The 144,179-nt window shown below is 37.9% G+C and overlaps 1 protein-coding gene and 1 pseudogene across 2 annotated transcripts; one reads left to right on the forward strand and one right to left on the reverse strand.

Moving 5' to 3' along the window:
- The first annotated feature begins 4,510 nt into the window (after nucleotides 1–4,510).
- On the forward strand, nucleotides 4,511–6,601 carry LOC125164139 (heat shock cognate 71 kDa protein-like; annotated as a pseudogene).
- A 19,783-nt stretch (nucleotides 6,602–26,384) lies between these two features.
- FAM241A (family with sequence similarity 241 member A) lies at nucleotides 26,385–73,741 on the reverse strand. 2 transcript variants are annotated; one of them, XM_047856656.1, is made up of 3 exons: nucleotides 73,453–73,741; nucleotides 71,876–71,935; nucleotides 26,385–28,646 (listed from the first exon to the last, which is right to left on the reverse strand). In XM_047856656.1, the coding sequence occupies exons 1-3, from the start codon at nucleotides 73,606–73,608 to the stop codon at nucleotides 28,401–28,403; spliced, it is 462 nt and encodes a 153-aa protein (XP_047712612.1). In that variant the 5' UTR covers nucleotides 73,609–73,741; the 3' UTR covers nucleotides 26,385–28,400. The 2 variants fall into 2 exon arrangements, with proteins under 2 accessions (XP_047712612.1, XP_047712613.1); XM_047856657.1 differs by lacking the exon at nucleotides 71,876–71,935.
- Between the last annotated feature and the right edge of the window lie 70,438 nt (nucleotides 73,742–144,179).

Raw genomic sequence — 144,179 nt, forward strand, 5'->3', positions numbered from 1 at the left:
GCAGCCATCGTGGAAAATAGTATGGAAGTTTCTCAACAAGTTAAAAATAGGACTACCTTACCATCCAGGAATTGTACTACTGGTATTTACCACCCCCCCCCCCCCCACCAAAGTACAAAAATACTAATTGAAAGGGATACGTGCACCCTTATGTTTACAGCAGCATTATTTACTACTATTATTTAATAGCCAAGATACAGAAGCAGCCTAAGTGTCCATCAATAGGTTAATGGATAAATAAGATGTGATGTTTATATACAATAGAATATTATTCATCCATAAAAAAGAAAGAAATCTTGCCATTTGCAACAACATGAATGAAGCTAGAAAGTATAATGCTAAGTGAAATAAGTCAGTCAGTAAAAGACAACACCATATGCTTTCACTTATATGTGGAATTTAAGAAACAAAACAAACAAGCAAGGGGGAAAATGAGGGGGAGAGAGGCAAAGCAAGAAACAGGCTCTTAATTATAGAGAACAATCTGATCGTTACCAGAGGGGAGGTGGGTAGAGGGATAGGTTAAATAGGTGATGAGGATTAAGGAGTGCACTTGTTATGATGAGCACAGGGTGATGTATGAAACTGTGGAGTTATATTGTACACCTGAAATTAATATAACACTGAACTAACTGGAATTAAGATGAAAACTTAAAAATAAAATAAAAACTTAAAAAGCCAAAAAAAATTAGAGGTCATGTGATAGAAATACAATAATCACAGCTTAGGAGTTAATTGTTGGGGCAAATTTCTCACCCTGTTTCTAAGCTTCTACTCTCGGAGGTGAAATCCTTTAGTTTATAAATACAGGTTATCAAAGACTATTCTGTTTTAGAATAAATATTAATTATAAAGCAATTTATAGAATATGAAACCTAATCTCTAAAATGTTTCAAGGGGTGCCTGGGTGGCTCAGTTGGTTAAGCAACTGACTTTTGATTTCGGCTCAGGTCATGATCTCACAGTTCCTGAGATAGAACCATGCATAGTGTTCTGCACTGATGCCATAGAGCCTCCTTGGGATTCTCTGTCTCCCTCTTTCTGTCCCTCCCACACACACTCTCTTCCTCTCTCTTTCAAAATAAATTTTAAAAAATGTTTCAATATTCAGTCAATTGTTGCAAAACTTATTATGGACAACTTCAAACATATACAAGAGTAGAAACAAAAAAGAATATTAATCTCCATTTGCCATCACTCAGATTTAACAATTATCAACATTATGCCAGTCTCATTCATCTATCTCCCTGCATATTGCCCACCACAAAAACAATGTTGCTCCCACCCTAACAATGAGAAAAAGCCAGGTAATCTATGGAATCATAAATCTTATTGAGTCCATCAGAGAGTTGAGGTTGCAAAGCAAGCAGAGACAATCTACAGGGTGACAAGTCCCTCCAAGGATAAATGAGACATATAATTGTTTCACCTTTGGCAGAGCACAAAAGGAAGAGGTTGCTGCTATTAATCAAGAAAAGAAAAAAAAAACTAGGTTTTAACAAATCTTAAAGGCTGGGCTAGTATGACAAGTTAGGATCTTTGGGAGTGCTAGAGTCCTCATTCATTCGTCAGTGTTTTCCATTGCCTCTTCATCATGTTTACAAGAAAGGTTGAGTGTGTGCTTGCTTCGGCAGCACATATACTAAAGAAAGATTGAGTGCAAGTAGGGAGATCTGAGAGCATGTCCTTTGGTGGCACACAGACACGAAAATCTGTCTACTTTCCAGACTTTTCTCATATGCAAAACAGAAGCTGTAAACCTCTGGGGGAGGGCCAGGAAACCATTCTACTCCTAGGACCCAGTGTGTGTATGTGTGTGTGTGTGTGGGGGGGGGGGGGGGTGGTGGTGTTAGATGCAAAAACCATCTGCTGTTCTAAGAGAAGAGGAAACTCCTTACCCTAGACCTGGGCAAAGCTATGGTTCTACTGAGGGAGGGGTAGAAGCAAAAGCCATTTGCCACAGAGATAAGGACAGGAAATCCATTTGCCCCTACCATGAGCCTCACATTGAGTAAATAGGAAAAGGGGGCTAGAGGAGGGGCAGAAAACTCTCCCCAGCCCAAGACTACCTAGAGTTTGATTCCTGGGCCAGGGAAGACCAGGAATAAAAAGCCCACACCCAAGATCCTGGGCACTCACAGCCTGCATTGGGCTGAAAATGGACAAGGAGAAATGACAACCCTCTCCATTGCACTTTGAGCTGCCCATCAAGTAATAAGCAATGAAGCCTAGTGCTGGGAAAAAGGGAAACAAAGGGCAAGGTGATAGATGTAAATTCAATTATATAAATAATTACATTAAAAATAAATGTTTCCACCACCCCAGTCAGATGGCAGACTTTGCTAGACTGAATATAAAAACAAGGCCCAACTATATTTTGCCTAAAATAAGGGTACTTTAAATTTGAAGACATAGACTAGATAAAAGAAAGAGGGTTGCACAAAAATAAACCATGTATTAGCTAATTAAAGGTAAACTTGAGTGTCTATATTCCTATCAGAGAAAGTAGACTTTAGAGGAAGAAATTTTACCAGGGATAAAGAGATCAATGTATCAAAAAGGTATGACAATCATAAATATCTATATACCTAATAACACAATTTGAGAAAACTGAAACAAACTGATAGAACTGAAAGAAGTAGGCAAATTCACAATATTATTGGCATTTCAATATTTCTACCTCAGTAATTGATAGAAAAAGTAGATCAAAAAATCACCAAGGATCTACAAAACCTAAATAATCAATTTGATCTAATTGATATTTATAGAGTGTTCCATTCAATAACAGCAAGATATGCATTCTTTTTTTCTTTTTTTTAAAGGTTTATTTATTTTTGAGACAGAAAGCATGCAAGCAGAGGAGGGACAGATGGAGGGGGAGGGACAGAGAGAGAAGGGGACAGAGAATCCTAAGTGAGCTCTGCACTGACAGCATCGAGCCTGATGTGGGGCTCGAACTTACCAACTGTGAGTCATGATGTAAGCCGAAGTCGCAGGCTCAACTGACTGAGCCACCCAGGTGTCCCTTAAGTACTGATAGAATATTCATCGTAGACTGTATATAGAAATCTCTACAAATTTAAAATGATTGCAGTCATAAAAAGTATACGTTCTTTGATCACAAAAGAATTAGACTAGAAACTACATATTGCCTGTGTGTGTGCTTTAGGCCTTACTGGAGGAGAAAAGTGTCCCAGATCTTTCAGGACTCTTGGTATTTTAGGCATGACACAAATTGAGTATGGGAAGAGGTAGGAAAATCCCCTGGATCCCTGCAGGATTAATTTATTCAAAAGAAATAACAGAAAAATATTTAACATGTAAAAGTCATGAAGATAATGAAGGAAAACCACAGAACATGCCAAAGGCCAAGGCAGACCGCCCTTTGGAAAATGTACCATAGAAGGCAGAAGGAAATCCTCAACCTTCCAAAGAAGGTGTAAGCCGGGAAGCAGACGGAAATCTTAGAGGAGGGCTGCTGACCCAGCCTGGCCAGGGGTTTAAGGAAGAAATTCCTGTGAGGCATTAGGTCCTTGAAGAAATAAGAAGAGTAGACGAATTGGAAAGGCTTAGGGAAGAGATAAGAAGAGTAAGAAACAAGTTCGTGATGATGCATTGGAAGCAAACATTCATGCAGGCATCCTTACCTTGTGTGTGTGCTTTAGGCCTTGAATTCCTTTTTTTGTCTGATATTAAAATCTGTCCCCTGTTTTCTTTCTGTTAGTGTTTTCTGATGTATCTTTGACCTTCGTTTTACCTTTAATCATCTGGTGGAATTTTGTTTTAGGTAGTTTCCTTGTTACCAGCATCTCACCGTATTTTGTATTTTCGACTCATTCTCCAGGTCTGTTTTCCAATTGGAAAGTTTGACACATCTGCATGAAAATATATTCATTCTATATTGTAAAGTAAAACATAAGTGATTACAAAGCAGTATATTTAGTATCAGGTCACATATGTAGGATTAAATATGTGTGTGTGCGTATACATACATACATACATATATCAAAAAGTTAACTGCTTATTTCTCTGTGGCATGAGCTTTTTTCTGTTTGCTTGTACATATTTTTTCATGAACACATGTCATGCACACAAAAAGAGTGAATGTTTTATTTAAAAAAAAGAAACTGGAAATCAGTAACAGAAAAGTGTCTAGAAAGATCCCGCAATATTGGGAAATGAAACAACCCAATTCTAAATTTCTAAAGGAAATTATAAAGGAAATTGTGGAGTATTTTGAATTGAATAAAGGTAAAAGCACAACATATAAAATTTGGGACATCTAAAGCAGTTGTTAAGAGAAAAATGTATAGCATTAAATGTCTGTATCAAAAAAGAAGAAAATTCACAAATAACGACCTCAGTTTTTACTGTAAGAAACTAGAAAATAAGAGCAAAGTAAGCTTAAGGAAGGAAATAATGAAAAGAACAGAAATTGGTGAAATAGGAAACAGAGAGATATAAAGAAAGTCAATAAAATTAAAAGCTGTTGCTCATTCAACGCGGCGTTAGCTCTCCAGGTAGCTGTTTCTTTAGCAAGTGGGGCCGGGCCCATACTGAAGCAACTATGTCTAAGAGACCTGCAGTTGGCATTGATCTTGGCACCACCTACTCCTGTGTGGGTGTTTTCTAGCACAGGAAAGTGGAAATAATTGCCAACGATCAGGGAAACCAAAACACCCCAAGTTATGTCGCCTTTACTGACACCGAACAATTGATCGGTGATGCTGCAAAGAATCAAGTTGCAATGAACCCCACCAACACAGTTTTTGATGCCAAACACCTGATTGGACGTAGATTCAACGATGCTGTTGTCCAATCTGATATGAAGCATTGGCCCTTCATGGTGGTGAATGATGCTGGCAGGCCCAAGATCCAAGTAGAATACAAGGGAGAGACCAAAAGTTTCTATCCAGAGGAGGTATCTTCTATGGTTTTGACAAAGATGAAGGAAATTGCAGAGGCTTACCTTGGGAAGCCTGTTACCAATGCTGTAGTCACAGTACCTGCCTATTTTAATGATTCTCAGCATCAGGCTACCAAAGATGATGGAACTATTGCTGGTCTTAATGTACTTCGAATGAATCATCAATGAGCCAACTGCTGCTGCTATCGCTTAGGGCTTAGACAAAAAGGTTGGAGCCAAAAGGAATGTGCTGATCTTTGACTTGGGAGGTGGCACTTCTGATGTGTCAATCCTCACTATTGAAGACGGTATCTTGGAGGTCAAATCTGCTGGAGACACCCACTTAGGTGGAGAAGACTTTGACAACCGAATGGTAAACCATTTTATTGCGGAGTTCAAGCGCAAACACAAGAAGGACATCAGCGAGAATAAGAGGGCGGTCCATCGCCTCCGTACCGCTTACGAGTGCGCCAAGCGTACATTTTCTTCCAGCACCCAGGCCAGTATTGAGATTGATTCTCTATACGAAGGAATCGACTTCTATACCTCTATTACTCATGCCTGGTTTGAAGAATTAAACGCTGACCTGTTCTGTGGCACCCTGGACCCTGTAGAGAAAGCCAAGCTAGACAAGTCTCAGATCCACGATATTGTCTTGGTGGGTGGCTCTACATGTATCCCCAAGATTCAGACACTTCTACAAGACTTTTTCAATGGGAACTAACTGAATAAGAGCATCAACCCTGCTGAGGCTGTCGCTTATGGTGCAGCTGTGCAGGCAGCCATCCTTTCTGGAGACAAATCTGAAAATGTTCAAGATTTGCTGCTGTTGGATGTCACTCCCCTTTCTCTTGGCATTGAAACTGCTGGTGGAGTCATGACTGTTCTCATCAAGCTCAATACTACCATTCCTACCAAACAGACCCAAACCTTCACTACCTACTCTGACAACCAGCCTGGTGTGCTCATTCAGGTTCATGAAGGTGAGCGTGCCATGACCAAGGATAACAACCTACTGGGGAAGTTTGAACTCACAGGCATACCTCCTGCCCCCCATGGTGTTCCTCAGATAGAGGTCACCTTTGATATTGATGCTAATGGCATTCTCAATGTCTCTGCTGTGGATAAGAGCACAGGAAAAGAGAAAAAGATCACCATCACAAACGACAAATGTCACTTGAGCGAGGAAGACATTGAGCGCATGGTCCAGGAAGCTGAGAAGTACAAAGCTGAAGATGAGAAGCAGCGAGACGAGGTGTCCTCCAAGAATTCCCCTGAATCTTATGCATTCAACATGAAAGCAACTGTCGAAGATGAAAAGCTTCAGGGTAAAATCAACGATGAGGACAAACAGAAGATTCTGGACAAGTGTAATGAGATCATCAACTGACTGGATAAGAACCAGACTGTAGAAAAAGAAGAATTTGAACATCAGCAGAAAGAGCTGGAGAAGGTCTGCAATTCCATCATCACGAAGCTGTACCAGAGTGCAGAAGGCATGCCTGGAGGAATGCCTGGAGGCTTCCCTGGTGGTGGAGCTCCCCACTCTGGTGGTGTCTCCTCTGGGCCCACCATTGAAGAGGTTGATTAAGCCAACCTGAGAACAGGTCTAGCATTGTTCCACACAAAACATTTGAAGGACCCAAATTTGTAGCAAATTCCATGGCAGTGAAGTTGAGCTGCTATAGTTAATATACTTGATACTTGATAATAATATACTTGATACTTGAATATGGAATATGTGCACAAGGAAAGGAAATACAACATTGCACTTTATAAGCACTGTATTGTTAAGTGGAAAATGCAATGTCTTAAATAAAACTGTATTTAAAATTGGCACCATAAAAAAAAATTAAAAGCTGTTTCCTTGAAAAGATAAATAAAATTGTTAAGCTACTAGCTAGCATGATAAAAAAAAAATAGAGAACACAAATTACAAACATTTTAAGTGAAATAAACACTATCACTACAGACCTCACAAACCTTAAAAGGAAAACAAGCTAATGTGTGAACAACTTTATGCCAATTTGATAATTTGAGTGAATGGAAATATTCCTTGAAATACCCAAACTACCAAAGTTCACTCCAGGAGAGATAGATCAAGTAATCCTGCATCTATTAAAGAAACTGAATTAGTAGCTAAAAACTTTCTTCCCACAAGGAAAACTCCAGGCTTAGATGGCTTCACTTGTGAATTCAACCAAACATTTCAGGAAGATATATACCAATTCTATTTGAATGCTTATGAAAAATAGAAAACAACACTTCCCAACTCATTTTATGAGACCAGCATTATTGTGATTCCAATACTAGACAAAGCATTTCAAGAAAAGACAAGACCAAAATATCATGTAAACATAGATGTAAATATCTTCAGCAAAATATTAGGCAATCAAATTTAGTAATATAAACAAAGGATAATACATTATAACCTAGTTGGATTATCCCAGGAATGTAGGCTTGGTTCAGGCTCAATAATTAATCAGTGTAACTCACCATATCAATAGACTAAAAAGGAAAATACATATGATCTTTTCACCAGATGCAGAAAAAATGACATTTAAACATCCATAAATGATAAAAATTTCCAGCAAACTAGGAATGCAAGGGAACTTTAACCTGAAAAGTAGAGTCTATTAAATACCTAAAGCTATTATCATATCTAATGATGAAAGAGTAAGTAGTTTCTTGCTAAGATCAAGAACCAGGCAAGGATATCCGCTCTAATCCATTTCTATTAACTAGCAAGTTCTAGACAGTGAAATAAGTCAAGAAAAAGAAATAATAGTAATGCAGACTGTCAACAGACATTCTTTGTCTTTACTCATAAATGACACGATCACTTAACCTAGAAAATCCCAATGAATTTACACACAAAACACAAAAACAAAAACAAAAACCAAAAAAACGTAGTAACGCCAATAAGCGAATTTAGCAAAATTGCAGGATATAAGATCAATATATAAAAATAAACTACATTTCTTATATATTAAAAGCAAACAATTGGAAATTGAAATAAAAAACATGCCATTTATCAAAGCAACAAAACCATGAAATACTTAGGGATAAATCTGAATGTATTTAATTTTCCCCTTTCATTTTCTAGCCTCAGTCCTATTCCCTCTCCTCCAAAGACACAAGTATTAGCGTGTACAATATATGCCCTTCCAATACAGTCTCCTGATATTTATTTAGAAATGTGTGTATCCTTGACAAAATAAACAGTGATCTTTGTGTATATATACCATTTTTTATTGTAATTAGTATACTGTTATGTCCTAACCACCCAATCCTGGCATTTCATGATCTGAGCTAGAATAAAACAGTGAGCTCTGACAATTCAAAATTTACAAAAACAACAAAAGAGGACATAATCCCAGAAGGTTTAAGAAATAACTGAGAATTGTTACATTAGAAGAAATGTACATATGTTATTTTGTTTCTAATATACCCTGGAAGGTATTTGTTTTATATTGAGCTATTTTGAAAAATTATTACTTTTAGTATTATATGAGAAGTGACTGACATACAATTTTGGCAACCCCCCCACCCCCTTTTAAAGTGAGAGCCTAACTTGGAGACAGTATAGAAATAATTCAGAAACATTCCCATTATATATTTAGCAGGAGCTGCCACCTGCTGGCAAAAAATAAAATAACAAATCATCTGTCCTTTTTTTCTTTTAAAATGAAGAATTCATTATCAGTACTGGCTCCCTCTTTCTTCCTCTGATTTACTGGTCTTTCCTGCTTTTCCTTTGTTGCTGGTTTTCTTAATTCCCAATTCTTTCACTTGTGCTTTTGAACATCATCCTCTTCACCTCCCTTAATCTATCTTCTAGTACTCCAATTTAAGATTTAAGAATTTTATTTTATATTATTTAGAATGTAAATAGCCCTAAGTTTTGTGACATGTAAAACATTATTTATCTTAGATTTTAGTCTCTAAAGATTAGGAATATGCTTATTTAGCTTGTTTTTTCTTTCATCTGTTAATTATTTTTTAAGTCTTAGTTTTAGCTTTATAAGTATTTGAGTGAATTGAACATAAAATCATGAACTTTTATCATTTCTCTTAATGGCTATGTTTTGCTGAGATTGAATTGCCATCATTAATTCTTCCTCAAAGTTTCTTTGTACTTGAGGCTTTTTTTTTTAATGTCTATAATTGGATCATAGTTAACTGGGAATCAGTGTGAGGCTCCCTTGACTGGATTTAAATTCTAGTTTCAGTTGCTTTTATTTATTCTTGAAAGGGAATATCTTAATTTTCAAAAAGGATAAACACATTTGTTTAGGACATAAGAGAATTGTATTTTTAAATATTTAAAGTGTTGGCAGTATGAATTAGTCACTTTATGCTACGCTGGATAAAAAATTAAACCCCACATTTTAGTGGCTTAACACAATAAATGATTACTTTTCACTTACAACACGGTCCAATAGCAATTGAGACATCTTCCTTCTGGTAGATCTACCACCTGGAACCTCTACTATTCAAGGGTGTCACAGGAGGGAAAAAGAGGGCTAGAAAAAGGTAACTCAGCCTTATCTGTCTTAACATGGATGTGACATTCATCAGTTCTACTTACATTTTATTGTTGAGAATTTGTTATATGATGCCACCCAAACTCTAAGCAAGGCTCTGAAATATGCAGAAGCATAGGCATAATTTGATGAGAATTAATAGTCTCTGTCTCATTGTTTTTATTGTTAATCTTTGATTTTTTCTTTCAGAAAATCGTGATATATGAAATAGAGGAAAAAATGTCCAAACAAAAGAACTAGAGTCCTATCATAGAACTTCCAAAATTAGTCAAGTGAAGTTTGGGACCAAATTAATGTATACATGAGGTTTATTTTTAATGCGTTAACTATACTCATGCTGATCAATTGATTTTAAAGGCCTTATGGAAATTTAAAATTATGTCCACAAATTCTCTGCCATTCCTCTTTTCTAAAGGTGAAGACTAATTCGTCTCTCTGAGTGTGGGCTGGACTCACTTCTTATTAACAAAATATGGTGGAAATGATGATATGTGACTTTCAAGACTAGATCATAAAAAGCATCATGGCTTCTTCCTTGCTCTCTCTCTTGGGTCACTGGCTCTGGGGGAAGCCAGTTGACAGCTTTTGAGGATGCATTAAACAGCTCTATGTGCAGTGAGGAATTGAGGATTCCTGCCAATAGCCATATAGGTGAGCTATTGTGGAAGCGGATCTTCTAGTCTCAGTTAAGCCTTTGGATGACTGTAGCTCCAACAATTTATGGGAGTTTCTGAACCAAAATCACCCAGGTAAGCTGCCCTGAAATTCCAAACCCACAAAACCTGTGAGATAATAGGTGTTTTTGTTTTAAGTCACTATGATTTGGGGTAATTTGTTAGGCAGCAGTAAATAGCTAATTCAGCACGATGAGATAAAGTCTACTTTATTGGCTTATTAAAAATTTCCTAATGGAATGCTAAGTAAGAATGTTTTAATTAACACTTTAACACTTTTAGGTAAAACTTTGAGTACTCCATATGTATAGGTGAGGAAGAGGGAAATGGGAGTTGAGAACTGTTATTCAGCAATTTTATTGTTCTCTTACAATGTTATATTAACAAATGACCACATAACTCAGGAGAAAAACCAAGAGAATTTACATGTTTTCATTGAAATATGTCAATAATACATAGAAATTGAATAACTACAGTATATTCTCAACATTAGAAAAGGATTCTAATTTTAAAACCAATCATAATAATGTTTAGTTTATGTTAATGAAAACACAGACTGCATAATCTTTCTGTATAATATAGAAGGAAATGTTTCGATAGATATTAAAAGTCAGACTTTGGTCATATTCCTATATACTGTCAAACACTTGCTGTAATAAGTCCAGTCTGATATTTGAGACCATATTGTCAGTTTTCTCTGTGTGGTAGTTCAACCTTGGTGATAAGAATTGTAAAAATAACCAAAACCACTATGCTGTTACAGTGAAAGTTTGTGGGAAAAAAAACAAATTTGCTTTTATTTTTTGTCATATTACCTTTCTTTTAGTGGTAAGTTCCAAGGCAAACTTTTAGAATTAGCATATCCCTGAAGAGACTGTAAATATGGTCTGCACTGCATTAGTTTAAATATACTATTTATTGATTGATTGATTCATTCATTCATTCGTTCATTTATTTACTTATTTTTATAATGTTTATTTATTTTTGAGACAGAGAGAGACAGAGCATGAGTGGGGGAGGGGTAGTGAGAGAGAGGGAGACACAGAATCCGAAGCAGGCTCCAGGTTCTGAGCTGTCAGCACAGAGCCCGATGCGGGACTCGAACCCACGAACCGTGAGATCATGACCTATGCCCAAGTCAGATGCTTAACCAAGTAAGCCACCCAGGTGCCCCATAAATATGCGATTTATTCAGTAATAATATCATCATGGTCTCCCAAAGAATTAACTCTCTTGGTTCTTCTGCCATTGGGTCAATAAACTTAGGTTGATAACCAGGTTGATACCCTGACCTTCGGCATGCAGCTTTTAATCAAATTTTATAAAATCATTGAGATATAATTCACATACCATAAAACTCACTCCTTAAAATGTACAATTCAGTAGTTAGCATATTCATAAGATTGTGTAACCATTACTGTCAGTTGTTTTAATTCTAGAACATTTTCATCACCTCTAAAAGAAACTCAGTATTCATTAGTGGTTACTCCCAATTCTCTCCTCCTCTCAGCCCCTGGCAAACACTAATCCGCTTTCTATCGCTGGACATTTCATATAAATGTTATTATACAGTAATATGTGGTCCTCTGTGTTTGGCTTATTTTACTTAAAGCATAATGTTTTCAAGGTTCATTCATGTTGTAGCATTTATTAGTACTTCATTCCTTTTTTTGGCTAAATAATATTCCATTGTATGGATATATATTTTGTTAAGTGATTCATCACCTGATGGATATTTGGGTTGTTTCCAGTTTTTGATTGTTATAATACTGCTGTGAACATTCATGTACAAGATTTTTGTGAATATATTTTCATTTCTCTTGGGTATATATGTGGGTCATATGGAAATTCTACGTTTAACTTTTTGAGAAACTACTAAACTGTTTTCCAAAGCAGCTACACAATTTTACATTCCCATCAACAATGTATGAGCGTTCCAATTTCTCTGCATCCTTGCCAAAATGTGTTATTGTCTATTACTGATTATAGTCATCCTTGTGAGTGTGAACTAGTATCTTGTGGGTTTTCATTTTTATTTTCTAACAACTAATGGTGTTGAGTATCATTTCAGATACTTATTGTCCATTTGTATATTTTCTTTGGAAAAATGTCATAATAAAATTTTTTTAGAACTTTCTCATGCCACCTATTAATCCAAGGCATTACTAGGTATAGGTATAAAAGTTTTACATATATTTTATGTATGAAATTGTAATTTGTAAATTACTCTATGTTAGCTGCATCTGCTTCTTTAGGACGAGTCTTGAGTAGGTGACATATAAAAATTAGCCATGTTAAAGTGTGTTTGGAGTGCTGTTTATCCAAATTTGTACTTCCCAGACTCCTAAATATGGAGGGTCAGGGACCACTTAATTCAAGAATCTGTAACAGTACCTGATAGGGTCCTTAAGGTGTGGAATTAATGGTGAAAACAAAAGAGGTTAGTTGAAAATGAATACTGTTTAATGAGAACTATATTTAGTTTTCTATATTGTTGACTTAAGTGAGGTTATGTGCAACAACTGGTAACACCATACAGTGTGAATATTGATATAACTATTTAATTATATTGATTCATTGGTTATTCACCATGCTTTTAGAAAAAATTAAAAATAGATATTTTTTCAATTATAAATTAAATAGACATTTACTGTAGAAAAATTTAAAACTATAAAATACAAAAGAGAAAAGAAAAACAACCAGTATTAACATATTGGTATGAATCCTTTTAGATGTGATATGCATGCATTTAAAAATTGTTTGCTTTGTTTTTTTAAACTAGTTAATGCATATGCATAGAACAAAATAAAAAGCTTCAAAATGGTACACAGTGAAATGTTAAGACTCTTTTCTCTTGTCCCAGTTTTTCTACCCAGAAGAAACTTCTATTATCAGTGTTTGGTATAATCTTCCAGAGATATTACGCAAACGTCCAAAACACACACACACACACACACACACACACACACACACACAAGTGTGTTCCTTTTCTGGTCCAATAAAGTTTCTTTTTCATTTTCCTTGTTCCACTTTTATCAACCTTATTCTTTGCTCATTGTTTTGCAGAGTTATCACTTTTTGTATTTTCCAAACTCACTTTAAGTATTGAATTTTTATAAATGGTGTTTCTAAGAAAGTTTACTTCTACAATATGCTCTGTAAAAGTACTAGAAATTCCTATGCCACAATTTTGCTGATGTCATTGTCTCATCTAATAGTATTCTAACTTTATCATATTCAACCACAGAATTAGATCTACAACCTATTTTTATCTGTTTGCTGTTATTAAAAATTTCATATTTATTTCTGATTTCTTCAGCTAGATTATAAACTTTGTAAGAGTAAATACTAGGCCTTATAATTTGTATTTCTTATAGCATGCAATGTCTGTATTGATTTGCAGATTGTAGATGTTTAGTAAGTGTTTATGGGTTGAGTGATTCAACAGAAAAAGCACACGTCCAAAATCTTGGTGAAAAAACAAAACAAAACAAAACAAAGCAAAACAAAAATCTCAGTGCAGAAAGCAAATGCCAAGTAAAGTCACAGAATGCTTCCAAAGAATTCCCTTCTCTATGCAAATGTCTGGATAACATACAGGTAAGAACCATTGACTGTTGTTTTGAGAAAATGCTGAAAGAAGTAATAAAAACTTAAAAAAAAACCTGTATTTAAACTTGATCTTTCCTTTGCAGTGTTTAAATAAGTTCTATACAAGTTTGCATGAAAGGAAATGAGGAAAGCAGTGGTAGGGCTTGGTGGATAGACAATTGTCCATAGATGAGCAAGTCATTAGTTAACTGAGCTAAATTATTTGGTGTCAGCAGCTATACCTAATTCCCAGGCTATTCAGAGAGTGGGAAAGCCTGGTTGAGCAGGTCTGTAAGGTGCTTTGAGTATCACAGAGGAAGGAAATAAGATTTAAGAAATAAGAATTTTGGGCCTGCTATTTATCTGATCAGTTATATTAAAATAGGCATGATTGCTGACTTGAGGGTAAAAACAGGACAGCTCCAGCAGATGCCCCAAGAGGGCTCCAGAAGGAACTTCTCTTGGCCTTGCTTTGGAATTATTCCCTTCTTTCCTGGAATTCTGTTATGGCAGGAGTGAGCAAGCAGCAGAAGTAGGGAACTTCATGAAACATATTTTTAGGGGTTCCAGAATTTAACCCGATCCCAGGGTTAAATTTCATTTACCGATCCCTTTCATTACCTATCCCAGGCATGCAAACAGTTGAAGAAAGAACTGTATAAAAATTAGGTTCAAAGTAAGTGGCAGTAGTAAGTTCTCAGCTCAAATAGTTTTCAATGTTACAACTGACCTTTCCATGACATTAAGCTCATTTTCTCAACAACCAATTATGCCATCACCTTTGGGGCACTTTGGGCCCCCATAGACCAGGTGCAGTGTAAAGAAAACAGCTCAGCATCTGGCCCTTATTATCCTTTTTGTCATCCAGGCATCACCAAGTTTCCCATCTGTGTTTAGGCCTGACCACTCATGCAATTTTTATAGTAGCAAGTGAAAATAGTTTGGAAATTTCCATCTTGAAGGCCAACACCTCATGGAAAACTTTGAGAAGCATTTATTTATTAATAGAAACTCAGTTTATTAACATTCTTAGTTAATTTTTGCAGCTTTTCTATTTCATTAAATAGATTATCCTTTTAAAAACCACTTTTCTGCCAGGCAGGGAACAGGTAGAAGGTAGAGAAATTTAATGCACTGAATACATAATTTAACATATATTAAACACAATAACCTTTTATTATTAGTGTACATGTAGTGTAGAAAAGAAATTAAACAAAAATTATTAAATAAAAACATACCCACCATTCAGAGGTCACCACTATTAGCACCTTACTATATTCCTGGAAAATGTTTATAAAAAATAAAGTAAATATAATAAACATTCATAGTAAATACATATATAAATTTAACATATAAATATAACCAAGTTCATTTAAATTCAATATTTAACTGAACTCAATATTTTTTTAAACCTTATCTGATAATGTTTTGGCTCTTTGAGAGTTACATCAAATTGGCATTTACAAATAGGAAAGCTAAGACACAGCCTAATTCCTAGAAGGCAGGAGTCAAGAATACCAAGTAAGGGCAATTTTTTTCCTCTGTTATGTCACCTGTTCAATGCATAGATAGTCCTCATAATCACCATTGGATATTTAGAGTAGCTGACCTTCAAAATAGAACAGAGAGTATACTGCATATATTTAGGCAGAAATGTTTTTAAATTCTCATAAGCCAGAGGTCTCTTAATGAGAGGAAAACAGGTGTTGCTGTCAGAAGCCGTTATCAAATCTTGTAAAGCCTTGCACTCCAGAGAGTACCCAGTACCTGGCTATTTCTTCCTGAGAGGGCCTCTTAGTGATATGCAGATATATTGAGGATGCCCCATGGCTAAGCGTGAGTGCAGATGGGATTGTGAGGTCGCAGGACCTCTCCCTACATGATTCCTCTTCAGGGTCCTCTAAGGCCAGAGGGCCACATTGATATCAATGCTGGGAAGCTGACCTAAAAGACCTTTTAAGATATTTTGGGGTCTGTGAGCTCTCTTATGGGTAGACTGCCTCTGGGACTAAGGCTGTTCTTTGAATGTTGGTGGGGGAAGGAGATGGTGTTCCAGCACAGTGTGGTCTTGAGCAGATAAGAATACTCAACAGTGGTGAGGCTCTTCAGGTCCTCTGAGCCAACAGACTCTGTCACCGTCACAGCCTGCCCACTTCCAGGGTGTTTTGGAGGTATGCCCCATACCTAGTAGGAACGCTTTAGGAGTATGGGAGTATATGTTATGCCCAAACACTCTCGTGGGTGTGAGCTATTGCTTGTGTATTACAACAGTTAGATTCTTATTATTTCTCACCCACCCGCAGGAAATGATTAAACATTGATCAAATGCTCACAAGGAAAGTTACAGATCAATGATTTTACAAAGGAGAGTGAATTAATGTGAATTTTATATTGCTACTATAAAATAGTGTATAAAAAGAAGAGTGTGAAAAAGCAGAAGTCATTAGAAACTCATGTCTGATAACACAAATTATATTTATTGTAAAGGTGACAATATGTAATTACTGACATGATTAAGAGTTCAGGCAGAATTTGTTAAATTACTTATTTAAAAAAAAACTTAAAAAAATTTCTAATGTTCATTTATTTTTGAAAGAGAGAGACAGAGCATGAGCAGGGGAGGGGCAGAGAGAGGGAGACACAGAATCTGAAGCAGGATCCAGGCTCTGAGCTGTCAGCCCAGAGACCGATGTGGGGCTAGGACTCACGAATCATGAGATCGTGACCTGAGCCAAAGTCGGACGCTCAACTGACTCAACCACCCAGGTGTCCCCCCAAAATAAACTTTAATTTCAGAATAGTTTTAGATTTATAGAAACATTGCAAAGATTATACACAGGGATCTTGTATATCCATCATCCAGTTTCTCCTATGATTAACATCCTACATTAATATTTATACTTAGTGTTTATTACGTTTGGCACAAATTACAAGCCAATATTGACATACTATTATTAATTAAAGTCTATATTTTATTCAGAATTCCTTAGTCCTAATGTCTTTTTTTCTGTTCCAGAATCCTTTCCAGGATACCACATTACATTTAATCATCACGCATCCTTAGCCTCCACTTGTCTAGGACAGTGTTTCAGACTTTCCTTGTTTTTGATGACCTTGACAGTTTTGAGGAATACCAGTGAGACACTTTGTAGGATGATCCTCAATTTAGGTTTGTCATATGTTTTTCTCAGAATCAGCCTGGAGTTATGGTTTCTTGAGAGGAAGACTACACATGTACAATAACATTCTCATCAAATCCTACCAAGGTCATATGCTGTCAGCATGACTTATCACTGGTGATATTAAGCTTGATGACCTGGCTGAGGTAGTGTTTGTCAGGCTTCTTCTACATAAAGTTACTTCCCCTACTCCCTTCCATACTGTGCTCTTTGGGAAGTAAAAGCTTGCATTTGCGGGGTGGGGAATGATGCTCCATGTTCTTGAAGGAGCAGTGTCTACATAAATTATTTGGAATTTTTCCTGTACAGGAAATTTGTCTACTTTTCCCCATTAATTTACTTCTGTAATCATTTATTTATATCAGGATGAACTCATGGATATTTATTTTATACTTTGGGTTGTAATCCAATACTTTATGTATTTTCTTGGTCAAATTGTTCTAGCTTCGGTCATTGGGAATTCTTTCAATTGGTTCTTATACCGTGTGTGTGTGTGTGTGTGTGTGTGTGTGTGTGTGTGATTTTAGCACTTCCTTACTTCCTGGCACTAACTCAGGCTCATCTTGTATATATCCTGCCCAGTCCTAGAATTGGCCATTTCTCGGGGCGCCTGGGTGGCGCAGTCGGTTAAGCGTCCGACTTCAGCCAGGTCACGATCTCGCGGTCCGTGAGTTCGAGCCCCGCGTCAGGCTCTGGGCTGATGGCTCAGAGCCTGGAGCCTGCTTCCGATTCTGTGTCTCCCTCTCTCTCTGCCCCTCCCCGGTTCATGCTGTCTCTGTCCCAAAAATAAATAAACGTTGAAAAAAAAAAAAAAAAAAAAAAAAAAGAATTGGCCATTTCTCCAGGAACCCTGGGTTCCATTTATTAGAGAATAGTATTAGACACAAAGGCCTTGTGTGCCGGTTACTACTGGGGTGTTGTTATTTCTAAGTTCTCTCAACTTAGAAATACGAGTCAATATTATAAGGAGAAAGACTACCCTCCTAGGTTTGATTAGCTGGGTCTATGAAATAAACTGACAACAGGCAGACCAACAGGAGAAAAGGTGTACAAATTTATTAATTGTTACTACCTGCATGGAAGTATCACAGGGGGAAAAATGTGAATACCCCTCAAAATCAATGAGATTTGAGAACTTATGTATTATCTTTATTTTTAAATTTTTAAAAAATGTTTATTTATTTTTGAGACAGTGCGAGAGACAGAGTGCAAGCAGAGGAGGGGCAGACAGAGGGAGACAAAGAACCTGAAGCGGGCTCCAGGCTCTGAGCTGTTAGCACAGAGCCTGACACAGGGTTCAAACTCAGAACCCTGATACCATGACCTGAGCCGAAGTCAGACGCCTAACCGATTGAGGGACTCAGGCGCCCCTAGAATTTACGTATTATCTTAATAGAGGAAGGGGAGTGGGGATGTAGGCAATTTAGGGGACAGTTCATGATCTTTAGGGGAGATGAATGGGCTCTTAGAAGAATAGATTGGAGGTATGATGGTTTGTGACAAAGTTTGGGTGTGGTGTTGACTTCTAGTCTCCTGTTTTGTGATGAGTCAATGGTCCCTGGTTGGTGAAACTCCCAGGCAGGTTTTGACAATTGAGTTTCTTTTGGAGGATCTGTCTTTAGGCAGATAAGGGAAGCACAGAAAAAGCCCCTCCCTGCATTTGCTGATTTTCAAGTGCCTTCAGTTCAAAGTAATCAATGTACCAAAGCAGCATATTTTGGGGTGGCATGTCATGAACTCCTTCAATACAGATGCCATACACACATATCTCTACTTATTTCCATATTGTTTATCTGCATCTATATTAAACTGAGCATGAGTTCATACCGATATCCCTTGTTCTGTATTTAAAGAAAAAAGTTGGCAACAGATGGTGTCTCACAGCAAGTTTTATTTCAGTCTTGCTATGATTATATGTGCCAAATCTACTCAAAAAATAATTGTTCATTCTCTAGGCCTCCTCTGAAGATTAGATTTACTGCATTGAACAACATGGCTCGTCTAGGAAGAAAGTGCTACATAGGCCTGGAAGTGCAGTAAATTAGGAAAAATAGAAGAGGGAGGCAGTTGGGGTACCATTCTTGCTCTTTAATTAGATGTCAATGGAGACACAAAACATCAAATATGGATATACTTTCAGGATTCAGCATTACTATTTTTCCCGGTATGAACATTTCTGGCAGTCATCGATGAAGGGGAGGGACTCACCTGGCAGAGGTAGTTTTAGTAGCAGTTTGTCTTCTTTGATGTGGCAGAGATGAAACAGTAACACCTAGTGCTAGTAAATGGTACCATTGACGTGCTTGTCATTTAAAACGAGTATTAAAGTTCAGGGCTTTTTGTCTCTAAATCTTTCTGCATTGCAAAAATAATGTCTTCTTTGTCAGTCTAGGGCCTTTGCAAACCAAGTTAGCAGAAAAAAGCCTATGCCATCCACTTGGGTGTCAGTGATATGGTAAAGCACAGATTTCCATCACAGAGGGAGGCAATTGTGACCATCAGGTAGCCAGGCCTGGAGCTCCCAAGAAATGTTTCTTATAACTTGAAAAAGGGAGAAACGCCTGAGAAGAACTGTATTTGGCCAACATCAGCTCTATCTAAGCATCTTATAAAAATATCTGAAAGCATAAATTGACAGTTAAGGAAAATGTGGGAGAACCAGTTTTGAAATGCATTAGGAGATGGCACTAAAGATATGCCATAGCTTATTATAAAACATTCATATTTGTAAACATTTGATTGGAAGAACTTCCACTTTTCAGGTAGGGAGAATTACTTGAAAGAAAAGGATATGAAAGAGGAACCCAGGATGGAACAATGTAATCGAAGATTTGCTAAAATAAAGAGTAACTAAGATTATGATATGCTGTTAGCATATTTTCACAGACTAAAAGGCAGGACTTTACGAACATATTAACACTCTTGTAAACACAACATATTAATAGTCTTTATTGGCTTGTACTATCTAGCTGTGCACAATGTATCCATATTGCTAGGTACAGGATTTTGTATGTGAAAGTACTAATATACAATTATATTTACCTTGATGAAACGTTTTTAGTGCATACTAAAAACGTGACATACAGACCATAGATTAGTTTGAAATTTCACTTTGAAAGCAAAGGAAGATAATGTTTGTGATACTATAAACACAGCATAATACTCTTGGCCTATGTAATGGAGTAAAACAGAAAAGTATTTTTGGAATTGTTTTCATTTTGTGAATTGTTCAAATCTATGGCAGAATTGTATATTCATTGGTGAGTGTAATTCTACACCTAATTTTACTAAGGCAAAGGAGCAACAGAAAATGCATGGTATTGGGGCGCCTGGGTGGCTCAGTCGGTTGAGCGTCCGACTTCAGCTCAGGTCACGATCTCGCGGTCCGCGAGTTCGAGCCCCGCATCAGGCTCTGGGCTGATGGCTCGGAGCCTGGAGCTTGCTTCCGATTCTGTGTCTCCCTCTCTCTCTGCCCCTCCCCCGTTCATGCTGTGTCTCTCTCTGTCTCGAAAATAAATAAACATTAAAAAAAATTAAAAAAAAAAAAAGAAAATGCATGGTATTGTAGTAAGCAGATGTTTAAAGAAAACATAGTATCTCATTAAAGAAGGTGTGGGTGCACAGAGCATATTTATTTCATTTCTGTTCATCAAATCTTTAGGTTCTTCGTTCCTGATTTTTATGATCATTTTGATTCATGAAGCACTAATATTTGACATTAATAAGAGAATTCAGAAAGATTTCAGTCCTGAGGAATTGGGATCACAGCATGGAATTTCTTTGTATTTATCAGTCTTTTGCTAACAATAAAATAGATCAGACCTTTTATGGCTCTCAATGTATGAGCTTTCCATGGATAGTGAACGATGTCCTTTCTTATATGTGAATGTTTATATTTAAAAATAATTACCATCATTCACTGAAAGCTTGCTTTGTATAAGGCACAACAAAAAGATATGCAATAATTTATTTAACCATAACAGTTACCCCATTTTATAGATGAGGATCTTGGAGTTTAAAGAGATGTGGGTATGACTTCTACAAATTGTGTAGTTAGTAAATATCAGAATAAGGTATTAAATTTGGATCTTTATATCTGAGAGTTGGTTCATGTATTGTTCTAATATTTTCATACGACCAAAGGGGGAAACCATGCCTAAACACTACTATAGTTTCAGTATGTAACTGGCTTGCAGCCACTGTCTTGCTTGATCTTGCCACCTCCTAAGATTCCAGGGATAAAAATAGCAGCTAAAATTATGTTTAGGGGCCCCCAAAATATTCTGGGCCAAGACTAGAGAAAGCTTTTTTCAAGTGCTTACTCAATTACCAATTCCTATTGCTGAGAACTTTTGTGCTAAAATTAAACCAGAAAGTCATGATTAGGGCCAAATCTCCAAGTCATAAATCAGTTGCAATAGTGTGTTGGGGGTGGGGCAAGATACAGTTTCTTTACAAGTGAGTTCTGCTCCGCCACTGAAAATCTTATTTTAAACATGTTTCCAAAATTTGAGAATTAAAACTGCTTTGGAGCTTGGCAAAAGGACCAGAAAGCACAGAGAAGACTGACCTATATCTAGGTTTGAACATACCCAGATCCCAAGACACAACCTAATGATAGTTTGTCCTGATGTCTGATGTCTTTTGAGGCCCTATCTGAGAGACTTATTAGCCAATAGTTGGTCTAAACAGTTTACATATACTAAATCTCATGGATTTCCTACTTCCAGTTTTAACTAATGGGCTTGTCTGTCAATCATTTGTTCATCTGTTCCTAGTAGCTTCAAGTCTTTGCTGAATCCTGGGCGTAATGTTTAGTCAACTAAAACTTGATCATAATTGAAGACCTGAATCTCAAAGTGGAAGCAGGCAATACAACAGACTAAAGGCTGTACCCTTTGAAAGTCCACCTTGACCAGTGAGTTTCTGATTTAAATTAGTCATCTTCATACTGTATCCTGAAGAGTGGGGTTTTGTAAGTGACTCAGGTATCAAGTAAGGTGAGAAAATAAGAGTCTATAGTGGATGCTGTGTTGGGCAGCTCAGATCCTCTCTTCAGAGCCAAGGACTTTGCTAACTGCTGGGAGAGCTGCCAGGTGACAAGCCCCAGCTGTCAGCTCTCTCTGGGAATTGCTTTTGGTTGAAGAGCTCCCAATACAAGTCAATGCTTTAGGGACTTCTCCGTTTGAGGGCACCCTATAGAGTGACTGAGGCCTTGCTGTGACTGTGTTGCATACCTCCCTTTGTCCAATCCTGCTTCCTTTCTTCCTTCACAGTTGCTGATGCCAGAGCACTCCCTAATCAACTTCCTGCATGCTAATTTTTTCTGAGTCTGTTTCCCAGGGAACTGGACCTACAGCAAAATCAATTATAGCAGCCCTGCTTTTATCATTTATAGATATTGGCTATTCACGTGAGATTTCACTTAGGGCAAACCAGACTAAAAACCTTTGAAAGCCACTGATCTAATTACTATTTGAAGAAATGTTTCACCTTATATGAAAAATCACCTTCATAGTTTTGTGCAAGATCAATTTAAGTTAAGCCTTCCAAACCAACATCTAAGCAGTGTATTTTCCTTTTGTAATTATTTCTTCTTAGCCTTTGTATGTTGCATTTATGTATACACCCATGTGCCTGTTAAAGCTGAAAATACATTAAATAATGAAATCATAAATATTTTTGATATTACATATGTAAAACTAAGAAACTCTGCAACACAAGCAGTCATAGCAGAGAAGGGCATTCAGTAGATGGCATATGTACTCAGATATTGATAGAAAGTTTACATATCCCATCCCCTACCCTTGAAAAATAACTCAGGATTTTTGTCTTAAAAAACTATGGTATAAATAAGTATATTTTATATAGAATTTTCATTCTTCTGTTAAAAAAACATGAAAAAATATACCTCAATTAGCCTCTTATAATAAAGCAGTAAACCAATAAGAAAAAAGGACCACGGTCTTATGATAAAATTCATTGTATTCTGTGGTGATTGGAAAGCTATCAAGGAAATTTCCAACTAATTAAGTTGCTGAAAGGCTAAACGATACAACTTTAACTGCTGAAAAGATAACTCAAATTTAATAAGCATGTGTATGACTAAGTTCTGGATCTTAGCAGGCCCTTGCAGAGCTCATTCAATAATTCTAACTTACACAATAGTCATGGCAACAAAGGAGAAGTACAGCTTGGATGCGGAAGTTGATCTTAATCTAGGTTTTCCTACTACTCTGTTGCCTGGGAAGCCATACATGTTTCAGGCCTTAGCTTTCTACTGCAGCATTAGAGATGATTCACTCATAGGTATGTTGTTGCTTTGGCAATTTCCAAACTTGATGTGGCAGCAATTAACCGGTAAAGAGAACATGACAGAGGGAGTCAGAAGAGAGTCTCAGAATGTAAGGTTGTGAAAGAGTATTATTTATTGGAAAAAATAACAAACTACTTTATATACATGTTATTTAACATTTATGATCTGGGTGACTAGAACATTCTAGTAGTGAATTTATTCTGTAGCCTAAAATACCCAAGCTTAGATACTTGAGAATTCCTCCTCACAACTTCTGTGTTTTTTTTTTTTTAAATTAAAATTTAGTAGATAAAAGTCTATTGAAAAATACTAGAACAGGGGCGCCTGCGTGGCTCAGTCAGTTAAGCGTCTGACTTCGGCTCAGGTCATGATCTCATGGTCTGTGAGTTCGAGTGAGTTCGAGCCCCGCGTCAGGCTCTGTGCTGACAGCTCAGAGCCTGGAGCCTGCTTCAGATTCTGTGTCTCCCTCTTTCTCTGACCCTCCCCCATTCATGCTCTGTCTCTCTCTGTCTCAAAAATAAATAAACATTAAAAAAAATACTAGAACATATGAAATTTAGGTAGCATCAGTGACCATATGCATTCGAAAGTATCCTTTCTGGAGAAATAGTGATTTTACCAAGTACAACACTGAAAATTCACACAGTTTCCTAAAAATATGCAAGTGAATAGTAGTAATACTGTATATGCAAATAACAGCTATATTCTTCCATTAAAAGTGAACAAACTTTATAAATGATAACATATACATCAATTCACTTTCTTTATGCACAATAAGCATACTTTTGGAGTTAAAGAACTCTAAAGTACAACCAGTGCTAAATCTTTGTTAATGCACTATAGGGAGTACATGAATAAATGAAGGTGGTTTATTAATCTGCTAAATATTTTGAGTATGTATTATGTGCCAGGCATTGTGTTTGACAATGCAATTTATGAACCAGTTAGACATGTTCTCTACCCTTGTGAAGTCTGTTGTCTAAAGGAAGAAGCTGACAAATAAGCTATTATAATAGCTATATTATAGTTATAATATAGCATGACAAGTGCTGATAAGGGAAGCACAGGGTTCTCAGAAAGCACATGAAATATCAAAACTGGATTTAAGAGTCAGAGAAATTTTCCTGGGGGACATTGTGTCTAAAGGTCTTAAAGCTGTGGATGTGTTGGTCAGTTTGGTGGGGAGGGATTAAATAAAGAAGCTAAAGCATGTACAGAGTTCTGGAAGTGAGTAAGCACTTCTCTCACAAGGAACAGAAAAACTAATTCCTAAAGCTAAGTCTTAGAAAGGGATGGTAGTAGTATGGAGAGATGAAGTATACAAGAACCAGTTCTTGAGGAGCCTTATAAAACAGATTAAGCACTTTGTCATAATGGTGACAGGAAGCCATTGAAAAGATTTAGGCCAAAGATATCAGAGTTATGGTTTAGAAAGATTATTCTGACTGTGGAGTGGAAAACGAAGGCAGGGGAGACCACCTAGGATTCTGAGATAGCCATCTAGGGAGATGAAGGTGGTATGAACCAAGTGAGTGATACTGGGAATCAAGAGAAGCGTAAAGATTAAAGACATTGTTTTAGGAAATAAAATAGACAGGGCTTGGTGACTGGTTATATGTGGGCAGTTTCTGAGACAACTATCACTTGCTGAGATTGGAAACACAGAAAGATAAAAAGGTTTGGGAAAAGGATCCTGAGTTCCTTTTTATTTTTTTTTGTTTTTTTGGATACAGTGAATCAGAGGTACTAAGGGATAAATAAGTACAAATGTTGGGCAAGCAATTGAATGTATGGATTTTATATTCGTACAGTGTTCTGAACTGGAGATACAGAATGGAGAGCTGTTAGTATGAAATGGTAACTGATGCCATGGGAGTGGTGACATTGTTCAAGGCAATGCGTAAGGTGATGAGAAAACAGGCTGTGTTCTCCTTATATTCTCCTTGGCCAAGTCTAGTACTACAAATATTAACAGGTATGAAAGTCTTCTATTGTTTGTCTTCTTTTACCTTGTGAAGACATGGGTTGACAATAAAAACATTTAACATGACCTAAAATCAGTAAACATTTGTAAAATAACTGTTAAATATAATCTACAAACCAAATAGCCTTTGACTGCTCAATATCTAGCTTTGACTATTTTGAACTTTCTACTTCACAATGAATCTTTCCTTATGCTGTAATTTTCCTTCCATCAGTTCTATAACTGTTTATTTCCTGATCATTTGGATAGCCTTTAACGTTACGTGCAGCTCAGCGACAGCCCAGAGAGATTTTCTCTGATCAAAACACATAGAGATGTGTTGGTCAGAAGACAACCATAACTCATAATTCCCACATGGAAAAGATCCAAATACAGTTTTACATTGGTTGATGGGGATTTGCCTCAACATGCTTCCTTTTATATCCATAGAAGTCAAAACGGGGATGTGACCTCTAGAGTGGCTAATAGGTGGCATGCTGATATATGTTTAATAACTGGCTTGCCAGGAAAAAAAAGAGCCCTGATTTGTTGTGTTTGCCAGTTTTTATAGTGTAAATGTGAATACTCCCTTCACAGACAATTTCAAGCTACCAACTGATGTTACTGAAGGCAAACTAGGGGGATGTACACAACTGTCCCTTGCAAGTCAGTGCAAACTGGCTCCAGCACACTACTGGACCAAGTGTGATTGGCTGGTGGCCAGGAACGGGAAACTACCTTGCGGATCACAGCTTAAGATATGAGGGAACTGAATTCTACAAAATACTGAGTTTCTACTTGAGGGAAAATTGACCTATTCATGTGTAGTCAGTTTATTTGTAGATCTCGACCTTTCCCTTTGAATTGAGAACTGTGGTATGAATTACACACACATGAATAATCTAATAACCTTAGCATTGTAACTTCCGTGTCTTTATTCATAAGGAGTAACAGTTTCTAAAATTGGCTTGTATCTGAGATTGAAATGATTGAGAGTCATTTTTCATCTAATTCCTTATACCATGAACCAAAGAAGTGACCAGTTTCTTTTCATTTCAGGGTATAAGTATTAACTACATTCTATTATATTTCATAAAAGAAAATATATTATTTCCATCAAATAAGCAGAGTCTGTTTTTTTCCCTAACAAAGCAAACAATATGATGGTATACTGCTCTAACCAATACAAAAATGCAGGAAGAGTAGCAAAATATCTCATTTGTTTATGTAATTTAACATGTACTCTATTAACAGCAGTGTATAGATACATAGTATTGGCAGTACACTAAATAATTACTATTTAAACTTACTTTTAAAATATTTTCAATATTAGCACTGGTGGAACCAGAGCTATTATTATGCATACTGTATCTTTTTTTATATTCCAAAGGAAAATTAAAATTCTTGGTAGCATTAGAAAAGAATGCTCTTTTTAATATTTAATTCAGATATACAAAATCTCATGATGTCTCTTACTAACCTCACAATTCTACTGTACACAAATGAAGACACCTTTTCAAATCACTTGCACTTAGGCTAAATTCATAAAGGTTACTATAAAAATATTTCAAACCCAATAAAAACACAATGATATAATACAAAGTCTTCCTTTTTTGTCAAACTTTAAAGGTCCGTATTTATACAAATACACAATATTTTTTTAGTGCCCTCTGATGGATATTTGTGTTCAGGATTATCTGATTTTAGAATCTAACTTGAACATTTTTTTTTATCAGTTTTCTGCTTCAGCGTGGAAGATGCTGAGAACTTATAGAATAAATTTTTAAAACAGGATTGGGTAAAAACTTTACAAAGTGGAATATTAAACACTTTATACTCTTTAGTTACTGCCTTGCCAAAGACAAAAATATCCCATTGTCCCATTTTCCCCTTACTTAATTTGAGTTTTTAGATAATTATCTTTAGTACCCCTCCTTCATGTATATAGAACGTCTTTGAGACAAAAGTGTACAGGTTTTAGGTTCTTTAACAAAATCCAAAATATCACTAAGCCACTTTCTATTTTTAAAGTGTATTTAAAGAAATGCTTATTTCAATACAAAATCCCAAAGCACTGAATTAAGACACACTAATAACATGACTGGCCGATTACTGACTTGGCTTTAGCCTTAGAGGAATATTATTACAATTGGCTATTAAATTCCAAATTTAAGCATTTGGTTTGGTACTGTAATACTGAACCTTTCCAATACAAATATCAAAGAAAATGAACTGATTTTTTTTTTTGTTTTCTTAAAGGCATAGTAAAAAATTTCAGCCATAATATAAATCAATTTTGGGGGAAAAATCCATGCCAAAATAGGAAATAGATTTTTTAAATCTTAGAATAATTGTTATAAAAGAACTACAAAATGTAAATTTCTGGAAAAAAATACATGGAAAATGTCTCTCTAGGAAAAAAATATGCAACTTGTTAGATACAAGAAAATACAGCATTACCACGGGGTACAGCCAGCAATAGACATGTCTTATGAGAGTTAAAAAATTCACAAAAGGTAATTAGCACCAAAAGTGTCTAAAACTTCAAATGATATACTGAAGTGATTCCAGACCCAAGCGTTACATTATAAAAAAGTTACATTGGACTTGGGAAGTTTCACCAGCCATAATAAATATATTCTTTTCAATCTTTAGAAAATGTGCTAGCTTTACTGATTTTTATCACAATTTTAAGGTAGTGTATATGTAATTACCATTTATATTGATTTGATCTGAGCAGGAACCATAGATATCCAAATTATTTCCCAAATAACATGGGGTTATTTGGTGGGTATGGGTGGGGAAAATCTACCATTAAAACATTTTAAATATCCTTGTTTCATCCTGTTTATTCTAAAATGTTTTGTTGGAATTCTTTGTAACACCTCTATTGCCCGATTTGAATCCCATATCCAGTTATTTTTCCTGCCCACTTTTTGGTGGTGTTAAGACTTGGCATGGGAATAGGGAGGGGTATTTAAAAGTGGGCACAGATCACAGTAGTAAAACAAGACTTTTGAATAAGCTACAAAATGTATGTTCAACCCTGTTATAATTAAGAGTTGAGTTTAATTTTAAGCAACATCCACTTACAAATTTAATTACAAAACAGCACATAATTTGAAACAAGGCAAATTTTTCGGCTTTCATGTAGTGAAATATAGAACTTCACCAATTACATATCTGGCTACCAAATGTCAAACAATGGCTTATTTAGCCATTTTTTACTGTTGCACATAAATAATGACAAGGCAAAGAACAGCAACTAGTCCAAGGGCCTGTAGACCAAGGAACCACAGCATAACCCAAAAGAAAATAACTATTACTGGTTCCACAATTCGTTCTCCAAAATACATCCTTGTGAAGCCCATGTTGATGAGGTTTTTGTTCAGTTCACCAAAAAGTGTTCCCATCTTTTTGTAGTCATCTCCAACAGGCTCGCCAGTGTGGTTTTGTGATTCTTCAATATCCTTTAAAACAAAAACAAAAAACCACAAAACATAAAATGAGAAATAGATGAGGTTCCTTTTAAAAAAAAATTTTTTTTTTAGAGATAGAGTGTAAGTGAGTGGGGGAGAGGGGCAGAGAAAGAGAAAGAATCTTTAGCAGGTTCCATGCTCAGCACCGATGCTGATCTGGGGCTTGATCCCATGACCTTGGGATCCATGACCTGAGCCAAAATCAAGAATCAGATGCTCAATTGACTGAGACACCCAGGCTCCCCCATGGGAAGGTCCTTAAGAATAATGAAGGTCCTTAAGAATAGTGACTCCCAATAATAATCATTCTCCCAAAGTACTGGGCATTCTTCTGATAATCACTCAATAAATATTTGGGAGTCTTCCTTTTCACTGACATATAAAACAACTATGAGTGTGCCCACTCTCAAGAATATGGAAAGCACTAATTTATTGATTTCTGTAGAATTAACATTGGACCCTCAACTACCAGAACACTGATTTATAAGATTAAGGAGGAGCTGATTCATTTCCCTTCATTTTCTAGTTTCCTGGGATCATAAAAGACAGGTCCCTAAATGAGGAATCATGTTTGTACTGCCTTTATCATTTACCATGATTTCAAAATAACCTTTCTACCAATCTCCTGTTTTGAGGCAGGGCCTCAGATTGCTCTGTCTTGTGTAAGTAAGCTGTTTAATCCATTCCCTTGACACTAAGACTTTAAGGAACCTAGACTCAGCTGACTTGAGCAAGTCTTTTTTTTTTAATTTTTTTTTCAACGTTTATTTATTTTTGGGACAGAGAGAGACAGAGCATGAACGGGGGAGGGGCAGAGAGAGAGACACAGAATCGGAAACAGGCTCCAGGCTCTGAGCCATCAGCCCAGAGCCCGACGCGGGGCTCGAACTCCCGGACCGCGAGATAGTGACCTGGCTGAAGTCGGACGCTTAACCGACTGCGCCACCCAGGCGCCCCGACTTGAGCAAGTCTTATTGCTACCATTGAGCAATCCTCAGCCATTACTGCTGTGATCTTTCATTCTTAGCCCTAGCTAAGGAGACCTCAGTGTAGGGCCTTGCATACTCTCTTGTCCAAATTCTACGAACATCCTAAGTGCCTCTTATTAATCCCATCAGAAGAGACAAAGTTTTCAAATTGGAATACATTTGTACAAGAAGTCCGAAAGTCCACCTGGAAGCCAACTCCCAAGAAAATGTCACTGATGTGCTGTGACTAGGTGAATTTTATGTTTCTCAGCTTCTCATATTGTTTTGTGTTCCATAAATAATATACTATATTATAAAAGAAAAAAAAAAGTCTCACTCTTGCCTGAGATCAAGCCCTTCTTTTCTTTAGGACAGAACTTGAAGACTACTTGATTTAGTTTATAATTTTTCTGGTCCCCCACTTCTCTCTACTCCTCTAGTGTCTTGCATTGTTGATAGCATTTCTGGCCTCTTTTTCACTTTCTATTAAAGTTTTTTGTTTTCTTTTTTACTTTTTCCAATTTCTTTTAATCTGTGCACTCATTGTACTTTGGGGTTTTCTGTGGTTACTGAAGATTTTTAAGACTTTTTTTTTTTTTCAGTATTTTTGTGGTTGTAGTACAAAGAAATTACCCTAATCTGGTATGGTTCTTTCTGAAGATTTACTTTAAATTTTTCTACAGACTGCTTGTGGGTTTTTCGGGGAAGAAGTAGGTGTTGCAAGACTTAAATCAAAATAAGGAATTAGTTAACTCCTAGAGGCCAGATGGGGAGGCAGCAATGGATCACATCAGCTCAGATCCTGAGAATACCTGTTGGGATTGAGACAGGAAGTGAAAGATCCAGTAAGGACTGAGATGTGGCTGCTGCAGCCTGCTTCTGATTTTAATATGAAAAACTTCAAGCACACACAAAATTAGAGAAAAATGGTACTCTGATCTCCTATACACCTAGAGCCAGATTCAATAATTAGTAAAATTTTGCCACTTTACTGCAGCACTTCTTAATCTGGGCAATCTAAAGGAGAGAAAAAAATAAAAATTAGACGAATGCTTAAAGTGGCATATCTTCACAAATGAAGTTCTGTGGAAACATCCAAGATATTCAGCAATGAATTAGATGGGTTTCAAACAATCCTAAAGGAAAAACATTTAAGAATGTGGAAAATAGGCAGCATATTTTATTTATTTGTTTTTTTGAGAGAGTATGCATGCAGTTTCACGGGAAAGACAGAGGGAGAGGCAAAGAGAGAATCTTAAGCGGGCCGACACCCAGTGGAGCCCGATCCAGGCCCGATCTTATGACCAACCGACCGACTGCAAGATCCTGAGCTGAAATCAAGAGTCAGAGGCTTAACTGACTTAGCTACCTAGACACCCAGCATTTTTATTTTTATTTTTTAAATGCTTATTTATTTTTGAGAGAGAGAGAGAGACAGAAAGACAAAGACAGAATGTGAGTGGGTCGGGGCAGAGAGAGAGGGAGATGCAGAATCCGAAGCAGGTTCCAGGCTGAGCTGTCAGCACAGAGCCCGACGCGGGGCTTGAACTCACCAGCTGTGAGTTCAAACAGGCTATGCTTTTTTTTTTTTTTTAATGTTTATTTATTTTTTGAGAGAGAGATAGAGTGTGAGTCGGGGAGGGGCAGAGAGAGAGGGAGACACAGAATCTGAAGCAGGCTCCAGGCTCAATGACCTGAGCCAACGTCGGATGCTCAACCACTAAGCCACCCAGGCGCCCCCCTCCTGCAGCATTTTTAAATCCGTGAGATTATAGTCAATCTCATCACAGTATTTTCTATATCCAGAATACCCATCTCAAATACCACAATTCTAAGAGGTACAAACATTGGTGTGCTGGTAAGTGTTTCATAAGGCTTTGTGGGGGGTGGGAGTTGGGGTAGGTGGATTTCTAATTTGAACTGTTTGCCAGTTTTGTAGTGTTTTCCAGTTTCTGTAGCTAGTGCTCCTGCTGCGCTCACTTTCAAGCTCCTTAACAGCTAGCTTACAACGTTCCTGAGAATTTAACAGTTGGTTCCTGAGGTCAAGTAGTAGTTGCCATCAGTACTCCACTGTAGATTCAGTAGTTGAGATAAAGACCTGCATGGTTATAATTGATTAGTTTGATCTCTCCCTTCTTTCCATCAATTAGCAGATTTAATGATTTTTTTTAAGCTTACAAAACTGGTAAGTTGGGTTAGTTACATAGAATTACTACGATACATTAAAATTAGGAAAATTGTATGAAGAAAGAAATATATTATGATTTGAGTAGTGGATATGGTAGATAAAATGAAATACATGTAAGGTTACAAAACTACCACAACAAGGAACAGAATTTTGCTTTTTCTGGTCTGTTTCATACAGATATCAAAAGTAAATTCAATTCAGTAATTTTTACAAATTCTTATTTACAATAGAACTTACACTGTCTGGATGATTTGTGAGAAACCTGAGGCATTCATGACTCCTCCCTTGTCCTCCCCCCTACAGCAAGCTCATCAACATATACCCTTTTTATTTCACCTTCTAAATACTTCCTTATTGTATATATTGCTATTCCATCTGCTGCTGTAATCCCAAAATAATCTACTAAGATCTCTTGCCTTGACTATTCCAAGTTTCCTAACTGCTTTTGCACATATTCTTTAGCTCCCCTATAAGCTATTTACCACACCACAGCCAAAGTGATCCTTTTAAATCGCAAACGCAATCACCAACCCCCCCCCCCCAGGATAAAGACCAAACTTTTTAACATGATCTATGAGGCCCTGCTTAGTCTGGCTTCTCTCTGGGTCTCTGGCCTCGTCCTGTCATCAGCCTCCTTTTGTCTTTCTCTGTTTCAGCCACATGGGTCTTTAACTTCTTGAACAGGCTATGCTTTTTTTTTTTTTTTTAATGTTTATTTATTTTTTGAGAGAGAGATAGAGTGTGAGCAAGGGAGGGGCAGAGAGAGAGGGAGACACAGAATCTGAAGCAGGCTCCAGGCTCTGAGCTGTCAGTACAGAGCCCGATGTGGGGCTTGAACCCATGAACTATGAGATCATGACCTGAGCCGAAGTCAGACGCTTCATCAACTGAGCTACCTAGGCGCCCCTAAACAGGCTGTGCTTTTGCCTGCCACGTATTTGTACTTGCTGTTTTCTCTGCCTACCACACTCTTCCCTCCCTTCTTTGCTCAGTTAATGCCTGCTCTTCATTCAGTCTCAGCTTAAGCTTCAACTCAGTCTCATAGCACTATATAATGTTCCTTCAATGTATTCTGAATCAGTGTAAATGTGTGTGTGTGATTATTTGATGAATGTCTCTATCACTGTGCATGAGGATAGGGACAATATCTGTTTTTTGCTGGCCATTGATAGATATCCTCTAATATTAGTATACAGCAGGGGCTGTCTTGGGAATAGCAGCACATAGAAGGAGCTCAATACATATTTGTTGAATAAATGGAGAAAATTGATCATGTGTCTGGCAAGCATTAGAGCAATATCTTGATAGATTTTCTACCTTTCTCACTTCTTGACAAATAAAAGATGATCTTTATTTTCCAAATTATTTTTATTATATTAATTTCAAAGCAATGTATAGATTTTAATGGGGTTAGTATTTCTGTTTTGAATATTATTAAGCATCCTCTTTCTTCTTATTTCAGCCTGGAACCTTATTCCAGCCCGTATTCCTCAGGTGAGGCATACCCCACCTACAGCTCCAGCAATAATAAGTCTAAGAGTAATAAACTTCCCTCTACCATAAGCTGGCTTTGGAAAGCGCATGTGATCCACTTTGGAACATGACTTTTGTAGGTATTCTTGGAAATATCTCCTTAGCTCTCCTGACACATATTTGGAAAATGATTCTATTTTCTATTTGTTCACATATGATCCTTAAATAAAGACAATTTATTGTGTTTGTATTAGTTTTCTATTGCTGCTATAAGAAATTACTGTAGGGGCACCTGGCTGGCTCAGTCGGCTAAGTGACAGCTCAGGTCATGATCTCATGGTTCGTGGATTCTAGCCCCACATCGGGCTCTGTGCTGAACACTTGCTTGGAGCTTGGAGCCTGCCCTGCTTCAGATTCTGTGCCTCCTTCTCTATCTGCCCCTCCCCTGCTTGTGCTCTGTCTCACAGAAAATAAACAAAAAATAAAAAAATAAATATAAAAGAAATATATATATGAAATAAATAAATAAATAATCAATAAATAAGTATATATAAAGAAATATATATATATAAAAGAAATTGCTATAAACTTAGTGGCTTAACACAACAAAAATTTATCAACTTATAGTTCTGTAGTTTAATCTCAGCAGGACTGCATTTCTTTCTATAGGTTCTAGGAGAGAATCTAGTTGCCTACCTTTACCAGCTCCTAAAGGCTATCCATATTCCTTGGCTTCGACCCCCTTCCTGCATCTTCAAAACCAGCAATGTTGCAGTTTTTCTGACCATTCTTCTGTAGTTAACTTTTCTCTCTGATCTCAGTAGGGAAAGGTTCTCTACTTTTAAGGACCCATGTGATCAGGTCGAGCCCAATGGGACAATCCAGAATAATCTCCCCATCTCAAGGTCCTTAAATTTAATCACACCTGCAAAATCTCTTTTGCCATGTGAGTTATCATATTCACAAATTCTAAGGATTAAGATATGGACATCTTTGGGGAGGCATTATTCTGCCTACCACAATATTTTATTATAAAATTATTTCTTTGTATATCTATTTCCTGTCACTAGCTTTGATAGGAAGGGAAAGGCTGTGTCTTATAAATTTTTACATTAGTATTTAGTATATTGTATTGTGACTGGCCTATTAATAATAAATATTTGTTGAATTAACCACAGAAATATTTTATAATAACAAAATATTAGGAAATACCCACACAAAATAAACAAAACTTACATGTAACATCAAATATTTTATTCCTCCATGAGTACAGTTGTGAATTTGTTCAAATATTTATAAATAAATTCTAGACTAGATTACAAGATATAGTAGCTGCTAGCCAAACCATTGTATTTTAATAGTAGACAGTAATATAAACAGATGAGTTCTTGAGTCCTTGACTCCCTCTCACATGCTTATAATTTTCAGAGTAATAGTAGTAGTGGCAGTATTATTAATGGTATAGAAAACTCACACTAAGTGCCTACTATGTGCCAGGCACTGTGCTTTACAAGCATTATCTTGTTTGATCTTTCTACAAACTGTGGAGGCGTTATTATTTTCCCTCATTTGTAGATAAGGAAACTAAATTTCACAGGTATTAAATGTCTGGTCATTGACTTATTCTTAGTGAATGAGGGAGCTGTGATATGAATCCAGACACTCTTAACTCCATTAAGAGTAATTAATTATTAACTATACTATACTCCCTCACCATGAATCCCTATACTACACTCCTTCTAGTTATTATTATATTATTGATAGCTAGCATCTGTCTAATGCTGCTTATTTGGCAGAGAAATTTTAGATATTTGAAGTCTGAAAAAAGAAAAACCATGTAACACGTTTTCATTTTTCACAGAATGAGTGAGCACATTTAACAAACTGGAAGGAACACCAGCATCTCTTTTTGCTTTACATCTTTTCTCACAGTTTACAGTGAGTTTACCAAGCAAAAAAATTACTCAAATTTTTATTTTTATCTTACATAAAAATTTAAACAAGACAAAGCTATTTGCAACAGCTAAGTGGATTTTTCATGGCTTTTTCAGTATTGATTAGAATTCAGACTCAAAGGTGGAAACAAATCTCTCGGCCTTAGCACGATCTTCTCGGAAACCTCCATGCTGTCAGAGCCAAGTGGAGGAAGAAGCGAATGCACAGGCTGAAGCGTAAAAGGAGAAAGATGAGGCAGAGGTCCAAGTAAACCACTATCCTGTGGTCCCACGGAGTCACAGGAGCAGAAATAAAGAAAGCTAGAGGCCAGAGACCTTGGAACCAATTGTTGGACTACATGCCTACTTTCTAGAGCTTGATTCAATGGATCTAGACCATGCATGCCATTGATTGTAATGACCACCTTAGAGAGACTTGCCTCGCTCATATCAAAACAGTCCGTTTTTGTTCTTTGCCCTGGACCTGTCTGTGACTTTCGGGACTAATTCTGTTTTCATTTGTGGCTGAATGTAACACATGTACAATAAATCATCTCTTCTGCTGTCTTGGCTAAAGAAAACAAGCAAAAAAACAAATGTGGAAAAAGAGTCCAAGCAAGAATGCAGAGATATACTTGGCAGAATTGCAATAAGGCAACAACAGCAACAACAAAACCCAAAAATCAACCAAACAAAACACTCCATACATAAAATGGTACACCAGTGCAGAAATTCAGGTGGTGCTTTTCCCTCTCTTCTAACATTAGTCACTTTGTGTATTTGGCAAATTTTTTTCTTTGTATGTGAGGTCCTGATGAAAGATTTGGCAAAAGCACAGTTTCCTTCATGATTGTACAATAGTACTATGATATGCATGCACACTGAAGTGTTTTTTTTTTTACCAAAATAGTCATTATTTTTTATGATTTAAGATTTACATTAAAATAAAAAGGTTGGGGCGCCTCAGTGGCGCACCTGGTTAAGTGTCCAACTCTTGATCTTGGCTCAGGTCATGATCTCACGGTTCGTGGCTTTGAGCCCCACAACAGGCTCTGCGCTGACGGTGCGCAGCCTGCTTGGGATTCTGTCTCTCCTTCTCTCTATCCCTCCCTGCTTTTTTGAGTGCGCGCGTGCTCTCTCAAAAATAAACTTAAAAAAAATAATGAGGTGATAAAATTGTTTCAAGACCTTCTTAAAAGATACACAAAATTAATGATGGGAAATTAAAGGTGAACCTTTACATAATCATAGGATATTTTTAAGTTAATTTATTTATTTTGAGAGGGAGAGAGGAAGCATGAGCTGGGGAGGGGCAGAGAGAGAGGGAGAAATAATTCCAAGCAGGCCCTGCCCTGGCAGTGCAGAGCCCCACACAGGGCTCGAACCCACGAACTGTAAGTTCATGACCTGAGCTGAAAGCAACAGTCGGTCACTCAACCAACTGAGCCACCTAGGTGCCCCAAATCATGGGAGTTTTAAGAGGTAAGTATCCTTAAAGATAAATAAATCGAAATCCCCTACTTTAGAAAGAAGGAATATGAGGTTAAGTCATCAGGCTACTAACAATAATACAGGCTTTGGAAGCAAATAGAACAGACTCATATGTTGCTCTGCACACATTCAAGGCAAATTATTTAATCACTGACCCTCAGTTTCCCCATGTATAAAAGGAACATAATACTTACCTTATAGAATCGGTAATAAAATGAAGAAATGGATAAAAAGCTTTTAGAATACACACACTAATCATTCAATATGCGGTAAATTTATTATTATTATTATATTTTTGGTAGATTTATATTTTATGATGTTTACTTCTCTTTCTATTGTACCATGTTGCTGGAGATAATTAACAGCTTAGTGATCATCTTTCTCATGATAATTAAATTCAGTTGTATTTTTCTTCAAATGTTTTGACAATTTAATTATATAGAAGTTGAAGTGGGATGTTTTCTATGGACATCCTTACCTATGGAACAATCTGTGCATATTAGTATGGCAGGACCTCGGTTTATTCACTTTAAGAAGCACACGGGCTACATTCTATAAACAGGCTTTTGCTGAGTGGGTGACAATTTAAAATTCACTTTCAACTCTTTTCCTGTTTGAAGTATTACATTTGTATTACTGCACAGGATTACATGTGCAGGATTGGAAATCTGCTATTTTGCCTGTTTGGTATTTATTACATCTTTTTTCTGGTAGCAGTACCTTGACTTAACTATGGAAAAACCATCCCCAATCTACTCTTAGTCCCTGTGTTTGGTTGAAGATGTCCCCATTCCCCAGGTCTAGGCAGGCCAATCAGAATATTCCATTTCCTTGGACATATGATAAACATGTAATCAATGATAGGCCAATGGAACAACTCTAAGACTTTTGCTGCAACTATTTTTTTAATGTTTATTTATTTTTGACACACACACACACAGAGTGCATGAGCAGAGGAGGGGAGAGAGAGAGAGAGCGGGAGACACAGAATCCGAAGCAGGCTCCAGGCTCTGAGCTGTCAGCACAGAGCCTGACGTGGGGCTCGAACTCACGAGCTGTGAGATCATGACCTGAGCTGAAGTAGGATAATCAAGCAACTGAGCCACCCAGGCACCCCATTGCTGCAACTATTAAAAAAGAGACACTTTTTCTTTCACCGCTATTGGTTAGCTGATAAGATATAGGGCATCTTATTCTCATGAGGGGAAAACTTGCTATAAATGAAGCCAATATAAAGCCAGGAAATGATATTGTCAATATAGTTTCAATACTTGAATACAGCTAGTGCATCTACCTTTGGTCTTTTTAATTACATGAGCCAATAAATTCCTGTTTTGCAAAATCCAGTAGAAGTTGAAATTTTTTCAGTTGGAATCAAGAATTTTGAACATAGATGATGATGATAATGATGATGACCATGATAAAAATAATAGACACTATTAATTGAATGTGTACTATATGCTAAATTTTGTGTTAAGCACTTTACATTCATTATGGCACTTAATATCCATTTTTTTTTACAGTAAGTATTGATAGTTACTTCTAAAGCTTGTATTCTTTTTTATAGTACTCAGCCACTTCCTCATTAAACTTGGATTTACTGTTACTAGCAACAACATGACAAATGTATTAATAATGTTAAAAACAGCAATTAATGGTGGTTATCCAAGTAGAAATTTTTAGATATAACTTTCTAAGTGTTGTTTTTAACAACTACCATAAGAACAAGTGGATAAATGGTTATTTACTGCATTCAGAGAACACAGTATAAAAACTAAAATGCTGATTTCTCCTTGCTACTTTTGGTTGGCCTTCCCTAGCTGTCAAGAAGGATCAGTCTCAATAATGTAAACCCAAGGAAATCATACCTAGGCAGGTAAATTTACACATCTCAAGAGGCATACCAAGCAAGAGGAAAATAATTTTTATTTATTTTTTTTTTATTTTATTTTATTTTATTTTATTTTTTTTTTTATGAAATTTATTGACAAATTGGTTTCCATACAACACCCAGTGCTCATCCCAAAAGGTGCCCTCCTCAATACCCATCACCCACCCTCCCCTCCCTCCCACCCTCCATCAACCCTCAGTTCTCGGTTTTTAACAGTCTCTTATGCTTTGGCTGTCTCCCACTCTAACCTCTTTTTTTTTTTTTTTCCTTCCCCTCCCCCATGGGTTCCTGGTAAGTTTCTCAGGTTCCACATAAGAGTGAAACCATATGGTATCTGTCTTTCTCTGTATGGCTTATTTCACTTAGCATCACACTCTCCAGTTCCATCCACGTTGCTACAAAAGGCCATATTTCATTTTTTCTCATTGCCACGTAATATTCCATTGTGTATATAAACCACAATTTCTTTATCCATTCATCAGTTGATGGACATTTAGGCTCTTTCCATAATTTGGCTATTGTTGAGAGTGCTGCTATGAACATTGGGGTACAAGTGGCCCTATGCATCAGTACTCCTGTATCCCTTGGATAAATTCCTAGCAGTGCTATTGCTGGGTCATAGGGTAGGTCTATTTTTAATTTTCTGAGGAACCTCCACACTGCTTTCCAGAGTGGCTGCACCAATTTGCATTCCCACCAACAGTGCAAGAGGGTTCCCGTTTCTCCACATCCTCTCCAGCATCTATAGTCTCCTGATTTGTTCATTTTGGCCACTCTGACTGGCGTGAGGTGATACCTGAGTGTGGTTTTGATTTGTATTTCCCTGATAAGGAGCGACGCTGAACATCTTTTCATGTGCCTGTTGGCCATCCGGATGTCTTCTTTAGAGAAGTGTCTATTCATGTTTTCTGCCCATTTCTTCACTGGGTTATTTGTTTTTTGGGTGTGGAGTTTGGTGAGCTCTTTATAGATTTTGGATACTAGCCCTTTGTCCGATATGTCATTTGCGAATATCTTTTCCCATTCCGTTGGTTGCCTTTTAGTTTTGTTGGTTGTTTCCTTGGCTGTGCAGAAGCTTTTTATCTTCATAAGGTCCCAGTAATTCACTTTTGCTTTTAATTCCCTTGCCTTTGGGGATGTGTCGAGTAAGAGATTGCTACAGCTGAGGTCAGAGAGGTCTTTTCCTGCTTTCTCCTCTAAGGTTTTGATGGTTTCTTGTCTCACATTTAGGTCCTTTATCCATTTTGAGTTTATTTTTGTGAATGGTGTGAGAAAGTGGTCTAGTTTCAACCTTCTGCATGTTGCTGTCCAATTCTCCCAGCACCATTTGTTAAAGAGGCTGTCTTTTTTCCATTGGATGTTCTTTCCTGCTTTGTCAAAGATGAGTTGGCCATACGTTTGTGGGTCTAGTTCTGGGGTTTCTATTCTATTCCATTGGTCTATGTGTCTGTTCTGGTGCCAATACCATGCTGTCTTGATGATGACAGCTTTGTAGTAGAGGCTAAAGTCTGGGATTGTGATGCCTCCTGCTTTGGTCTTCTTCTTCAAAATTCCTTTGGCTATTCGGGGCCTTTTGTGGTTCCATATGAATTTTAGGATTACTTGTTCTAGTTTCGAGAAGAATGCTGGTGCAATTTTGATTGGGATTGCATTGAATGTGTAGATAGCTTTGGGTAGTATTGACATTTTGACAATATTTATTTTTCCAATCCATGAGCAGGGAATGTCTTTCCATTTCTTTAAATCTTCTTCAATTTCCTTCATAAGCTTTCTATAATTTTCAGCATACAGATCCTTTACATCTTTGGTTAGATTTATTCCTAGGTATTTTATGCTTCTTGGTGCAATTGTGAATGGGATCAGTTTCTTTATTTGTCTTTCTGTTGCTTCATTGTTAGTGTATAAGAATGCAATTGATTTCTGCACATTGATTTTGTATCCTGCAACTTTGCTGAATTCCTGTATCAGTTCTAGCAGACTTTTGGTGGAGTCTATCGGATTTTCCATGTATAATATCATGTCATCTGCAAAAAGCGAAAGCTTGACTTCATCTTTGCCAATTTTGATGCCTTTGATTTCCTTTTGTTGTCTGATTGCTGATGCTAGAATTTCCAGCACTATGTTAAACAGCAGCGGTGAGAGTGGGCATCCTTGTCGTGTTCCTGATCTCAGGGAAAAAGCTCTCAGTTTTTCCCCGTTGAGGATGATGTTAGCTGTGGGCTTTTCATAAATGGCTTTTATGATCTTTAAGTATGTTCCTTCTATCCCGACTTTCTCAAGGGTTTTTATTAAGAAAGGGTGCTGGATTTTGTCGAAGGCCTTTTCTGCATCGATTGACAGGATCATATGGTTCTTCTCTCTTTTTTTGTTAATGTGATGTATCACGTTGATTGATTTGCGAATGTTGAACCAGCCCTGCATCCCAGGAATGAAACCCACTTGATCATGGTGAATAATTCTTTTTATATGCCGTTGAATTCGATTTGCTAGTATCTTATTGAGAATTTTTGCATCCATATTCATCAGGGATATTGGCCTGTAGTTCTCTTTTTTTACTGGGTCTCTGTCTGGTTTAGGAATCAAAGTAATACTGGCTTCATAGAATGAGTCTGGAAGTTTTTCTTCCCTTTATATTTCTTGGAATAGCTTGAGAAGGATAGGTATTATCTCTGCTTTAAACGTCTGGTAGAACTCCCCTGGGAAGCCATCTGGTCCTGGACTCTTATTTGTTGGGAGATTTTTGATAACCGATTCAATTTCTTCGCTGGTTATGGGTCTGTTCAAGCTTTCTATTTCCTCCTGATTGAGTTTTGGAAGTGTGTGGGTGTTCAGGAATTTGTCCATTTCTTCCAGGTTGTCCAGTTTGTTGGCATATAATTTTTCATAGTATTCCCTGATAATTGCTTGTATCTCTGAGGGATTGGTTGTAATAATTCCATTTTCATTCATGATTTTATCTATTTGGGTCATCTCCCTTTTCTTTTTGAGAAGCCTGGCTAGAGGTTTGTCAATTTTGTTTATTTTTTCAAAAAACCAACTCTTGGTTTCGTTGATCTGCTCTACAGTTTTTTTAGTTTCTATATTGTTTATTTCTGCTCTGATCTTTATTATTTCTCTTCTTCTGCTAGGTTTATGCTGCCTTTGCTGTTCTGCCTCTAGTTCCTTTAGGTGTGCTGTTAGAGTTTGTATTTGGGATTTTTCTTGTTTCTTGAGATAGGACTGGATGGCAATGTATTTTCCTCTCAGGACTGCCTTCGCTGCGTCCCAAAGCGTTTGGATTGTTGTATTTTCATTTTCGTTTGTTTCCATATATTTTTTAATTTCTTCTCTAATTGCCTGGTTGACCCACTCATTCGTTAGTAGGGTGTTCTTTAACCTCCATGCTTTTGGAGGTTTTCCAGACTTTTTTCTGTGGTTGATTTCAAGCTTCATAGCATTGTGGTCTGAAAGTAAGCATGGTATAATTTCAATTCTTGTAAACTTATGAAGGGCTGTTTTGTGACCCAGTATATGATCTATCTTGGAGAATGTTCCATGTGCACTCGAGAAGAAAGTATATTCTGTTGCTTTGGGATGCAGAGTTCTAAATATATCTGTCAAGTCCATCTGATCCAATGTGTCATTCAGGGCCCTTGTTTCTTTATTGACCATGTGTCTAGATGATCTATCCATTTCTGTAAGTGGGGTGTTAAAGTCCCCTGCAATTACCACATTCTTATCAATAAGGTTGCTTATGTTTATGAGTAATTGTTTTATATATTTGGGGGCTCTGGTGTTCGGCGCATAGACATTTATAATTGTTAGCTCTTCCTGATGGATATACCCTGTAACTATTATATAATGTCCTTCTTCATCTCTTGTTACAGCCTTTAATTTAAAGTCTAGTTTGTCTGATATAAGTATGGCTACTCCAGCTTTCTTTTGGCTTCCAGTAGCATGATAAATAGTTCTCCATCCCCTCACTCTCAATCTAAAGGTGTCCTCAGGTCTAAAATGAGTCTCTTGTAGACAGCAAATAGATGGGTCTTGTTTTTTTATCCATTCTGATACCCTATGTCTTTTGGTTGGCGCATTTAATCCATTTACATTCAGTGTTATTATAGAAAGATACGGGTTTAGAGTCATTGTGATGTCTGTATGTTTTATGCTTGTAGTGATGTCTCTGGGACTTTGTCTCACAGGGTCCCCCTTAGGATCTCTTGTAGGGCTGGTTTAGTGGTGACAAATTCCTTCAGTTTTTGTTTGTTTGGGAAGACCTTTATCTCTCCTTCTATTCTAAATGACAGACTTGCTGGATAAAGGATTCTTGGCTGCATATTTTTTCTGTCTAGCACCCTGAAAATCTCGTGCCAATTCTTTCTGGCCTGCCAAGTTTCAAAAGAGAGATCAGTCACGAGTCTTATAGGTCTCCCTTTATATGTGAGGGCCCGTTTACCCCTTGCTGCTTTCAGAATTTTCTCTTTATCCTTGTATTTTGCCAGTTTCACTATGATATGTCGTGCAGAAGATCGATTCAAGTTACGTCTGAAGGGAGTTCTCTGTGCCTCTTGGATTTCAATGCCTTTTTCCTTCCCCAGTTCAGGGAAGTTCTCAGCTATTATTTCTTCAAGTACCCCTTCAGCACCTTTCCCTCTCTCTTCCTCCTCTGGGATACCAATTATGCGTATATTATTTCTCTTTAGTGCATCACTTAGTTCTCTAATTTTCCCCTCATACTCCTGGATTTTTTTATCTCTCTTTTTCTCAGCTTCCTCTTTTTCCATAACTTTATCTTCTAGTTCACCTATTCTCTCCTCTGCCTCTTCAAGCCGAGCTGTGGTGGTTTCCATTTTGTTATGCATTTCGTTTAAAGCATTTTTCAGCTCCTCGTGACTGTTCCTTAGTCCCTTGATCTCTGTAGCAAGAGATTCTCTGCTGTCCTGTATACTGTTTTCAAGCCCAGCGATTAATTTTATGACTATTATTCTAAATTCACTTTCTGTTATATTATTTAAATCCTTTTTGATCAGCTCATTAGCTGTTGTTATTTCCTGGAGATTCTTCTGAGGGGAATTCTTCCGCTTGGTCATTTTGGATAGTCCCTGGCGTGGTGAGGACCTGCAGGGCACTTCCCCTGTGCTGTGGTGTATAACTGGAGTTGGTGGGCGGGGCCGCAGTCAGACCTGATGTCTGCCCCCAGCCCACCGCTGGGGCCACAGTCAGGCTGGTGTGTGCCTTGTCTTCCCCTCTCCTAGGGGCGGGATTCACTGTGGGGTGGTGTGGCTCGTCTGGGCTACTTGCACCCTGCCAGGCTTGTGATGCTGGGGATCTGGCGTATTAGCTGGGGTGGGTAGGCAAGGTGCTCGGGGGCAGGAGGGGCAGGCTTAGATCGCTTCTCCTTAGGTGATCCACTTCAGGAGGGGCCCTGTGGCATCGGGAGGGAGTCAGATCCGCTGCGGGAGGTTTGGCTCCGCAGAAGCGCAGAGTTGGGTGTTTGCGCTGAGCGAGCAAGTTCCCTGGCAGGAACCGGTTCTCTTTGGGATTTCGGCTGGGGGATGGGCGGGGGAGATGGCGCTGGCGAGCGCCTTTGTTCCCCACCAAACTGAGCTCTGTTGTCAGGGGGCTCAGCAGCTCTCCCTCCCTTTGTCCTCCAGCCTTCCCGCTTTCCGAGCAGAGCTGTTAACTTATGACCTCCCAGACGCTAAGTCGTGCTTGCTGTCGGAACACAGTCCGCCCGGCCCCTCCGCTTTTGCCAGCCAGACTCGGGGGCTCTGCTTGGCCGGCGAGCCGCCCCTCCGCCCCAGCTCCCTCCCGCCAGTCCGTGGAGCGCGCACCGCCTCGCCGCCCTTCCTACCCTCTTCCGCGGGCCTCTAGTCTGCGTTTGGCTACGGCGACTCCGTTCTGCTAATCCTCTGTTGTTTTCTGGGTTATTTAGGCAGGTGTAGATGGAATCTAAGTGATCAGCAGGACGTGCGGTGAGCCCAGCGTCCTCCTAAGCCGCCATCTTGCCGCGGAACCGAAAATAAGTTTTAGATAGCACATACTGTTATGTGAATTGAGGTTTATTGAATGGATGAAAGAACTAGTGAATGAATGAATACAACTCCTAAATCTTCTTGCTGCAACTTCTTCCCCTTTCAACTTGTTTATTCAACTACTCCTAATGACTCTTTCCAACTACACTGGGCTTGTAGTCCACTGATGTACAAATTCTCTCAATCCACTAGCTAAGCCTGTTCCTTTCTTCTCTATCCTCATTCAGCTTGAGTGCTATGGCCCAGAATTTCAATAACATTTTAAACTTCATTGTCTCATTGGGCAAAACCTTAATTTTAGAGGAGCCTAACTATTTTCTCTGCCTGTACCTAAGGATGCTAGAGAAAGTCATACTATTGGGTACTGGTACCACTAGTTTATAGCCATTAGCCCCTAATAAGATCTTAAAATACCCTGAACTCCTACTTCATTTCTCTGCTCAGCTCATTTTTTTCTGCTCTCCCCATAGACTATTTCAAACCTCCTCTTTCTTTCAAATCTCCTGCTCCTCTCTTTTTCTATTCCCCTCCTCTAGCATTTTATCTGACTACCTACTTCTCAGGGAAAAGAGAAGTAGTCAGAAAAGAGCTTCCTTAACTTTGTGATACTAAATGTAACAGCCACTTCAGTTTATGTCCCTCTTTCTCCATTCTCTTTTGTTACTCATAAAGAAATGAGGAAGTGTTCCTTTTTCTATGTCTAATTCCTCTTACCTATGTGGAGGATCTTTTCCTAGCCTAGATTATCCCTCTTCCATTATCCTTTGTCTCATATATATTCAATCTCTCCCTTTCAAGGGCTCCTCATTACTATTTGTACATGCTTAGATCTTAACCCCTTAATAAAAGACTCCCTCCGTGCCACATCCCCTATTAGTTTTGCCTGTCTCTTTCATAGCCCAACTATTTGAAACAATTCACTTGGCTTATTCCCATTTTTTCATGGTTGTCAAGAACTATAAGAGACTGACATTTTATCCTGCCTATAGGTTAACACATTAACCTATCACAGTTTCATGGATGCTGGTAGAAGACGTAAGACTCTTAGGTTAGAGACAAGGACTTTATTTTTCAGGCCACAGGAAGCAGCATGAGTTTCATGTTGATGCTGGTTCCCCTTTCCTCCTAAGTCCCATAGGGTGATACAGAGGGGCACAGGTAGATGCTGCAGGCAATGGGTTTGTATCACAGCTGAGGAACTCTGAACTTTGAGAATTCTAATCTTTTATTTTGGGCTATAGGCAAACCTGTCTGGCCTTTGTCCCAGAGGGAGATATTATCTTTATTATACTGGACAGCAAACAAATTTGCTTTCTGTTCCAGAAGGAGACAGTAACCCTATCTTCCAAGTCTATTTACTTAACAACAACTATCCTTGAAAAAACAATCCTAAACAAAAGCTCTTAGTACAAGAGATCCCTGGAGAATTACTCCATCCATTCACATCTCAACCTATTCCAATCTGGCTTCTGTCCCCATTACACCACCAAAACAGCTCTTGAAAAGGTTGCCAATAAACTCTTACCAATAAATTCGACATTTTTCAGCTCTCATTTATTCCACTCCTAAGTAGACTTCACAATGACCCTTTTTTCTCTTCTTTTCCATTTTAGGACATCACATTTTCCTGGTTCTACTTTTATCCCTCTGGCTATACCTTCTCAGTCTCCTTTGTAAGTTCACCATCCTCAACCCAGCTATTGGTCCTCAACCTCTGGTCCTAAGCCCTCATCTTTCTTCATTGCACATTTTATTTCCCAAATAAGCTCACCCAAATCTTACAGTTATATTTACTACCAATAAGTCAATTATTTAGCACATTACAGCCATATATTCAACTACCTTCTTGACATTTACACTTGAATACCTTGAATATATTTCAACACTCAACACATACAAGGCCAAACCCATGATTTTCCTCCTCAAAAGAGGTCTTCATTCATTGAACAGATAGACTGTCAGGAATGAAATCCATCCTTAATTTCTACAAGCCAGAAACCTAGGAATCTGCAAAAATTCTTTCCTCATTTCCTACATCCAATTCATCAGTATGTCCTGTCGATTTTTATGTCTAAATCCTAAATATCTCCCTAATCTACCTAATTCTTCCTACATGATTCTACTAGCTTTTCTCACTTAGCCTCATCTTATACTTTGTTCCCTCTTTCACCTTCTTTACTTTCCTCTCCCTGTCCTAATTTGAGTCTCTCATACTCCCTTACTTTTCTTGACTGAAAGCTTTTAAAAGTTATTTCCTCTTCCCAGTATGTTCTATCTTCTTCTTTTTTTTTTTTTTTTAACATTTATTTATTTTTGAGACAGAGAGAGACAGAGCATGAACGGGGGAGGGGCAGAGAGAGAGGGAGACACAGAATCGGAAACAGGCTCCAGGCTCTGAGCCATCAGCCCAGAGCCTGACGCGGGGCTCGAACTCACGGACCGCGAGATAGTGACCTGGCTGAAGTCGGACGCTTAACCGACTGCGCCACCCAGGCGCCCCCTATCTTCTTCTTTTCATGTATTAATTACTATTTTATTCTTCAGCTCTCAAGAAAGTCTGTTCGGGCCTCTCTGCTAGAAAAATCTCTTTATTAAATGTTATCATACCACATAGCTATCCTTACATCAGATGAATTTTGTGTTTTGTTTGTGTGATAATCTAATTCATGTTTATCTTCCTCAATGGTGTGTAAGTAGCAGAACAGCAAAAATCATGTTTTTCCCTCTTAACTTTTATATTCTCAGTGCCTGCCATATTTTAGGCACTTCCACCTAGATTACAAGATTTTACAAGGTATAATATGTAACCACTGTACTAATTCATCCTACTTTCTAACTTTCCTCTAAAATAAATTCTATTCTGGTCACAACCCTCTGTTCTCTGCATCCTCCCCACTCACATTTAAGCCTTAAGGTAATAAACATTGTATTAAACATCTGCTATGCTTGTTTCCTATGTATTTCCATTTGAAATGGAAAAATAACCCTATGAAGTAGGTGTATTATGATGTGTTTGAGACCACTCACTCAACTAGAGATACATAATACATAGATAGTATATGGAAACACCAAGATTAAATTTTGGACTGATTCCAGAACTATGGCACTATACCAGTTAGGTAACACTATCCCCATTTTAAAACTCAGTATGTAAAAGATTTTCTATAGCTTAGCCATAAGGTATGAGTTGAGCATTTATGAAGCCAAAACCCAAATTTTTTTACTAAGACAGAAAATTTGGGGACTAGAACAAAGATAGTATCTTAAATGGAGGAGACTTCCTCTCCATGAGCACTGATGTATGAATATTGAAAGTAGGGAAGATGTAACCAAACAAATAATAGTAAAGATCCCAATTACTGCATGCCAGGGAAATCAATATGCAAGGAACACTAATAAATAGTACCTTATTAATTAATTAAAACATTAAATCCCAGAATAATGTTTTCCTTATTGCATTAACCATAGCACCTGGCAAGATTATGTACTGTAATGATTCAAGAGGCTTATTTTAGCTTGTATGCTCCCTCCCTACAACACACACACACACACACACACACACACACACACACACGAACATGCCTTAACTTTTATTATAAATCTTGCCCTTTGTCTTTGTAAGTGAACTTTTGTAAGCATGGAAAAGGGACCAGTTGCTAGTCATAAGCAATTGTGAGGACATGTCTAAAAAGAAGATAAAAGAACAAACATTTATATTTTTTCTAATATCTCTTGTTCTTTAGCTGATATATAATCTGTCTTCTCAACCTCTTTCCCTCCTGGTTCTCTTCATTTCTTCCTGTGGATTTGAATTCCTATTTAGTGTCATTTCCTCACTCCAATACAAGACCTCACAACAATACAACTGCCTCTCGCACTGATATTGTCAAGTGTACTACATTTCAGTATGTTTTAGGCTCAACAATACAATTATGTACATAGTGTTCTTTGCAATTCTTTTTAAATCAGTTGAGAAGATATATGCAATTATACTATCTTTTGGGATTATCTACATAATTACCTTTACGAGTGCTCTTTGTTTTTATGTGTGTGTGGATTCATAGTATTCTCTGGTTTACATGCTTTCATCCTCATAACTTCCTCTGATAGTTCTTTTAAGACAGATCTTCTGGCAAAAAATTCTCAATTTTTGTTTATTTGGGAATGTGTTTCACCTTCATTTCTGAAAGATAGTTTTGCTGGATATAAGATTGTTCATTGACAGGTTTTTACTTTCTGCACTTTGAATGTGTTGCCCTATTGCCTTCTGTTCTCCAATATTTCTGATGAGAAGTCAACTATTAATCTTACTGGGGTTCCATTGTGATGAGTTATTTTCCCTTATTTCTTTCAAGATCTTCTTTTTCTTTTTGTCTTTCAACATTTCAATCATATGTCTGGATGTGGACTGCTTTGTGTTTATTCTACTTGGACTTTATTGAATTTCTTGAATGTGTAGCTTAATGTTTTTCATTAATTTGAGAAATTTGTGGCTATTGTATCTTAGAATATTTTTGCTATCTCTTTTGCTCTCCTCTCCTTGTTATTCCCATTGCCTATATTATCTGGTGTGCTTAATCATGTCCTCCAATTCTCTTAAGCTCTGCTCATTTTTTTATTGCTTTTTCTTTCTGTTCTTCAGCTTGTATAGTATCTATTGATCTATCTTCAAATTCACTGATTTTTATCTTCTTCCAGTTCAAATAATTTTCATTTGGTTTATTATACTTTTCAACTCCAGAATTTCCATTTAATTAAAAAAATTCTCTTAATATTCTCTATATGATGAGACACTGTCATTATACTTTCATTCTTTAGGCATGGTTTCCTTTGGTTTTTTGAATGTATTTGTAATATTGCTTTGGAGTCTTTGCTAAATACATCATCTGGGACCCATAAAAGGCATTTTCTATTTCCTATTTTTCCCCTGTTTATGGGTCATACCTTTCTATTTATTTCCATGTCTCAACTACAACTATTTGTTGTAGCATCAGTATCACTATCAGTATCACTGCTGTTGTTTGCTTGATTGTTTATTTGCTTAGTGACTTGGCTGAACTAATTTTGCAAAGTCCTTTCCCCTGCAGTGTGCAGCCTCTGATTTTCTTACTCATATTTTCCCACCATATTTTCTCACTCATTATTTAGGGGTTGCTCTTGGGTTAGCATAAGCGAATTATTGGTTAAAGTTGCACTTGAGGCTCCTTTGCCAGTTGATTTTTACTCTCTACTACTGGCTGTATCTGTAGCTTGGACATTGCTATTCTAGTTCAGGGATTTTACTTGTTTGCCCCACATTCAGGCAGGGCTAGTAGTTTGGAAGTTCCCACTCTACTCCTAAGATGGCACAGCCTTGGGCATCTGCACAGTTCTCCAGACTGCCAGGAATATCCATGATATCATAGGAGGCTTGCTTCCTAGGAGTTACCCCTGAGTCAGAGTAGCTTATTATTGTTCAATAAGTGTTTGATCACAGGTTGTGTTGAAGCCCCTTGTTCTTCTGAGGCTTTTGCCCTGTGTTGATGGGTCTGTGTGCAACTTGGGGAATGCTTTCAAGTCTGCCCCACATCCTGCTCTGATTGCTCCTAAGTGGGTGTAGCCTTGCACATGCACACTACGTTCCTGATCACACAGTTGATTATGATGCCAGGAGGGATCTTCTTGGCTGACTCTTTCACTGGTTCTTTCTTTAAAACTTTTGGCTGCTCTGTTGTTTTGATGCTTTATGGGGCTACCAGCCTTCTCTTAATTTCTCTTCATCAAGATCTGTATTGTACACCATCATGCATGAATTCTACACTTCTTCTTACAAATAGTCAGTCCTCTCACTCAGATCTATGGAGCTCTTTACCCTTATGATCTGCCTTTACCCCCGGGTAGAACACCTGCACCAATGCACTAGAATTGGGGACACAGACCCTCTTTTCCCAATTACAACCCTGCTCTATAAGTTGGCATGGAAGTGGGGAACAGCTCTGGTCTTGGCTTGCCCTACTTTGTGTGGAACCTCTACCCCATGGTGAGTTAGGGCAGGGCAATTGGGCTGCAGTATTCTCAGCTTGCTCTGCTAGAGTAGGGGCTGGTTGGGGAAAAGGGGAGTGGTCTTCTCAGCCATGCCCTTGTGGAACAGAATTCCTACAACATGGAGGTGGTGGGGGTGGGTGGATGGGGATGAGAAACACCAGAGGCCTACTCCTTCATGATCAAACTGCAGCTCTATGCTAGGAGTTAGGGAGAGAGGAAACTTCATCTTCTTGTTGGCTTTTTGGCTACACATGCTTGGGTTGTAGCTTCTGTAACACAGCACTGTGAGGGGAAGGCAACGAGAGAGAGGTAATGGATTGGGTTGTGGCTCAAATGCCACAAAAACTCACTGTTCTGATATTTAGTAGATTTTCCCTAATGAATGTTTCTTGGTTTGCTGTATGCACTTAGAACAACTCCCAAAGACTGAATGATTGCTGTTTTTAAGTAATTTTCACCAGTTAAATTGTTGTTTTGCTGGCAGAAAAGCCCCCTGAGTTCCTTACTTCATTGTTTTGGAAGTTCTGCCTTGGTTGTTTCTGGACATTAATTATTTTTGATGATGAAATGAGGTACAATTCCTGTAACAGTGAATTGGATGATCCTGAATGGTGGATAGCTATTTTTTTTTAATCAGTCCTGGGACCTTAAGCCTTTGAAGAGTGTTTATTATTTTTCATATGTCCTGTCATGTCAAATTCTGAGTATAAAAGCTCAACTTTTGAGGATCTATTTCATCAAATAGTTCTTCTACTAACACTAAGAAAAGTCTTTTTTTAGTTATAAAGTTTAAATAAAAAAACCAATGAGTTTCTTTTTTCCCCCTTTCTCAGTTCCTTTCACACCCAACATTAAAGAGGCAACTTTCATTTCATTTTTTTTTTTTGTTTTTGTTGTTCAGCAGAGTCTAGCAAGTACTTTAGTTGACTTAACTCATTTTTTAAATTAAGCCTTAGGAAAATTAACCAGATTTTCAAATCTCAGAATAGTTCTGTTTTTCCCTTAGTTGTTATCAACATATTAAATGTCATACCCAAATCTGTTTTTAAAAGTAATTTAGCATAATTAAATACTTTTTTTATTAGTATTTATAAGCTCCTGGAAAAGTTTGTAAAAGATGTAGAAATGTGAAAAGTAAATCAAGAATACTCTGAGCATTAAAATAATCACCTTCTTCCTACTCCCCATATTAAATTCCTGGCAACCCAGAAAGAAAATCATAAGCAAAGAAGAAAACATACCAAATACATATAAGAGTAAAACTTAAGTTATCATATATATTCAATATAACATTTATAATTATTTTTTTTGTAAAAACACTTTTATTTATGGAACCAATCCAATTCAACAAACATGTTTCTGATGCCTGTAATGTATTAGATAAATAAGACTATATCTTTAACTTTAAGAAGCTAAAAGTTTAGTAAGGAGGTAGACATTTATATAAAAACAAGTATATTTAGGGCAAAATATGATATGTTTAAGAGTGGCAAAATGTTGAAATTGAAGAAGACACAAAAAAATGGAAAAATATTCCATGCTCCTGAGTAGGAAGAACAAAGATTGTCAAAATGTCAGTACTACCCGAAGCAATCTACATATTCAATGCAATCCCTATCAAAATAACACCAGCATTCTTCACAGAGCTAGAACAAACAATCCTAAAATTTGTATGGAACCAGAAAAGACCCCGAGTAGCCAAAGCGATCTTGAAAAAGAAAACCAAAGCAGGAGGCATCACAATCACGGACTTCAAGCTGTACAATACAGCTGTGATCATCAATACAGTATGGTACTGGCACAAAAACAGGCTCTAAGATCAATGGGACAGAATAGAGAACCCACAAATGGCCCACAAACGTATGGCCAACTAATCTTTGACAAAGCAGGAAAGAATATCCAATGGAATAAAGACAGTCTCTTCAGCAAGTGGTGCTGGGAAAACTGGACAGCGACATGCAGAAAAATGAACCTGGACCACTTTGTTACACCAGACACAAAAATAAAGTCAAAATGGATGAAAGACCTCAATGTAAGACAGGAAGCCTTCAAAATCCTCGAGGAGAAAGCAGGCAAAAACCTCTATGATCTTGCCCACAGCAACTTCTTATTCAACATGTCTCCAGAGGCAAGGGAAACATCAAAATAAAAAAGCTTCTTTCTGCACAGTGAAGGAAACATTCAGCAAAACTAAAAGGCAACTGATGGAATGGGAGAAGATACTTCCAAACGACAGATCAGAAAAAGGGTTAGTACCCAAACTCTATAAAGGACTTATCAAATTCAACACCCAAAACCACAAATAATCCAGTGAAGAAATGGGCAAAAGACATGAATAGACACTTCTCCAAAGAAGACATCCAGATGGCCAACCAACACATGAAAAAATGCTCAACATCACTCATCAGGGAAATACAAATCAAAACCACAATGAGATACCACCTCACACCTGTCAGAATGGCTAACATTAACAACTCAGGCAACAACAGATGTTGGCAAGGATGCAGAGAAAGAGGATCTTTTTTGCACTACTGGTGGGAATGCAAGCTGGTGCAGCCACTCTGGAAAACAGTGTGGAAATTCCTCAAATTAAAAATAGAACTACCCTATGACCTAGTAATTGCACTACTAGGTATTTATCCAAGGGATACAGGTATGCTGTTTTGAAGGGGCACATGCACCCTAATGTTTATAGCAGCACTATCAGCAATAGCCAAAGTATGGAAAGAGCCCAAATGTCCATCAATGGATGAATGGATAAAGAAGATGTGGTATATATGTATACAATGGAGTATTGCTTGGCAATCAAAAAGAATGAAATCTTGCCATTCGTAACTACGTGGGTGGAACTGGAGGGTATTATGCTAAGCAAAATTAGTCAGAGAAAGACATATATCATATGGCTTCACTCATATGAGGACTTTAAGACACAGAACAGAGGAACACAAGGGAAGGGAGGCAAAAATAATATAAAAATGGGGTGGGGGAAACAAAACATAAGAGACTCTTAAATATGGAGAACAAACAGAGGGTTGCTGGAGGGATTGTGGGAGGGGGGATGATCTAAATGAGTAAGGGGCATTAAGGAATCTATTCCTGAAGTCATTGTTGTACTATATACTAAATAACGTGGATGTAAATTAAAAAAAAAAAAAAAGAGTGGCAAAATGTTTGGCATTTAGTTCAAAAAAGGTCAATTTGGTAAAAAAAATTTTAAATCAGAGTTGGCATAAAACCAAAACCAACAACAAAAACAATTATAAAGACACTGCTTTCAAATATAGTTTGAAAAAAAATGACATGGTGTGTTTAATTGCTTTTGTCTTGTTATATAATACAATAGTTGTGTATAGCACTGATGTGGTATAAACTGATTCTGTGGTTATCAAAAACATCTTTACTTCAGCATTTAATCACCTGCAAAGACTCAATGTTGCTTTTTATTCCTCTTCATCTCAAAGGGTGGCCCTATGTAGGGATGCCTTATGTAGACAAATAAAAGACCTATAAACAACAACTAAATACTGTTCAAGTGAAGTTTTTAATGAATTTTACAACATATTTATTAATTTAAAAAATCTTAACATTTACTGAATATTATGTGCTGTGCAGTATTTTAAAGTACTTTGATCTTCAAAACAGAGGAAACTGAGGAAGAAAGATTATGTGATTTCATCAATATTACCAAAGTGAAGACATACATTTGCGCATTCTGCTCTAAAGCCTGTATTCTAAAGCTCTGCACTATATGCTTTTTTTAAAAAAAATTTTTTTTTCAACGTTTATTTATTTTTGGGACAGAGAGAGACAGAGCATGAACGGGGGAGGGGCAGAGAGAGAGGGAGACACAGAATCGGAAGCAGGCTCCAGGCTCTGAGCCATCAGCCCAGAGCCTGATGCGGGGCTCGAACTCACGGACCGTGAGATCGTGACCTGGCTGAAGTCGGACGCTTAACCGACTGCGCCACCCAGGCGCCCCACTATATGCTTTTTTAAATAAATACAAAACCAATCTTATAATTATTTGCATTCTATTTGTTTTAATATATCAGTTTTTAACAGCGATTCAAACAGTTACACTTGTCTGGATTCATTTACATTCAGCAAAAATGTTAAATTATTTAAAAATGGTTTTGTGATGTTTACCTTTGGCTCACTCTACAGTATAACACCTGGTCTCAAGTGTGATACTTGCTATTTGACCAGGATTTGAAATTTGTGGGTTTTTTAAAAAAAGTAAATGCCAAACCAATCTCTAATTCTTAATTCCATCAGTGCCCCTACCCCATATAAAAGAAAAGCAGCATAAACTGGCATAAAGACTAAACACATAGAATACTTTAGAGGAAGATTTTTTGGGTTTCATTTTTCTAACTATATTCAGTTTGGGACAGAAAATAACCACGTTTTATTCCCCCCTGCGATCATCTTACCTTAGTAGAATGAACAATGAACTTCTAACGTAGTAGAATGTACTCCAATTATCACTTATAAATAACATAATTTTTGAATGAATATAATTATGAAGAGATAAAAATGAAGGAAGAACAATGACAGAAATAAGTTGGGAGTCAGTTTCAGAGGGATTTGAGACTGAAAAGCCTCCCTTTACCTCAAAATACTGGAATTCTGTTTCACTCAATCCACTCTACTATCCCACTCAGCCTCTCAGAAGAAAGACTTTTTTTTTTTTAAAGATGTTGCTACTTTCTTTTAAGGACAGGAGTCTCACATTTGCAAAACACCAACAACGGTATCATACGGTGATAAACAAATACGTGAAAACAAATATTAAGAAAGAAGCAATTATAAATTGTAAAAGCCTCTGGGTTACAGATTTAGTCCTTTTGGATTTTATTTTCTCCTTGCAGTTTAGAACTCACAGCCTACCATTTCAACGATGAATTCATAATCCCATGTTCTCTACCACTGCCTAACTTTCAGTAACCTCTAATTTCCCTGTTCCTTCTAGGCTAAGTGTTATGGTAAAAATTGTGGTATGCCTTGTTATAAAACCACATCGTTTCAGTGTTCCCCCAGTGCTCCTTCCATACTCTCAAATCCTTTCAGCCTCCTCTTGCTATTAATCTAATTCTTTATATTTATTGTTCCAAATATTTCCCACTCATCTAACTTCTCCTTCCTTAGAGGTTAGAGGTATTGCTATTTCTTTTTAAGGTTAACCTGTTTTCATAATTCCAAATGCTCTCACCCATACATCTAAATACAAAAGTGGGTTTATACTATAATACACCTTTTTATTCCTAAAACAAAAGAAATAAAATAGAGATCCTGATTGGAATTGTAACACTTATGTATTAAGCAAGTCACACTTTCTTTAAAAACAAAACCAAGAAAGGCAAAGATGTTACAAAATTAGAGGCACTAGTCAGAATCTAAAGCACCAAGTAGATGAAGACAGATTGTTAAAAGGACGAGTTCTATCACTGAAGGCTGATGTTCTGGTTGCTTGAAAGCAATCATCAATTCTTAAAAGAATCATCAATATTTATGACTTCATGAATACCTCTTTTACATCAGATTTTAAAAGAATAAAATCTTGCCATTTGCAATGACATGGGTGGAATTAGAGTGTATTATGCTAAGTGAAATAAGTCAGAGAAGGACAAATACCATACGATTTCACTTATATGTGGAATTTAAGAAACAGCAGATGAACATAGGGGAAAGAAAAAAAAAGAGAGGGAGGCAAACCATAAGAGACTTTAACTATAGAGAAAAAACTGAGTGTTGATGGAGGGGTGGTGGGTGGGGAGATGGGCTAAATGGGTGATGGGCATTAAGGAGGGCACTTGTTGGGATGAGCACTGGGTGTCATATGTAAGTGATAAATCACTAAATTCTACTTCTGAAACTAATATTACACTATATGTTAACTAACTAGTATTGAACATTAGAAGAACAAACAAATCAGATCTAGGATAGAAGTTTTAAGTTTGTACCTAGGCTATAAAAAAAAGTATAACTTTATGAAAATTTGGAAATTCTACTTTCTTATGCTATTATATTTCTTTTCCGTATTAAATTTGGAGAGATAAACATGGCAGTTATGTCTAATAGAACTATGCAAATATAAAAACCATCCTTGTTAGAATTAATTTGCCTTTAAAGTTAACTCTTTATGGGGCGCTTGGGTGGCTCAGTCGGTTGAGTGTCCAACTTCGGCTCAGGTCATGATCTCACAGCTTGTGAGTTCGAGCGCCGCGTTGGGCTCTATGCTGACAGCTCAGAGCCTGGAGCCTGTTTCACATTCTGTGTCTCCCTCTCTCTCTGCCCCTAACCCACTTGCATTCTGTCTCTGTCTCTCTCAAAAAAAATAGTCTATGGCCATACCACCCTGAACACTCCCGATCTTGTCTCTGAAAAAAAATAAACATTAAAAAAAAATTAAAAAAATAAAGTTAACTCTTTATCATTAATTTCTTACTAAGGTCTATAATGAGATTTTTGTCTCACAGCAAAGTTAACAGTATTTATGAATATGACAATTTTTAAAAAAGCTATGAGAATGCCACTCATATAACAATGCTTAGGAGTTGTTTATTGTTTTGTGCAATAATAGCTTCTTGTTTTATACACTGTGCTTTTTGTCAAATCAGTGACTTGGATGATATTTCTCTTTGCAGTTCTGATTTAACCACTGTGGTGCAATTCTTTTGAAATGAAATGCCCATTAAGTTATCAATCAACCATTTAGATGAAGTGGAGGAAAAAGACTGCTCTTCATTATTTATGGCACTAAAGAATCTGTAGGAATCCGGTTTTGTAAATAAGGCCAAGTATGTGGGCTTATTACACTTCTCATGGAAGAAATACTTTGAAAAACAGTATATCTACATAAAGCCACCTTATTTTATAATGAAGTATAATAGTTGTTTTAATTTTAGTTGAATGGTGATATAGTGAAAATGACTACAAGTTTTCTGCCCACTGACGTGAAGTCCATAGTTATGTTGTAAAGTTATGATCCTCTCCTCTCAGCACGTTTTGCACCTGCATTTTATGCAAGATGTGCTGTGCCCTACTTGTGGCAAACCTGCACAGACCTGACTGATTTGCCAGACTGACAGCTGCTTACTTTCAGGAAACCACACTCTGGTTCTTGGTGTGTGTCACATCCTCCCTGAGTACCACTAATCTTTGATTACTTAAGTCCAACTCCAATAATTCACAATCCTTGACTCACACAGAACAGTCTGCTTTATAAAATAATCCCTTAAGTCAATTTAGTTTAATTCAATAAATAAGAATTGAATGCATACCATGAGCAAAGTAAGTACTGTGGGGTACACAAAATAAATTATCTGTAGTCCCTGCCATTAAGCTATTTAATATTTAAGGAAGGATATGTACTCAAATCATCATATTAAAAAACTGCTGCCCTCTCCCTTACTAATTAAAATGACTTGCAATTTTATAACAGATTCATAGTTTCTTTTTGTTTTTCTGAGCACTACTTCTCAGCTCAGACAACTCTTCAGATTTCTAGACTTGTGTGCTCAACTGCATATTCAGCATTTCCATGTAGATATCTTATAGGAAACTCAAACTCAACATGTTCTGTACCAAATTCATAATCATCTGTCCTAAAATTGGCCCTCCTCCAGGGTCTCCTACCTCAGAGAATGGCACAACACAGAAGTGCAAGCAAGAAGCCTGCGGGTCATTCTAGATGTCTTCACCTCCTTTGTCCCGTTTGGTCTACTTCTGCTGGCTTATTTCCCTCTGAGTTTATGTTAGAACTCCGCAGGGACTTATGTGTAGGCCATCTTCTCATCTTATTCTACCATCTCTCCAGTTGAAGATTTCATGTACTCTAACGATTTTATTAATGCTTACATGGTTTTATATGATTCAGCTCTCACTTTTTAAATCACATCCTGGCCAAGGGAAAATTATTAGCAAAATACTTTTAATCTCTTCAGAAAAAAAAATCCCTGTAGTTTTAATTTGATTTCTGCCCATTTTTAAATGGAGTCCCTGCCCCATCTTTATTTGCTTATTAGCCATTTGTTCAATAAGCTTATTAAACACACATATTCCAAGCCTTTGAGCCTCACAAAAACATCATTAGGTGGGTGTTGTTAGACTCTAGAGGTCAAGTGACTTTCCTGGAATCAGACAAGCAGCCAGGATTTGAAGGCAGGAGACTTCTGACTATAAATCTGAGCTCTTTGCAATAAACTGCGATGCAAACCTTAGTTCAAAAGAACTGAACCAGGCATTAAAAAGAAAGCAAATATGTTAAATAAATTCATTATAAGGTGTGATTATATGATACACCTTAGGAAATTTACTTTTTAAGAGATGAAATTTGTAAGTCCATAATTAATTTACCTTTTCCTCTCTTCTTTCCACAAAGAATTTGAATTTACTTACAGTACGAACAAATGAAATAGTAATAAAAACTAGAGAACTGGAAGGTGGGATGGGTGAGAAAGAACTGAGAAACTAGACTGGGGAAATATATGTTACCACAATTACTAAACCCGAACCTCAAATTTGGCTCTACCTCCAAGAAAGTCAAAGCAAAAGAAGGGGCACAGTCAAGTAATTCTCACTTCCTTTAGGTCTCTGCTCAAATGTCAACTCAGTGAGCCTTTCCATGATCCCCTTATTTAAAACAATAACCCTCCTCCATGACCACACTCCCTACACCTTCCCTTTTATTTTTTCCATAGCACTTATAACCCAGTGATGTACTTGTTCATTTATTCATTCTCTCGCCTCCTACTACAATGCAAGATTAATGAAGAGAGCAATTTGAGGCTGTTTCGTTTGTTTGTGTCCTGGGTGCCTAGAGCATTGCCTAGAAAATAGTAGGAACTCAATAAATTTTTTGAATGAATGAATGAGTAAAAAGCTATTGAGAAAGTATATGCTAGCCAGAAAAATAAGGAACAAATACTACAGAAAACTGTCTATAATACAATAACTATAATCAGTTGTTAAAGTAATTGCTTTTAATATGATACAAATGAAGAAAGAAAATATCTTCGGTATATGGCCAGGTTGTTAAAGCAACTGAAGTCTTAAAACAGTATCAAGTATAGGGTGTCCGAAGACAGATTTCCAAATAGTGAATCATTTAAACTCCAAAAGGAAAATATTATTATCCAGAAATGGCAGAATCATTTATCCTTTTAATTATATTACTATTAAATAGACTGTGTATACATATTGAATAATGAAGAATAATGAAGAAGTTTGGTATGTAATTTTTTAATTTATTCTCCAGTGTTTTATACTGGGTAATTTTATTGATACCAAGGATGGTCACAGTAAATGGTTAACTCTCTATGAAGAAATTACTTTGTTGTTTCCCTTCTTTAAATTTAAAACTTAAATTAATTTACTTCTATACTCCTGTGAAACTCTTAAGTTGACAAAGTTGTCTTTGAAACCAATAACCATTCAATAAGTGCTAGGATGATAGGAACAAGAGTTGGAATTTGTGTGCTAAATAAAAACTAGGCATAAATGTGAAAGCAGCAATCTTGTTCTCATCAAAATTTTTCAGTAGTTATCTTGGGGGACCTGAATGGCTCAGTTGGTTAAATGGCAGACTCTTGATTCAGCTCAGGTAATGATCTCTTGGTTTGAGAGATCAAGCCCTGTATTAGGCTCCACACTGACAGTGCACGGAGGCTGCTTGGGATTCTCTTTCTCCTTCTCTCTCTGCCCCTGCCCCATTCGTGCTCCCTCTCTCTCAGAATAAATAAACTTAAAAATTTTTTTCAGTAGTTATCTTAGAATCTGGTAATTTTAGCTATATAACCCAACAGAAAGAACTTCAAATATAAATCAATCTTTGCTTTTCACATACATATAAATCAGGTATTTTCATATGTATATTGAATGTATATATACAGTATTACCATGAAAAAAGATTAGAATTAATATTTTCCAGCAGCACGAGACATTATAAAAGGAGAGATCAAATACTCTCACTATCCAAAAATTAATCTACTCCATAAAGCAAATTTTAGAAATTACTTTATTACTATCGTGAAATTAAGAATAAACAAAAAAATTTATAGAAACTATGCATTGTTTAGACTATTGTTTAACCTTCATAGCTTTTGAGCTATTTTATATCTATAAATTACTGATAATCAAAAGCAATTAAAAATAATTCTTATCTATAGATACACAAATTAATTCTGTTCCTGTGGAATTTTAATTGTCTTCCCTCCCCTGCCTACGGGAAAAAGGCAGTTTCATGTCCATTTGTAAGTTTATTTCAACATATCTTTTCCCCGTAAACATTTTCAATTCTTTGATTTCACCTGTGAATCAAACAGGTGAAACATTTGCTTGGGTCCCTCATTAATGATGAGTTAAATAAAGTCCTTAACGTGATCACTTTATATTTAATGACCACTATATTTTACCTTTTTTTTTTTTTTGAAAATTATCCTTTAACAATGCCATTATTGAAATGACTGATCTGAATTTTAATTTATGTTAGTTCTGGGTATTATCTTTTATCTTTTATATGTTGAGCTCAAGAAAAATTAAAAATAAATTTGCAAATTTAGACTAATTACATAAGTTAATACCAGTTAGTATTTTCTAATTTCCTGTGTTCATTAGCCTTTCACTTTCTTGATAGTGTGGTGGTCTTAAAATACAGCATATTAAGGAACATGATCTTTGCCTAAATTCTTACAAGTATTTTACCAGGATTCTTAGTTCAATGCACGATTAACACTACTAGTTTCTTTTCTGTTGATTCTGACAATAGAGTATGTTTATGTTATATATAAAGTCCTCTCTCTTTCGAAACGAAGTCTTGTCATAATTGCCCCTAGGAAGCCACATTACTTCAGCAAAGACATCAATTGAGTTTTTACCAGCAGCGTTGTTTTCGGTAGAAGTTTTTATAGACTCTATACTATACCTTAGGGATGCCAAAATAATTGAAGCATTTGCCATATAATGTGATCTCTGCTCTCATGTTTTTCTGTGAGCCAATGGGGGCGGGGAGTGGAAAGCAGCAGAGAATAAACACTTTAACAGACAAATTATTAACACAATTTCAAATAGTGAGAAGAGCTATAAGGAACATACAACAGGATAGTGGAATAGAGGAAGTTGGGTTGGGTCAGAGGTTCTTTGTACACGGCAAGCAGAGCTGGGATCTTGGAGAGGTAACAGGTTGATGACATAAGATCTGTCAAAGGAAGATTTGGGGCAAAGAGTCCAGGCAAAGGCCATGAGACAGAATTAAGGTGGCTATGATCTTGATCTTGACTTGTGATCCATGTTAGAAATGTATTTTATACCATGACCCAGTACATATAAAGTTCTACAAAAGGACATGCATAGCATGTGTGATAGATTCTAACACTTTTTAAAATCTATCTTATCCTGTTCACAATCCACTGAATTGATTTTATGGCCCAACACTAGCTTGGTGGTTAAGAACTCAGGCTTTAAACATGGGTTTGAATCTCAAGTCTGCAACTTACTAGCTGTGATACTTTGAATATGTTACTTAACCTCCCTGTGCTAAGGTTTTTACATAGTTAAAGTGGGGGCAATAATAGTATGTACTAGTGAGGTTTGATACAAGATTTCCCTCCAGAAAGACTGAATCAATTTATACTTTTATTCTTAGGTCATATGTCATTTCTTTAAACCCACACCATTTACCTTTTTAATCTTTAGCAACTTGGTTAGTGAAAAATAATTCCTAATAGTTTTAAATTGCATTTATTTTATTTCTAATGAGACAATACATTTTCCTGCTCCTTGGACATTACATATAATTGCAATTTTTATTTCCTACAAAATGTACACAAAATTACATTAAATACAAACATATACTAACCATATAAAACTTCACCTAACTTCAGCATTATATATTATGATTTATAACATGTTTATTATTAGATTTATAACTTATTTACCATTTCTAACTAACTGCAAAGTTATAGCATTTATTTACACTTATCTCCTACTAAATTACATAGAACCAATAAAGGAAAAAAAACTTTTTGAGGAGATAAAAATCAATGAGAATATCAGCTAGATCTTCTTTGTTTTATTTTAAGTTGGTTTGATTTATTAAGGTATAATTTACATACAGTTCAATCCACCCTTTTTAATGTACAGTACTATAAATTGTTTTTTAAAATTATAGGGGCGCCTGGGTGGCGCAGTCGGTTAAGTGTCCGACTTCAGCCAGGTCACGATCTCGCGGTCCGGGAGTTCGAGCCCCGCGTCAGGCTCTGGGCTGATGGCTCAGAGCCTGGAGCCTGTTTCCGATTCTGTGTCTCCCTCTCTCTCTGCCCCTCCCCCATTCATGCTCTGTCTCTCTCTGTCCCAAAAATAAATAAACGTTGAAAAAAAAAATTAAAAAAAAAATAAAATTATTATTGAAGTATAATTGACACACATATTAGTTTCAGGTTTACTATCGGGTAGTTCTTGAATTAGTCTATTAAATTATTATAAACTGAAAAGTACTAAAACTTGTATTCATTTTCATTTTAACAAACGGAATCCAATATTTTATTTTATTACTTACTTTATTAAGTTTTTAAATTTTAGTTCCAGTATAGTTAACACTCAGTGTTATATTAATTTCCGGAGTATAGTATAGTGATTTAACACATCCGTACATTACTCAGTGCTTATCGTGATAAGTGTACTCTTTAATCCTGATCACCTATGTCACCCATCCGCCACCCACCTCTGGTAACCATCAGTTTGTTCTCTATAGTCAAGAGTTAGGGTCCAATATGTTAAATCATAGTTGCAAACATACCCAAATGAAACCATCAAGTATTCAAAAAGATAACACACAATTTCAGCCAAAGCTATCAAACATATTTAAAAAGTTGCTTAAGGCTGGCTCAGTCAGTAAGTCAATAGAGCATGTGACTCTTGATCTCAGGATGGTGAATTTGAGCCCCTCCTTGGGGGAAGAAATTGCTTAAAAAAAAGCTGCCTATTGTGAGGAAGAGAATGGTTACATAAAGAAAAAAATTAAGAAGAAAAGGGCTGCGCATGAACATGAGATAGTATTAGGCCATGAAGTAAAGAAAATGATTAATTCAAGCTGCAGGGTAAAAATTTATGTTTTGTGCTTTTCTTAAAATCTACGTATTTTTTAAGTTATGAACTACCTAGTGACAATGAATACCTTGTATGTACAGGGCGGTATGCTAGATGTTACCACAAGATAGAATAGCATGTCTATTGAAAGTAGCCAAAATCAAACACCTTTCCTTAAAAATGATTTTCCTTTTTAATTCTCAACTGCAGAAGTGACAATAGGTTCTGTTACATGTTATTACTTCTGAGCACCATGGAATCAGGAATTCTGAACTCAATCAGACTGATGAAATCTGCTGGTCATGGGAAACAGCTGTAAGTTCCTTGCCTCTTTGGATGGTCTGCATATGTTCAAGTAAAATTTTGAGCAAGAAGATAAAACAACAAAAATCATTTTTTTCAGATTAGTTGAAAAAGAGAATTAAAAAAATCTCAGAGATATTAGAAAATATTATGTCAAAGAGAATATAGTAAAATCCACAAATAGAAATTTAATTTCCTCAACACTGTTTAGATACTAAGTATTAATAATTTTATTATTACTGTATATAATTTTATTATTTATTTTACATATATTATACAATATGATATATTATAAATTTTATTAATCAATTTTAATATAATTTTATTTAATAATTTCACTTTCCATAAAGTTCAAAGCATTTGCAGTGTGTTTTCTTGTTGTTCAGAACTCTGATAAGCTATAGTTGATGCTGTAAGAAAACAGCAAGAAAAATTTAACCAATCATTTCCTCCTCCTTTGCCAAGATAAAGTGTAGCTGCCCATGAAGTTAGATGGAGAAAAAACGCTGGATATGGGGGGAAAAAATAGATCAGAAGATGGAAAATGTCTTTTGCATCACGTTAACTAGAAAGTCAGTTTCGCTGCTGGAATGAAACTACTCTTTGCTTGTCTTATTTATCATTTCCCTTAAACACACACACACACACACACACACACACACACACCCCATCACACACACAATATACTTACTGAACTAAAATATGACCAATAGGGACTCCTAAGGTTTTTGAAGGCTGCTACAGCAAGATAAGATTGCAATTCCAGAGAAGGCAGAAAAGGAAGATAGTGTCCTAAGGCTTAAAGAAGGTGGGAATAAAGATAAAGAGTTTCTACTTAGGCCTCTCAGGACAAGGTTAATGTCATAGAACTTCTAGTTTTTCCCTTTATTCTTGCTTTACCACTTCTATTGAATAGGAAATTGAGAATTTCTTGAATAGAGGAAGGTGGATACTCTTTTTCCCAGGAAGGACCAATGAGTCACAATAGGAAAAAAAAGAAGTCAACTGAAGAGCTATACCAAAAGCAATGTAATTTAGGTTGGCGGGTTATTTATTTTTAGAGAAATTAAACAGTTAATTTATTTGATTTTTAGATGAGTAACTCTTAATACTTTATTCAATATCTAAGTAATATTTATTATGTAAACCTGAATATTATATATACTAAAAATATAGTTTTATGATGTGGTTTGGTGAGAGGAATAAGAAGGGAACCAGAGAAAAATGATAGGAAAGGTGTGGATAAAATAGGGAGCTAATATTCACTGAGGGTCTATTACACGCTAGGTATTTTGTAAACAAAATGTTACCAAATCCTCATAAGAACTTCAAGAAGTGGGTGGCATTATATCTGTTACAATGAGGAAATTGTCTCTGAGGGACTAAGGAATGATAAGGCTAGTAAAATAGTAAAGTCAGAATTCACAGTTAGAACTGTCCTACTCCACAACCTTTTTCATTGTTCCATAACGCTGAGCTTCTACAGAGGAGAGGAGGTAGTAGAAAGATGTACAGAGAAAAAGAGAAAGTGGCTGAGATGGCTAGAGATGTATAAGAGACAATGGGAGAATGAGACACTCGATATGGACAGACAGAAAGGAGATGGGTGGTAGGAAAGGGTCAGAGAAAGGATGTGAAAAAGAGAGAGCAAAATGGAGAAAGTTGTTTAAGAGAAGTTGTTGGAAGAAGAGATAAGAGAAATAATCAGGGGCCACCTGTTTGGCATGCAGTCTTCAATATTTGGAATATCTCTTAGCAGAGTAATTATTTTCGACAACTGAAACTACTATAACCCTAATACAGTTTAAGAGGGGTTTCTCACCTTTGGCACTGTTGATGTTTGGGTCACATAATGCTTTGTTGTAAGTGGCTGTTGTGTGCATTATAGGATGTTTAGCAGCATCCCTGGACTATTTCAATTAGAAATAGTAGTAGCCCTCTAGTCTTAACAATGAAAAATGTCTACAGACATTGCCAAATGTCCTCTACAAGCAAAACTGCTCCAGTTAAAAACTACTGATTTAGAGGTTTCACTCTGAATAATGATAAAAAATGAACAAAAGATGCCTACCATATGCAAAATTATTCCCTGAGTTACTCTAGTGACTGGATGTCCTTGGAAACAAGATTAGGTTAAGTTTATGGCTGAATTCACTAAACTCATAAACACTTATAGTTCTTGCTTGAAAACTGCTTTTAAAAGTGTGAAAGAGAACAGATCTTGCTACTCAAAGCATGCTCCCTTCACCAACAATGTCACCATCATCTGGGGCTTTTCTTGATGGTGATTCCTGACTCGTGGCCCTGTCAATCTTGGGAGAATATCATTCAGTTTCTTCAATCCTTCTCCCTAGCGTCACTCCCACCCAGTTGACCGAACCACTTTCTAGGACACACCATTCAGTGAGACGTGGTGGTGAACTCTGGCTCTAAATCTTCATGATTGAGGGATTCTTGCACAACACAAAGTTAGGGTGGGCCACAGGGGTGCAGCCACTCTGTAGCTGATCTGCTGCCTCACCGAGTGCCTCACCCCAAAGCTGCACTGGGATCCATAATTGCTTTCCTTTTCCCCAGATGCTCCTCCAGCTTCTCCAACTCCTCGTCCAGATGTGTGAGTTTAGTCACTTGAGAAAAGGCCCTAGCTCTAGCAGGTCACCCACATTGGCAAGGTTGGACACAGTGAAAGCCAAGGTTCCAGTTTTCCTGGAGTTTCAGTGCACGCTTGTGGGTCCAGGCTGCTCCCGCTTCTCCCCATTATTTATATCCATCTTTTCTTCCTTACTGCCTGCCCAGTGGACTTCAAGCTCATATTCAGACATGATTCAAAAGACTTACAGACTGCTTAACCAGTTCCCACAATTGCTTAAGACCAAATTCCTCTGTTAAATAAATAAGACACATATAAAGAAATAATTTAAAGTGTGAAAAGAAGTAGGTATGAACAAATATCTAGTTTGAACTCCACAGTGTAAGGGAGAGGAGCAGATTTATCAGAGACTGTTCTCCCACTGTGTGGGAAGCCTCTTTGCATATAAGAAAAAACTCTGGCTTGAGAATTGGAGACCTGGGTACTGGTCTTCTCCAGTACTAGTTAGTTGTGGGACCTATTACAGATGACTGGGTTGGGGGACAACTGTTGTCTTCTCGCACCTCACCAAGAGTTCAAATATACCCTTCTAGGGAATAGTCAAATAACTTTCTTACATATATCTATTACTGCTACTCTGTTGAAGGGCAAATATGGTGAATACTGTAGACCGACTTGCTTATCCTCTATTCCCTTGCCACTCAAAGTGTGGCATGTGGACATAGCATCAGCATCACTTGGGTGCTTGTTAGACATGCATAATCTTAGGCCTCACCCAGAGCAAAGAAATCACAATCTGCATTCAACAAGAGATGATCTGAATACACATTAAAACTGAGGAGCAACTTCCTCCTAGGGTGACTTTCTAAATGCAGAGGCTAGAAAAATTGAAAACAACATTTCTTAGATTTCTTTTCAGTGTGGGTTCAGTTGAAAATTAGGTCCCAAAGCTAACATTTACATGGTTATTATGTGCTAAGGACTGCTTTAAGCACTTTCCACACGTTATTAACTCATGTAATCCTCCCAACAATCCTATAAGATTGATACAATTATTATTCCTTTTATACAGATGAAGAAACTGAAGCCTGGAGAGGATAATTAACTTGCCCAAAGCTATAGTTAGTAAGTGGCAAAGTTAGGATTCAAACCCAGGTATTCTGGGTCTAGAATCTGTCCTGTTGGCCATAGTTTTAATAGATTAAAGAGAAAGCATAAGGCTTCTTTCTGCTGAAGTTGTTTTTTTTTTTTTTTAAACAGATAATCCTGTAGCACAAACTCTGGCAAGTACTTAAGTGCTTTTATAAAGATTTCTTCATTTATTCACCTACATATCTATGAACCAGTATTGATCTGAAAGTTCTAGGCATCACAAAGGCAAGAAATAGAAATGAAACATTACTATTTGAAAGGAAGCAAAATCAACCTTATCTATAGACTGGATGATTATATACCTAGAAGATGCAAAAGAATGAAGTCTAAGAGATACTAGTATTTATTAGCATTAGAATTAATAAAATAATTTAGGAAAGTAGCTAATTAAAAACTAAATATATATAACCAGTAGCTAGAAACCAGCAGCAAAAGAATGATTTGTGGGAAAAAAATCCCATTCACAATACCAACAAAAATATAAGTTTAATATAGATTTTAGTATTTATAACTACTATATAGGATTGTAAAGCCAGGGAGAAATTGGAATATTCAATGACTGGGAGAAAAAACAGATTAGCTCCATACCTCACAGAACACATAAAGTTATTCTAAACAGAATAAGCACATAGAAATAGAAAAATAAAATCATTGATACACACATACACACATGAAAATATTGGTGGATGTTTAACTGATTGTAGGATTAGAAAGAATGTTCTAAACAGATATAGACATGTATATATTATGTGTGTGTGTGTGTGTGTGTGTGTGTGTGTGATTGGTGTGTATGAAATTACCAAAATAAATTCCTTTAGCTAATAAAAATTTAAAGCATTTCAAAATCAAAAAAATCATAAACAAAATTATAAAGTAAATTGTAAACAGAAAATATTTTTAATCAATGTGAAATAAGAGATTAATACCTTATAATAGTGTCAAAAAAGTTCAAAGAACATGATTAAAAAGAAATAAAACTGCTCAATAAATATATGAAAGGTTTAGTAAACCTCTCTAGCAAGATCTTACAACATAAGATAATTTTGGCCTACTGACTTGGCAAAGATTAATCCATAAATTATACCATTCATTACAGGCATGGATGGTTTCCAATCAGTGCTCTCACACACCAATACTGGAAGTGTACATTGGTGTGACCTTTCTTGAATGCAACCTTTTAGAATGTTACAAGAAGCTTCAAAGAGTTTGACTCATTGACCTACTTCTTCCATTTCTAGGAATCTATTGCACGTTAGAATGTTGAAGATTTACAAGCAAAGATTTTCATTGCAGCATTTTTATAGAAGAAAGTTTAAAACAACTTAAAAGCACAGTAGTAGAGAAGTGGACTCTTAGACAGCCCTAAAAATAGTTTTTACAAATAATTTTTGATAACATGGGAAAATTACACAGCATGCTAAATTGTTGAAACAAGAAAGCAAATTCAATTACACTAAAACATGCTAAAAAACATATGTGTGTATATATACGAGTATGGTAATATGTGAGAGAAAAAGAGAGAGGTAAATGTACTAATACCAAATGTTTGAGATATATTTTTTTTAGTGTTTGATATTTTTTAACAAAATGTTACTCGGACTGGGATGTTAAATGTTTTTGTCTTCTTCCTTAGATTTTTTTTATATTCCTACATTTCCCAGAGTACATTACTTTCACAATCATAAAGAAAGATCTTAGAGCTAAAGATAATGTTTCTAAAGTCAGTTGGAGGATAATGGGATCTCTATGCTCTAGGAGGTAAGCAGGGCCATCTTAGGTTATTCAGGTTGTGAACTGCCACATCTGAAAGCAGATGCTATTCACGCTGTAAGCATCTAATAAAAGGACTGGAGATGTTTAGCCTTTCAGCTATGCAGCAGATCAGAGACTCTCTTATAAAAAGCCACCTGACGTTCACAGTCATTAACATACTTGAATCATCTTTCGTGCGCAAAATGAACACACGTGGGATAGTTACACCATGTCCCTTTAACCCCTTGGGCATTTTGCCTCTCTCCCTTGCTTATCTCTTAGATGCCTGACTCCTACTTCAAGCTTGACATAGTTGCTTCATCTAAAGGACTCGTTTTATTCTTTCCAGTGGAGGCCTCCTTTGTCAATCATCCTACCTGGAGAGACTCAGGCCAGAAGGACAGAGGAAACTTAGTTTCCTCTCAGGTAAAGTGGCATTTAAGGACAAATAGTAAAAAAAAAAAATGCTGGGACAGTATCTTAGTTATTAGGAAAATATCTATATTAATACCAGTATTTCAGTATTACATGTAATAATGCCAAGATATAGATAACATTCTGAGCTGGTATCACAGGATGAGCCAAAGATAGGATTTGTATGGTTAAAGGTGCTACAAGAGCCTTCCAACTGAGGGAAGGGCATGAACCTTTCAGCCAGAAGTGGAAAGAAAAATCAGTGAAGGAAAGGATGCATGTGGAGGAACCTTTAGCCTGGGGAATAGCTAATGGAAGAAATCTGCTTCATCAAATTATCAAGTAAGGGCGAAACTCTGTGAGGAAAATAGAGACAGGAAGGAATTTCATAGAAAAAAATTAGGGACTGAAAAAACTCACCGAAAGAGCTGAAAGAGCAAAAGTCAGGCGCCTTCTGGAGGTATTGTGTTCAAGAGCACACGCACCACCACGGCCTTGATCCAGATAGAAAGGCGCCTCCATGGTGACTGCTGCTGCCACAGCCACAGATGCTGCCAATTGTCTGTCCCTCAACAGCCATAAGACTAGGACTGTGGAACACCAAGTGAGTGTGCTAAGCAGAAAAGACACCAGGAAGGTGGCCTCTGCCTCATTTCCAGCTAATTAGTTTTGGTTTTGTTTCTGTTCATATCATTGTTTCTGTGGAAAAATTCATTTTCAATTCCAAATCACTAGTTTACAAACCAAATTTTCAAAAAATTCTGTTTGTAATTTGGAGTCCATGTGCCCTGAAAATAGCAAACACATACCATCCCTTAAAGAAAAACTAAATGAAACAACTTCTTAGGATATGTTTTATAGTCACAGAAATCATTTATCTCTCCCTCAAGTTTTTTTTTTAAGTTTATTTATTTTTGAGAGAAAGAGAGACAAAACGTGAGCAGGGGAGGGGCAGAGAGAGAGGGAGACACAGAATCTGAATCAGGCTCCAGGCTCTGAGCTGTCAGCACAGAGCCCGATGTGGGGCTTGAACTCATGGACCACAGAGATCATGACCTGAGCCGAAATCAAGAGTCAGATGCTTAACAGATTGAGCCACCAGGCGCCCCATCCCTCAGGTATTTTTATATTGGTGGTTACCATCATTGAAAGGGAATGCATAAAAATTTAAATTTCATTGGCAGGACTTGAGAAAAAAAAAAGAAAACAAGCTTGGTAATCATATTATCAATAAATGATTTATCACAAAAGCTTGCTTCTTACACCAATGGGTTGTGTTGCCCCAATTTTTCATTCATTTTTGGTGTCTTGATAAGAAGTTGGTTTTTTTGGTGCTGATACAGGGGTAAGTGTGTATCTCAAGTTAATTTTTAATTACTAGGTATGTAGGCTTAGAGTACAGAAATATATCATCTAATAAAATATAATATTTCCAGGGGCACCTGGGTGGTTCAGTCAGTTAAGCATTCAACTTCGGCTCAGGTCATGATCTCACTGTTCGTGGGTTCAAACCCCATGTAGGGCTCTTGTGCTGACAGCTCAGAGTCTGGAGTCTGCTTCGGATTCTTTGTCTCCTGCTCTCTCTGCCTCTTCTCTGCTCACACTCTGTCTCCCTCACTGTCTCAAAAATAAATAAACATTAAAAATAATAGTAATATTTTCAAACATTTCAAAGGAGTACAGGAAAGCAAATTTCCATGACAGGCAATGACAGAAGCAGGTATGCAAAGTGGTAAGATACATGTTTTCCAGGCTATATGTTTCGGGTTTTTTGTTTGTTTGTTTGTTTCATCCTTTTTCTTTGTACCATAAGCAATTTTGGTAAGACCAGAGATACTGATGACGTGAAATCCACAGAAGTGTAAATGAAGTAATGTTTGACACGCTCCCTTATAACCATTTGAAAATTTACTTTGAGAACCTCAGTCAAATGTACCTGCCTTAGCACCGCCACCAATGGAGTTCCTGTTGCTGTTTTCTTCACTTTTCCAGATGAACAACTAAAGCAAGAGGAAACCAAACCCGTTAGCTACTGAGTCATGGTACCGTTAGAGGGGGGCACTAGGAAGGGAATCAGGAAAATCTCCTAGCCACCAATTATTTGCTTCAGTCACCATGCCATCTCTTATATTGGCATTAGGATGAAAAATTGCACTTCCACATGGTGAGCAAGACTAACACCAAGGCATATTTTGTATGTGCCACACATTGGTACTTCTGTTTTATTTTTAAATGTTTTCAATGTTTATTTATTTTTGAGAGAGACAGAGCGTGAGTGGGGCAGGGGCAGAGAGAGAGGGAGACACAGAATCTGAAGCAGGCTCCAGCCTCTGAGCTGTCAGCACAGAGCCCACGCGGGGCTCAAACTCACGGACTGTGAGATCGTGACCTGAGCCGATGTCCCACGCTTAACTGACTGAGCCACCCAGGCGCCCCAGTATTTCTGTTCTCTAAATGCAATGTTGAAATACTAGAAGTTATACTTTATCTATTAATGCATTTGGTGATGACACTGGAGTCTGTGAAATGTGACAAAAAGGACAGATGGAGAATAACAAGAGGGGACAGGTATCAACGGATTGTCCCAACAGTAAATAGGCTGTAGTAAAGGCAAATAATCATCTGAATTCCTGCTCCTTAACGTGATTCCGCAGGTTGGCTTATCTCAGTTATTTTTGAAGGTCTAATTACTGTCTTTGCTGGTGAAAAGCTATCCTCCATATAATTCAGCTTCTTTGATTAAATTTCTTGCCTAATCTTGAAGACATCTGATATGTTGTAATGCCTATTATCATACTCCATTTAATGAGAACAAATTCAGAGAGTTTCAAAAATTACCCAACTTCTCCTTTCCCTTATGAAAGCTGGACTCTTAGTACTTCTTTCCCTTTGGTACGAACTGAAAGCAGTTTTCTTGCTTTTTCACTTTTAGCATGAAGTTTAGATCTCATCTGTGTTCATGTGAAGAACCTGCTCTTGGAGAGTCCCCGTCAAGATAGCTATTGTAATACTCGCTCCTACACATGCCGTCAGACACTGATTGCACATCTAGAGAAATACACCCACACCTTTCAGAGGCGCTAGGTGTGTGTTCAGAAATGCCAAGATGGAGGGCAGGAAGGGACCAGCTGTCCCCTACGGCACAGCACGGGGGTATGGACTTGAAAAAAAAAAAGTGTTTACATGTAGGGCTTTGGGATTAGTGACCGTTATGGAGGGTACTTCCCCAGAGCCCTGGGCGCCAGCCCGAGCCTCCTCTGCCCGACAGCTGGGGAAGGGCCGCGCTGACCCCGGCAGGCACGCGATCCCAGGGCACCGGCCACACCGCTGGCGCACGACCCCGCAGTCCGGCCCCGAGCGCGCCGTCTAACCTCTCCTCGGGGAAGCTCTCCCGAACGCCGCGGCCACCAGCGCCCCGCGCCGAGCAGAGCACAGGCGCCGCCCGCCCGCCCACTTCCCTCCGCCGCCGGGTGGGGCTCGGGAAACCGGCCGGGCCGCGCCGCCCCTCCCCACTCACCTGCTCGCGCTCCGCCAGCGGCCGCTGCCCGCGCCGCCGCGGGCTCGCCCCGGGCTCCCTCTCCGTCCCCGCCGCCGGCCGCTCCGCCAGTGCGTCCCCGTTCTCGTCGCGCTCCCCGCCGCTGCCGCTGCCAAGCAGCTCCCCGGCCGAGCACATCCCGTAGCCAACTCCCGCCGCCGGGACGGCCGCCGGAGGGGCCAAGCGTGAAACGCCAGGCAGCGGCCGTCAGACGAGGGCCGCCCTGAGATCGGCCGCGCGGCCACAGACAGGAGCCTCCGGAGCGCGCCCCGCCGGCCAGGGTGCCAGAAGTACCAGCCCAGCCCGGCCTCTCCTGTCACCGGCTCGCCCCGCCCCGGCCCCGGCCCCGGGGGCGGAGCGCACCCGGGGGAGGGGCCACGACGGGGGGCGGAGCCAGCGGGGCGCGCGCGCGCGCGCGCGCGTGTGTGCGACCTAAGACGGGATGTGTGCGTGTTGGCGCGCGTTTGTAAGACTCTGTGTGTGTGTGTGTGTGTGTGTGTGTGTGTGTGTGTGTGTGTGTGTGTGTGTGTGTGTGTGTGAGAGAGAGAGAGAGACTATGTACATTAGCAGACTATGTATGTGTGTGAGATTGTGTAAGATGAGAGTCTGTGTGTGTATGAGATTGTGTGAGACTGTTAGAGGGTGTGAGAGTGATTATGTACTACATAACAGAGAAATTGGAAGAGATTGTATGTGTGTGACAGGGTGTGTATGTGTGTGTGAAAGTGTTAGGAAAGGAGTGTGTGAGAGAGAAAGTGTGTGTATGTAAGAGACTGTGAAGGAGAGAGCACGTGTGCGTTGGGGTGTGTGTGTGACACACAGTCACGCTCCAGTGGGGTACCTCTGTTCTTGCCTGGCCCTGGGGCTGTGCCTGGCTGTGCTGCTGCATGCCTGTCCTGAGTAGCGGTGCATCCTGTGCAAGTAATACACACTTCTCTGTCTCTTTTATTCCTTTTGGCTCCTGTCTTGTATCTCTCTGAAGGTCGGCGTCTTTGTCTCTGTTAAGCGTTTCTCTGTTGGTTGTTGGAGTCTTGGGAGCATTTGGTAGTGTATCTGCCTTTGTGTATATTTCTAGAAATGGGCAAGAATATGTCTGTCTCTTTTAGTGGATGGTAAGGGGGGTACAACTAATTTATAAATCTCCTTACTACCTGTGATATTGTGATTTATAATAAATATACAGTTGACCCTGGAAGGACGCAGGGGTTAGGGACACTGACCTGCACAAAAATTCATGTATAACTTTTGACTCCTCCAAACCTTAATGACTAATAGCCTCGTGTTGACTGGAAGCCAACACAAATAGTTGATTAGCATATTTTGTACATTATACATATTATATGCTGTATCCTTACAATAAAGTACACTAGAGAAAAGAATATGTTACTAAGAAAATCATAGGGAAGAGAAAATACCTGATAATACCATAAAGAATCCACAGATAAGTAGACCTGCACAGTTCAAACCTGTGTCATTCAAGGGTCAACCATGTATTTGGTTTTCATCCCAATCTGGTCACAAAGCTCCGAAAACCTTGGAATTTCCTAAGTGGGGAGAGCAGTAACGTGTCTTTTGTTATGCTAATGAGAAAACTTTTGGAAAGCCCCTAGTTAAGTGTGGGTGGGGGGCTAGTTGCCAGGATAATAGACCTGGTAATTAGAGGCTTAGAACTTTTAGTCCTACCCCCTGAACTGGAGGAGGGTAGAGAGGTGTTGGAAGTTGAATCAATCAATGATGGTCAATGATTTAATCTATCACGTCTAGATAGAAGCCTCCATGGAAGCCCAAAAGGACAGAGGTTCCGAGAGCTTGTGAGCTTGTAAAGATTTCGATTTGCAAGGTGAGTGGTTCGCACAGAGAACATGGAAGCTCAGTGCCCTTTCTGATATATCTTGCCCTATGTACCTCTACATCTGGCTGTCCATCTGTATCCTTTTTATTACCCTTTACATTATCCTTTATAATAAGCTAGTAAAAGTTCCTCTGTGTTCTGTGAACTGTTCCAGCAAATTAACTGAAGCGAGGATGGGGTCATGGAAACCTCCAATTTGGAGCCAGCTGGTCAGAAGCGCAGGTAACAACCTGGACTTGCAGTTGGCATCAAAAGGAGGGCAGTCTGTGGCACTGAGCTCTTAAGGTGTGAGCTCTGTGATCTTATCTTCAGGTAGATAGTGTCAGAACTGAGTTAATTGCTTGGTGGTGTTAGAAAACACATATTAAACTACCTTACCCATTTTGTTGAAGGGAAATCGATGAGCATTTAAAAACAAACTTTATATCTTTTATCTGTTCTTTGAGAAAATGATAGACTATTGTATAGATAAAATATCAGGCTATTTGTCAATGGAAAATGATATGCCTATGTATGGAGAAGAATAAGAGTCATTTGGGATCTTCTATTAAAATGTCTTCAGGCCCAGAGAGGGAATTAAAATAGAAACTTAAAAGGCTTAAAAACTTACTTCCTGTTTTTGGGGATCAGGACTATAGAAACTAGAAAATACGCCTTTGGATATCACAAATTACAAAGAAAATGAATTTGGTTTATTTCTTGTCTTAAAAGCCTTTAAAAACCCAGAAGAAAGTATTTAATATTATATATATAATCAGAAACAAATGTCACCGAGGGAAGCCAAAAACATTCCTGATGGGCCTCATTGCTTTTCTCTAATGACAACATTTTCATTCTTGAAATTTTGCTTTGGCTTTTAGTAGTGTTTCTTAAAGAAAGTGGCCTTATGTATTTTTTATGAAAAGCTTTATGATTATATACAGGGGCACAGAGAGCATCAACCTTTTATTGCCAACTCTTTGGAGCTTAAAGCACATGTTGAGGTTCTCCCTGTTTCTGTTTGTGTCTGATAATGTGATAAGTCAAGCAGCTATGCACTCTTCAGTCAGGCTACAGAATGAACAGAAATTCCTTAAATGCATGAGGACTCAGAAGGCACTGCATGTGTATAGCAGAGCAGTAAAAAGAGTAATATAGAGCTTAGTTTTGTTCAACTTGAGGGTCAAGTCTTACACAAGTCCTTTAGTCTAGAATATACTATCTGGCCTTTCAGAGATTCAGGCTTCTTGGAGAATTATATTCAGTCATTTAACAAGTATTTATTGAAAACCACTAGGCATTCAGCCCTAGATCGAGATCCCTACTCTTAAGAAGCTTCCATTTTATTCTCTTTCAAATTGTAGTCTGCTTATCTGGCAAAATCCAAGAACTTCCACCAGAGGCTGGTCAGCATCTTCTCATTCTTGCCCATAACTGATGTTACAATGTTTTCTTAGTGTTGTCTACCTTTCATTTAGTGAACGAGTTTCCCTTTGACCTGTGAATCTTCTGTTCATAGAGACTTCGGTCTTTCCTGGAGATTTAGGGAATCACTTCTTTAAAAAAAAGTCTTATAGTAGCATTTTGTGAAAAAGACATTATTTAGGTTATATCACATATAACACACTTTGATCTATACTTTGATCATATTGGGGAGGGCTACTTTCACTGGGCTGCAAAATAAGGATAATATACATATAAAGCTATTATTGCCAGTTTCCCATGGCAAATATATTTGCTATTACCTAGACAACTATGACATGTTGGTTTCAAATTGTGTGTACTTTAGTTATGATTTTGTTATTGTATTTATCTTGTGTTTTCCCGGGAAATAATAAGTGGCAAGAAATTGATGCCTGTCTAAGGAGTAGCCTATGTAGTACAATGTGTCTTGTGCAGTTGCTGTGGGAACAAGGACTTTTAATCTGTTACTTTCACACCTTTAATGTCTTATTTTTTAATGTTCTTCCACTCTTTTTGGATGTCTTTCCAGAAAGGAAAATGAACAAATCAGAGTGATCTGCACTCATTCAGCAATATAATCTTAGAAAAACAAGTGCAGTTATTTGTGAAAACTTCATTTTTAGTTTGTTTTTCACATTACTGTAATATTAATTTATGTTTCCTGTGTTCTAATTTTTGCTTATTATATGATTTTTATGTGCTTTTTTGTTTAGCAGAGCCTTCGGTATGGGGAATTATTTTTGAGATGTTTGGAATCTTACCCAAATCCCAGGCAAAAGTATGGTTTCTGGATTGATATATATGAATTCATTAAAAAAAAATTTAATGTTTGTTTATTTTTGAAAGGGGGTGGAGGGGGAGAGAGAGAGGGAGACACAGAATAAGAAGCAGGCGGGGCGCCTGGGTGGCGCAGTCGGTTAAGCGTCCGACTTCAGCCAGGTCACGTTCTCGCGGTCCGTGAGTTTGAGCCCCGCGTCGGGCTCTGGGCTGATGGCTCAGAGCCTGGAGCCTGTTTCTGATTCTGTGTCTCCCTCTCTCTCTGCCCCTCCCCCGTTCATGCTCTGTCTCTCTCTGTCCCAAAAATAAAAAACGTTGAAAAAAAAAAAAGAATAAGAAGCAGGCTCCAGGCTCTGAGCTGTCAGCACAGAGCCTGACACGGGGCTCGAACCCAGGAACCATGAGATCATGACCTGAGCTGAAGTCAGATGCTTAACTGACTGAGCCACCCAGGTGCCCTGATATATGTGAATTTAAAGGAAAAGGAACTTATTTGAGAACACTCACTGTCTTTAGCATTCTTTCAATTTGAGGAAGCTGCATCGGAGAGATGTTGAAGCAATACTTGCTCAGTGCTCTCTAGCATTCCCAGAGTCCACTGTGAGTCAGAGGAGGAGAAATTTGTCCTTCTTCTTGGAATTAATTTTTAAGCTTTCTGTTGTTAAAGAACAAAATTCAACCAAGTAGATTTTAAGGATCTTATTGGCTTTATTCAGCAATTTATGAATTGAGCAGCATCCAGCATAGTAGTTAGAAAGGAGTTTCAAAGAATTATTCAATTCAAGAGAGTTCTATAGACCAAAGTGAGCAGGAACAAGAAAGTTATACTGGGCATTTGCTGACTGGAGCAAAGGGAAGTTTGGAGCTGGGCTAGGTAACTTGTGTTGTGCAGGCACGTGCTGACTGGTTGATCTAGGCCTTCGTTTCTTGGGAGAGGCAAGCATAGAAATTTAGTTAAGGTTTGGTTTGCTAATGTGGGCCTTAGTATGAGTGGACTCCAACTAGGGTCTAATTTGGTTACCTTAACACTGTTTTATTCTCTTCTGGTGTGACTTTGCGTCTATATGCACTGCTGAGTTCTTTCCCTACAGTAGGAATGGAGATTAAGAGTTGTGTTTTGTTTAAAAGAAAAAAAAATTGAGAAGGCTATCCTAATTCACTAGTAGAGGGGGGAAAAAGGACATGTAAATAATTATACAGTACCACTTAACATATGTTAGCAATTTTTAAAATATTGAATTGAACCTAATATGGACAATGCCTTAGGGGAGCGATTAAACTCAGCTATTGCCAGTAGCACTGCAGACTGATAACATTTTTTTGGCAGTACATATTCAGCACCATAAAAATATCCATACCCTTTGGCCCACTAACCCCAGATCTAGGAAATAGTTCAAAAGGGGAAAAGGCTGTGTATATAAACAGGTTCACAGTAGAACTATAGTGAGGAGTTCAAAGACGCCTAAATGCCCTGCAGTAGGAAAATGGCCGAGTAAATATGATATACCAACACAATTGTATGTATAAGGTGTTAAAATGGTAACAATGAAGATTATTTATCAGTGTAGTAAACATATTTAATATAATGCTAAGAGAAAAAAGTACAGCTTAATAGTAGCGGAGCCACTCAGTAAGCACCCCCTTGCTCGTGCATGCACTCTTGCTCTCAAAAATAAATGAGTAAACTTAAAAAAAATAAAAATAATCATTTTCAAAGATTTGTATCTGTTTTCTTTGTAAAAGGGGATGGCTGGCACCCAAAGTCTGGTTGGTTCAACTTCATAGCTGAAAGTTTTATTACCTTTTGTTGAATAATTTAGTTCTTGAATGAGTTTGGATCTTTTATTCATGCTGTTCTCAATAATTTAGAATCTTAGAGTTGGAAGGAATCTAACCGGCAGTTTAGAGCAACCTCCCACCCAGGATAGGGATCCCTTCTATAGCATTCCTGACAGATGGTCACCCTCCTTCTGCTTGAAGGCTTCTAACTATGGGAAACTCATTACTTCATGATGCCACCTGTTCTGTTACTGGATATCTTTAATTGTTAGAAAGTTCTTTCCATCTACTGAATTGAAACTGTATCCTTTTTTTCTCTGAGTATTGGTCCTTATTCTTTCATGAAGTACAAGAAAACAGATTAGTCTTTCTTTTCCCTTCAAGAAAGTTTTTTGGGTGTTTTGACATTTTTTCTTTATTTATTGATTTTGAGAGAGAGAGAAAGAGAGGAAGGGAGGAGCAGAGTTAAAGGGAGAGAGAGAATCCCAAGAAAGTTCCATGCTGCCAGAGTGGAACCCAACGCAGGGCTCGATTCCATGAACCATGAGATCATGACCTGAGCTGAAATCAAGAATTGGACACTTAACTGACTGGACTGAGTCACCCAGGCACACTGGGTTTTTTTTAAAAGGCAGTTTTTATCTTCTCTCAGCCTTTATTTTTTTCAACTTACTTATGGACAGATGTAATAGAATTTTTGGATTTTGCCATTTGTTATCTGTACCTACTTCTTGTGTTAACAGTATCCCAGCTTTTTTTATTGATCCAACTCTCTCCCACTCTCAGTCTGTGAGTTCAGGGAATATGATTTCATTCCTGAGTCCAGGACCAGAGAATATGGCCTTTACTAAGTGCATCAAATGCATTTCACCCTTGTTACCCGCCTTGGCCACAGTGATTGGTTCAAGGGTGGGCACATGACCAAGTGAGTCTGGTCAGGGTCAACAAAATTCAATTCTGGGACTTTTGTTTATGTTATAAGAAAAGCAAAATTCTGTCTACAGGATTGGTGTATGATGATGATATGAACTTGGAACCACAGGAGAACCACCTTACAAAGCCAAGTAACGAAGTGGACCTAGTGGAATACACGACTGACAGAGGAATAATTTTAGCCAGTTCCTCTAAAACTTAAGTTACCCATGTGTGCCTTTTTCAGTTATGTTGGCCAGTGAATCTGTCACCATAATGTTCTCTCCCACCCCTAGCCGCCACCCCTGCCAACCCCTTTTCTCGTAAGCCATCTTGGGATGGCTTCATCACTTACTAAAGGAATTAGGATGATACAGACTGTAACTGAGATACAGAAGAAATGAGTAGTTTTGCTGCTATTAGACTGAAGACATTTGGATAGTTCATTTAAAGTCTGGCATTGAATTCCATCATCAGTAAAATGAGCAGGTTGATGTAGAAAATTTTAAAAACCTCTTCCTGCTTTAAAATTGTATTATTTCCATATGACTTTTCCTGCTTCCAGATCTAGCCTGTATGTCTTGGCTGCTGTCCTTTGCATTTATTTCAGTTGGTTAAGTTGTTCTTATTAGAGAGGTTAATTCTCAAAAGCAAAAAGATAGAAGCAGTTTTCTTATCTGCAAATTCCTTTATCACTTCATTTAAATTACCAAAGGTTATTTTCTCCACCCTCCTCAAATTTTAAAAATGGTTTAATGGACATATAAATTGTTCTATTAGTATTCTAAGGCATCTATAATTTTAAGACCCATTACCCAGTGAAAATTAGGTCTATTACTCTTTTGTCTCCAACTTGTTATTTTGAAAGATTTCAAACCTTCAGAAAAGTTGCAGGAATAGTACAATGAATACCAAGAGAGTTTTCTCCCAGATTGGCCAGATGTTAATATTTTGTCCTACTTGCTTTCCTGTGTGTATTTTCCTGAGTAAGTTTGTTACTCTCAATGTATGTTTAAAATAGCATGTAAAGAAAACTAAGGACTTAAAAAAAACAAAAACAAACAAACAAACAACTAAGAACTTCTCAGAGGAGTGCTGCCCTTGCCTGGAAACATTTAGAAGGATCTGGAAAAGTGGAGGTGATAGAGGCTACAAGCTAACAATTGAGAGTCTTGACTGCCTGAATTCCAATCCTGACTCACTCTAATCCTCAGTTTTCATATTTGCAATATGTGGGTACTATTGGCACTTAAGTACAAAATTAAAACATTAATTAGTATTAATATTATGTGAGTAGAACTAATAACATGAGGTGTACGTGATTTTTCATTGCATATGGGAAACCAATGGTTATTTCTGCTTTGAATACAGATGAGCTTGGACCTTGAGTTGGTTAGCTCAAAAGGGAATACAAAAACCTGAAACAGAAATTAAAAAGTATGTGTTTTTGGCTGGGCAAGAAATCAGACCCTATGCTGAACCAGCATCTGTCAATATGGTCCTAGTGGAAGTAAATCCACATAAGGGAAGAAGATGGGTTTCATCTCATGTGCCAGTTATTCTTGGTGACATCCTGGTACATGGTATAAGATGGCATTTGAGAACTTTTTTGGGAAGGAATGACTGCCATGGCAAGGGAAATGTGAGCTATGGCACAAGTGCCATCTATTTGCCATCTTTGATTTAGGTGTGAAACACAAAAAAGGCAAGTTTCAGGAATAGGGAGTGACTTTGACAACTGGCAAATAAATGCTACTAAGACTGAGGGAAGAGGAAAAACTGGTAGATTTAAATGAAGTAGTCTATCAAGCCTGTTAGTAAACCAATAATACATGTATATTTCTATCCTAGCAATTACCACATTATAGTAACTCCTTTGTTTATGTGTTACTTTCTCTAATTGAGAAAAGTCTCTATATGTTTCTAGAGAGAAGATCCATTGTTATCCTTTGTGCTTTACCAAGTGCCACGTACGTAGTAGGTACATAATCAGTGTTTGAGCTTATTCATCTATATCTAAATTTTGATTAGGTTTGCATTAACGGCTTACTCTGTAAAACTCATCCCATATCTGTGCTCATTTTGAGATCTGCTGGTCTGCTTAGCTTCCTATTAAAAATTTTTGGAAAATTCCCATCTTGTATCAAGTAAGCTAAAACCAAAAAGATTGGAGACATGTCTTATGATTTTGACTTTGTAAAACTACAATTAATTTTATGAGGTCTATACGTACTTTTATATATGTTTCAACAGAACTTTTACTTTTCTAGCATACTGCCTCTTATCTCTATAAAAATGTTATGTCAAAATTCAATTGAGTATAATAGCTATTATTCTATTTGATTGAATAGAAGGTGATAGGGCCACACTGATCTATTGGCCCTTTTCCTCTAATGGCTCAAAAGAATCATTCTCCAGCTGCTGAGCACAATGGTACGCATGATGACACTTATAAATACAATACACTATTTAGGTTTAAATTGTTCAACTCATCTGTGAAGTTCAATTATCAGGGAGGATAAGAGTAAAGAGTTGATACAGGTTGTTAGACATATATTTTCAAATTGCACCTATGAGATGTATGGGCCTAAAGGATTTTTGTAACTAAAATGTACACATTTAACTCTCACATAGATTTTCAGAAATTCATTATGTGCAAAATCAGGGGCCACCCCTATCTATCTATCTATCTATCTATCTGTTCATTTGATAGTTGCTTCTTTTCTCAAATTGTACTTGATTATCTTCAGGTTTTTCTGTGTTAATGATGTTTTGCTGGTTTTTGTCTCTGCTTCTTAATAACATTTTCTGTATAGAACACAATTAAGAATGAGGAACTAAGCAAAAGGTCTTCTGAGAAACGCTTAAATCTTTTGAACACTGTAGTACCCTACTCAGGAAAAAAAATGCTGCTTGTGTCTTCATTCTGCTTATTCATAATCTATTCATAATTTTAACAATCTTGGTGTAAAAAGACACCTATGAATCATTTAAGTTCTGTGTACAGTGTGATTGTGCATGAAATTATTTATGGGAGAAGGGCACAAAGAATATTATGAGACCTATTCTCACTTGCTTAAACCTTGAGAAAGCATAGAAAGCATTTATACAGGGGAAGAGCCAAGATGGTGGAAGAGCATGGAAGTTTTTTGTGTGTCTCGTGTCCATGAAATACAGCCAGACCAACACTAAACCATCCGACACACCTAGAAAACTGATTGGAGGATTAACACAACAATCTGCACAACCTGAACCACAGAATTCAGCAAGAATTCACCCCAAAAGAAAGAGCACGAAGAAACGACAGCCAGGGATACAACACAGATACAAGCAAGATGTCTGAACCAGAATTTAGAATCATGATAATAAGAATACTAGCTGGAGTCGAAAACAGATGAGAATCCTTTCTGCAGAGATAAAAGAAGTAAAAAATAGAATGAAATTTAAAAATGCTATAATTAAGCTGCAATCACAGATGGATGCAGCGGCAGCAAGGATGGATGAGGCAGAACAGAGAATCAGCGATATAGAGGACAAACTTACAGAGAATAATGAAGCAGGAAAAAATAGGGAGATGAAGGCAAAAGAACATGATTTAAGAATCAGAGAAATCAGTGACTCATTAAAAAGGAACAACATCAGAATCATAGGGGTCCCAGAAGAGGAAGAGAGAGAAATGGGGGTAGAAGGGTTATGTGAGCAAATCATAGCAGAAACTTTCCTAACCTGGGGAAAGACACAGACATCAAAATCCAGGAAGCACAGAGGACCCCCCTCCTATTAGAGTCAACAAAAACTGACCATCAACACGGCATATCATAGTCAAATTCACAAAATACTTAGGCAAGAAGAGAATCATGAAAGCAGGAAGGGAAAAAAAGTCCCTAACCTACAAGGGAAGACAGATCAGGTTTGCAGCAGACCTACCCACAGAAACTTGGCAGTCCAGACAGGAGTGGGGGGATATATTCAGTGTGCTGAATCAGAAAAATATGCAGCCAAGAATTCTTTATCCAGCAAGGCTGTCATTCAAAATAGAAGGAGAGATAAAAAAATTTCCCAAACAAAAATTAAAGGAGTTTGTGACCACCAAACCAGCCCAGCAAGAAATTTTAAGAGGGACTTCCTGAGGGGAGAAAAGATGAAAAAAAAAAAAAAAAAAGAAAGAAATACCAAAAGCAACAAAGATTAGAAAGGACCAGAGAACACCACCAGAAACTCCAACTCTACAAGCATCATAATGGCAATAAATTCATATCTCACTCTAAACGTCAATGGACTCAATGCTCCAATCAAAAGACATAGGGTAACAGAATGGATAAGAAAACAAGATCCATCTATATGCTGTTTACAAGAGACCCACCTTAGACCTAAAGACAACTTCATATTGAAAATAAGGGGATGGAGAACCATCTATCATGCTAATGGTCAACAAAAGAAAGCCAGAGTAGCCATACTTATATCAGACAATCTAGACTTTATAATAAAGACTATATCAAGAGATGTAGAAGGGCATTATGTCATAATCAAGGGGTCTATCCACCAAGAAGACCTAACAATTGTAAACATTTATGCGCCAAATGTGGCAGCACTCAAATATATAAATCAATTAATCACAAACATAAAGAAACTCATCGATACCATAATAGTAATACCATAATAGTAGGAGACTTCAACACCCCACTCACAGCAATGGATAGATCATCTAATCAAAAAATCAACAGGGAAACAATGGCTTTGAATGACACATTGGACCAGATGGACTTAACAGATATATGCAGAACATTTCATCCTAAAGCAGCAGAATATACATTCTTCTCCAGTGCACATGGAATGTTCTCCAGAATAGACCATATAGTGGGACACAAATCAGCCCTAAGTAAGTATAAAAAGATCGAGATCATACCGTGCATATTTTCAGACCACAACACAATGAAACTCGAAATCAACCACAAGAAAAAACTTGGAAAGGTAACAAATACTTGGAGACTGAAGAACATCCTACTAAAGAATGAATGGGCTAACCAAGAAGTTAAAGAGGAAATTAAAAAGTATATGGAAGTCAATGAAAATGATAACACCACAACCCAAAACCTCTGGGACACAGCAAAGGCAGTCATAAGAGGAAAGTATATAGCAATTCAGGCCTTCCTAAAGAAGGAGGAAAGATCTCAGGTACACAACCTAACCTAACTCCTTAAGGAGCTGGAAAAAGAACACAAAATAAAACCCAAAACCATCAGAAGACAGGAAATATAAAGATTAGAGCAGAAATTAATGCTAGTGAAACCAAAAAAATAGAACAGGACAATGAAACCAGAAGCTGGTTCTTTGAAAGAGTTAACAAAATTTATAAGCCACTAGCCAGTTTGATCAAAAAGAAAAAGGAAAGGACCCAAATAAAAATCAAGAATGGAAGAGGAGACATCACAACCAACACAACAGAAATAAAAACAATAATGAGAATATTATGAGCAATTATATGCCAATAAAATGGGCTATCTGGAAAAAATGGACAAATTCCTAGAAACATATACACTACCAAAACTGAAAAAGGAAGAAATAGAAAATTTGAACAGACCCATAACCAGTAAGGAAATCAAATTAGTAATAAAAAATCTGCCGAAAAACAAGAGTCCAGGGTCAGATGGCTTTCCAGGGGAATTCTACCAAACATTTAAGGAAGAGTTAACACCTATTCTCTTGAAGCTGTTCCAAAAAATAGAAATGGAAGGAAAACTTCCAAACTCTTTCTATAAAACCAGCATTACCTTGATTCCAAAACCAGACAGAGACCCCACTAAAGAGGAGAACTATAGACCAATTTCCCTGATGAACACGGATGCAAAAATCCTCAACAAGATATTAGCCAACTGGATCCAAAAATACATTAAAAAATTATTCACCAGGGGCGCCTGGGTGGCTCAGTCGGTTAAGCGGCCGACTTCGGCTCAGGTCATGATCTCTCGGTCCGTGAGGGCTGTGAGTTCGAGCCCCGCGTCGGGCTCTGTGCTGACAGCTCAGAGCCTGGAGCCTGTTTCAGATTCTGTGTCTCCCTCTCTCTGACCCTCCCCTGTTCATGCTCTGTCTCTCTCTGTCTCAAAAATAAATAAATGTTAAAAAAAAAATTAAAAAAAAATATTCACCACAACCAAGCAGGATTTATACCTGGGGTGCACGGCTGGTTCAATATCTGCAAAACAATTAACATGACTCATCACATCAATAAAAGAAAGCACAAGAACCATATGATCCTCTCAACAGATTCAGAGAAACCATTTGACAAAATACAGCATCCTTTCTTGATAAAAACCCTCATGAAAGTAGGGATAGAAGGAGCATACCTCGAGATCATAAAAGCCATATATGAAATACCCAATGCTAATATCATCTTCAATGGGGAAAAACTGAGAGCCTTCCCCCTATGGTCAGGAACAAGACAGGGATCTCCACTCTTGCCACTGTTATTCAACACAGCATTGGAAGTCTTAGCCTCCGCAATCAGACAACACAAAGAAATAAAAGGCATCCAAATCGGCCAGGAGGAGGTCAAACTTTCACTCTTTGCAGATGACATGATACTCTGTGTGGAAAACCCAAAAGATTCCACCAAAAATTGCTAGAACGGATTCATGAAAAGAGCACAGTCGTAGGATATAAAATCAATGCACGGAAATCGGTTGCATTCCTATACACCAATAATGAAGCAACAGAAAGAGAAATCAAGGAATCGATCCCATTTACATTTGCACCAAAACCCATTAAATACCTAGGAATAAACATAACTAAAGAGGTAAAAATCTATACACTGAAAACTATAGAAAGTTTATGAAAGAAATTGAAGAAGAAACAAAAAAATGGAAAAATATTCCACGCTAATGGATTGGAAGATAAAACACTGTTAAAATGTCAACACTACCCAAAACATTCTATATATTCAATGCAATACCTATCAATCTAACACCAGCATTCTTCACAGAGCTAGAACAAATAATCCTAAAATTTGTATGGAACCAGAAAAGACCCCGAGTAGCCACAGCAATCTTGAAAAAGAAAACCAAAGCAGGAGGCATCACAATCACGGACTTCAAGCTGTACAATAAAGCTGTAATCATCAATACAGTATGGTACTGGCACAAAAACAGACTCTCAAATCAATGGAACAGAATAGAGAACCCAGAAATGGATACACACATATGGCCAACTAATCTTTGACAAAGCAGGAAAGAATATCCAATGGAATACAGTCTCTTCAGCAAGTAGTGCTGGGAAAACTGGACAGCGACATGCAGAAAAATGAACCTGGACCACTTTGTTACACCAGACACAAAAATAAAGTCAAAATGGATGAAAGACCTCAATGTAAGACAGGAAGCCATCAAAATCCTCGAGGAGAAAGCAGGCAAAAACTGCTTTGATCTTGGTCACAGCAACTTCTTACTCAACACATCTTCAGAGGCAAGGGAAACAAAAGCAAAAATGAACTATTGGGACCTTATCAAAATGAAAAGCTTCTGCACAGTGAAGGAAACAATCAGCAAAACTAAAAGGCAACTGACAGAATGGGAGAAGATATTTGCAAATGACATATCAGATAAAGGGTTAATATCCAAAAATCTATATAGAACTTAATCAAACTCAACACCCAAAAAACAAATAATCCAGTGAAGAATCCATGGGAGAAAGACATGAATAGACACTTCTCCAAAGAAGACATCCAGATGGCCAACCAACACATGAAAAAATGCTCAACATCACTCATCAGGGAAATACAAATCAAAACCACAATGAGATACCACCTCACACCTGTCAGAATGGCTAACATTAACAACTCAGGCAACAACAGATGTTGGCGAGAATGCAGAGAAAGCGGATCTCTTTTGCATTGGTGGGAATGCAACTGGTGCAGCCAATCTGGAAAACAGTATGGAGGTTCCTCAAAAAACTGAAAATAGAACTACCCTACAACCTAGCAATTGTATTACTAGGCATTTATCCAAGGCATATAGGTGTGTTGTTTCAAAGGGACATATGCACCCCCATGTTTATAGCAGCACTATCAGCAATAGCCAAAGTATGGAAAGAGCCCAAATGTCCATCGATGGATGAGTGGATAAAGAAGATGTGGTATATGTGTATACAATGGAGTATTACTCGGCAATCAAAAAGAATGAAATCTTGCCATTTGCAACTATGTGGATGGTACTGGAGGGTATTATGCTAAGTGAAATTAGAGAAAGATAAAAATCATATGACTTCTCATATGAGGATTTAAAGGCAAAACAGATGAACATAAGGGAAGGGGAACAAAAATAATATAAAAACAGGGAGGGGGACAAAACAGAAGAGATTCAAATATGGAGAACAAACTGAGGGTTACGGGAGGGGTTATAGGAGGGGGGAATGAGCCTAATGGGTAAGGGGCACTAAGGAATCTACTCCTGAAATCATTGTTGCATGATATGGTAACTAATTTGGATGTAAATTTAAAAAAATAAAAAAATAAAACAAGTTAATACAAAAAAGAAAGCATTTACACAACTAAGAGCAAAGCAGTATAGAAGGAAGAAATGTTGTAGGGAATTATAAATGAAGTGGTGTGAGTTCAGAAGAGAGGGACATTCCTTAAGTTACCTAACTTTTGTACCTACAGTATACATATGAAATAGAAAAGTTAGAAGAGGGAAGAAGTACTATATACAGGCATGCTGTCAGCAGCTACTATTGCAAAGTATAAATTAACACCAAGAGAGAACTTAGCAATATGTTAGAGAACAATAAAAAAATATTTTAAAATGTCCAGGAGTCACTTAGTGTAAGGTGAACTTTAAGATACTTTGAGGACATCATTGAAAAATAAAATAATCTGTTTTGTAATGATTCATAGTCTTTTAGAGTTCGAAGTTCTCCTAAAGGCCATCTAGGCTCCACATTTTATTGATGACATTTAGAAAGGAAAAGTTACTTGTCTTATATAGTCTTGCTGGTGGGCAGTCATCCTTGCCTCCATTTTCCTCCAATGTTTATTCCATTTTCCATATCAATTTTCACTGCCTTATATGAGACCTTCGATATCATGTGCCTGGAATTTTCCCACCAATTTCCTAAGTCCTCTTTCTCCTTTCATTTCTTATCTTTCTTAAATTTATATACCGCTTATCCAGCCAGAGACATCTGACTGAAGTTTAAGTCTGATGGTGACAGCGACTTTATACTGCAACAGCTTTCCACTGCCTGCAAGATGAACTTCAAACTCAACCATTCCTTCCCTACTTTCTACCATCAACTCCTGATATTGTATGTATAATTAGGGGGAGACTTGGCACATCACCCCCTTCTCCCTTCTTATTCTCATTCCAAATTCACTTGGCAAATATCTCAACATTTATGACTCACCTCAGATGCCATCTCCTCCAGGAAGCCCTGGCTAAAACAGGAGGTCTTTCACTGTCCACTGAATGATTTTCATGGCATCCTGTTATTGGATTGACTCATTGTACCATATTTATGTATTTGGCTCCCCTATTTGAATATGAACTCTCTGACCATGTTTTATTCATCTTGATATATCAAAGCCCATTTTAGGTGTTCAATAACAGGATATATTAGATGCCCGATCATTGTGCATTGAATACATGCACAACTATTAGAAATAAAGCTACCTAAATACTAATGGTCAGGCAAATGTTCTTCCTCTTATACTCTTGGTTCATGAGACTAGCTGTGAATCAGAATCACCTGAGAAAGTTTTTAAAAAGCACAGATTTCCGGGCTTTACTTCTACCCCCCAAACCAGAATCTTTTTTCTATATTTCTATGAGGTGTCCCAAGTGATTCTTATGAGTCAAACCTGCACCTCATCTCAGATTGGAGTTTGTAAATCATTGCACAGTGTTTCTTATCATAAGCCTATACGAATAAGCACGTTTAGGAAGTCAAAGTAATGTACAATAGATTTTAGAAAGATTTGCATTCAAGATGGTTAAATATGTTTTAAAATTTTTTTTTCAATGTTTATTTATTTTTGGGACAGAGAGAGACAGAGCATGAACGGGGGAGGGGCAGAGAGAGAGGGAGACACAGAATCGGAAACAGGCTCCAGGCTTCGAGCCATCAGCCCAGAGCCCGACGCGGGGCTCGAACTCACGGACCGCGAGATAGTGACCTGGCTGAAGTCGGACGCTTAGCCGACTGCGCCACCCAGGCGCCCCAAATATGTTTTAAATATGTATTAAAGGATGTATTTCCAACTCTCCAAAAAACTCTGCATACCATAATTCATTCACTCATGATTCTGGAGAGACAAGGTTTTAATTTTTATTTACATTACTCAATTTTTTTCTTACTTTCCTAACACCTTTGAAAGGGATTTCATTTCTCATATTAGTTTCCTTCCTGTGCCTACAGTGACCCTTGAACAACACAGGGATTATGGGTGCCAACCTCTTGTGGAGCCAAAAATCTACATATAACTTTTGACTCCCCAAAAATGTAACTACTAATAACCTATTGATTGCAGGACTTACTGATAATATAAACAGTATATATTCTAGTTATAGACAGTATATATTTTAGATGTTATATGTTTTATATACTGTATTCTTACAATAAAGCAATGTAGAGAAAAGAAAATGTTAATAAAATTATAAGGAAGAGAAATTACACTTATAGTACTATACTGTAAACAATCTGCATATAAAAACTCCATTCCTTCCTGTCTCAAATCTCCTTTTCTAATAAAATACACCTCTTCAACTTTTGCTTCTTAAAACTCTTGATGTTTCATTCATGTGCTCTGTGGGTTTGTTGAGTCCCTGCAATGTTGTTAAAGATTTCCATTTGCAAGAGAAGTGGGTCCTGGCTTTCATCTCGCCATCACATCGAACCGATTGGTTTCTGTGTGTTGTCAGGGAGCTGCTGAGGAGAGGAACTGAGGTGGGTGGGAATTTGGCTGACTCCACAGTTTTCCATATGCACCGTGTGCTCCTCATGCTTGAGCAGGAAGCTGGTCTCCATGGGCAGACCTGGGAGGAGGAGGACAGCCACTGTGTGGGTGGTTTTGAAGAAACCTCCCTCTATTTTTCCTGTACCCGGCTGGTTTTAAGTTTCTGGATAGTGGTGCTAAAACATTCTTCAAGTTTTGCCTTTCATTTAATAGGATTTCTGACCTGTGTTTAAAGATGCTCTTGATTTTGGACCTATTTTTTGATAGTTTGATAGTTTACAAGTCAATTTATCTCCAGTTTTTGTTGTCTAGTAGATAGACACAAATGTTTATTATTTTTAGCTTTAATTATGTAATTTGGTATATATACAGTGACCTCTAAATGGAAGTTTATATTACTTTCAGCATATCTGTAGGAAAAAATAAATTGGTTGTAATTTATGTTAGTATTAAGATTTATGGGAACTTAAGTTATGTACTAGGTGAAAGGCACGAAAAACTTAAGTCCTTTCTGTTTCCTAAAGTTTATAGCTTTTATGTCACTAATATTATAGACTAATTTAATATTTACATCTTCTGATATTATTGTTATTTTTGTTATTTTGCTAGTATCACGTATTTGCTTAAGAGATCTCCCATGCTGTTGAGTGCTTAAAATCTCATAGGGAATACAAAGCATTTATACAACTAATAATAAATGTTTTCGAGGTGATAAAACATCAGGATACGTTAGTGGAACATCCCCAGGGTCTTGAAAGTTTTCTATTTTGAAAAAAAAAATTTTTTTTTTGTTCTGCCTTGTCCTAGACCTAAATTGGCTGACTCATGTAAGGATAGGAGGGCAGTTATAGGCAGATACCCTATGATTGTTAATGTTTGTTAACTGTGTAGTTACTGTATAGTCCTGAGCATATAAAATGGCACAGTCCTGGGGCACCTGGGTGGCTCAGTCGGTTAAGTGTCTGACTTCAGCTTAGGTCATTATCTCACAGTTTGTGAGTTCGAGCCCTGCATCGGGCTCTGTGCTGACCACTCGGAGCCTGAAGTCTGCTTCAGATTCTGTGTCTCTCTCTCTGCCCCTCCCAAACTTGTGCTCTGTCTCTCTATGTCTCTCAAAAAATAAATAAATGTAAAAAAATTAAAATGGCACAGCCTTCAGCAATTTTAAGTGTTGGTAAAGTGATTCACTTTGGTTATTTAATGAAATGCTTCCCAAATTTTGCTTGACTTTTCCATATGTCTTCAGGAAAATCTGCATTATAATCTTGCATGTTAACTTACAATATTAGATTTCAAGGTTAAGATATTTAAATCTATCATTAGGTTTAAAAATCCACTAAGGACTAAGACTTTCTCCAAGGTAGTAAGTAATATAAGGTGGGGTCTTTAAAATGGCATTAGTAGGAACCATATGTTGTGCTAATGTAGCTTCTCAATACTGAAAGCAATTGACAATTTCACGTTTAAATTATATTTTAAGATTTTTAGGGCACAAGGTGGCTCAGTTGGCTAAGCATCCGACTCTTGATTCCCATGTCAGGCTCTGTGCTGGCAGTGCAGAGCCTGCTTGGGATTTTCTTTCTCTCTCTGCCGCACCCCCACCCATGCTCGCTCTCTCTCTCTCAAAAATAAATAAATAAACATCAAAAATATAATTTTTTAAGATTTTTAAAAATGCTTCAATAGAATTTGTTTCTAAGTACCACATGTAAAAATATAGAATGTAATTTTTAGGTTGTCATTTAAAAAATTCTTTCAGATGGAGTCATATCCCTCACACTTGTAGCCATTTCATATTCAAGGATGTAGTCCATTATGAATTATTCCTTAGATAATTGGTCTTAACAGACTTGACATTTTTAATATGGACTAACAATAATTGAATATACTATATTCTCCTGATCTAAACCGAGAGAGTGACTTTTATCATTTTCTGTGATAATAAGCAATTAAGGGATGTGAAAGAGGTATCTTTTATGACACTTAGGAAATGCAGTATATATATTTTTTAATGTCAGGGCCACTGGTTGATAGTTAAGTTCAAAACAGGGACATTACTTGGTGAACTCATTAGCTTTAATTTAACAATGAAGATCTCAAGCTCTGTAGTCAGACTGGGTTTTGACCTTGATTCTATCATTCACTAGCAGTGTAACCTCAATCAAGTGTCTAAGTTCTGTTTTCTTCATCTGTGAGTGGGACTAAGATACCTACCTCTTTGTGATAATTACATGAGAAAATACATGAAGTGCTTAGTATAGTGCTTGGCATATAGTAAATACTCTATACATGTTAGTTGTGTGGTTATAATAATACATTTTTACAATTTGTGCTTGAAAATTAGATTTTGGTAGACTGTAAGCATTAGTGACTTTTCATCAATTCAGTTTATTTGGCCTTTACAAATATACTGTGATTTTAAGTCTTTTTCTTTCTTTCTTTCTTTTTTCTAAACAGGAAGCTTAGGAAACTTTACTTAGAAACATTTCTGATAAAAAGCATTTCCAAATACTCCTACTCCTGGTGAGAAGACTGAGTCCTATAGAATTTAACTGACTTACTTGCTCCAATTGAAATATAAAAGGAAAAGAAATCCATAAATCTGGTCATGTTTTTTTTTTTTTTTGTTTTTTAAGTTTATTTATTTATTTATTTTGAGAGAGACAGAGCATGCGTGTACAAGCTGGGGAGAGACAGAGAGAGGGAGAAAGGGAATCTCAAGCAGGCATCATGCTGTCAGTGCAGAGCCCTGCTTAGGGCTGGAACTCATGAACCTTGAGATCATGACCTGAGGCACGATCAAGAGTCCGACACTTAGCCAACTGAACCACCCAGTTCTTTGTGGAAAATGAAAAAAATGGTGTGGTCATTTGGACAATAGAAGTCTGATATATTTAATATTTAATGGTAATGTTTTCTTAATAGATCATGGTTCTGTTGTCTTAGTGTAATTATTAATGCTCCTTTTGCCCTCAAATACAATTTGGACAATACATTATATGATCTTCCACTTTAATTGTATTTGTACAGGCGAAGAGAAGCAACCATCTAGTAATTTGTGGACTGGGGGAGATCCCCAAACAGATTAATTTTTTACTCTGGTTCTAAAATTGGGAAATGACTGGAATTACTGGACAAAAACTCGACACTTTTTCTTAATCTTCTGAGTGCAGTTCTCTGGAAGAGGAGTTATTAACTGATGGCTTTGTGAGGATGGAAAGATCTATTAATCTGCTGGAACTATTTGCAAAATGGCTTGAGTGTGTGTGTGTGTGTGTGTGTGTGTGTGTGTGTGTGTGTGTGTGTATTTTTCTGGGAAGTATGTCCATATTTTCAAAGGGGGTATTCTCTAATACCCCAAAAAACTAAGAACCATTGCTCCCCACTTTTTTTTCCCTTCACAGGTAACTGGCCCACTCACCCTGCTAACTTTTAAATAATCAAATCCGTAAGAGACAGGAGGAAATTAATTTCAAATGGTGCTTTTATAATGAATATATGTATATACATTTAAAACTCTTAGGTGAAAATTATTAAATTGAGCCATATGAAATGTTGACAAAATTACTTGAATGTGAAGTCCCTGATAGGAGAGCCCACTGTAGGGGAAAAAAAAAGCTAACACTGAACAGTGGGTTTCTGAAATGCATTTGGGCCAGTGTAATGGAATTCTTACTAAATTTTGACCTGAGGAAATGGCCATTTCAAATGGTTTAACTGATGATCTCACAGGTGAATTTAGTTCAACCACTTGTATTGAGAACCCCCTTAATGAAATCATTGTACAAGGAGCTGTTCAAAGAACATAAATATCAAGTAGACATCTTTCCCCATTTTAGGAGAATTTGGAGAGATTTAAACTGAGAAATGAGGTTTCTATTCAATGTGACTTAGTGATATTCTGACACATGATTCAAGGAAATACAATTCTAATGGGGGAGACAGACATTTAAGTAATATAATGCACAGCGGAATAAAATAAGCATTAAAAAGAGTCTCAAGTAACATGTTGTGGGTACACAGAGGAAAGGCAGATAAATTTTTTTTTTTTAGAGACTGATCTATTACTTTATTTTTATTTTTTTAAGTATAATTTATTGTCAAGTTACCTATCATACAGTGTATATATAGTGTGCTCTTGGTTTTGGGGTTAGATTCCCATGATTCATCACTTATATACCACACCCAGTGCTCATCCCAACAAGTGCCTTCCTCAATGCCCATCACTCATTTTCCCCCTCTCCCCACCCCCCCAACATCAACCCTCAGTTTGTTCTCTGTATTTAAGAGTCTCTTATGGTTTGCCTCCCTCTCTGTTTGAAACTATTTTTTCCTCTTCCCTTCCCCCATGGTCTTCTGTTAAGTTACTCAAGTTCCAGATATGAGTGAAAACATATGATATCTATCTTTCTCTGACTGACTTATTTCACTTAGCATAAAACACTCCAGTTCCGTCCACACTGTTGCAAATGGCAGGATTTCATTCTTTCTCATAAGGTTGGGTTAGTTTTGATTGTAGTGGAGGAGGGCTTTGTGAGTAGGCAGTGATCTTTTGTGGGGAGCAGATTAACATTAGGACTCAAGGAACTTGACTTGCAGTGTTTTCTTTTCTTATTGGTTATCCTCCCTTTCTGCTCTTGATCAAATTATTTATTTTTTCTTAGCCCTTATGCTTTTTGTTGAAGGGGAAGGGAAAAGTGGATTCTTAAGATGACTAATAGAAGAGCACGTGCTTTCAGAGTACAAAACACTCAGGTCCCTAGGATAAAGAGTCTAAATATATACTTAAATCCAAATATGGGTAGATAGAAGAGTATCTGCTGTGTTTCAAGGGAGCACACTGACCAGTTGAAGTAGGTTTGCTTTATTCTCTGTTTTTTTTTAAGTGCCATGAGTTTTTGAAATGATAACCATTAGAAAAAAAGACAGTACAATTGCTCAATTTTAAATAACTGCCTAACTTGGGAACAAAGTCCCAGGAGAGGGCTGGCGGAAATAGTTCATGCTTTTTTTAGCTGCTTGTATTTTAACTTTCCACAGAGAAAAATGAAATCTATGTAATCAAAGTATGCATAAGTATATATAGAATCAGAAGGCTCAAGTAGTCAAGTGGATAAAGATTCCTTCAAAGAAAACATAAAAATTCAAATATAATAATATAATACACATATACATACAGGGTTAGAATTACATTTTTTAGCCTAGTGATAAAGAGACACAGGCTTTGTCAAGAGAAAAAGAAAAGCACGGTATATAATTCCACCTACATTTAATATGTATTTTTTTGTTAGAAAATAATTCTTATTACCATTTATTTAATTCATAAACAATAAAGGTCTTTGAAATTTTGACTCTAAAACTAATTTTCTAGGGCAAATAATGGAAACATGTAGATGTTGAAGGTCATCTGTCCCAACTTCCTATTTCACAAGTGAGTAATTGGAAACCTGGATAGAGCAAGAGGTGGCTTGCTCAAGTCTTCTCTTCCCTTAGTTACTGAGCCCCATAGTCTCTCCACTATCTCACTGGTTTTCAGAATTCATGACAACCAATAACTATTATTAGATATCTTGATATCTATATATGAAACTTGAAGTCACTGATTATTACATTCCAATTTTCTATATATCATAATTGTTCCAAGAAAAGAAAGAAATTTTATGTTTTCAATACAGGTTCTTTGAATCTAACTGTACTTGGAAAGGAAAGAAGAAAATGGAAGTATATATTGAAATCTTAGTTCTCAAAATAAATAATAGTTTTATTGATATATAATTTGCATATCATAATGTTCACCCTAAAGCCTGAAATCCAATGGTTTTTAGTATGGGCATTATGTGGTACATACATCACTGCTATCTAATTCTAGAACATTTTCATCTCTCTCTACCATATTCATTTGCAGTCATCCCCCATTCTCCTTTCCCCTCCAGTCCCTGATAATGACTAATCTACTCTCTTTCTCTATACGTTTTTCTGTTCTGAACATTTAGAGACTGTTAGAAGGGTGTCTACTGCTGTTTCCAGCTGGTGGAATGTGTGAGGACACCTGGTGGAGATCTGCTTCAGCCACATGCCTTTTTTTGTGGTCAGTAGGTGATCTCGCAGCTTCAGCCTAGTCTGTCAATAAGATTCCCATAGCACCCTTCTCCTTGACATAGAGACTGCTGTCCCGAAGGCTTCTTGCTCATATCAGTGCTCTAATTCCTTGTGCAGGCCTGAATGTGGATCGCCAGGAGTCTGGAGGGTTTTCACTCCAGGAGCCGTCACTCCCTTTTCCAGTGCCTGTGGCCTGCCTGCACCCACGGTTCCAATGCCCTGTACACACCCACACCTCTGGCTGCTGATCAGCTATCCTCAGCCCGTAATCTAGAGGGATGTCTCCTGCTCTTCCAGTGACCCAAATTAACTCTGGTTAGGGCACACTAGGGAACTCCTTTGTTATCCAGTGGGCTAAACTGTACCTTCTCCAATGAGGTCTGAACCCCAGTCTTAGGGAAAGGAATCCTTTTCAACTTTGTTCTTCCTTGGCTACTCTCCCTCAGCCCTAAGCTACCACGTAGTTTCCTTTACTTGTTCCTATATACTTATATATCAGAATTTAATAATTCTGTATATTACGCATTCTCTGTTTAACCCATTGTGTTATTAGGCCTACACTAGTGCAACAAATAGCATTTGCAAGTCAGAATATAGTAAATAGTGAGATAAGGATTTGGAGCTCAGTCTGTTGATAGGATCAGCAGAGACTTAATGAGAGAGTGCAATTTGGGATGAACTTTGAAGGAGGAATAAGGATTTGTCCATTTGAATTTTCCATTAAGGAACTTATAGTTTTAAAATGATTGCCTCAGATTTCCATTTCAAAGGTAAAGACAGTTAGAAATTGAATTATACTATTTGTCCCAAACAGCTCTCCTTAATTCCTGACAAGCTCATCCTCAGTTTTATCACTGGTCTGGGTGGAGTTGCTAAAGAAAGTGTTAGAGATAAGCAGTAGAGATACCTAGTTCTGAGTAGATATCTGACCCCAAATAGGAAGTTTTTACATGGCATCCTCTCATTGGAATTACTTAACCAAATGTATAAAAGAAAGGCTTTGATGGAATGTTTAGTATGGTTAGAAACGAACACCCACAACCATATGTACCAATTAATTTCCTCTCCAAATGTTTTTATACTGTTGGGTAGATGTGGCCTGTGTTTTGGAAGGATTTTTTCCTTTGAAGTAGTCATTACACTGTTTTATTTCCTATATGAATGCCAAGTGCACATTACTTTTTATTTCCCTTTTTGCTTGCCAAAGCCTTTTAATTATCTTTCATCTCTTCACAAATATCTAATAAATAATTATGATTTGTAGAGCTATTCAAAGCATGGTCCCTGAACCAGCAGAATTAGCATCATTTGGGAACTTAATAGAAAAGCAAATTCTTAGGCCCCACCTCAGACTTAATGAATCAGAATCTCTGGAGGGTGGAGCTTTGGCTATATGGTTTAACTAGCTTTCCAGGTGATTGTTATGCACACTGAAGTTTGAGAAGCACCAATTAAAATTTTGCTGATTGCATTTCATTTGAGACACATTCTAGAATTAAAAAAAAGCATCTGGAATCTTCCTTAAAAGCTATCTGATCAATTCAAATTAGGAATGTGTGTCTCCAATATCCCTGACTTCTTGATGCCTAACTTCTGCTTGACACTTTTTACTGATGGGAGCTCACCACCTCACAAGGTAACAATATTTGGAAACAATTCTGATTATTAGAAGTTTCTCTTATTGTGCATTTAACCCAGATTGACTTAATTGTAACTTTTGCTCATTGTTCCTGATCTTCCTCATGAGAAAGCATGAATTAAATCTGGTTTTCTTTATATAGCCCAGATGTTTAAATATTTGAGACAGCTGTCTGCTCTCTCCTATGAGTTTTCTTCCCAAGAGACAACATTCTTAGTCTCTTTCCTCACCTGAAAATAGCTTTTGGATCCTTCCTTCTTAGAAGGACTTATAATATCAATATTCTGCTTAAAATGTCACCCCCAGAATCAAATATAATGTGCTCCATGGAGTTTTCTCAACAAAGGCTGTTCAACCTGCTATGGAAGTAAATAATACACTTCTCTGGGCTGTAGAAGGTTGAATTCCAAGCCCGATTTTGTCACTATTGACTCGGACAGATGACTCAATTATTGTGGATTTATTTTTGTTTGACTATAAAAATTGGGATTATTATGTGGCACTGGAACCTGGGGAAATGCTAATGTTAGGAAGTAGGCATGACCATTAGAGGTATTGAAAAGAACTGAAATAGAGTTCTCAAAAAGGCAGGAAAGGAACCAGTAGAAAGTGCTGACACAGATGTGTGATTCCCTTTCTTGGCGGTTTCCGGTGTCCTGTGTCCTGTGGGATCAGCCTGGTCAAATCTCAGGAGCCTAGGCTGGACTCCAAGGCAGGATATTTCTTACCTGAGGGACCAGAGTTCTCCATAGGGAGTCAGTGGGTAATTAGCAGATGCACTGTTCCGATGGCGTGTAAGGTTAGAGTGAGCATGCAGTCCAAAATTGGTTCACATAAGCCTATGTGAAAAGAGGTTGATGGTGAAAAAGAAGAAATGATCCTGGATCAACAGTGATGTGCTGTGCTGTTTATGTCTTTCCATGGATATGCTGCATGCCTTTAAAGAGCAAATGAGGAGTGAAGGGTTGAAGCCCAGGAGGACAAAATTCCAAAAAGCGATTGGCAGTGTTAAGTGATACCAAAAAGCTGAAAAAACAAAATAACTTAGGGCAGAAAGATGTTGAACCAGATAGGATGGTTTTGTTGTAAGTAATAGAAAATTGATTTTACACTGACTAAAAAAAAAAAAAAAAAAGACTTATTTGTTCACATATAATCTTCAAGAATGGCTTCATCAGGGCTTTGGATCTTTCTCTGAGAATTTCTAGGCTTTTCCATCCTCCTTGTGTTAGATTTTTCCTTAGGATGACTTTTCCCATGACTGGTAGAGGCCACTCCATCACTTTCTGGGAAAGAGAGCATTTTTAACTTCCCTAAACTCTGATTGAAAGTCCTGAACTTGGCTTTAATTGGATTACTTCTAGATTAGCACTGTAGCCAGGGAGAATGCTTTGCACTGTAGAGAGATGGGATAGTTGATGTTTTTTAATCCCCTGCAAATCCCATGACTAAATAGTGGGAGAAGAGTGGGTCCACCATTTGAGAAAACTACAACTCCAAGCTTTGGCTGTCCTCATGCCCAATGACCCCAGCAAAAAGAGTATACCTCTTTCTTGCTCCTTCCAGTAAAAGTTCAAGGGAGGGCTCTGGATTTGGTTCATCTGCCTTTCTTGAACCAATCTTAGAGGATAAGGAGGTGAAGTGCTGTGACTGACCAGTGTTGTGTGTTTGCAGCTGTAGGGAGATGGGATGGGTCAGTACCACTCAGATCACATGGAATGAATTCCACACAGCTATCACAGTTCACTCCAATTCCTTTGCCTCATTAATAGTGGTGATACCAGTGTTATAAAATATTCTCCATTTTCTGCTCCAGAGAGTACTTCTATATTCATTTTCATCCTTTGTAGAAATTACCTATATATTTTTTATTTTTTTATTTTTTTATTTTTTTATTTTTTCAATATATGAAGTTTATTGTCAAATTTGTTTCCATACAACACCCAGTGCTCATCCCAAAAGGTGCCCTCCTCAATACCCATCACCCACCCTCCCCTCCCTCCCACCCCCCACCAACCCTTAGTTTGTTCTCAGTTTTTAAGAGTCTCTTATGCTTTGGCTCTCTCCCACTCTAACCTCCTTTTTTTTTCCTTCCCCTCCCCCATGGGTTTCTGTTAAGTTTCTCAGGATCCACATAAGAGTGAAAACATATGGTATCTGTCTTTCTCTGTATGGTTTATTTCACTTAGCATCACACTCTCCAGTTCCATCCATGTTGCTACAAAGGGCCATATTTCATTCTTTCTCATTGCCACGTAGTACTCCATTGAGTATATAAACCACAATTTCTTTATCCATTCATCAGTTGATGGACATTTAGGCTCTTTCCATAATTTGGCTATTGTTGAGAGTGCTGCTATAAACATTGGGGTACAAGTGCCCCTATGCATCAGCATTCTGTATCCCTTGGGTAAATTCCTAGCAGTGCTATTGCTGGGTCACAGGGTAGGTCTATTTTTAAATTTTTGAGGAACCTCCACACTGTTTTCCAGAGCGGCTGCACCAGTTTGCATTCCCACCAACAGTGCAAGAGGCTTCCCGTTTCTCCACATCCTCTCCAGCATCTATAGTCTCCTGATTTGTTCATTTTGGCCACTGACTGGCGTGAGGTGATATCTGAGTGTGGTTTTGATTTGTATTTCCCTGATGAGGAGCGACGTTGAGCATCTTTTCATGTGCCTGTTGGCCATCTGGATGTCTTCTTTAGAGAAGTGTCTATTCATGTCTTCTGCCCATTTCTTCACTGGGTTATTTGTTTTTCAGGTGTGGAGTTTGGTGAGCTCTTTCTAGATGTTGGGTACTAGCCCTTTGTCTGATATGTCATTTGCAAATATCTTTCCCATTCCGTTGGTTGCCTTTTAGTTTTGTTGGTTGTTCCTTTGCTATGCAGAAGCTTTTTATCTTCATAAGGTCCCAGTAGTTCATTTTTGCTTTTAATTCGCTTGCCTTTGGGGATGTGTCAAGTAAGAAATTGCTACAGCTGAGGTCAGAGAGGTCTTTTCCTGCTTTCTTCTCTAGGGTTTTGATGGTTTCCTGTCTCACATTCAGGTCCTTTATCCATTTTGAGTTTATTTTTGTGAATGGTGTGAGAAAGTGGTATAGTTTCAATCTTCTGCATGTTGCTGTCCTGTTCTCCCAGCGCCATTTGTTAAAGAGACTGTCTTTTTTCCATTCGATGTTCTTTCCTGCTTTGTCAAAGATTAGTTGGCCATACGTTTGTGGGTCTAGTTCTGGGGTTTCTATTCTATTCCATTGGTCTATGTGTCTGTTTTTGTGCCAATACCATGCTGTCTTGATGACTACAGCTTTGTAGTAGAGACTAAAGTCTGAGATTGTGATGCCTCCCGCTTTGGTCTTCTTCTTCAAAATTCCTTTGGCTATTCAGGGTCTTTTGTGGTTCCATATGAATTTTAGGATTGCTTGTTCTAGCTTCGAGAAGAATGCTGGTGCAATTTTGATTGGGATTGCATTGAATGTGTAGGTAGCTTTGGGTAGTATTGACATTTTGACAATATTTATTCTTCCAATCCATGAGCATGGAATATTTTTCCATTTTTTTATATCTTCTTCAATTTCCTTCATAAGCTTTCTATAGTTTTCAGCATACAGATCTTTTACATCTTTGGTTAGATTTATTCCTAGGTATTTTAGGCTTCTTGGTGCAATTGTGAATGGGATCAGTTTCTTTATTTGTCTTTCTGTTGCTTCATTATAAGTGTATAAGAATGCAACTGATTTCTGTACATTGATTTTGTATCCTGTGACTTTGCTAAATTCATGTATCAGTTCTAGCAGACTTTTGGTGGAGTCTATCAGGTTTTCCATGTATAATATATCATCTGCAAAAAGTGAAAGCTTGACTTCATCTTTGCCAATTTTGATGCCTGTGACTTCCTTTTGTTGTCTGATTGCTGATGCTAACACTTCCAACACTGTGTTAAACAACAGCAGTGAGAGTGGACATCCCTGTCGTGTTCCTGATCTCAGGGAGAAAGCTCTCAGTTTTTCCCCATTGAGGATGATGTTAGCTGTGGGCTTTTCATAAATGGCTTTTATGATGTTTAAGTATGTTCCTTCTATCCCGACTTTCTCGAGGGTTTTTATTTAGAAAGGTTGCTGAATTTTGTCAAAGGCCTTTTCTGCATCGATTGACAGGATCATATGGTTCTTATCTTTTCTTTTATTAATGTGATGTATCACGTTGATTGATTTGCGAATGTCGAACCAGCCCTGAAGTCCAGGAATGAATCCCACTTGATCATGTTGAATAATTCTTTTTATATGCTGTTGAATTCGATTTGTTAGTATCTTATTGAGAAGTTTTGCATCCATATTCATCAGGGATATTGGCCTGTAGTTCTCTTTTTTTACTGGGTCTCTGTCTGGTTTAGGAATCAAAGTAATACTGGCTTCATAGAATGAGTCTGGAAGTTTTCCTTCCCTTTCTATTTCTTGAAATAGCTTGAGAAGGATAGGTATTATCTCTGCTTTAAATGTCTGGTAGAACTCCCCTGGGAAGCCATCTGGTCCTGGACTCTTATTTGTTGGGAGATTTTTGGTGACTGATTTAATTTCTTTGCTGGTTATGGGTCTGTTCAAGTTTTTTATTTCCTCCTGATTGAGTTTTGGAAGCGTGTGGGTGTTTAGGAATTTGTCCATTTCTTCCAGGTTGTCCAGTTTGTTGGCATATAATTTTTCATAGTATTCCCTGATAATTGCTTGTATGTCTGAGGGATTGGTTGTAATAATTCTATTTTCATCATGATTTTATCTATTTGGATCATCTCCCTTTTCTTTTTGAGAAGCCTGGCTAGAGGTTTATCAATTTTGTTTATTTTTTCAAAAAACCAACTCTTGGTTTCATTGATCTGCTCTACAGTTTTTTAAGATTCTATATTGTTTATTTCTGCTCTGATCTTTATTATTTCTCTTCTTCTGCTGGGTTTGGGGTGTCTTTGCTGTTCTGCTTCTATTTCCTTTAGGTGTGCTGTTAGATTTTGTATTTGGGATTTTTCTTGTTTCTTGAGATAGGCCTGGATTGCAATGTATTTTCCTCTCAGGACTGCCTTTGCTGCATCCCAAAGTGTTTGGATTGTTGTATTTTCATTTTCATTTGTTTCCATATATTTTTAAATTTCTTCTCTAATTGCCTGGTTGACCCATTCATTCTTTAGTAGGGTGTTCTTTAACCTCCATGCTTTTGGAGGTTTTCCGGACTTTTTCCTGTGGTTGATTTCAAGCTTCATAGCATTGTGGTCTGAAAGTATGCATGGTATGACTTCAATTCTTGTATACTTATGAAGGGCTGTTTTGTGACCCAGTATGTGATCTATCTTGGGGATTGTTCCATGTGCACTCGAGAAGAAAGTATATTCTGTTGCTTTGGGATGCAGAGTTCTAAATATATCTGTCAAGTCCATCTGATCCAATGTATCATTGAGGGCTCTTGTTTCTTTATTGACCGTGTGTCTAGATGATCTATCCATTTCTGTAAGTGGAGTGTTAAAGTCCCCACCTATATATTTTTTTAAATCTGTAGACTTGAATTCTTAACAACTCATCTTCAAGGGCACCTGGGTGCCTCAGTCAGTTAAGCCTGTGAGTCTTGATTTGTGCTCAGGTCACAATCTCATGGTTCATGAATTTGAGTCCTGAGTAGGACTCTACATTGACAATATTGAACCTGCTTGGGATTTTCTGTCTTCCTCTCTCTCTCTGCCTCTCTTCCTCTGGTGTGCACGCAAGAGGACTCTCTCTTAAAACAAACTCATCTTGCTTTCATTCTTACGCAAAGTATCAGCCACTTCTTTCTTGGTAATATGCAAATTCCTCCAAAGCAGTTGGGCTTAATAAATGTTAAATTAAATATTAATATTTTGAGAGAGAGAGAATCTGCAAGCAGGGAAGGGGCAGAGAGAGAGAGGGAGACAGAATCCCAAGCAGGTTCCATGCCCAGCACAGAGTCTGATGCTGATGCTGGGCTTCATCTCACAACTGTGAGATCGTGACCTGACCCAAAATTAAGAGTCGGATGCTCAACTGACTAAACCACCAGGCATTCCCCTGTCCTTTTTTTTTTTAATTGGAGTTTCTCTTCAAGACTTCTTGTCACCAGTCCAATTATCGATTTTCAGTAAAATGCTAGAGCTAGCTTCTTCTGGCTCTCTAGAGACAAGAGCTAAATATTCAGGTATTTTGTGAGCTGCTTGTTAAATCTTGAAATAGTCTAGGGGAAGTATTTACACCATGGAAATTGGAAATGCTTACAAATCAGATCTACATACACACCACCCCCCAACTCCCACCTTCAGCTAACCCCTGCAAGTGAGTTAGCTGTAAACCACTAGTCTTATATCAACATATATTACTATAAAAGTTTTTCCTTTTATTATAATTTATCCTCTAGGACGTAGGCTTTAATTACAGTCAAATTCAGTCTGCATTATTGTCCAGAAGCTCTAAAGTTTGTGTCTGAGGATTTAAAAAATTAAAATCATTAGATTAAGTATCTTTCTTACATAATATTGAGTTAATTAAATTCCCCCTCCCCCATTTCTTTTTTTTTTTTTTTCAACGTTTATTTATTTTTTGGGACAGAGAGAGACAGAGCATGAACGGGCGAGGGGCAGAGAGAGAGGGAGACACAGAAACGGAAACAGGCTCCAGGCTCCGAGCCATCAGCCCAGAGCCTGATGCGGGGCTCGAACTCACGGGCCGCGAGATCGTGACCTGGCTGAAGTCGGACGCTTAACCGACTACGCCACCCAGGCGCCCCCCCTCCCCCATTTCAAAACCTGAAAGTCTTAAGAAAATTAAGAAACAGCCACAGATTGGAAGAATATATTTGTAAATATTATATCTGGTAAAGTATTTCCATCCAGACTATGTAAAGAACACTTATAACCCAATAATTGTAGGACATACTTCTCAATTAAAATTGGGCAAAAGATGTGGATCAACATTTCACAAAGAAGATATAGTAATGGCTAATAAGCTCATGAAGAGATGCTCAACATTATTAATCATTAGGGAAATGCAACATAAAACCACAATGAGATACCACTACACAACCCACTAAGACAGCTATAATAATAATAATAAAAAGACTGGTAAGTTTTGTCAGGATGCGTAGGAATTGGAACTCTTCTGCATTGCAGGTGTGAACACAAATATGATGCAGCTGCTTTGGAAATAGCAAAAAGTTAAACATAGAATTACCATATGACCCAGCAATTAGAGAATTGGAAACTTGTATCCATACAGAAATTTGCACATGAATGTTTATAACAACTTTTTTATAATAGCCAAAAAGTGGAAGCAACCCAGAAGTCCATGAACTGATAAACAAAATAGGGTATATCTGTCCACACACTGGGTTATTATTCAGCAATGAACAGGAATAACTATTGATACATGTTATAATGTGATTAACCTTAAAATATTTTGTTAAGTGAAAGAAGTCAAACATGGAAGACTATATATTGCATCATTTCATTTATAAGAAATGTTAAGAAATGATAAATCTATAGAGACAAAAAGTAAATCATTTGTTGCCTGGGGCTGGGAGTAGAAATAGGAATGGCTGAAAATAGGTACCAAAAAACTTTTTGGGGTGATGGAAATATTTTAAAATTGGATTGTGGTGATTGTTACACAATTCTACAAATGTGCTAAAAATAATTGTATGCTTACAACAGGCAAGTTCTGTGACATGTAAATTATAACTCAATTAAGCTGTTTTAAAAAGCCTGAAAGGGGCGCCTGGGTGGCGCAGTCGGTTGAGCGTCCGACTTCAGCCAGGTCACGATCTCGTGGTCCGTGAGTTCGAGCCCCGCGTCGGGCTCTGGGCTGATGGCTCGGAGCCTGGAGCCTGTTTCCGATTCTGTGTCTCCCTCTCTCTCTGCCCCTCCCCCGTTCATGCTCTGTCTCTCTCTGTCCCAAAAATAAATAAACGTTGAAAAAAAAATTTATAAAAAAATAAAAAATAAATAAAAAAATAAAAAGCCTGAAAAATCACAAAATCACTTATATATTTCTTATTAATAAATGGAAATAAGAAATAAATATTCTGGAGATTTGTCCTTTCAGTTTTCAGCTTCTTTCATCTGCTGGTTTCAATCTTTAATGAGGAAAGTGGTCCACAAACATTGAATAAGTGTAGTTTTCTAAAAAAAGATACTCACCCCTCTGCAGTTTTAGAAACTAGTTTGCTGAATGAAAATGTTTTAAAGTTACACCTTAATCCAATTGCTGCTTATGTGGAAATCAAAATATCACACAAAAATTGAGAGATATTGCCAATGATATGTTTGCCAAAGCAAAAAAAAATTAATGCTTTAAAGACATGATTAAATAAAAACATCATCTCGCATACACACATGCACACATGTGTGCACACACACACATAGAGTAAGGAATTTATTTTCACGGATAACTTTGGGATTCTTTACCTAATCTTATTCTATGTACTTCTGAGGGAGGCAGTGAATACAGATTTATCACACAGTGGCAAAAAGATAATCAAAATGTATAAGCTCTTCAGGAGAGATTACTATTTATCTTTTCATAATGTTTTCAAATAGGACACATTGTCATTTCATTTTGACATTCTTCTCATAATTTTGCATTTCTTATAATCAGAAAGTTATTGTTCGTGCAGTCTGAATTAAAACCTGTCTTCCTATAAATCTACCCTGGGGAAAGTTTTGACTGTTCAGAAAATGTGCTGTGGCTGACCTGACAGCTATAATTTTAAAGTTTTTTCTGGTTCCTACACTGTGTAATGGGAATCCCTGAGATGAGTGTGAAGGAGAAAGTTGATTTGACTTTAATTTTTCCATATAAGAAAATATGACTTTTTTTCTTCCTAAGAGGATGAAGAAAAGCAAGAAAAGGAACTAAGCTCCTTGTGTGAACCCATCCAGGCTGTAAAAGAATTAGCAGATTCAAAATGATAATTCAGGAGAAACAGAACCAAAAAGGTCATAGAAACATAAGCTTCCTGAAAATTCTTAGAGATCTAGGGGAGACGGGAAGTAAGACTCCTTGTATATGTGTTCAAAAGAAAGCATCAAAACATTGTATTAACACACACTGATTCTTCTGTTTCAGAGGTCAATGAAAGGATGTATGGTGAGACAGATTGTGGAATACTTGAATATGTTTCTTCCTTTGGCTGTATGAATACTATTAACCCGATATAAGAAAAATTTTTAAAGAAGACAATTGGCATATGTGTATGATTGAAACTGTTTAAAACTGCCCTACAGTAATATTATCTTTAATTTTAGAACAATGATATTAGATGAATGAGGCCAAATCCACTTTATGCTTTTAGAATAGCTGCAGTATATGTTATAAAATGTGTTCATTTCTGTGTCTGCCCAGGCCTCAAATGCTACTCACTCCCACTCTGGCAGTTGACTTCCCTCCTAGGGAAGTCTAGATTTGTAAGTAATGTGCTCATATTGTTGTTTCTCAATTTGTCATTTGGGATTTAGTTTTATCCCAGTACCACTGTTCAGTTCTGGAAACCAACTGTTCTAGGGATTCAGAGCAGGGAACTAGTGATTACCAAATTGTTCTGGGGGCGGGGGATGGGGCAGACAACAATTGAGTGGGAGGCAAAGGCCACCACAGAACTATTGGATTCAATGGCATAACAGGCAGAGTGCATGACGCACCCATAAAGTCCTAAATAGACATTGGAATGTGAAATCTGGCACTGTAAACACTCTTATCTGTTCAACCTTGTTTACCAGTAGCCACAGCCACGAGGAAATGGCCTTTACCTCACCACGGCCTTCCAAATCCCAAGCAAGTGCATCTTACGACAGAACTTAAATTCCATCCAGACCTGTAGCTTCAAGGCCATTGGGAAATAAGGCCATTTTTAGCTTCCCAGCCTCTATAACTAAGGGGGTATGTTGAAAGGGTAAGTGTGTATATGGAAGACCAATCATACCCAGCACACTCCCATGTCCAGCCACTCTCCTTCCCTCACCCCCAACGTACAAGATAATTTTAGGCTAAATCAATACTCAGTGTTAGCATTATTCAAACTGTGCAAATGTTATGCACTATTAAGCCACGGCGCATACTACACCACCCCTCTTTCTCATGTAATACTTTTTCCTGCAGTTAATAATTCTCTCATCTTTCCATCTGCTAAGTTTGCTAAGATCTTTTTTGTTAATTTTTCCAAATAACTCTGTCACGTGCATCAACAACATTTTGAATATATTTCAATGCAGCATGAATTGGGAAGTGAGGGTGAGTGTGAGGGAGGTGATGTGTATGTCTGGCTGCTATTCTGAAAACACAGTAGAAGAAAGTGACAGTAGTAGACAGACAGTAGAAGAAAGGCTCAGCTTTCAGTATTCAGATTTTCACTTAATCCTCTTCTCTGTTTCTGTCCCCCACATGGTTCTTTGATTTCATGAGTCCAGTACTTCTTTGAGTCAATTTTTAGTCTTTTAACAAGTGAGGTGGGATGGGGACCCAGACTTCTAACTGCTTCATAAAATGTACAGATTTTTGACCTGACCCTGGTTTTAGCTTGAGCGCCCCTCTTCTCTCCCTAATTCTCTCCCTAATATATGGGAACTCATATATCCTAGCCCTGAGCCTCCAGAGAACAAATTGGCTAGTTTACTGGTATACCTCTCTTCAGATAGTTAGGTTACAGGCTATATTGCTAAATTAGTTATCCCTGCTCCATCTTCTTTTCCAGTAAATTTGTTGAAATAGTTCTCATTTTCTGTTGTCCATTCTTTTTTTCTTATACTTTTTAAATATCCTTTCTTATATCACCTTTCAATTTTTCTTTTTTTAATTCGTTTTCTTGTAGGATTTATGAAAGAGAATAGAAACATGACCAGTTAACTATGCTTTACTAGAAACTTATGTCTTTCCCCTCTTAACTTAAATTTTCCCAATAAGGGTTATCCTTAGGTAACTATGAAACCTTAGAAATGTTTTAATACTGTTTACATACAAGAAATTGAGGCTTAGAAATATTAAATAATGCAGTTCAGATCAAATAGCTAGAATGTGGCGGAGCCAGAACTAAAAAGTTGGCTTCATGAATTTCCAGGGTAGACTCAAAATCTGGAAATAGGGCTGGTGTTATGGATGTACTATAAATATTGATTGAATAAATAATTGATTTTAACAGATTCGCATCTAGACTCTGAATGAACTACCCTGTGGGGCATACTGGCAATGCTTTGTATATTGGCAATGCTGTGTTCTCATTTTATGGGTATGTTTAGTTTGTGGAAATTATATTCTTGGATTATTTCTTATGAGAGGACAGGAGCTGGAAGATCAGGAAGGGTCAGGTCTCAGAAATAGGGATGGAGAAGATATTGAATGGATGACCCTTCAGAAATGTATTGGGAAGGTCTGGCCTACATTCAGATCATGGTATACAGAAAGTTTCACTATAGAGAACAAACAGTCCAGCCCAGTAGTATAAATTGCATTAGGGAGGCTGAGGATATAACAAGTACTATCAAACAGGTGGGGTGTAGAAAAGGTATAAAAATAGGTATAAATAAAGCAGATAAGAAACAATGATAGATTTTTAGTAGATATTAGGGCATATACACTGAAAGGGAAGACAGGAACCAAGATCTAAAGTTTTGGCAGGTTTTCAAGAACAAATGTAGGATTCATTTCATAAGTCATTTCTAGTTTTCTCATGTTCTTATAAAGCCATGGTGATACAACTACCTGGGGTGCTCTAAAGGTACTGCACAAGTTTCTAAAAAAAATGAGACAAGACTACAAAAAACAAATGTGAAGCATTATGCAAAAAGACTGTTAAGAAAAAGTACTGTGCCTATTTTTGTATAATATCTTAATTTTAAGCCATTTTAATTTTAAAAATATAAATTACTCAATTCTGCCCTTTTCTTGAATATATAAAGACATTTGTAAAACATATAGAAACTCACTGTCTACAAACATTAGCTTACAACTGAAAGCTACATCATTATTTAAATATTTTACAGATGCATGATAAGCATACAGAAAAGTGATCACATTATAAATTGTAACACTCAATGAAGTCTCACAAACTGAACACTGCTGTGTCATGAGCCCAGATCAAGACACAGAACATTACCAGTACTGCAGAAGCCTTTCTTGTGCTCTAAAGCCATCAGCCAACATCCCTACTATCTTTCCAATGGTAACTACTATCCTGACTTCTAAACACTGTACATTGTTTTTATATTTCATATTAATAGAATTGTATATTCTACACAGTTTTTGTGTTTGGGTTCTTTCACTTACTCTTGTTAATGAGATTCATCTGGATCATTAGGTATAGTAGTAGATCATTCATGCTCATTTTTGTGTAGAATTCCATTTTCAGAATATATTATACCACATCCATTCTACTGTTGATGGACTATCGACATATCAGTTATTTCAAAAGAGATAATTTAATATAAATAATTAGTTAAGTAGGTTTTGGAACACTGAAGGGTCAAAGGGAACATTAAGATAATGCAAAGATAATAATTGCAGGAAGCACCCTATAAGGCTCTTGGACAAAGGGGAGAAGCCGAGGTTATCAGAACCTAGAAGTTTGAAGGAGTGGTTCTGCAGAGCTGGTATCAAGACATCCAAAAAGAACAATCTGATGGTTACCAGAGGGGAGGTGGGTGAGGGGATGGGTTAAATAGGTGATCACATGCTGTGATGAGTACCAGGTATTGCATGGCAGTGTTGAACACTGTATTGTATACCTGAAACTAATATTACATTCTATGTTAACTAACTGGAATTTAAATCAAAACTGAAGAAAGCTGAAGAGGCATCACTGGTCAACTGGTGTGGGTGTGTCAGGATGTTGGAGGAAGGGGTCCCTCTAGGGACCTGGATGGTGCTGATGTCTCTGAAGAGGATGGTGAGACTGCTCTAGGAGAGTGGAAAAAACTGGAAACTGCAAAATTGCTAATTCCAAAATGAAGGATCATTATTGGGATGATACTGACGGAAGCAGGAAGCAAAACATGAAGGAATCCACTTCCTTTTCCCTCTTCCAGCCAGCCCTCTAGTCTCTCTTTAGCACCTCCACCGGCAGAACCTGACATACACGGATTTATCTGACAAAGTAGAAATGTGGTTTGCAGAATTCTAGTTTCAATATTACAAAGCAGGGTACAAAATGGTGGTTTTGAAGCTGAGAAACAGTAACTGGAGACTAGCACATGTAATATCCAGGTTTTGGAAATTGGCTTTATTACTGGTCATGCTGGTGTGAACATTCTAGTGCCTGTGTTTTGGTAAACATATGTTTACACTTCTATCGGGTTTATACCTAGGAGTGCAACTGCTGGGTCACAGACTATGACTATGCTCAGTTTTAGTAGATACTGCTAAATAGTGTCCAAAGTTATACCAATTTATTCTGTCACTAACAGTATATAAAAGTTACAGCTGCTCTACATTTATGCTATCATTTTAGCCATTCTGGTGGGTGTGCAGTTGCATCATTGTGGTTTTATTTACATTTCCCTGAAAACTAATGAAGTCAGCACATTTTAATAAATTTATTGGCCATTTTGATATTCTCCTTTGTAAGGACTAGTATCCAAAATCTATAAAGAGCTCACCAAACTCCACACCTGAAAAACAAATAATCCAGTGAAGAAATGGGCAGAAGACATGGATAGACACTTCTCTAAAGTAGACATCCAGATGGCCAACAGACACATGAAAAGATGCTCAACGTCGCTCCTCATCAGGGAAATACAAATCAAAACCACACTCAGATATCACCTCACGCCAGTCAGAGTGGCTAAAATGAACAAATCAGGAGACTATAGATGCTGGAGAGGATGTGGAGAAACAGGAACCCTCTTGCACTGTTGGTGGGAATGCAAACTGGTGCAGCCGCTCTGGAAAACAGTGTGGAGGTTCCTCAAAAAATTTAAAAATAGATCTACCCTGTGAGCCAGCAATAGCACTGCTAGGAATTTACCCAAGGGATACAGAAGTGCTGATGCATAGGGGCACTTGTACCCCAATGTTTATAGCAGCACTTTCAACAATAGCCAAATTATGGAAAGAGCCTAAATGTCCATCAACTGATGAATGGATAAAGAAATTGTGGTTTATATATACAATGGAATGCTATGTGGCAATGAGAAAGAATGAAATCTGGCCTTTTGTAGCAACATGGATGGAACTGGAGAGTGTTATGCTAAGTGAAATAAGTCATACAGAGAAAGACAGATACCATATGTTTTCACTCTTATGTGGATCCTGAGAAACTTAACAGAAGACCATGGGGGGAGGGGAAGGGGAAAAAAAAGTTACAGAGAGGGAAGGAGGCAAACCATAAGAGACTCTTAAAAACTGAGAATAAACTGAGGGTTGATGGGGGGAGGGAGGGAGGAGAGGGTGGGTGATGGGCATTGAGGAGGGGACCTGTTGGGATGAGCACTGGGTGTTGTATGGAAACCAATTTGACAATAAATTCATATTAAAAAAAAATAAAAAAAATAAAACATCAACTCAAACATATTGCTTTAAAAATGTAAAAAGCTCCAACTTAATTACATGAGTAAATTAATAACACTGGTGTATTGGGGGGAGATTATTTTGAAAACAATTGTATATACATTTTAAATAAACATAAATATAAAGTGAAAAAAAAGATATTCTCCTTTGTAAAATGTTTCTTCAGGTCTTTTGTTAATTTTTCTGATTGGGTTTTCTTTTTTTTTTTTTTTAATTTTTTTTTTTCAACGTTTATTTATTTTTGGGACAGAGAGAGACAGAGCATGAACGGGGGAGGGGCAGAGAGAGAGGGAGTCACAGAATCGGAAACAGGCTCCAGGCTCTGAGTCATCAGCCCAGAGCCTGACGCGGGGCTCGAACTCACGGACCACGAGATCGTGACCTGGCTGAAGTTGGACGCTTAACCGACTGCGCCACCCAGGCGCCCCATCTGATTGGGTTTTCTGACATTTTTCTTATTCATTTGCAGAAGTTTTTTTAAAAAATATATTTGAGATACTTGTCCTTTGTCAGATGCATGCGTTTTTTTTGTTTTTGTTTTTATGAAATTTATTGACAAATTGGTTTCCATACAACACCCAGTGCTCATCCCAAAAGGTGCCCTCCTCAATACCCATCACCCACCCTCTCCTCCCTCCCACCCAGATGCATGCGTTTTTAATATCTTTTCCCATTAGATAGATTGTCTTGTTACTTTTTTTTTTACTAATATCTTTTGATGGAGGAAAGTTATTAATTTACTTTTTTATTTAAAAAAATCCTTTATAGTTTGTACTCTTTTAATCCTGTTTTAGGAAACTTTTGTTACTTCAAGATTATAAAGGTCAGAAAAACCCAAATAACCTGATTAAAAAATGGGCAAAGGACCAAATAGATATTTTTCCAAAGAAGATACACTAGTAGTCAATAGGTACATGAAAAGATGTTCAACATCACTAATCATCAGGGAAATGAAAATCAAAACCACAGTGAGCTATCACCTCATACCTTTTAGGATGATTATTTTGAAAAAAGATGTTTTAGCAAGGATGTGGAGAAAATAGAACGCTTGTACATTGTTGGTGGCAATGTATTGGCACAGTCATTATGGAAAACATTATGGAAGTTCTTAAAAAACTAAAAATTGAACTTGCATATGATTTAGCAATCCCACTTCTGGGTATATACCTGAAGGAAACAAAATTAGTATTTTAAAGAGGTATGTGCACTCCTATGTTCACTGTAGCATTATTCACGATGGTTAAGATATGGAAACCACATAAGTGTCCATCTACAGATGAATGCATAAAGATGTGATACACACACACACACACACACACACACACACACACTGCATAATAATGGAATATTATTCAGCCATAAAAGAAGGAATTCCTGCCATTTGCAACAACACAGATGAGCCTAGAGGGCATTTATGCTAAGTGAAATAAGTCAGACAGAGAAAGACCAATACTGTGTGATTGCACCTATATGTAAAATCTAAAAAATGTTGAAAACATAGACTGGTGGTTGCCAGGATCTGGGGTGGGGAGAATGGGGAGATGTTGGTCAAATTTTCAGGTATAGGAGGAATAGATTCTGGGGACTGAATGTACAGCGTGGCGATTCTGTATTGTATACTTGAATTTTGCTGAGTTCATCTTAAATGTCTCACCATACATGCACACAAATGGTAACTATGTGAAGTGGTGTATGTGTTAATCGACTTGATTGTGGTAATCAGTTCTCAATGTATCTTAAATCATCACATTGTACACCTTATAAAAAAGCCACATTCCATGAGGCGCCTGGGTGTCTCAGTTGGTTAAGCGTCCATCTCTTGATTTTGGCTCAGGTCATAATATGGTTCGTGAGCCCCACATTGGGTTCTGTGCTGACAGCATGGAGCCTGCTTGGTATTCTGTCTCCCTCTGTCTCTGCCCCTTCCCTGCTTGCTCTAATTCTCTCAAAATAAATAAAAATAAACTGAAAAAAATACATTTAGCAACCTAAATGTATAGAAGTTTTATTTGCCAATAATAAATACCTCAGTAAAGTTGGGGAAAAAAAGCTTACAAAGATATTCTCCTGTGTTTTCTCTAAAAACTTAGCACCCACCTCCCTACCTTCAAATCTGCAATCCATTTGGAATTTATATTGTATATGATATGAAATAGTGGTCTAGATACACTTTTTCAAAATATAGAAATCAAATGGATCCAGCATTATTTATTGAAAAGGACATCCTTCAGCACTTCAGGGTCACTTTTATAATATATCTAGGCCTATTTATGGACTTTTGATACTTGATAGATGTATTAGTTTTCTCTTGCTGCCATTGAAAGTCACATGAATTTAGTGGCTTAAAACAACATAACATACTCATTTTTTAATCTCACGGCTTTGTGAGTCAGAAGCCTGGGTACAGTGTGGCTCCACTGGGTCCTCTGCTTAGAGTCTAACAAGGTGTGGGTAGGATTGGGATCTTATCTGGAAGCTCTTTTTCCTTCAATTCATGACAACATTGGGTTTTGTTTAAAAAATAATGCTAATCTGATAGGCAGAATATACAATTTCCTCATTTTCATTTCCATTTTAAAATTATGAATGAAATTAAGCATTTTTCATGTTTGTCATTTATATTCATTTTTGTAAACTTTGTAAAAAACCTATTGCCAATGGTTTTGTTTTATTTCTTTAATTACTGCCATTCCTGGTTTTAAAATTTTATGAAGTTAAGCTTTCAGTTTTCTTTTATAGCCTTGATGTTTGGGACCATGCTTATAAAGTCCATTCCCCATTCAAGATTAGAAGAGAATTCCTCATTTTTTTTCTAGAAATTTTATGTTTTCTGAGGCAATATAACAGAATCTTAGGTGTCTAATATGTTATAAAATGATAAAATTAAAAAATATCCTTGAAGACAGCCAGTCTAATATCTTCTCAGATTTATTTATCTTTCTACAATATCCCTGAGTGAATCTTCAAACCTCTTCTGTCAGTGATAGTAAACTCACTGCCATGTAAGGTAGTCTGTGGTATTACCAGACAGTTTTTATTATACAATTTTTTTTCTTGTTTTGGCATAAATTGACTTAAATTAAGAGAATAATCATGGTGGTGAAAGGACATGACATCATATCACATAAGGAAATTTTGCAAGAGACTGAGGATGTGTCTTTTGTTGAAGAGTATACTCCTGTGAGACAAGCAGCTGTTTCAGAATATGTAAAAGACTATTCTATGTAAGGTGGATTAAATTCAGTCTGTGTGACCCCCAGATGATTTGGGCTTATGAAGTGAATAACAGAGTTGGTTAAGGATGAAATGGCTGCTTTGGGGGGCATAGTAATATCCTTACCATCACAGGAATAAATAGGTCAGCGGATCGTATGATGGGACTACTGTAGAAAATACTCATATGTCAGGACGTATCCAACAATAGTGGACTCTATGAAATGCGATTCTATGAAATCTTACATCTGTCCTGGATCCAGGGAATTCTCCCTGACTACTGGCTGTAGCTTAAATGCTGTATTTGTTTTCTAGGGATCTCATAATGAAGCACCACAAACTGGGTGGCTTACACAACAGAAATTTATTGTTTTACAGTTCTGGAGGCTAGAAATCAGAAATCAAGGCATTGACAGAGTTGTTCCTTCTGAGGGCTGTGAGAGAAGGATCAGTTCTAGGAGGCCCTCCTTGGCTGGAAATGGCCATCTTTATGTTCACATGGCTGTCTCCTTGTATGCATGTCTGTCTTCAAGTTTCACCCTTTCATAAGACTACCAATCATATTGGATTAAGGTTCATTCTAATAACCTTATTTTAACTTGATTACTTCTGTGTAAACTTTATCACCAAATAAGATACTGAGGTACTATTCTGAGGTACTTGAGCTAGGACTTCATATGAAGTTTTTGGGACACAACTCAACTCATAACAGATGTGTAGGGGAAAATGAGATTGATAAGCTAAAGAGACTGGTGGAGTTTGTAAATTCTAGAAACTAGCCGGATAAGTCAATATTTTGCAAAAAATGTTTTATTGTACTTACTATTGTTGTATAAAAAATCACTCACAAATTTGTAGCTTAAACTAAACATTTTATTATGCTCACAGATTCTGTGGATCAGGAATTTGGATAAGGTGTAATTCAAATAGCTTGTTTCAGCTCATAGTCTGGGGTCTTGGTTGGGAAACTTAATGGCTAGGGGTGACTCAAGGGTTGGGTTCTGGAATCATTTGGAGATATCTTCTCTCATTTGTCCGGTGGCTGATGTTATTTGTCAGCTGTGACTTCAACAGGGGTATCAACTGGAACACTTTCATGAGGCCTCTCTTGTTGCCTGGGCTTCCTCAAAGTATGGCAACACTAGGGCCAACACCAACACCTCTCTGTGTGGCAGCTGGGGGTCCCAAAGCACGTATCTTAGAAAACAAAGTGGGAGCTGGTTGTCTGACCAGCTAGGTCTTCTGACCTAGCCTTGGAAGTCATGCAATGTCACTTCCACCTCACTGTTTTGTTTAAAAGTGGGTCCCCTGCCTCCTTGAGGAGGCACTATAGGCCCTATATATCTATTGACAGAAGAATCCCTGCCCAGAAAAAAACAGAACAAAACAAAAACATGTATCTATTTTAAGGAAATTTAAATTATAGGACATATTGCAAAAGACCATCTAAGAGAAACACAAACTTCTTTTCTTGCTTTTGGAAAGAAATAAAAAAAAGGCTGCATGCAGAAAAGAGAGATTCATGTACGGCTTACTCTGGTTTATTAGTGCCACTTCATCTACTAGTCATGCATGTCTTCCCACAACATAGAATACTTCATAGTTTTTAAATTAATCCCATATTGCTCAATACTCACTGGGCTTGCAGGAAATACAAAAAAAAAAAAAAAAAAAACAACCCACTAAACTTTTAACAGTGAAGTATTATATAAAGAAGAGCAAGTATACCTCAATTTTTCTTTGTCTGTGTGTGTATCTGTGTGTGTGTGTGTGTGTGTGTGTGTTCCTAATAATTGTACTCCCTAATTTATTTATTTCATATAAAGCCCTAACCCTGAGCAGACCAAGGATTTTAGCCTGCCTTGATACAGTCAGCAGATGGCTTTTACTTTCTATGTAATTCCTTTTTTCTGTTCACTCCATAGCTCTTGTTTTATACCTGCTTCAAAAGTCATCATAAACTGTGTAGTCATTTTATCAAATAAATTAGATTCTGTGGTGTGTGAATTATTGTCTAGTCTCTTTTTTTTTTCAAACCTGCTTTTGGAATTACTCCTTCCTGACCTAGATGAAATGTTTGGCAGGTCTAACAACTTTCTGGCTCTTTTAATCATATGAAAGTCTCATTTTAGTAAATAAAAATTCCTATCAGGTATAATATCAAAACTTAGGATTCTTATCTCATTTAGGTTTCTCCTGTCCCCTCTCTTCGGCTTGACTAGGAACAGGGAAAGCATGTTCTGCCTCGTCATGATTTCCTAATTCTACTTCCTCTTCCTCTCCGAGGTATGACTTTCCCTTCCTCCAGAAAAGACAGGTAAGAGGTAAGAAAGATTTTATTTGACTGATCCAGTTGTATCCGGCAACAAAATGAGAGCGGCGTTGTCTTTTTTGACCTAGCTTTTAAAGTCCTGCAATGGCACTTCTGCCACATTGTATTTGTTAAAAGAGAGTCACATGTACACCCTGAGTCAAAGCCAGGGGACAAAGATAAGAAGCATGTCAAAGAGGACTCTTTTTCTCTTGAGATGCATTTTATCCCCTTGGGAGATCCCCCTGCTAGAGGACCTATGAATGCTGTTCCCTTTAAACAAGTAATGTTCCCATATCTAACAGCTTTTGAGTTCCCCTTTACCTTTAAGTTCCCAGAAATATACTTCTCCATTGTGGACCTTTGGCCTCTCCAGTTGACCTCTCATGCTCTAGGCTGCCTTTCTGCCCCAGGATCCACATCTGGGTCCTATGAGACAAACACCTTTGTCCACTGTCATTGGAAACGTAGATCTTGTCCAATGCAGCCGTCTCTGCTGTTTACAGTCAAGGAAATAATGGTCACAGTTTTGCATCTTTATTTTATTTATTTATTTTTTTAAATATGAAATTTATTGTCAAATTGGTTTCCATACAACACCCAGTGATCATCCCAACAGGTTACCCCCTCAATACCCATCACCCACCCTCCCTCCCTCCCACCTCCCATCAACCCTCAGTTTATTCTCAGTTTTTAAGAGTCTCTTATGTTTTGGCTCCCTCCCTCTCTAACCTTTTTTTTTTTCCTTCCCCTCCCCCATGGGTTTCTGTTAAGTTTCTCAGGATCCACATAAGAGTGAAAACATATGGTATCTGTCTTTCTCTGTATGACTTATTTCACTTAGCATAACACTCTCCAGTTCCATCCACATTGATACAAAGGGCCAGATTTCATTCTTTCTCATTGCCACGTAGTATTCCATTGTGTATATAAACCACAATTTCTTTTTTTTTTTTTTTTTTTTTTTTTTATTTTTTTTTTATTTTTTTTTTATTTATTTTTTTTATGAAATTTATTGACAAATTGGTTTCCATACAACACCCAGTGCTCATCCCAAAATGTGCCCTCCTCAATACCCATCACCCACCCTCTCCTCCCTCCCACCCCCCATCAACCCTCAGTTTGTTCTCAGTTTTTAAGTCTCTTATGCTTTGGCTCTCTCCCATTCTAACCTCTTTTTTTTTTTTTTCCTTCCCCTCCCCCATGGGTTCCTGTGAAGTTTCTCAGGATCCACATAAGAGTGAAACCATATGGTATCTGTCTTTCTCTGTATGGCTTATTTCACTTAGCATCACACTCTCCAGTTCCATCCACGTTGCTACGAAAGGCCATATTTCATTTTTTCTCATTGCCACGTAATATTCCATTGTGTATATAAACCACAATTTCTTTATCCATTCATCAGTTGATGGACATTTAGGCTCTTTCCATAATTTGGCTATTGTTGAGAGTGCTGCTATGAACATTGGGGTACACGTGGCCCTATGCATCAGCGCTCCTGTATCCCTTGGATAAATTCCTAGCAGTGCTATTGCTGGGTCATAGGGTAGGTCTATTTTTAATTTTCTGAGGAACCTCCACACTGCTTTCCAGAGCGGCTGCACCAATTTGCATTCCCACCAACAGTGCAAGAGGGTTCCCGTTTCTCCACATCCTCTCCAGCATCTATAGTCTCCGGATTTGTTCATTTTGGCCACTCTGACTGGCGTGAGGTGATACCTGAGTGTGGTTTTGATTTGTATTTCCCTGATAAGGAGCGACGCTGAACATCTTTTCATGTGCCTGTTGGCCATCCGGATGTCTTCTTTAGAGAAGTGTCTATTCATGTTTTCTGCCCATTTCTTCACTGGGTTATTTGTTTTTCGGGTGTGGAGTTTGGTGAGCTCTTTATAGATTTTGGATACTAGCCCTTTGTCCGATATGTCATTTGCGAATATCTTTTCCCATTCCGTTGGTTGCCTTTTAGTTTTGTTGGTTGTTTCCTTGGCTGTGCAGAAGCTTTTTATCTTCATAAGGTCCCAGTAATTCACTTTTGCTTTTAATTCCCTTGCCTTTGGGGATGTGTCGAGTAAGAGATTGCTACGGCTGAGGTCAGAGAGGTCTTTTCCTGCTTTCTCCTCTAAGGTTTTGATGGTTTCCTGTCTCACATTTAGGTCCTTTATCCATTTTGAGTTTATTTTTGTGAATGGTGTGAGAAAGTGGTCTAGTTTCAACCTTCTGCATGTTGCTGTCCAGTTCTCCCAGCACCATTTGTTAAAGAGGCTGTCTTTTTTCCATTGGATGTTCTTTCCTGCTTTGTCAAAGATGAGTTGGCCATACGTTTGTGGGTCTAGTTCTGGGGTTTCTATTCTATTCCATTGGTCTATGTGTCTGTTTTGGTGCCAATACCATGCTGTCTTGATGATGACAGCTTTGTAGTAGAGGCTAAAGTCTGGGATTGTGATGCCTCCTGCTTTGGTCTTCTTCTTCAAAATTCCTTTGGCTATTCGGGGCCTTTTGTGGTTCCATATGAATTTTAGGATTGCTTGTTCTAGTTTCAAGAAGAATGCTGGTGCAATTTTGATTGGGATTGCATTGAATGTGTAGATAGCTTTGGGTAGTATTGACATTTTGACAATATTTATTTTTCCAATCCATGAGCAGGGAATGTCTTTCCATTTCTTTAAATCTTCTTCAATTTCCTTCAGAAGCTTTCTATAGTTTTCAGCATACAGATCCTTTACATCTTTGGTTAGATTTATTCCTAGGTATTTTATGCTTCTTGGTGCAATTGTGAATGGGATCAGTTTCTTTATTTGTCTTTCTGTTGCTTCATTGTTAGTGTATAAGAATGCAACTGATTTCTGTACATTGATTTTGTATCCTGCAACTTTGCTGAATTCCTGTATCAGTTCTAGCAGACTTTTGGTGGAGTCTATCGGATTTTCCATGTATAATATCATGTCATCTGCAAAAAGCGAAAGCTTGACTTCATCTTTGCCAATTTTGATGCCTTTGATTTCCTTTTGTTGTCTGATTGCTGATGCTAGAACTTCCAGCACTATGTTAAACAGCAGCGGTGAGAGTGGGCATCCTTGTCGTGTTCCTGATCTCAGGGAAAAAGCTCTCAGTTTTTCCCCGTTGAGGATGATGTTAGCTGTGGGCTTTTCATAAATGGCTTTTATGATCTTTAAGTATGTTCCTTCTATCCCGACTTTCTCAAGGGTTTTTATTAAGAAAGGGTGCTGGATTTTGTCGAAGGCCTTTTCTGCATCGATTGACAGGATCATATGGTTCTTCTCTTTTTTTTTGTTAATGTGATGTATCACGTTGATTGATTTGCGAATGTTGAACCAGCCGTGCATCCCAGGAATGAATCCCACTTGATCATGGTGAATAATTCTTTTTATATGCCGTTGAATTCGATTTGCTAGTACCTTATTGAGAATTTTTGCATCCATATTCATCAGGGATATTGGCCTGTAGTTCTCTTTTTTTACTGGGTCTCTGTCTGGTTTAGGAATCAAAGTAATACTGGCTTCATAGAATGAGTCTGGAAGTTTTCCTTCCCTTTCTATTTCTTGGAATAGCTTGAGAAGGATAGGTATTATCTCTGCTTTAAACGTCTGGTAGAACTCCCCTGGGAAGCCATCTGGTCCTGGACTCTTATTTGTTGGGAGATTTTTGATAACCGATTCAATTTCTTCGCTGGTTATGGGTCTGTTCAAGCTTTCTATTTCCTCCTGATTGAGTTTTGGAAGAGTGTGGTTGTTCAGGAATTTGTCCATTTCTTCCAGGTTGTCCAGTTTGTTGGCATATAATTTTTCATAGTATTCCCTGATAATTGTTTGTATCTCTGAGGGATTGGTTGTAATAATTCCATTTTCATTCATGATTTTATCTATTTGGGTCATCTCCCTTTTCTTTTTGAGAAGCCTGGCTAGAGGTTTGTCAATTTTGTTTATTTTTTCAAAAAACCAACTCTTGGTTTCGTTGATCTGCTCTACAGTTTTTTTAGTTTCTATATTGTTTATTTCTGCTCTGATCTTTATTATTTTTCTTCTTCTGCTGGGCTTAGGCTGCCTTTGCTGTTCTGCTTCTAGTTCCTTTAGGTGTGCTGTTAGATTTTGTATTTGGGATTTTTCTTGTTTCTTGAGATAGGCCTGGATTGCAATGTATTTTCCTCTCAGGACTGCCTTTGCTGCGTCCCAAAGCGTTTGGATTGTTGTATTTTCATTTTCGTTTGTTTCCATATATTTTTTAATTTCTTCTCTAATTGCCTGGTTGACCCACTCATTCGTTAGTAGGGTGTTCTTTAACCTCCATGCTTTTGGAGGTTTTCCAGACTTTTTTCTGTGGTTGATTTCAAGCTTCATAGCATTGTGGTCTGAAAGTAAGCATGGTATAATTTCAATTCTTGTAAACTTATGAAGGGCTGTTTTGTGACCCAGTATATGATCTATCTTGGAGAATGTTCCATGTGCACTCGAGAAGAAAGTATATTCTGTTGCTTTGGGATGCAGAGTTCTAAATATATCTGTCAAGTCCATCTGATCCAATGTCTCATTCAGGGCCCTTGTTTCTTTATTGACCGTGTGTCTAGATGATCTATCCATTTCTGTAAGTGGTGTATTAAAGTCCCCTGCAATTACCACATTCTTATCAATAAGGTTGCTTATGTTTATGAGTAATTGTCTTATATATTTGGGGGCTCCGGTATTCGGTGCATAGACATTTATAATTGTTAGCTCTTCCTGATGGATAGACCCTGTAACTATTATATAATGTCCTTCTTTATCTCTTGTTACAGCCTTTAATTTAAAGTCTAGTTTGTCTGATATAAGTATGGCTACTCCAGCTTTCTTTTGGCTTCCAGTCGCATGATAAATAGTTCTCCATCCCCTCACTCTCAATCTAAAGGTGTCCTCAGGTCTAAAATGAGTCTCTTGTAGACAGCAAATAGATGGGTCTTGTTTTTTTATCCATTCTGATACCCTATGTCTTTTGGTTGGCGCATTTAATCCATTTACATTCAGTGTTATTATAGAAAGATACGGGTTTAGAGTCATTGTGATGTCTGTATGTTTTATGCTTGTAGTGATGTCTCTGGGACTTTGTCTCACAGGGTCCCCCTTAGGATCTCTTGTAGGGCTGGTTTAGTGGTGACAAATTCCTTCAGTTTTTGTTTGTTTGGGAAGACCTTTATCTCTCCTTCTATTCTAAATGACAGACTTGCTGGATAAAGGATTCTCGGCTGCATATTTTTTCTGTCTAGCACCCTGAAAATCTCGTGCCAATTCTTTCTGGCCTGCCAAGTTTCAAAAGAGAGATCAGTCACGAGTCTTATAGGTCTCCCTTTATATGTGAGGGCACGTTTACCCCTTGCTGCTTTCAGAATTTTCTCTTTATCCTTGTATTTTGCCAGTTTCACTATGATATGTCGTGCAGAAGATCGATTCAAGTTACGTCTGAAGGGAGTTCTCTGTGCCTCTTGGATTTCAATGCCTTTTTCCTTCCCCAGTTCAGGGAAGTTCTCAGCTATTATTTCTTCAAGTACCCCTTCAGCACCTTTCCCTCTCTCTTCCTCCTCTGGGATACCAATTATGCGTATATTATTTCTTTTTAGTGTATCACTTAATTCTCTAATTTTCCCCTCATACTCCTGGATTTTTTTATCTCTCTTTTTCTCAGCTTCCTCTTTTTCCATAACTTTATCTTCTAGTTCACCTATTCTCTCCTCTGCCTCTTCAAGCCGAGCTGTGGTGGTTTCCATTTTGTTATGCATTTCGTTTAAAGCGTTTTTCAGCTCCTCGTGACTGTTCCTTAGTCCCTTGATCTCTGTAGCAAGAGATTCTCTGCTGTCCTGTATACTGTTTTCAAGCCCAGCGATTAATTTTATGACTATTATTCTAAATTCACTTTCTGTTATATTATTTAAATCCTTTTTGATCAGCTCATTAGCTGTTGTTATTTCCTGGAGATTCTTCTGAGGGGAGTTCTTCCGCTTGGTCATTTTGGATAGTCCCTGGAGTGGTGCGGACCTGCAGGGCACTTCCCCTGTGCTGTAGTGTATAACTGGAGTTGGTGGGCGGGGCCGCAGTCAGACCTGATGTCTGTCCCCAGCCCACCGCTGGGGCCACGGTCAGACTGGTGTGTGCCTTCTCTTCCCCTCTCCTAGGGGCGGGATTCACTGTGGGGTGGTGTGGCTCGTCTGGGCTACTTGCACCGTGCCAGGCTTGTGATGCTGGGGATCTGGCGTATTAGCTGGGGTGGGTAGGCAAGGTGCTCGGGGGCAGGAGGGGCAGGCTTAGATCGCTTCTCCTTAGGTGATCCACTTCAGGAGGGGCCCTGTGGCAGCGGGAGGGAGTCAGATCCGCTGCCGGAGGTTTGGCTCCGCCGAAGCGCAGAGTTGGGTGTTTGCGCGGAGCGAGCAAGTTCCCCGGCAGGAACAGGTTCTCTTTGGGATTTCGGCTGGGGGATGGGCGGGGGAGATGGCGCTGGCGAGCGCCTTTGTTCCCCACCAAACCGAGCTCTGTTGTCAGGGGGCTCAGCAGCTCTCCCTCCCTTTGTCCTTCAGCCTTCCCGCTTTCCGAGCAGAGCTGTTAACTTATGACCTCCCAGACGCTAAGTCGCGCTTGTTGTGGGAACACAGTCCGTCAGGCCCCTCCGCTTTTGCAAGCCAGACTCGGTGGCTGTGCTTGGCCGGCGAGCCGCCCCTCCGCCCCGGCTCCCTCCCGCCAGTCCGTGGAGCGCGCACCGCCTCGCCGCCCTTCCTACCCTCTTCCGTGGGCCTCTCGTCTGCGTTTGGCTCCGGCGACTCTGTTCTGCTAATCCTCTGGCGGTTTTCTGGGTTATTTAGGCAGATGTAGATGGAATCTAAGTGATCAGCAGGACGTGCGGTGAGCCCAGCGTCCTCCTAAGCCGCCATCTTGCCGCCGACCAGCTAAACCACAATTTCTTTATCCATTTATCAGTTGATGGACATTTAGGCTCTTTCCATAATTTGGCTATTGTTGAAAGTGCTGCTATAAACATTGGGGTACAAGTGCCCCTATGCATCAGCACTTCTGTATCCCTTGGGTAAATTCCTAGCAGTGCTATTGCTGACTCACAGGGTAGATCTATTTTTAATTTTTTGAGGAACCTCCACACTGTTTTCCAGAGCGGCTGCACCAGTTTGCATTCCCACCAACAGTGCAAGAGGCTTCCCGTTTCTCGACATCCTCTCCAGCATCTATAGTCTCCTGATTTGTTCATTTTAGCCTGACTGGCGTGAGGTGATATCTGAGTGTGGTTTTGATTTGTATTTCCCTGATGAGGAGCGACGTTGAGCATCTTTTCATGTGCCTGTTGGCCATGAGAAGTGTCTATTTAGAGAAGTGTCTATTTAGAGAAGTGTCTATTCATGTCTTCTGCCCATTTCTTCACTGGATTATTTGTTTTTCAGGTGTGGAGTTTGGTGAGCTCTTTATAGATTTTGGATACCAGCCCTATGTCCGTTATCTTTTCCCATTCTGTTGGTTGCCTTTTAGTTTTGTTGGTTGTTTCCTTTGCAGTGCAGAAGTTTTTATCTTCTTGAGGTGCCAATAGTTCATTTTTGCTTTTAAATCCCTTGCCTTTGGAGATGTGTCAAGTAAGAAATTGCTGTGGCTGAGGTCAGAGAGGTTTTTTCCTGCTTTCTCCTTTAGAGTTTTGATGGTTTCCTGTCTCACATTCAGGTCCTTTATCCATTTTGAGTTTATTTTTGTGAATGATGTAAGAAAGTGGTCTAGTTTCATTCTTCTGCATGTTGCTGTCCAGTTCTCCCAGCACCATTTGTTAAAGAGACTGTCTTTTTTCCATTGGATATTCTTTCCTGCTTTGTCAAAGATTAGTTGGCCATACGTTGGTGGGTCCAGTTCTGGGGTTTCTATTCTATTCCATTGGTCTATGTGTCTGTTTTTGTGCCAATACCATGCTGTCTTGATGACTACAGCTTTGCAGTAGAGGCTAAAGTCTGAGATTGTGATGCCTCCCGCTTTGGTCTTCTTCAAAATTACTTTGGCTATTCGGGGTCTTTTGTGGTCCCATACAAATTTTAGGATTGCTTGTTCTAGCTTCGAGAAGAATGCTGGTGCAATTTTGATTGGGATTGCATTGAATGTGTAGGTAGCTTTGGGTAGTATTGACATTTTGACAATATTTATTCTTCCAATCCATGAGCATGGAATGTTTTTCCATTTTTTTATATCTTCTTCAATTTCCTTCATAAGCTTTCTATAGTTGTCAGCATACAGATCTTTTACATCTTTGGTTAGATTTATTCCTAGGTATTTTATGCTTCTTGGTGCAATTGTGAATGGGATCAGTTTCTTTATTTGTGTTTCTGTTGCTTCATTATAAGTGTATAAGAATGCAACTGATTTCTGTACATTGATTTTGTATCCTGCAACTTTGCTGAATTCATGTATCAGTTCTAGCAGACATTTGGTGGAATCCATCAGGTTTTCCATGTATAATATCATGTCATCTGCAAAAAGTGAAAGCTTGACTTCATCTTTGCCAATTTTGATGCCTGTGACTTCCTTTTGTTGTCTGATTGCTGATGCTAACACTTCCAACACTGTGTTAAACAACAGCAGTGAGAGTGGTCATCCCTGTCATGTTCCTGATCTCAGGGAGAAAGCTCTCAGTTTTTCCCCATTGAGGATGATATTAGCTGTGGGTTTTTCATAAATGGCTTTTATGATGTTTAAGTATGTTCCTTCTATCCCGACTTTCTCGAGGGTTTTTATTAAGAAAGGATGATGAATTTTGTCAAAGCTTTTACTGCATTGACAGGATTGACAGGATCATATGGTTCTTATCTTTTCTTTTATTAATGTGATGTATCACGTTGATTGATTTCCGAATGTTGAACCAGCCCTGAAGTCCAGGAATGAATCCCACTTGATCATGGTGAATAATTCTTTTTATATGCTGTTGAATTCGATTTGCTAGTATCTTATTGAGAGGTTTTGCATCCATATTCATCAGGGATATTGGCCTGTAGTTCTCTTTTTTTACTGGGTCTCTGTCTGGTTTAGGAATCAAAGTTATGCTGGCTTCATAGAATGAGTCTGGAAGTTTTTCTTCCCTTTATATTTTTTGGAACAGCTTGAGGATAGGTATTATCTCTGCTTTAAATGTCTGGTAGAACTCCCCTGGGAAGCCATCTGGTCCTGGACTCTTATTTGTTGGGAGATTTTTGATAACTGATTCAATTTCTTCTCTGGTTATGGGTCTGTTTAAGTTTTCTATTTCTTCCTGTTTGAGTTTTGGAAGTGTGTGGGTGTTTAGGAATTTGTCCATTTCTTCCAGGTTGTCCAGTTTGTTGGCATATAATTTTTCATAGTATTCCCTGATAATTGCTTGTATTTCTGAGGGATTGGTTGTAATAATTCCATTTTCATTCATGATTTTATCTATTTGGGTCATCTCCCTTTTCTTTTTGAGAAGCCTGGCTAGAGGTTTATCAATTTTGTTTATTTTTTCAAAAAACCAACTCTTGGTTTCGTTGATCTGCTCTACAGTTTTTTAGATTCTATATTGTTTATTTCTGCTCTGATCTTTATTATTTCTCTTCTTCTGCTGGGTTTGGGGTGTCTTTGCTGTTCTGCTTCTATTTCCTTTAGGTGTTCTGTTAGATTTTGTATTTGGGATTTTTCTTGTTTCTTGAGATAGGCCTGGATTGCAATGTATTTTCCTCTCAGGACTGCCTTCGCTGCATCCCAAAGCATTTGGATTGTAGTATTTTCATTTTCATTTGTTTCCATATATTTTTAAATTTCTTCTCTAATTGCTTGGTTGACCCATTCATTCTTTTGTTCTTTAACCTCCATGCTTTTGGAGGTTTTCCAGACTTTTTCCTGTGGTTGATTTCAAGCTTCATAGCATTGTGGTTTGAAAGTGTGCATGGTATGATCTCAATTCTTGTATACTTATGAAGGGCTGTTTTGTGACCCAGTATGTGATCTATCTTGGGGAATGTTCCATGTGCACTTGAGAAAAAAGTATATTCTGTTGCTTTGGGATGCAGAGTTCTAAATATATCTGTCAAGTCCATCTGTTCCAATGTATCATTCAGTGCCCTTGTTTCTTTATTGATCCTGTGTCTAGATGATCTATCCATTACTGTAAATGGAGTATTAAAGTCCCCTGCAATTACCACATTCTTATCAATAAGGTTGCCTATGTTTGTGATTAATTGTTTTATATATTTGGGGGCTCCCGTATTTGGCACATAGACATTTATAATTGTTAGCTCTTCCTGATGGATAGACTCTGTAATTATTATATAATGCCCTTCTTCATCTCTTGTTACAGCCTTTAATATAAAGTCTAGTTTGTCTGATATAATTATGGCTACTCCAGCTTTCTTTTGATTTCCAGTAGCATGATAGATAGTTCTCCATCCCCTCACTTTCAATCTGAAGGTGTCCTCAGGTCTAAAATGAGTCTCTTGTAGACAGCAAACAGATGGGTCTTGTTTTTTTTTTTTTCCATTCTGATACCCTATATCTTTTGATTGGAGCATTTAGTTCATTTACATTCAGTGTTAATATAGAAAGATATGGGTTTAGAGTTATTGTGATGTCTGTAGGTTTCACGCTTGTAGTGATGTCTCTGGTACTTTGTGGTCCTTGCAACATTTCACTCACAGAATCCCCCTTAAGATCTCTTGTAGGGCTCATTTAGTGGTGTTGAATTCCTTCAGTTTTTGTTTGTTTGGGAAGACCTTTATCTCTCCCTCTATTCTGAATGACAAACCTGGATAAAGGATTCTTGGCTGCATATTTTTTCTGTTCATCACATTGAAGATTTCCTGCCATTCCTTTTTAGCCTGCCAAGTTTCAGTAGATAGGTCTGTCACTAGACTTATCGGTCTCCCTTTATATGTTAGAGTGTGTTTATCCCTAGCTGCTTTCAGAATTTTCTCTTTATCCTTGTATTTTGCCAGTTTCACTATATGTCATGCAGAAGATCGATTCAAGTTACATCTGAAGGGAGTTCTCTGTGCCTCTTGAATTTCAATGCTTTTTTCCTTCCCCAGATTAGGGAAGTTCTCAGCTATGATTTGTTCAAGTACAGTTCAGCCCCTTTCTCTCTCTCTTCCTTTTCTGGAATTCCTATTATACGGATATTGTTGCGTTTGATTGCATCACTTAGTTCTCTAACTCTCCTCTCATACTCCTGGATTTTTTTATCTCTCTTTTTCTCAGCTTCCTCTTTTTCCACAATTTTATCTTCTAATTCACCTATTCTCTCCTCTGCCTCTTCAATCCAAGCTGTGGTCGCCTCCATTTTATTTTGCACCTCATTTATAGCATTTTTTAGCTCCTCATGACTATTTCTTAGTCCCTTGATCTCTGTAACAATAGATTCTCTGCTGTCCTCTATACTTTTTTTAAGCCCAGCGATTAATTTTATGACCATTATTCTAAATTCTTGTTCCATTATATTGCTTAAATTGTTTTTGATCAATTCGTTAGCTGTTGCTACTTCCTGGAGTTTCTTTTGAGGAGAATTCTTCTGTTTCATCATTTCGGATGGTCCCTGGGGTGGCGTGGAACTGCAGGGCACTTCCCCCTGTGCTGTCTGGAGTAACTTGTGTTGGTGTGCGGGGCCACAGTCAGACCTGATATCTGTCCCCAGCCCACTGGGGCCACAGTCAGACTGGTGTGTACCTTATCTTCCCCTTTCCCAGGGGCAGGACTCACTGTGGAGTGGTGTGGCCCCTGTCTGGGCTACTTGCACACTGCCAGGCTTATGGTGCTGCTTTGACGGTATCTGGTGTATTAGCTGGGGTGGATCCACAAGGTGCACAGGGGCAGGAGGGGCAGGCTCAGCTTGCTTTGCTGTCTGTGGTCCTCTGCTGGAGGGGCCCTGCAGCACCGGGAGGGAGGGATCCACAGAAGCACAGTGTTGCATGTTTGCACGGTGCAAACAAGTTAGGTGAACTGGTTCCCTTTGGGGTTTCGGCTGGGGGATGGGAGAGGGAGATGGCGCTGGCCAGTGCCTTTGTTCCCTGCTGAGCTGAGCTCTGTCTTCCAGGGCTCAACACCTCTCCCTCCTGGTGTCCTCTCACCCTCCCGCTCTCCAAGCAGAGCTGTTGACTTATAACATTCCAGATGTTAAGTCCTGCTGGCTGTCAGAACTCACACAGTCTGGCCCCTCCGCTTTTGCAAGTCAGACTCAGGGGCTCTGCCCTGCCCGGTGGGCTCCCCCTCCACCTCTCCGGCTCCCTCTTGCCAGTCCGTGTAGCGTGCACCGCCTCTCCCTGCTTCCTACCCTCTTCCGTGGGACTCTTGTCTACGTTTGGCTCTGGAGAGTCTGTTCTGCTGATCTTCTGGCAGTTTTCTGGGTTATTTAGGCAGGTGTGGGTGGAATCTAAGTGATCAGCAGGACGAGGTGAGCCCAGCGTCCTCCTACACTGCCATCTTCTCAGCAAAAGTCAATTTTGCATCTTTAGAATTCTTGTTGCAGAGGCAGAGTCCAGTTTCTGGTTTCCCAATCTTCAAATGCTGTAGGTCAAGTTCTTTGAGGGAATTTCCTTTTTCCTGGATTAAGGTGAGGGAAAATAATTTCTCCTTCCCTTTCCCATCTCATTCTCTCTACCTAGAGAGAACTAGCCTAGAACTCTTTTCAAAGGCATTTTCTCTATTGGCTTCTTTATTCTCAACATTTACTGAAATGGAGGTGGAAGATTGAACAATGTTGGCAGCATCAGTTTCACAGTCCTTAAGATGTATTGCTTCAGTAGTGTCGCACCTCAATTTACACATTATTCTTAGACTTTGGGGCCACTGATGAAACTTTAAGACAAAAGAGTCCCATTTTAATATCTGGCTATTTTACAAGCAAGATGAATCAAACAGAAATTCCACTTCTTGGAGGCTAGTGTTTAATAAATCTTAAAAATGATTGGTCAGCCTTGCCCAAGTCTGGAGAAAGAATTTTAAGGAGTATTTCAAAGCCAACAGAGGTTGCATGACATTTTGAGAGAAGTTTGTGTGAATAAACGTGTACAGGGAACAATCAGTGAGATTCTAAGAGGCCAGTGTTCTCTTTGTAATCAAAATGCTTGCCTTGTCTCCTTCTAAGCTACTCTTTATATTGTAGCAAACGGGCCATTCTAAAATGAAATCCTATTTGTGTAATTATCCTTTAATATTTTCTATGTCTCTTTAAAAAAATAAAGCTGATGTTCTTTAGTTTAACATAGAAGATTCTTTAGAATCTAGTCCTTGAAAACCTTTGGGTCTGTATCTCTTTCTCATCAATACACAAGAGGCGAAAGGAACCCAGGTGTGGGATAGGAGGAGTGGATGAGCAGAACTTGCCCTTCTCCTTCCCAAATCACTCAGGCAAATAGTAGGAGGGGAAGAAAACAACCCAGAATTTAATTGAGATTGAAGTTCTAAAATTTGGATTAGACTAGGTTAGACATTCATAACTGGATGTGATTATAATTTGCTTTAAGATGTTAAAATATAGACCAGAGATTTTATAGAGCATGGTTAAAAGGAGAAAAGCAAAATTAATTTCATGTTTGTACTTCACTAGTTTTAGACCATTTGATAAATAATTTAAAAGACATAGGCAGGACTTAGGGGAGTGGTGTATGGGAGAGTGTGGAAGATGACAGGTTGGAATACAGGCTTATTTATATAATTTTTCTGGAAACCTGAAATTTAAATTCACACTGTAAATTATCTAGCAGTAGGTTTTTTTTAACTGACTTTCTAGATTAAAAAATTGAATTAAAAGAAGTTATATGAAGTTAAGTCCTTTTTATAAGATTCTCCCCATTGTTCATGATGTTCCACCATATTGGACTTTCTCAGTTTCTTGAGGTGACAAGTTCTTTGTTGTCCTAGAGACTTTGCATGTGCTGTGCTTAGAATAATCTCTCCCTGGGGCACCTGGGTGGCTCAGTTGGTTAAACTTCGGCTCAGGTCATGATCTCGCGGTTTGTGAGTTCGAGCCCTGCATCAGGCTCTGTGCTGACAGCTCGGAGCTTGGAGCTTGCTTCTGATTCTGTCTGTCTGTCTGTCTGTCTGTTGCTTTGCCCCTCCCCCCTCCCCTGCTCATGCTCTGTCTCTCTCTTATTTACAAATAAATAAACATTAAAAAAATAATAATCTCCCCCCCAGGTAACCCCTGTGGAATGCTATAGGTCTCAAGTTATTTATTCTATTTTATCTTCTCTGATCCTTTAGCATCAGTTGTGTGCCTCATTTTTGTAATGACATATGCTTTCTTTTCTTCTTCTTTTTGTTTTTGTTCACTATAATTTGTAATTATATATTTATTTTTAGTTTATTTGTCTCATATATGATTCCTCCACTTCATGTAAGCCTTATGAGGATGAGACTGTAACTTTTTTTTTTAATGTGTATTTATTTATTTTGAGAGAGAGAGTGTGTGAGTGGGAAAGGATCAGGGAGAGAGGGACAGAGAGAATTCCAAGCAGGCTCCATGTTCAGCACGGAGCCTAATACGGGGCTTGATCCCACAACCATGAAAGCATGACCTGAGAGGAAATCAAGGGTTGGAGGCTTAATCAACTCAGCCATCCAGGCACCCCAAGATTATAACTTTTAGTTGTCACTACATAAGCAACACTTAGTACAATATTTGAGACAGAGGGTATTCAAGGAATAGTGTTTTGAATAAAAGAAGAAATCAAGGTGTTTGCTTGATTATGCTAACATTTTCACAGTATTTCTGTGACCAGGCTGCTAATAGTGAGAGAGAGAATGAATAATTTAGAAAATGGGTAGCTAGGCAACTTCATTTTAGGGGGTATGTAGCACAAATTAAAGGAGAGGAACACAGGCTTGAGGCAAGGGATGTGCTGACAGCTCAGAGCCTGGAGCCTGCTTCGGATTCTGTGTCTCGCTCTCTCTGTGCCCCTCTCCCACTTGCACTCTCTCTCTCTCTCTCTCAAAAATAAATAAACATTAAAAAAAATTTTTTTTTAATTTCTTCAAGTAGTCCCAATGAATATGAGCTGGATACTAATTGTGGAACAGACTTCATTTCTTATGCTACCTGATTCTCTATCTCTGAGAGACCTTGAAGGATATGTATGAAATGGCATATTCTCTATAAGAAAGAACACTGATAATGTGAGGATAGGGATTTTTCTATTTTGCTTGAAACAAATTGTGTATGGTGGAAAACATGTAGACCTGAAATTATGGGAGATAACTCTATTCTTCATAATAATTTTGAATTAAATATTGACTAAGTGTGCTTTATAAATAATAGTATAGTAATACACTATGAAATAAGAAGTGGTTTATGAAAGGAAATAAAGGCCAAATTTTGACATTAAGGGGTTACTTACTATTTCAACACAGAGCTTGTCTATATCATTATTGTTAAATCCTGTAATGGAAAAAAAATATTCAGTATTCACAGAAAGATATGCATCCTTGCTATTCAGGATCATACCTCAAGAGTGCCACATTTGCTTGCAGATGGCAGTTATTTTATATAGTTTTGGGAAGTGGGGATTAGGTACAGAAAATAATTAGAATAACCCTAGGTAGTTTTATAGGGTTGTAGGGAGGAAGATTTGTTTATTTCTACCCACAAGTTGAGTTAATTCCCAGATGACAAATCACTAGCCAGATTCCAGAGGAAACGGCTGCCGGGGTTTCTTTCTTGTTCACTGCTGTTGAACATTTGCAGTTCAAAAACAAAAGTCTAACTCTCAAGTTGCCTTTGGCAGAGGCAGTGGGGGATACTCCTCTGCCCTAGCTCTTTCTATGCAAGCTATGGGGACTCAGCCATCTTTAAAAGACATGTCCTGAAGTGTCATTTCCTGGAATAACAAATAATATGGCTAATACCTAACTTTGAACTCTTATTCTGTGATAGGTGCTGGAAGCTAAGAGCTTTATATAAATTATCTCATTTAATCCTTGTTAGATACTTCTTTTTTAAAAATAATTATTGATTTTGAAAGAGTGGTAGAGAGTGTGTGCGCAGTGGGCAGAGAGAGGGAGAGAGAAAATTCCAAGCAGGCTCCACTGTCAGTGCACAGTCTGATGTGGGGCTCAATCTCATGAACTGTGAGATCATGACCTGAGCCGAAATCAAGAGTCGGACACCTAACCAACTGAGCCACCCAGGTGCTCCAGTAGATATTTCTGATGCAGGTATTATTATCATCATCTCCATTTTATGGCCAATAAACAACTAATAAGTAGCAGAGACCAGATCTGAACCCAGGAAATTTGATTTTAACCCCTATTTTGCTTCTCTGAATGGCTGGTCATCAGGGAATTCTTTCTCCGTGATGGATATAGTGCAAGCTTAATAGAACGGAAGGTACATACCAAATGCTCTGTGACCTGCATTACATTTCCGCAAGTGAGAGTGGATTGCCCAAGGTCAGGATTGTTTGGAGACGCATAAACAAACAATCTATATTGCTTATTCTCCGTGTGTATGGTACTCACTAGGAATCCTACACCCACCCATCTTCCCCAAATCTGATCGCCAGACTTGTGGGTTGGAACTGGAGGGCTGCCACGAAAGTCATTTTGTGGCATTGTTCCTCATGCCTCTGAAAGAGCAGGAGCTGGGGGACAGACTGTTATTCCGGTCTCTGCCTCTCATGGGGTAAAGTGGCAGGGGAGAGGGGGGAACAAGCTGAGAAAAATAGGGATACGGTCAGCTAGTCTTTCACTACCATCTGTCTGGAACCGTGTATTGGACTCAAATCCCCTAATAAGCATCACTCCTCAGTAAAAGGCTATATTCCTTCACGGTTTTTGTCTCCAACCCCCCCCCCCCCTCCCGTCTGAGTCATTAATGTGGTAGGTTCTGGGAAGTCTTCGCCTACACAGGTATTTCTGTGCCAAAAATCTGTAGATTGAGTTTAAATAATTAAGTATTTGTTTTGGAATTTGAATACATTCCAATTTGATGTTAACTTGTTATTATTACAGCAGGAAGTTCAGAAATCCACTATTCCCACTGTTAAGATTTTTCTTTTTTGGTAGCTCTAACTTTTTGAAAAAGGTTATAGGGAGAATTAATTATGTAGATGAATAGTTTCCCTCCATAGTCTTTATGAAGTGTGAACATTAAAAGAAAATTAGTTTTAAAAAAGCAAATCATGTCATTCCCATTCGTAATTTTTTTTAATGTTTATTTTTGAGAGAGGGAGACAGACCGTGAGTGGGGGAGGGGCGGAGAGAGGGGGAGACACAGAAGCTGAAGCAGGCTCTAGGCTCTGAGCTGGCAGCATAGAGCCGGATGTGGGGCTCGGACCCATGAAGTGTGGGATGGTGACCTGAGCTGAAGTCGGACACTTAACCGACTGAGCCACCCAGGTGCTCCATGTCATTCCAATGTGAATGAAAGATTTTTTTGTTTGTTTACCAATATAGATCATTTTTGATGAGTTATTATTTTAATATTTAAAATATTAAGGACAAATTAAAAACTAAAGCACTCTCCATCAAATAGTTGTATTTGAAGTCTAGCAAAAATTAATGGGAGGTAAGTTCAAATAAAGCAATTTCCACAGCAAGGATGGTGTTCAAAGGCATCACTCCATTTTGGAGAGCGGCCCTACCCTCCTGACTGTGATCCTGGACACCCGCATTGTCTCTCAGAATGCCTTAGAATGGCTTTCCTTGCTTCCCCAGGAATCCAGTGACTAGGCCCTTCTACTCTCCAGCTCTCTGACTCATAAGATGTTGAATTATATTTAAAGTTGCTACCGTTGTACAGGGGAGGCCTGAAAACTGCACACTCTCAATATTGCAGTCATAAACTTCCTTTTTCAGAGTTAGATCCTGAGAAAAATAACAGCAGCTCTCTTCTGCTTTTCTATCCTTCCCCTCTTGACAAAATAGAAACCTAGATCTTTCAAAGTGATAATATTCTTTCTCATAAATTGATTCTACCTCTTCTCGCAACAGCACTTGATCAATGTCTTGTGTGTACATTGCATTCTGCTTCCCTCAGCAATGAATTCCTGGGAGTTTTAGATTCACTGCAATTGCACCTTATGCGTTGACCAAGGAATCAGTTAAGAAATTTTGTTCTCCTTATTTTCCCTGATGGGAAGTAATTTAAAACATTTCTTGAAGTGTTTTAATATAATATTAAGATAACTTTTGAAGCTTTAAAGAAATTTTTAATGGACATCTTGGGATACTTTCTTCCTCACCTTTATTTTCTCCCCTTAGTTTTACTCTCTAAGTTTCATTTCTTAGGATAACTTAATGGGTCCAGAGTGCATTCATCCATTAGGCATAATAGACATAATGTATAGGACCCATGATACTTTTAGTGGCCCACAAAAATATTTACTTTTGAATTCAGAGGAAAATGTGAATATAGTAATAATATTTAATAATCCAGTTTATGGGCACCTGGCTGGTTCAGATGGTAGATCATGCTACTCCTGATCTTAGGGCTGTGAGTTCAAGCCCCATGTTGGTCGTGGAGCCTACTATAAAAAATAATTAATTCGTCCAGTTTGGAATATATTTGTATGTATACAAATGCCTAAAGCCCACAAGTCATAACTCACACTGAAAATAGATGGCTTCTTTATAGCAAATAAACATTTCTTACATGACAACCATTTTCAACATTCTTCAGTTTTTATGTTTGTGGCTTTCATGATCTGTTTTATTTCTGGCTAGGTTATGCAATTTATTGGTCTTAAGTTAAAACTAGAGTGTGAAAATCAGAGTAATGTAAGTCTTGGACAAGAAATAAGCCTTCAGATATTTATCCAGTTTCCTGATTTGGGTTTGTTCTTTCTTTAACACAAATTTTTATTTTTTAAAAACAAGATATTGAATTTACGATCATTGGTGTTAACCTTATTCTTTACCAAAGCCCTGGCACCATCTACTGGTAGTTTTAAGAACAGTTCTATATATTTATATGAAGGGAAAGGAAGCTGAGTCCTTACAGGCCTATGTAATTTACAAAACTAAGAGATGCAGCACAGATTACCCTCTTACCTCTTGATGATTCAGTGCCTCTTTACTCTGTTGCTTAAAAGTCACATTTCTATCGAATCATATCTCCAAACTTCAATACATATTTTTTTCATTAGATTTGTCTTTTCAACTTCCGATTGTCTGTATCTGTTCATCATTGGCTAGATTAAGGATGCTATTAAACCATCTCTGTGGACAGAGATGCACTGTGGACAGTGCATACAGTTCAGGAAGTCCACCCCTGCTAAATCTCTCACCGGACACTTCTCTGTGTCACATTGTCTTTATTTCTAGAAACTGCCTTCTGGTGTCCACATCTTCTCCTTTTTTTGGCCCAATTTATTTACCAAATTCTCATCTTTGTAATCTATCCCTTACTCTATGGAAATTTTCTGACTGCCTTATTTCTGGCTTTGGAACTTCTTATATTTTGCTCTCCTGGGTGGATATTTCCTGAAATTAACTCTCAAATGCTGTATTCTCTCAAGGACCTAAAGTGTCAGTTTGGATAAGCCCTTGGTTTACCAGTAGTTCCCATACTGGCTGCTAATCAGAGTGCCTGGGGGACCTTCTTGTAAGTCCAGATATCCAGATATTTCCCCAAAGGATTTCACTCAGTGGGTCTGCTGGAGGCCCTGGGAATCTACCTACATTTTGATAAATACATTAGGAGATTTCCTGTGCAACTGTTGTGTTTGGGAACCATAAGCCCAAAGGGTAAATTGCTCCTCTGAGGGCACAAGGCTTTGCATAAGGTAGCCCAAGTTATATTTGTAGTCTTATATTTTGTCACATCTACCTGTCATTCTTCTGCATACACTTTTTTTCTTCACTGTTATTTCTCTTCTTGCCCCTTCCAAATTGTAAAATTTCTTCTCATCTTTTAAATCTTAAATCAAATACACCTACTTTTGGAGTTTCTCTCTTATCCTCTTCCTGCCTTCCCTTTTCATTGAACAAAATTAGTCTGTTTCTTATCTGTGCCACTATATTTTAATTAGGTCCCATATTACATACTCAGATTCATACCTGAATCCAGATATTCATGACATAGGAAACCTAGATATAGACAGTATGTGATTTTCAAACATGGTCCATGGAGCTCTTGCTTCAACATCATCTAGGGTTTGTGGTCACTGAAAGATTCCTACACCATCTATTGAATTAGAATCTCTGGGAGTACAGTCTGCAACCAGTAAAACAAAAAGAACCATTGCTTTATCAATTGCAGACATTCATGACATTACCTGAAATTGTAATCCCTCCATGAGCTGCATTAATCAACAAAACACATGCCAGAAGATGTGAACACTCATAGCTTTATTGGTAGCAAAGCAAAAGTGTTGGCTTCAGTTATCAGGGTTGTAGTTAATGGTAGTGGTACCAGTGCTTACTTTTTTTTAAACTGATTTTCTTTTAATCAGGCTTCCTAATTTAAAAAAAAGCTATGTAGAAGAAAATAATCTTGAGAGCATCAATTTGTTTATTTATTAAACTATAGGTCCCCTCCTAAAACCTTAAAATTCCCTGGGCTTATGTTATGTCTGAATCCTAAGAAAATGATCGACGTTAATAGTTATTGCTATCTTCATTTTTCCCTTTGTGCAGTTTTTGAGAGCAGGGACTGTTCCTTATTCCTCCTCAGTCTTTTTAATATAACGTCTCCATGTATTTTGTAAAAGAGAGTTCTCATTTTTTTATCTTAGGGGAATTTCATAGGTAAATAGGATTAAATCTCTTCTTATGGTTCTTTAGTAAACAATAGTGGGATCACTGTGTATTCTCTCTCCTGGACCAGTGCCCTACTGAACTCATTTTCCTATTGACTCTTATAACAATGCAAACAATATAACCTTGTCAGTTAAACATAGACACATATTTGAAGAAAGTTTTAAAAAATAATAAAACCAGCAAAACCTGGGTGCCTGGGTGGCTCAGGCAGTTAAGCATCTGACTCTTAGTTTCATCTCCAGTCCTAATCTCATGGGATTGAGCCCCAGATCGGGCTGTTTGCTAGAAGCATGGAACCTGCTTAAGATTCTCTCTTTCCCTCTCCCTTTGCCCCTGCCCAGTGCTCTCTCTCTCAAAACAAAACAAAACAAAAACAAAAACAACAGCGAAACCCAATTTGAGAATTTAATTAAAGCCTATAATATTTTTTAAATACCTACTATATACCTAGAGAATCACAAAGAACCAACTGTAGTCCCTGCCTTTGAGAATTTGCGACCTATGTAGAGAAAAACATTCACCCATAACCACCCTACAAGCAGAGATGAAAAATTTCTTCATGATACCTATTTTAAGCCAGTTGCTATAGGATTGGAACAAACACTGATAGGTAGCTTTCCTTCTTTCATCCATTCCCACTTCATTTCCACTACCATAGTTCAGGTCCTTGCCTTCTCTCAGTGTGACCAATATAATAGTCTCCTAACTGGTATTGTAACATCCAATCCATGCTATAGTCTGTTGCCAGATTAGTTTTTAAAAACAGTGCTTTTATCATGCAATTCTCTGTTAAAAGCTTGCTTCAGTTTTATCTCATCACTTATTATAAGGGCTATGTTTCCTTGCCCCTCTTGTTATTTCAGGTCCTTTAAAGTCTGCTGCAACCTATTTTTCCAGGGTGTCTCCAACTCTTCCCCTGTATAAATCATATGCTCCACATATGTGATCATATGTTTCCATCTTCCTCCTCATCCTTCAAGGTCCAACAAGCTTAGGTCAGCACTTCCCCTCCCCCAACATCATATTATTTTATACTTCTCTGCCTAAGCAACTCCATTTCCCTTTGTCTGGAAAGCCCTATGCTGCCATCTTCTTTCAGCCAACTCCTATGCTTAGTCCCTTCAAGAAGCAGTTCAGGTGTCAGCTTCTGACAGTCTCCACCCCAGTCCCCATGGGGGAGGCACTCTTATGTGCCCTCATAGCACACTGGGAAAATGGTTCTGCTATTGAACCTGTCATCTCATATGGAAATAATCTTTTACACCTCCATCTTCCCCCAGTAAATGAGAGTAAATAACTTGGGATTAGAGGCTTTGTTTTATTCATCATTGTGTTTAGCATATAATAGTGATCATTCATTGATGGTGTCTTTAACTGATCCAAACTAAGAGCCTCTCTAGGAAGCTCATCCCAGCCTGAACTTCCTTCTCCAAACTCCAAAAGCAATTATCTTATATCTTCTTACTTAATATCTTACTTTGCTAATTCCTGTGTATGGACTCTTTCTATTTGAAGTGACTGAAATCCAACTAATATCAGCTTAAGTAATAAAAAAAATGTGATGGATTATGAATCTAGAAGTCTAAATTAGAGAGTTGTCTTCAGGAATAACCGGTTTTAGGAATTTACCTGATGTCAGCAGAACCTGGCTTTTATCCTTGATTTGGGCTGCCTTCTTCCTGTAGACATACAGGCTCACATCTTTCCCCATTCAAGTCCAGAGGGAAAAAGCAAGCCTCACACCCCTCCTCCCCATTACCCTTCGAAAAACTTTGCGATTAGCTCTGATTGGACCACATATCTATTTGGCCCAATAAAGAAGAGGAATAAAAACCATTATTACAGGGAAAAGATAATTTATAGGATTGTCTTAGTGTGAGAGCAAAATAGGTTTGATGACTGAACCTGAGAACATCACAGATTAGCTCCAGGTCATGACAGTGATACATTGGCCCAAGCCTTTTCTGCAGCTATTTCTTCCAGTGTTAAGGGCTCACATAGCCTATCCCTGTGGGAGCAAAGAAGACTCTATGTTCTCACATACCTAGCTCTTCAGAGAACACCTGAAGTTGTTGAGGTGAACATGCCCAGTGTTCTTTTCTCAAATGTAACAATCAGATAAATCTCTCCACCTCTCCTTGGGTGGAATGAGGAAAGGGGGAAAAGAGATGCATAGGGCAAGATATGTGGAAAGGGGTATGGAGATTCCATGCTCTCTGCGTATGCAACTCTACCAGAATCTCCACATGTTCACCAACCCAGATGCTCTCCGAACCCAGTTCTTTTGGGTTTTTATGGAAGTTTTATTACACAGGCATGATTGATTAAAATGCCAGCCATTGGCAAGTGATTCAACCTCCAGCCCTTCTCCCCTCCCCAGAGAGTTGGAAGTAGGACTAAAAATTCCAATGCTCTCATTACATGGTTGGTTGCCCTGGCAACCAGCCTTCATCCTTATGTGCTTTCCAAAAGTCACCTCATATGACTTAATATAAATTCAGGTGTGGTTAAAAGGGGTTTGTTATGAATATCAAGGGTTTTAGGAGCTCTACTCCAGAAACAGGGATAAGGATCAAATATATATTTATTATAAATCGTAATGTTACACATTCCATATGCTCAGTTGCATTCATGCAAGAATGTGAAAATAGTCCAAAGATGCAAACTGACAGGAAGAGTACTCTGTGATTGACATTCAGGAAGTGCCATGCTATTATATAAACATTGCTTTCCCTGAAGTATGACTATGATGAAAGGGGAAGGTAATGTAGGAGTTTGACTTCACCAGAGGTAATGTTGAATAAATGCCAATTATTAATCACAGCTGCTGAGAATACATAATGTTGGCTATAGTCTCATACTGCAAGCAGAAGCATAACTTGGTTTAAGTATTCTGGAGGGCAATTTTATAATATATATCAAAAGCTGTAGGTATCATACCTTTGAGACAGGAACTCCACTTCTAGGGATTTATTATAAGGATGTGTAGATACATACTTTCTGGTATCTGTCCATACCATACCCTCTTTCTCTAGACCCTGGGTGGAACATCCCCATTCAGAATGTTTGAGGTGGAGAGAAAGTCAATAGTTACAAAGAAGAGAAGGGTTAAGTACAGAGGACTTCCAGGCTATGATACATCTTACCTGTGTCAAAGAGTAATGATATATAATCTTTATTTTTTCAATGTTTTATTTATTTTTGAGAGAGAGAGGGGCACAGTGCAAGCAGGGGAGGGGCAGAGAGAGAGAGGGAGACACAGAATCTGAAGCAGCCTCCAGGCTCTAAACTGTCAGCACACAGTCTGACACAGGGCTGGAACTCATGAACCATGAGATCATGACCTGAGCCGAAGTTGGACGCTTTACCAACTGAGCCACTCAGGCACCCCGAAAGGTAACCTTTATAAGGAGATATCTGAAAGAACCAACTCAAGAACAAGACAAACACCTCCATGGACCACAAAAAGAATAGAGAAACCAAAGTAGTGAACAAGGATGGAGTCGAATGCCTGCCAGACATGAGATCCCAATATGGCCTCAAGGGCAAGAGAAGGTGAAGGATAATGGAGAAGATGTAGATCTCTATCACCATGTTATCCCTTGTACTGAAGAATCCCTTATACTGTCTCCCTTTTGCAGATAGAATATAGTAGACATTCTCTAATAACAGAGCATTTAAGTAGGAGAGATGGAGTGGAAGTATTAAGTAACTGTTTCTGGAGTTGGTAAGCAGTGAATGAAAAGGATTGAATGTGCCCCCCCCCCCCAAGTAAGTTTCCTATTGCAAACACATGGAATAAGAATACATGTGAGAACAAGAGAGGAGTTAAAATGATGGAGTAATAAGAGGACCCAGGGCTTGTCTCATGCCTCAAACATAGCTAGATCAACATCAAAACATTTTGAATACCTAGGAAATTGATCTAAGGATTAACAGAATAATCTGCATAATTCGAGGGAGAGAACACAGCAGACAAAGGAATTAACCTCAAAAGAATGAAAGGTAAAGAATGATGGCCAGGGATTTAATCAATACAGATATAAGTAAGATGTCTGAACTAGAAATTAAAACAATAATTATAAAGATACTAGCTGGGGTTGAATAAAGCATAGAAGACACCAGAGAATCCCTTTGTGTGGAGATAAAAGAACTAAAATCTAGTCAGGCTGAAATTAAAATGCTATAACCAAGATGTAAACCCAAATGAAGGCCATAAAAATGAGGGTGGATGAGGCAGATGAGTGAATTAGTGACACAGAAGATAAAATTATGGAAAATAACAAAGCTGAAAAGAAGAGGGAAACATAGGTAATGAATCACTAAGGTAAACTTGGGGAACTCAGTGATTTATTAAAATGTAATAACATTCATATCATAGGAGTCCCAGAAGATGGAGAGAAAAAGTGGCAAAAAGTATAGGTGAGCAAATTATAGCTGAAAACTTCCCTAATCTGGGGAAGAACACAGACATCAAAATCCAAGAA

The sequence above is a fragment of the Prionailurus viverrinus genome, chromosome B1 (genome assembly GCF_022837055.1).
Source record: "Prionailurus viverrinus isolate Anna chromosome B1, UM_Priviv_1.0, whole genome shotgun sequence".
Classification (NCBI taxonomy): Eukaryota; Metazoa; Chordata; class Mammalia; order Carnivora; family Felidae; genus Prionailurus; species Prionailurus viverrinus.

Coding starts and splice junctions, on each gene's coding strand:
- FAM241A (XM_047856656.1), bottom strand. CDS start 73,608: ATGTGCTCGGCCGGGGAGCTGCTTGGCAGCGGCAGCGGCGGGGAGCGC. Junction 71,936..73,452: donor CGCTGGCGGAGCGCGAGCAG/GTGAGTGGGGAG, acceptor CTCTTGCTTTAG/TTGTTCATCTGGAAAAGTGA. Junction 28,647..71,875: donor CCATTGGTGGCGGTGCTAAG/GCAGGTACATTT, acceptor TTTGTTTTAAAG/GATATTGAAGAATCACAAAA.